Here is a 143,689-nt window from a genome sequence, read left to right as displayed (position 1 = left end):
AGCAGGTCACTGCTGGGTAGCCTTGCTCTATTAAGGTGGGGCTTGTCACTGTCTATTTAGCTTGTGTTTAACTTTCTGCCTGCAGGCAACGTAGTGAAGATGGAATAACAGACGTGTCCCCTTTCCCCCTGGCTTCTTATATGATTTCTGTTCTCTCTCTAGTCTTTCAAGGTCTTAGATGTGATGAGGGGCAGTTTATCTGATAGCTGTAGGCTTCGAAACAGAGAATGTACGAAAATGAGGCAAGGCTTCAGTCCAAAAACGTTTACACTGGATGCAGTGCTAGGTGTGCTATGCGTGAGGGAAATGTTTTCTTCTTGTGGTAGCCCAGTTCTCTAGTTCAAGCAAGGTGTGATTTAGGAAACTGGTTTTGACAGCTAATCTCCAGAGCTCACACCTCCGTGATGGGGTGATGAGAGGAGCTGTGTAACCTTCTCGTTGTGGAAGCAGATCTGTTCCCGCTGCGTGTCACTTCTTCCCCCAGAGTGGGGAAAAACACAGGCGCCTAAACAGGGAGGGTTATCCCTCTTGCCGTTTACTGTGCCTCTAAAAGATTCATCCTTCTTTCACTCTCAGCTGCTGCTTGAGTGAAAGCACTTTTTCTTTACTTTTTCCTTCTTTCAGAAAGATGATAGAAGAATACAAGACACTGTCGGGTCTTTTCATACAAAATAACTAGTCGGGTTGCCCAACGCTTAGTTCTGGAACACTTAGTATGAGGAAATGAACCTGTACAATGACAAATGTCTGGGCAGGCTTCTCACTCTTCTTTTTCCTGAATAGATAAGGTGTTTAATTCAGCTGACAAGCCTCCAAAGCAGAAAATACTGTGCAGCTGTCAGCCTCTAGGGCTTCTGGAAAGATTTTGTGATTGATCTGCATATTGATCTCTTTCTTAAAAACATAGATTAAACCCTGTCTCATTTGACAGGAGGTGGTTTCAGGGATAGCAGAGGGAGTTTGTCCTTCTGAATGGGTGGCCTGCTGTGTGGGCCACTGTGGCGTCTTCCTGGTTCTTCTGTACATTGTGGGTATGCTAATCATTTAACACAACCAAAATCAGTTGGTAATATCAAGTCCAGAGCTTGAACTATGGAGTGTAGAGGCTAAGGCTGTCTGCATTTCTATAATGGTATGACTTTCAACTTCTCGTCTCTCTGTAGGAGCTAACAGGAAGAAATCTGTCTGAGGAGAATGTTCTATCGTTTGATTTAGTGTCAGCTACTTGTGTCAGCTTGCATGAGCTAAAATCCCATGATCCAGTTCACTGGGCACCATTTCAATGCAATGAACACAGTCTGTCCCCCAAAGCATTTATGGTCACCTCAGTTGTATTGATGTGACTAGGAAGGAGTGGAAGAAAAAACATGTACTTCATCAACAATGGTTTTACTTTTAGCTGGAATTTTGTTGGGATAGGAGAACTCTGCTGAAGCTTTTATTGAAAGCCCAAGTTTTGTCTGAATCCATCTCTGTAAGAGACATAAATGGTAGGAGAATACATTTTTGCATTTCAGCGCAGCTTGTATTTCTTCTCATTCCCTTGGGGCTCAAATATAGTTTGCAAACATATCTGGAATTTTGTTTACTTATATTGTCTTGGGCGGGGGGAGGAATCTGATAAGTTACTCTTGCTCTTACAAGTTCTTCAGAAATCCTGAAGGGATGTATTGCTTTAAGAAATGCAGTTCTTTGGTTTTGTGGGTTGGTGTTTTTGTTTACTTTTTTTTTATGGCATCATTTTCTTAGAAAAGATGGTGATGGATGAGGATATGATGGATGAGGATGTATTGTACTGCTTAGGAGGAAAAAATGATCTTCATCTCTGGACGGACCATCACTGCAGTCAGAAATAAGGTGAATTTGTAGCCATGGTAGATGCATACTATCCTCTGTCCAGTCTAGGTGAGGTGGTGTAGTGATTTTAGGCTTGCACTCATTAAATGAAGACCTATAACTCAAAAGCCATTACCTTGATGCAAGTAAGTTATCATGCCTCTGCTATCTTACCATTGCAGTAGTGGTGAGTTAGTGTCTAGGAAGAAGTCCAATACTTCCATAGATACCGAGACCACCATACAATTTATAAAAATGTCTAGCTAGTATTTTTCATGGAAGTTACATTTAATCTTGAGTTTTCGAGTTAAATATTTAGTTCTTTTTTTTTTTTTTTTTTTTTCTCCTGATAGTGGTCAGAAGCTCAGGGGGGGTTTTGCGGGGGTTTTTGGTTTGATGGGGTTTTTTTTTCTGCCATGCCCCAGGCAGATTCCTTCTTGGCCAATGCAGTTTCCAAGAAGATGATATTGTCATGCTGTTTCTCTAGAAACTGTGGTAATTAAAAAACAGATTTCCAGTAATTCTTTTTGATGTTAGGACCACTAGCAAGAAGTGGGAATACATAATATATTACAAGATTGCTCATTCATACAAAAAAAAACCCCACCACTATCTTTCAGTTAAAGTTTAGCTCCTGTGTACAAGTTAGTAAAAAGAAATGCCTTACAGTGGCGTTAAAGATCTGTTCAGAAGCTTAATGACGATGTCTGCAAGAGTAGACCAAAGGGCATTAAGACTGAGTGAAGGAATTAACAAAGATAGCATGTCTTTCTGAACCTCTTCCCCTTCGTCATTGGTAAAGGAGAGGTGGTTAGATCTAAAAGTCGTTACTCTGAGACATGTTGGGTATGTGTGAATGAGACATTTGTGTTTCTAGAGTGTGTCAGTTCTGTGTTAGACTTGTGTTCAGAGGCTGGTTTTGCTTGGTAAAACGGGGGTGGATGAGTGCTGGGTTAGTGACTGATCTCAGAGCCTCGTGCCAGCAGGTTACTTGCCCTTGTAGCAGCTGGCCTTCCAGTGCCAGATTACAGGTCTGAACAGCCATCCTCACAGAGGGTTGCCACAGATTGATGTACTGTTTCCTGTGTTGCAAGAGCCCGTCTCCACTTTATGATGATGACTAAAGGTCACTGAGATGGTTGAATGTTGAAGTAAAAATCCAATTCTTACTTAAATACTACGTGGAAGGGTTACTTAAATGCTTTTTTTTTTTTTCAGAATGAGTCCATTTCAAAATTTGAAGTGAACTTATGGGAACCATTTTAAATTCTAAGTTTGCTATAAACTGAAGATCATTTATCAAAGAAAAAATAAGCTGCCTTACCAAATCTTTTCAAATATTAAGAGTTAAAAAAAACTGTCCTGCTCTTTAATGTCAGCAGAAATAGGAAAGAATCATCTTTGACTTTTGGAGAGCAGTTCAAGCTGTATGAAGGCACCAGGCATGCCAAATGTTACTGTTTCATAGGTCTACTATTAGATAGGTTTCATGAAGGCCAGTGCATATTACCTCACAGCTTCCAGCAGTGTTAGAGGTGGGCCAAGTTGGGTGAAAATTGCAAAGCTAATTACATTAAATATTTTCATAAGGTGAGATCTAAATTTCATCTTGTATTCTGCTGTGCAAACTGAAAATACGTCTATGAGTCAGGTCTGGCCTTCTTGCTTATACCAGATGACTGTGAAGAACACTTTCTTAGGAAAATAACCAATTTATATGCTTGTTAAAAAAGTTGAAGTAAATTATTAAAAATTATGCGGCTGCTTATTTAGTTCATGATTTAAAGTAGAATTATTTGAAACATTGAGATCCTTAGAAATGTCAGCTGTAGTCAATATTTAGGATCAGATTTTAATTTAGTTGCAGGATAAACATATGCCTTGTCTTTAATGTTCTGTGGCACGCATAACAAAATGAGGAATTCCTGTAAAAGGTGGGGAGTTTTTAGCCATATTCTGTTTACATATCGAGTCATGCCTAGACCTGCAAAAAATCCCACAGAGTTTTATGGTCATAAGTAGGTGTGCCAGTTGTCCTTTTTATATACGTATAAGTAACGACACAGAAGCACTGGCTGTAGTGCTGAAAAGGAAGGAAATGGAAAATTAGCAGGCGTGAGCAATGTGCTTTCAAGAGCAGCAGTTACAGGACTAGGTAGCGCGTGTTTGATAGCCAACTGCATGTGTGCCATTTGGGAAAGAAGGTAACACAGTCAAGGGCATAAGACAGAGGAAGAGCTCTGACGAAGACGGAGTTGAGAACCTGCCTGCTACCACTATTGCGTGACTTGCAAAGGAGCAGCAGGGATAAATATTGGAAGGAAGAAAAATCAGCCCTTGTGGTAAAGGCAGGTGTTTATCCTAGCCTAGGTAATGGATAACCAACACCTTCATAGGATCTTAGCAACGGAGGGAAGAAGAAGGGTAGAGCTGGTGACATCAAAGAATAACTCATCCTACCACAACAGCAAGGAATTCATGGATGCCAGGGAAAAGGGGAGACTGTCAGCGATACAGGCAGGAGTTAAGTGAGCAGAGCCTTGCAAAAATCACAAATTAAAAATTTACCTAGTTCTCTAGTAGGTGAATCTCGTGTATTAAAATTATGAATATTGAAAGCAGAGTAAGCATGTACTGAGCTCTGTAAATGTGACAAGAAGTGCCTCCTTCAGGTATGCAAAAAGTAGTAGTGCCATGTAGACAAAGGCCATATTTTGTAAAAATTGATGTGACAGTTATGGTTTTATCAGCCAACTTTGATACACATACTTGATTTGAACATTTCCTTAGGGAAATGATGAATGTGTACAAATGTGAAACAAGATTAAGAGTGGATATTAAAATCTGCTTTTTAAAATCATAATTTAAAATTGATTATTTGAAGCACTTTAAATCAATGTCTTCCGTAGTGCATGGGGGCATACTGCAGTCCATTGTAGTCCCAGTCTGTGAGATGCTAATTTAATTAAAGGCTCAGCTTTTGCCATAGCTGTAGTGTTCCTCAGTATATTTGTCATACTAAAAGTCCCCTTGAAAAGTAGGGGATTTTAACAAACGCTTTGAGTAGATAGCAACAAAAACACAACAAATAAACCAGAACTCCCATTAACTTGATCCCCTTTTGGCCTTCCAGCCATAATTAGGCATGTCACTCTAAGTCTGTGGATGTATTTGTTGGTATATACAGAACACAAGGCTTGCTTATACAAAAAAAAAAGAAGGGAATGGAAAACTGCAGTCAGGGGAAGGGATGAGGAAGTAGTCTTGGTGGAATATATGGGTTTCGGGAAGGCAGTTGATGGGAGCTGGCATGGCTACAGCAAGGTGAATGTTGTGATGAATGGGCCAGGGAGCAAGGGTGTGCTGTGAAACCGAAACAGGGCTGCTGCTGTGGCAGGAGAGGGTGTGGGCTGCCTGGCAGTGGGCGCGAGCAGCTTTGGCTCAGTGAGGAGAATGGTGATGGTGAGACAAACCTTCTTGTCCCGCAATGGAGAGCTCCAACATCTTACAAGATTTCAAAAGCTAAATTGTTTCAGCTTGGTGTATGCGTCAGCAGGTTTCTAGCCACAACTTATTATGCGAGATTATCCTAAATGGACAGTTTAGCCCACATGATAAGTGGGAAATCTTATGCTTGAACTTTCTCTCCCATGAAGAATGATGGTAGAGTCTAAACACGTATATGATTTGAAACTGGTTCAAAAAAAAGAACACTTAAGATTTTCATGCACTTGGATTTTATTGAAAAGTCAAAATATTTCTGCAAAAAGCAGAATCATGCCTTGGAAAAAAATAGCTTAAGTGGGGAAAAAAAAAAAAAACAGTTAAACAGTTGCACCAAAACATATTATTCACTTATTACCAGGTCACAATAAAGGGGAAAGGAGACTGGGGCAAAACTGGATGACAGAGAGAAAAAGCCATGGGAGTTGCAGAGGGGAAGAAAGCAGTATGAAAAGAGAACAGACTCAAGGGTAGAAACTGGAGATGACTACGGACACGAGGTGAGAAGGTATTTTAAAAAGCTGACCTAAATGAGCGTAACTACTGGCATAGACATGTTGTGTAGGGGACACAGGCAACCAGCAATGGCAAAGGTTATAGGCAGATCATGTGAAATAAAGATTAAGAATCAAAGAATATAAGACTAAGGATAGTTTCTCTTATAGAAGGTGTTCAGCAGAATGGATGAGTATTTAGGCTACAGATGCTGTACACATCAGAGAAGAGAAAATACAGAAATTGCCTGTTCTGCCACACTCTGGAGTAGCAATCACTGGTCTGAGGGCCAAAACCAGTTTGCAGGTAACATCTTCCTATTTGCTCAACCAAAGCTGTGGAGATAGTGGCGGCCTCCCTTGGTAGCAAGCAGACCTGGAGATTTGTGGGCAATACTTCAGACTCATCTGTCAAAGTCCTTTGTGGTCTTTTGGCACAACAGCTTTTAAGCAAGTTGTTGGTTTGGCTTCTCCAAACTCAGAATGAGAAATACAAGAGCAGGCTGAAAGGCAGAACTGTAAACTGTTCAAAACTGTTCCCCTGGGCAGACAGCAGATCTTCCCACCACCTGCTCCATTTCCCCTCTGTGGGGTATTTGGGCATGTGGTGATAAGTATAGAGGTTTGCCTCATTTCCCATCACAGTAGCTGGAAGGCTTGGATTGTTGTAACAGAGGAGACCAGTAGCAGCGTGTCTCTTCCAAGCAGAAAACAAATGAGGCATCCAAGTAGTACATGCTGCTTTCTTGCTTGGGGTTGATGGTAAAGTTACAATGCAGTTATCTAGATTTAGAAAAACAAGTCTTTGTAAACACTCCTGTTGCCAGTATTCTGTTATGAATATTTCAGAAGAAAAATGTTTCTTTTTTGAGGTAGGTGTTGGCAGCAGCAGTAGTACATTTAACATTCCAACACTTTTCCAGTTTAATTAAATGAACGTAGCTGGAAATGACAGTAGCCATCATGTTATGAGATTCTCTTATGCAACTCATTTCCTATCTTACCTGGTTACCTTCCTCTTCTGTATTCATTTTTTATTTCTTATCGTGCACGCGAGAAGAGAAGACAATGGTTTTATTCAATGCTAAAAAGACATGAAAAGATTCTTTGGTTGTAAAGTTTTAGTAGGTTTGAGTTAATATGTGCCTTTTATGAGATTTTGGTTTTTCATTTCTAGTTCACCTTTCTGTTTAAGGAAGAAAGCCAGTTGGGTGAGGCAGCTGCCATTTTAGGAGGCAGAGATGAGGTGTACTCAGTGATGTGATTTTCCTTCTTTATTTTTCTGTTATCAACAAAGATATCCTAATATCAACAGAGTCATGCTTGGGGGCAGGGGGAAGATATTAGGTCTTTGTTAGTAGAGAAGCATGAGAGGACCTTGAGTGTAAGTTTCAGAAATAACTACCTTAAAATGAGTGCAATTAAAATTGTTGTGGGCAGTAAAAAGCTTTAAAACAGTCAGACTAAGTAACAAGATTTTTTGGCATGAGAGCTTTAACCATTTATTGTTAGAGAGACACTGACTTTTGATTACAAACCAGGGTTTTTTTCTGGGTTACCATTAAAACATTCTGTTCACATGGTTGCTACCTACATATGGTTATGCTAAGTCACAAAATTGACTTGTCAGTAAAGCAAGAACTTTCCTTTCTTTTTCCTTCAAGAAAACCAAAGCAATACAGCTTTTGGAAAAAAATCTTTCAATCATGTGTTCAGTGTACAATTTTTGTCTAAAAAGGCCAAATTAATTTAACTAGAAGCATATGTAGTGATACATCTTATAACATATTATGGGGAAAATAACATGTTATTTCCTTTCTTGCTTTCAGACTCCACACATGCATCCCTTGTTGGGGGAGGGGGGGAACAACACAAAATCCCACACCACCACCAAAAAAAACCCCAAAACATAGTGGAGAATTTGGCTTGGAGTCAACTTGGTAGAAAAAGCCTCACTGACTTTAACAAGACCAAAATTTAGGATATTTTAATTTCCTAGGTTTTCACAGGCTTAAATAGGTAGAACAATTAAAGACTTCAAGATTTAAGTGATATTTCATTCAAGATTTAAATATGCAGTGAGTTGAGTTCTGTGGAATTAGGCATATATCGTTTTTTACTTTCTTAATTATTGGAGCCATACTGAGAATCTCTATTAACTGCTTATATCTAGATTCCCTTTGTGATGATAATTATTATCCTATATTGTGCAAGGTCATCATGCATACATGAACTTGCCTAGAATTTTCTCAGAAAGTGTAATGGAGATAAAATACTGTAGTCACTAAGTGAGATACATACTTGCTTCAGTGCTACCACTATTCAGACAGCCTGATTGAATGTTGCGGAAAAATGACTCACCTACCTATCCTTTCATGAGCCTTATTGACATTTCACATCTTCTGCAAACCTTAGCAAGTAGGCTGACTAGCCCATTAAATTTCCCAGCTCTGTTTTACATGCTCATTTTAGGTTGTTTTTTGTTTAGTTGTTTTTTTCCTTGAAAAATATCATGTTTACTTGTTCTGTGCTATCTGTGCAGATATTTGGCATAGACAGTGAGATTGTCACTGCTCAAAATCTCTCACTGGATATTTTGAAAGAAGAGATATAACAAAAACAGCAGAAAATTGTCTTGTTTCTGTCATTTTTAGTAACCTGCATGGGCTGCATGCTGTGCTAGACCTTCAGCACAACTTGCCTGCCTGTACCTTTTCTTATGTTTTGGAGTAGCTGTGCTGACAGTGAATTACCATGTAGCCTGCTTTTCCTCTATTTAGTTAATAAAATTTGACTAAATATGTGGAAGAATGGAAATAGTTTGTAAAGTCATATGTCCTGTCTAAAATCTCATTTTCTTCCCTATGCCCCCTCTCATCCTTAGTTTTGCTATCAGGTAGTACAGGAGTTAAGGGGAAACTACCACATCTTTAAAAAGAGTATCACTTAGCCTAGAAAACTGAGAATTTCCATCTTGAGATCTTGGTGTAGGCTAGCACCCTATACAGGAAAGTCACTTGCCATGTAGTTTAAAATCAAGTGAGTGCTTTCCTGAGCGAGACTGGACAGAAATACAGTCAAAGGTTTTGCTGAATTGGAGTGGGATGGGCTGTGCCATGTAAATGACACAAATGCAAGTTTGTAATTCTTTGGTAACAAATCAGCCTTGGTCTGCTAAAATGGAAAGTTGCTGATGGAATGGAAAAGATTATTTCAGGAAAGCCAGGCTGAAGAGATTCTGCTGTTACCAGCTTAGATTTCATTCTGTGTTCAAAGCTATATGGGCACACTTTCTTCTCCATTTAGAGTTCATCCAAAGCAATGTCATATTTCTGTTGGTACATGGCAGATGTAAATGTGATTCAGTTAATAAAATGGACTGCAGAGATGTTTCCATGTCAAAAAGTCCTTCCTATAATGCTTCTAGTTTACCTACATAGTTCTAGTTTATATATTTTATGTAACTAGTTCTTTTTATGAACACTTGACTGTTCCACTTTTAGAGGGGAGTACAGAACTTCTCTAGAAAGTAAAGGATTGATTCTGTGTTAACTGGAAAAAATGTTGATTTTAAAAGTAGAGGATGAGGGCTCACATCCATATGCTTGAACTACTCAAAAGAAGCCTGAGATCATAAAAACAACATCAGTGCTCTGTTGTCTCATTCATTTTTCTCTGCATTGACTGAACTGTAAAAGTACCTTCTGAGAAGCTTAGCACTGATGTGAACTAAAAACCTTACCAGAGTCTGAATGATTGAGGAGTGCCAGTGATGAGGCAGGGCTGTTCACAAAGCAGTTTGAAGATAATACTATCCATAGCAAGTGTTGCTTGAGCCTTGCTAATGTCAGCCTTGCCGAGAAAAGACTGTCAGGCATTAGCAATCTTCACAATATTTGGATATTGCTAAGTAGGAATGTAGAAATAAGCTCTTGGGCTAAAATTGGTAGATAAAGGGTTGAACCAATTTGGAAGGCTGCTGATCCAGTGCAAGAAACAAGCCAATTCCGAAACCTGAAGTATGAATCCTTTGAAATTTGGGGAGAGGGCAATATATGTGCACTGGAGTGAAGCTTTCTGTCCTCCTGCAATTCCAAGTCTGAGCAGGTTCCAGGTACCGCTCCCAGCTCTTAAGGCTACATAGCTCACAGCATATTCTGGCACTTGAGACCAAAATCTTATTCTAATAAGCGGTGAGAATTAGATGCTGCTAAATCTAAACTTTTGCTTTTAAGAGGCTCAACTTTGCAGTTGATACCTGCTTGAAAGGCTACTTTTTTTTTTTTAATGCGTGCTCTCTAAACCTTGATACTGTGTTGAGTTTGATGGACTTCTTAATCTTGATTGTTAGCTGGAATCTCTGTAATGGACCTAATTATCCAGATACAATAGATACTGAGAAGTTAATAATAAACTCAGAAATCTGCTGCTTAACCAGCTGTCTTGTTAATTATGTTAAGAACACATTGGCAATTGCTTTCATTTAAACACTCTGGGTTTGGTTTGCCTTTTCAGTTCCAGTTCACTGCGCACACAGCTTCATTTCAGCTGTGCTCTCTGCCTTTCCAAGCACCTAAAGGAGCACACAAGGTCACCTGAGGAAACTGCTGTGAACCACAGGACAAACACTCTGATCAGAGTGTCTCTGCATACTCTAATACTCAAATCCAGGTGCTTCTTTTTAGCTGGTAGGACACACTCTAATGCAGCCTGATTTTGAGTAAACTGTTTCTTGTAATAGGAAGGGCTGTTTCATCCTGTAAAGAGCAATACAAAGGCCAAATCTCCACCCATTCTGAACACAGCATTCCTTTCGATCTACATTATAAAAAAGGTAAGAGGCAGACCAGAATGCTACTTCAGCCTCCTTGAAGACATCTCGTGGCTAGTTGGAAGAATGAAACTCCTGGCACTATGTGGCTTTTTGTTTGTCTTTCTTTTGTGTCTCAATGCCTTTACTGCGGAAGGTACAGTATATTCTTCTAATACAATTGCCTTGTTTCTTTTTCCTATTCTTTGCTTATTCTCTGTGTTGATTTTAATTAAAGAAAAACAGAGCTTGATAACTGGAAGGAGAGAATGAATTTAGGAAAGGACTTAGAATGCAGAATGTGGTTTCATATAAATACTTCAGTTTGTACAGTAGTGTTTCCTCTCTGTTACTGTCTGTTGGATGTAGTACGGCATGATTAATTTTTACCTTAATCTGTGTTCTGAAAGCTGCTCCTCTGAAAAAAATTCCTGTTATATTTTTCCAGTAGATAACCATCTGCCAGTTTAAAAATAATATGTTTTCTGAATAGTGAGAAACGCATTAAGAGAAAAACTTTCTACCCGTATGGAACAAGGGAATGTGAAACAGGTCACCAGAACTGCAATAAATGAGAAGTTCTTTATAGAATAGTGAAACAGGTGAAAGTTGCTCTTCTGACCTTCAATCATTCTTGACTTTTTTTAACACTGATATTCCACACTGTAATTACTGCATTACCTTGTGGCACCCACTTACCATTTTGCATATTCCAAAATGCACAAATTCACAGGGCAGTTTAAATCTTAAAAACAGAGGTTTTTCTATCTGTCTATAGCCACATCTCTGGAGATGTCATTCTGGGTTTTCAGGGAGACGGGTTAGTAGGTTTTTAAAATTGAAAGCTGTAACTTTTGGAGTTACCTGTTCAGATGTGATGTTTGATATTGTAAATCTTGGAAATGCACCGTGATTGTTCCATGGTGTTTATTTTACACAAGATGTAGAGAATAATTGTGAGATAAGGAAAAACAAATAAGCTAAATGTCCAAAGGTCAGGAGCAGCAGATTTGCCATGCTTCATGTTTTCTAGAAACCTCGTAAGAATCACTTTATGTGTAAATATGAGTGTGGAGAGACATGTGGAAGCTGTCTTTCAAATTGGTCAAGTCAGCTGCCCAATTTTCTCATTTACCGGAGTCTGTTCTGAGTGGTAGAGCTGTTTGCCAGAGCTGTGGTGAGGGGGAGTGAAGGCTAGAGCAATGTCATCGCGTATGTACCTGAAGTCCTTCTGCTCCCTCTGCATTTTCTACTTCTATTTATTCAGGCTTCCCAGGCCCCTTGAGGGAAACTTAAGGAACTGTGCAAAGGGAGTTGGAAGATATCTAGATGTGTCTTCAGGAGCATAGCAGAAGTCTGTCCAGGAAGGACAGGAGATGGCAACACCAAATAAAACCCAAATGAATACACATGGGATCCTGTAATAATGTTCTCTTTTGTTAATGTGCATCCTAGGGGTTTGATTCTTCACTGTGTGAGGTGGTGGGGAGGAAGTGTGCTGTCCCTTATCCATACACACTGACGGGAAAGTAGAAGTGCCTGGGTGTGCAAGATGAATGTACTTTTTATGTATAACCTGTTACATCAGAATGAAATGGTGGTGACATGACACCTCAAGCCTCTTGGATGCTAGAGCAGCCACCGTCACTAGCCTTGGCTGTAGAACTGTGCTGCAGGGATTTCCAGAAGCATCGAGCCTATGTGAGATTTTGTTGATGAGAAATCACCTACCTCTGTCCTTTCTGCTCCACTTCTCCTCCAGAGTCAACCTTTCTTCTCCCTTTAATGTGTCCAGCACATAATGTGTCAAGTGCAATCAACAGTTCACTTATTTAGGTCTAGTAGGGAGGGAATAATTAAATGGCTTTGCCCATCCAAAGCAATTTATTCTACACTCCTGTGCATATGGGCACAAAGATACTCTTTTTTTTTTTTCCTCTTGGTAATCTTATATATTTTCATTAAGTGATATAACTATAAAAAGAGTGCAGAGCCGCTTTCTTAGGTTAAGACTGCTGGAATTAGCTGCTTGTATTGCCTGCCAACATGTGACATTTCAAAGGGTAAAAATCTTCACAATGTATCTGGCATATCTACTAGTAATGATGGAAAAGAACAAATTAATTCCTGTTGTATGCTAGGGAAAAAGCAACGCACAGATGTAAAAATCAGTCATGATGATCCTTTGTTTCACAGATCTCTCTGTTCAAGGATTTAAATGGTAAATGTAATCAAAATGTCGTGGACTCTTAACCCATTTGGTGTATATGTACAGCTATTTGCATTGTCTGTCTTTGCTGGTAATGTATTATTTTTCACCCTTAGGTCGGAAGGTTAAAAAACCCTGCTGCTTAAAACCGCACAAGCTCAACAAAAAAGAACATAAAGGTAATATGATTTACAGTTTCATTACATTAATTAGGTAATCATTATAGATAAATCACAGCACTTAGAGGTTTTTCCATCTGCAAACTTCACAGAATTTTCAAAGCAGGTGAGTATTACCTTCATTGTACCACTGAGAAATTGTTCTCTTTTACTCACTCACCTTATGAAGTGTTTGGATTGGGAAGAAATAAGAGTAGAAGAAAATCCATTTAATCCTCACAGTGTAAAACAATCAAAAGAAATATGAACTAGTCTAATCAAAGCATAAAATGTTCATATCGGTTCGTGCTCTTGTTTTGAGAGCAGGAAGAACAGTATCATAGCATAGTTCCTCACTGATAAGAACAGAGGCTGCAAAAGTGAAGTTTTATGGTGGCTTTGCCTTGCTGTATTCTGTTGCCATCTATCTGTGGCTGCATCCATCTCCATATTTTGAGACATCAACCAAAGTGTGATTCTGTAAATTCAAAAAAAATTCAAATTTTGAACCGCAGACCTACCAGGAACAAGGATTACCTCAGATGGTATTTGACCTAAATTTGGGTGTCTACAGACTACACAAGTAAAAGTGTACTTGCATTGAAGTACTTGGAAGCCTTTTCTAGCCAAATGCGTTCCCTGCCTAGAGCGAGTAGAAGGGGAGGGCTACCCTGTAGTCAAGACCATTTATTCTAAGGGGTAATACAGGAAAGCCATAGCCTTTGATGTGAGGGCAAAGCATTTTGTTGCTTTTTAAAGTAGCCACATTCTGGATGAGAGTTTCAAATGGTACAACTGTCCTTTCAGAAAACCAGTCTTCACTGTTTTTTTTTTTTCTTTTCTTGTTTTCTTACTGGGCAATGCCTAACTGAACTGGTAGTCAGATGCAAATACTTCCAGCTACAAGCTCAGTATTCCCTGCCTGTGTACATTTTTGTTTACTTAAAACAGCCTGTGTACCTTCACGAGGCTGCAACCAGCTTCATTTGCTTGGCTATGGAACAAGATTATGCAAGGAGGAAGTAAGTCAGCTGGGACTTACCTTCTTGTTCAGATGCACAATGGAAGAACTAAATCTAATTTTCCAGTTCTAGTTAGAGCTACTTTTGATAGCAAAAGAAAGATTTCCTGCAGAAAGAATCAGTGTTTTTTTAAAGCAGTTATTGGAATTTCTGCCATCACATCAGTGCTTTCACTGTATAAATATGTTAATTTTAGCAATCTTGTCCACTTTCATATATCCTTACTATGGTGATTCGGCACAATCACTAGTCCGAAAACACTCAATCTGCTTCTTTCTGTATGTCCATAGTATCCCTGGTTTCAGTGAGACACCAGTAAAAAAAGCTAAACCATGAACAAGTCTAGGATAAAAGGATTAGGTATGCTCTTTAGAATAACAACATTTTAAAGTTTCTAAATTCATTAAAACAGCTAGCTGATAACTTACATTAAACTTTAAAGGTATAGAATTTGATCTAAAATAGTCTGTTTCCTGTTTACCCTCCTCTAATCTCTTCATCATAAAATTACTAATTTGAAGTTCCCAGCAAATTTATTCCAGCTGATAAATACTTTATTCCTTTTTGTAATTAGGTAACCTAGGTGGAAATCCTTGTGTTTCTTTGCAGTTTTCCTTTAGCTGGTGCCTTTCCTTCCTTTCCAGTCTCCCACTGCTCAATCATGGGCTTCGTTTTATAGGCAGAGACCTATTGGTATCAGGAGCAGTGAACACATTGCAGAGATATGCCTGTGGGTCAGGAGTTTATAGCTGTTTGGGGCTCCTCTCATTTAATTAGCAGGTGTAGTAGCAACTGAGGACTTAAGCTATAAATGATCCACAGCAACAACAATAGCGGGTTCCCAGCCCATCCAGAAGGATTGGGGAATGCAATGCTGAACGCACAAAGGTGGCTCTTGTCACTCTTGGCCTGATACGGATCGTGTGTCTTATCCATCTGAACCTATAACCTTTCCAAAGTACTGAGATTTCATGCGATGAGCATAGCTATCACTTTTCAATCTGAGGTACCTTCTGCTAGCTGACAGAATAGCAGGCGTTTTTCATGCAACAGGCATGAAATACCTCTGATAACAAAATGCTTCCAAAGAGAATGTTCCTTTGAAAGCAGGCTGCTGTTTCCCATCAGTAAAATACAGTGAGACTGGTCTCGCAGAGCAACAGTAAGTACTATGCTGAGGGGGCAGAAAGCAGTACAAAGGAAGCACCCCATTAAAACCTGTAAATTCACCCCTAAGATCTACAAAGGGAATTTGAAATGCCTTCCTCTGTTGCAGACCCAATAATACTTGATGATCTTTGCTTCTCCCCTGTTAGACTCTGCCCTGGTTCTCTGAGCACTCCAGCCTGCTTATCGTAACCATCTCCTGTCCCCAGCTGCAGCCAAACCTTTTTTAGGTCAGAGATTGCTGTTTATTTGCTTTCGTACAGGGCGCACCTGTCTGCTGCACATGACTGCTTGTCTCTGTTACAAATCTGCTTACATGAAAATGCTTGATCTGAATCCGTTTCAACTCTTACTGAGAGGCAGATGTAAAAGCTTAGGCCTAATGCAGCAACTGCCCAAAGCTGAACACAGCGTTTTGTTTCATATGCGGTTCTGGACTGGAATTGTCCAATGTTGGCTTTGTTTTGTGGTGGTGGTGTTATGAGACTTCCAGGTGACTTGTGCTTCCATGTTGCTGTCTTTTCTAGGAGAATATTACTTGCTTTGTACAGTCTGCAGGCAAAGCACACTGCTTTTCTGTGTTACTCTGCACTGTTCTTTGTGCTAGGCGTGTGCCTAGGCGAAGCTGCAAAGCCACTTGGAGGCTAGCTCCGTGTGGCTTCAGGAGGGGGGCAATTTAACCATACTGGCTACTTCTTTTGAAGCAAAACCACTCATTTTCTAGAACATTGTTCTTCCATCAGAAACAATTACTGTCCCAGAAAGCAAATATTTTAAGCCAATGTCAGCCTGTGGCTTCTGTCCAGGAAAGATGGTGAATGTGATGATAGTAAGGGGAAGATATTGTGTAATGTGTCGATTGTGGGACTTGAGCTCTGGAGAGATAGTAGTACTGCCCCTGTGCCTGTGAAAACCTTCATCTGACTGTGGAAACTTCCAGCGGCAGCAATCACACTCAGTGATTGTGCACCCTTGGTACAGGGCAAAAAAGCTGCTGGGAATGGGTAATCTCCAGCCATCTAATGAAGAGGAAAAAAAATTGCCATCACATCCTTTTTTATTTTCAGATCACTGATAATCTAAGCCTGCCCATACAAACATGGCTTAGCTTCAGGTATTAAAGTTTTGTGCCATTCTGCACACTCCCAATTAAACCACTATCTCCATTTTCTCTCCTTTTCATCTTTGTTTTACAGGTATAAATTTCAAAATGACTCAAATGGAAATAAGGAAATACTGCAAGCCTTGTCCTCAGCCAGGCCCTCCGATGGTTCCCGGACCCCTTCCACAGTTAAAATGAGCAAACTGAGAGCAGGATGAAAAGCATCTGCCTGCCAGTGCATCTCACAGTGCTTTACTTGGTTGAGGGCCCTCCTTTCACAGATAGGACATGCATGTATATTACTTTTTTTTTTTTTGTTTGGGAAAGGCTTCAGCCAGTACTGTTTATTTATTCACTCAGGCTCCTTCATCTTGTTAACATTAGCCTGGCAGCTAAAGAGTCAGGCAAAGCTGTTGGGCTGCCACAAGACTTTTGTGTCAGTTGCATATTCCTCTGCATAAAACAGGGATTTAGCTCCTCAAATAAGAGAAGGGGGAGAGCTGGCTGAATCACTTTGGTTTGCATTTTTAGATTGCCTAAAAGGTGGGAAAGGGCTGATGTTACTGCTTCTAGTTACCAGTATCTATGCATATTTAACCTTTTCTATGAATGATTTATTTTATATTGACAAAAGGATTTTGTTAGCAGCTAGGCACATGATTTTTCCCGCAGACTTTGCTCTCAGTGCTTGAAATCCACTTGGAAGTAGATTTCTAGCAAGTGAGAAAGAGCTTATCGTTTAGAAAGGGCTGAGAAACTAGATAAGCAGGTTGTTACAATAGTGGTAAAGGACCAAATTCAAGTACAGTGGTAAGCTTTTCAGTATCTTGTCTGGGGGTTTAAATCTGGCTTTCAAAGCAAAGGGGCCTGTTCTTTAACTTCCTAGAAGAATGTCATCAGGTGCTTATTAAATAGCATACTGAAAAGGTGTTAAGGCTAATCTGATTAAATCTCTTCTTCCTGAAGCCAGAAGGCAGATGTTCTTTTAAGACACGTGAGTTGTGTGATCACCTCAATAAACAAAACTTACTGGAGCATGAAATAAATGCTAAGAATAGTACCAAAGGGCTGAATAACAGAGAAACTGAAGCACCCTCTGCTGACATCATTAGCAGTGATTGGGATCTTCACTCATATATCTCCTCTCCTTTCCTAACTATCCCCTGTATATGCTGCTATTTCTCTGCCTGGGGATAAGTCCTTAAAACAGAATTACTTGCTTGTTCATAAATGCAGTTTTCCTTCTCGTGAATAGGAGGAGGAGTAGAAAGTTTTTCTGCTGTTGGGCAAATTGCAGATTGCAAATAGTAATTTTTCCCTCAGTGCTCATAGTAGTGCTGTTTCTCTTAACATAATTTTCAGCACCGTAGAAATGGTCTCAGTGCCCTTCAGAATTTCGGGGAGTTGACAGTCAGAGGCCTGTTATAACCCACACAGGCAAATGCAGTTACCAAGGGTCAAGTTTATGGGCACTTACATGTGGCCATTCTCTCATTGCCAGTGTTTCTATTGTACTGAGCAATGGAACCTATTTCTGGGTCTTCTGTGTACTTGTTATTACTTTATTTTCTTTTTGGTTTTGAGATCAGATAGATCTGGCTCTCAGCTTCCGATTTTTGCAGAGCTGACCATGCATAGCATTTTTATATCAAGGATAAAGGAGCTGCCAGTCCTTCTCGCAAGATCTCCGAGTCAGGAGATTACCTGGTAAAGGTGCTGTGTTTGATTGTTTTGCTGATGATCAATGGGCCAACATATTTTATTTCTTTTTTTGTCTTTTGTAGCTTGCAGACGAAATCTGTAGAATACAAATGACAAGTAAATGTAAAAAGCATTTTTGGTATTAAATGTGTTTGCAGCAGGGTTTTACTATGTAAAATATGGCCATGTGTGTTTACAACTCGGTAAAAAGCATTGCTAACAGGTATGAAGATTCTGTTCTCTAATGTGAGCTTAAGCCCATTTCTTTTATATCTGAAAAATGCTGTATGATTTTTCTTTGCCCCATACCTTCCAACCAGTGTGCTTCACACTCTCCAGTCCTCCTTCAGGCAAAATGTTCTCTCTAATAGCAAAAACATAAGCCCCAAAGACCATTAGCACAATTACAGAAATACTCTGCCTCTCTGGAGGGATCCTGGGACATCACTTAAAGCACTTCAGTATTTTTACTCACTAAGTTTCCCAGACTGGCCTCAACCTAAAGCTGAGGGCTATTCAAGTTAAAGGTGTTACTTGCGTGAGGTCCTAGTCTTGTCTGAACAAACTAAAGCAAATCCTCAAATTATTTCAGCATGGATTGTGACTACTGCCCAAACATGCTTTTTTGCTTCATCTAGAGGTATCAGGATGTTGTGTGTCAGTCCTTGAAGGTGATTCCTCAAGAGAGCTTGACTCATATACCAGGCCGTTTTCCCCATGTGGCAGAACAGAGCTACCATCTGATCATGGCTTCACTTACAGGCATCTGTTCTTCCTTTTGTTTTCCTTTCACTTCTACATATATTTGTTTGGCATTACCTGAGGAGAAATATATTCGCTCGGTGGCTTTTCAAAGTACGCAAGCTGTATGCTTATATAAGGTAGTAAATTTAGCTTGTCCAAGCTGCAAATGCATTTTTTTGTCTTGTGTTTTTGTGTGCATTTGGCTGTCAAGCAAGAAAATGGCACAGCCTTCAAGTTCCAATAAAGATGTTTCTGAAGTATCTCTATGCCTGCCAGAACAGATGTTGGATCCTGGTCTGACCTAGTCAACTAAGTGAGCCAGGTGGTGCCTCACTTTGTTTAGAGCCTAATACCACCAGCAAACACCAAATCAGTCTGTGTTATTTGGCACTATAACTGTGAATTGTCAGGAGCACAGGAGAAGTGATTCCTGCTGCCAGGGAGTGTTGGCACAGAGGCAGGTTTTGGGATTGCTTCTTTCAAAGTGGGTAGTAGAAGAAATAAAATTATGTATTCTTTATATAAAAGATGATCCCAAAAGGTGTAATGAGGGCTCTTGCTGTTGGTGTTTTGGCCCTCTAGACTGTGTGGCCTGCAACTGATGCAAGGGCCCAGGTATAGTTCAAGAGTTCAGGATTTTAGCTCTGGAGAAGTTCTGTTTATCCAAAGTATGGACTACAGTGGCAACTTCTTGTGGTTGCATTTGCCAAGGAAAACTAAAATCCTGCATAGACAATATCACGTCAAATAATAAACTCAGGTGAAACATAAAAGCAGAGCAATAATACTTCCTGTTGTAGATATATAGGATGTATAAGATATATAAGATAACTCTTGCCAAAACTGAGTGGAAGACTTCTGGTGACTTCAGTATTGATTGGATCAAGTCTGACAATCTGTTGCCTGGTTCTATTTTGTCCAGAGTTGTCGCTAACTACCCCCTCATGAATAGCTTTAGGGAAGTATTGTCAGATGGTGAACACAGATCAGATGCATGTACACTTTTTATTGAAGTTTGTTCTGAGAAGAATTTGTCCAAAGCTTAGCACCGACCTTCTCCTCATGTAGGTTGACAGCGAGGGAAAAACCCCCTTACACATCAGACTTTTTTTGCCTCAGATCAACTAGTTCTTATTAAATGTGAGCAGCTGTCTCCATCACAGCTAATTTCTCTACAGGACTCATAAAGTATTTTTTTATTGCTGGTGGGGAGCAAAGAGAGCTCTCTAGTCCTACATTAAATGACATGAGCAAGGGTGTTGATTCCAGCCCACATATGTCTGTGGTGCCCAGTAGCCCTTCAGTATTATAAGACTTACGGCAGCCATTGGATAACCTACACTGTTTTTGAACACACGATTGTCTCATCATGCTTTGTCTTTTGATCTTAGAGCAGGGCTATTGGCACAGAAGGAATTCCCAAAAATTACTTCTCTTTTCAATGTCTCAATGGTGGAGGTCTCTGCTGGAAAAGTTCAGTGTCTAGATATGGATTTGTCTAAGTCATCATTCAACCTTTGTGCTAACATTTGTTTGTGTGTTTCAGATGCACTGACTGTGAATAGCTTCAGGTGTGGGGGATTTAATTCCACATTTTCAGGCTGATGCTCCACAAGGGAGCGGCTAAGGCCAGAGATTTGCTGTAGGATAAGCATCTTACGTTCACAATGCCATCTGCTCAGCCTCTGAAAGCATTATCAGAGAAATCAGGTCACTATGTGCCTATGAGAGATCCTAAACTGAACATGACTTGTCTGTCTTCTGCAGCCTGACACAACCACAGAAATTTCTGTAGCTGCAAGACACTGTCATACTAAACCCAGTTTCTGTCAGAAACTCTAACTGCATCCAGGATATTAGTTCAAGAGTTGATTAGTCCCAGCTGGCAGTACAGCATAGATGCTCATGGGTGATGATTTAAACCTTATATAGGAGGCATTCAAGCCCAAGCATTAGAAAGTTCAGTGCACACAAAAATGCCTGTTCAATGGATGGTTGTGATTAACTGCCCACTAGATACTTGTACAATCTCTTAACTATATTAATGTGCACATGCATTTGTGAGAAGTGTAGTGCAGTCGAAGCAACTAATATATCCTAGATAATAGGATCTGCAAGTCCAAAAGCTAAACAGCAGCAAGGTTTCCCTCACCTGACAGTCAAGATAGCACTTAGAACTTAGGTCAGTGAAGAAGAGTGGTTTTCTGCTGGGTTCTGTGATGTTGTCTGGTCATCAGCACTGATCACAACCTCAGGGCAAAATGAGACATACTCCTGGGGCACTATTCAGTTCGTCTGTAGCCAGTACAGCTCGTCTGGTCTCTGAAAGCAAATCTCTGTAGCGTACTCTTAAAATTGACTCCCAAAACTTGAAGTGCACTGGAAAATGCTGTCTTTGCCAGGTGGGTTCTCAAGACAAAACTACCTGCTTGCACTGTTGCAGAGCCTTGTGTCACAGTCAGTGCCAGCTGTGTAGCGTGTTCACTGAGCAATGCTAAAACCTATTTGCATCCTGGAACCTTCCCCAAGAGATCAATATGCCTGAGAAGAAAGATGTTTTCCTACCAAAAAAAAAGTGTGGAGAAGTCCATCTGTTTACAAATGCTAACACTGAAACAGTGAGATGGTTGAAAACAAGATTCTGAATTAGATAATGCAGCAGTGTCTGTAAGTCCCTCTTTAAAGTGTTCTTTTAGACTCACTGGCTTTCCAGTTGTTAACTTTTCATTACTTAATGTCCTGGGTTGGGAAACAATAAATGATGGCAATTGTCACTGGGCTCTTATCTTGAAGTTGTTTGAATGTACCAAGGTTAAACAATGCAGCATTGTCCTTTGACTTAGTTAAATATATACCAATACTGCTGCTTTCTTCTGCAAAAATCTTCAGGTGAGTGGTTGATGAAAAGAGATTTAAAAAAAATCTGAGCTGAAATTACATCTAGCAAAGCAGTATGTGCGTGGTTGACCTTAACCTCGTAACCTCCACCTTTAATGATCTTTGAAAGGAACTCCCCTAGATTTCCACCAGTTTAAGTCAAGACTCAACAGTTTTGAAAACAGATCCTTAAGTCTGAGAAGTGAAGTCAACCTGCTCTTCATAATTTTATTATAAAAGTGCTTTGCACCTTTTCCTGTCTATTGAACAAAACTTTCTCTCTACTTCCTTCCCTAACTTTCTTTCCATGCTTTCTTCTGTTCCTAGATGTTATTTTACAGTTTTTGATGCCACGTCTTCCTCATTGGCTCTTCTCACTGACTAGAAAAGCTATCTTTTGTCTCTTGACCTGATGATCCCCCACCCATTCTTTGTCTATGTGGGATCTTATCTTCTTCTGCTGTCTGAATTTCCTCAAGTTTTTCTCCTTGTACTGAACTATTTTAATTTGACTCCATTAATTTCTGTCCGTGAGACTGACTGGAGTGCACATTGTCAAAAAGACGTGGTATAAAATGGTGCTGCATTGCATTTGTTGTTTCCAGACATTATTTTTGTGCTAAGGACAGTTGCAGTTACAGGATTTGAGCATCTCTGTTTCAAGGCACCATATAATAATTTTAAAGTCACAGTATGAGCAGGGATTTTTCTGTCATTTGATTTGTTTTCAGCCTTTACTGCAATAACTTTGGATCATGTAGTCTCAGTTACCAGATGTGGAAGTCTGTTCCCTGATATTTTATTAATTTGTCAAATTAACATCTATTGTTGAGATTCTTGCTATATAGTTCTACCGATTTATTTTACTGACAGATTATTGTAAAACAATTCAAATAAGCACAGTACTTTGAGATAAAGTACTTGAAGGTGTTGGAGGAGACGGTAAAAGCACAGTGCTCACAGGTAGAGCTAGTAGGCAAGAAGAGCAAACCTCTGGGCTCTAGCCAGGTTAAACTACTTGTTTTGAGAACCAGCATATGTACAGGACTATTGACTGTAGAAATCTCTCCAGGCAAAGGCTAGATAGTTGCTGGAAAGTGTATGTGGGAATAGAGTGATAGTCCCATGCATTTTTGAGGTAAGGTAAATTACCTCAAAGCTGAGTATTTAGGCCTCTTGTTATGGATAGAAAGTTTATTGAAATATACCTTGCTTTCTAGGTTAAGGGCAAACACTGCGTTGGTCTAAGGCTGCCTGGATACTCAGATTTCCTCTTGTTACAGCAATCGAAGGCAAAGGCTGATGTATGCCCCAGTCAGTTGGATCTCCCAGATCCTAACAAGGTCAGTACCTCAGCACTTAGTCCAGTTTGAGAGTTGCTGAGTTGTGGGATTCCCTTCTGAGAACGGTTAAGGCACACGCCTGCATTCCCAACGAGAGAGGTCATAGGAAGACCTGTCTGCAACCACGGTGCTGCACATTTACCTGAGTAAAATCCAGGGAGTCTGCCAGCCCCTGTGGCTGAAGAGCTGGTGTGGTCTAGAGCTGATCTCTAGCGAGGGCTTTAGTTCACCTGTAGTCTTTGCATTCTTGCCATTCCTGTACTGAACAGTTGAGTTTGGTTGTACATGGTAGTGAGAGTGTTTAATTTTCGTATATCCCCTGGTTCAATAAGTCCTATTACTGCCTTGTAAGCAGGGCATCTATACAGTGATGTCCATGGCAAGCACACCAGCCAGAAGATTTATGGGAAGAACAGAAGCATTTCCTTGCTCTGCCTTGACAAGTCTTGTTATTTTTCTCAGCCACACTGAGTAAACTATAAAATCTTGATTCATTCGTTATTCACACCCCAGCTCTGAGTTATATGTACAATTTTTAGAGGCAAAACAATGAACAATACTAGTTCTTCCATAAATAACTTGGGCTGTCTGTCCACTGGTAAATGGCATCTCTTCACACAGATCTGTGTCATGCTCCATGGCACCACATCCATCAGAGATCACACTCCCAAAGTGAATGTAGGCTATCTAAATATACCTGGATATGCTAGGGACTATTTTGTTCTTTTTCTATCCCTGTCAAAACAAAATGAGGAGAGTGATATGCAGCTTCCAAAGAAGCAAGGTTAATGAATTGTAAATGGATTTTGCAGTGGTCTTTAAAAGCCTCTGAGCTAGTAAAATGGCTTAGCAGGAACTTTAATTATTTAGCAGCTGTGGAAAATGTTCTCCTTTCCCCAGTTACCTGCAACGCCTTTTTTTGCAAACACTATAAAACACTTTGGCAGACTACAACCAGGAGGAGCCGTATCTGAAATGAAGCACTGGGAGAGGGACTTCTTTTCCCCAGGAATTCCACAAACATTCTCTGCTGCCACCCACAGTGAATGACAATAATTCATGGTAAATCATGCAGGCAAGTGCTCTGAGATTTTTGTTTTGCAGACTAGCATTTTTTCTGAGGGGATGAAAGCACTGTATCTTTACCTATCTGGGAAAAAAAAAAACCACCACAGTTTGTTGTGAAGCACTGACATCTGTTTGAAAGTCACTGTGGAAATGCTAAAATTGCTAGATGTTTAGTGTCTGCTCTCTGTCTGTTTTCCTCCCATTGTCATTTCTTATTTCCTTTGGAGATAAGGACATCACAGCTGTGGCTCCCTCATGAAAGCGTTGTATAAAACTGTAGCGTTAAACGTATTGTGGTATGTGAAATAACAGGACTGTCTGACCACACAGAATGGTGTTAATTCAGTTTTTCAGACCACCTTGTCCTAAGGAGCCCTGAGTACTTCCTGTTTCTAGGACCATTACCTTGGCGTGTTTGCTCTGCTACCTGGGTAACTTCTATTGGTTCCTGATGCAGCACAGTGAGGCATTTCTCACAGTTTGTGCCTAGCAGAAATGCTATTGGAAGTCCAGTAAACTGGGGCCCACAGAGAATGAAAGTTGTTTTTATTTACATATATGTGTGGAGTTTGGCATTTAAAGTACTCCCCCAGCAAGAGAAGATTCTGGTCTGACTCAACTATATCAGACCATTTAAGGAGTTAGGGACAGGAAAATCTGACATTATTTTGTGCCTTATGAAATACTGACTATACATAATTTGGTCTCAGTCTGTGCATGCTTAAACAATAAAGTATTTCCTTCTTCAAGGTCTGTCTTGTAACCTCACAACAACACTTTGCTAGCAGTTACTGGAACAAGACTTCAGACTTCCTTATAGCTTTTCATGGCAGTGGGAGTGAACACAGGTAAATGTTTTTACTGCAGGCAGACTTGCAGTTTTGGTTCATTTTTTTTAAAAAGTTCTCACCCTCAAATTTGATCATGATTATAAAGTTCATTTTCACAGTTATGAGATTGCGTATGGATATGATTGTGTACCTGCTCTCTTAGAAAGCCTTGCCTGTCCATTTGGAAAATATTAAGCACAATATCTACATAAAAAATCAAAATACTTCAAATCAGAAAATTTTTCAAAGAAAGAAGGTGAAAATGTTTAAGGTCAAAAACTGATTTCTGTATTAGAAAAAGTGATGATTAATGGAAATTTTTTACTGATCATAATAATTAAGATACTTTGTTAAAGCCCAAGACAAAAGATGCTAATTTTAACATGTGAGTCTTAATTTATAAGCTCTCCAATTTGTTTGTAGACACGAGGGAGCAAAAGTAGATCACGTATAGTCTAAACGTGTATGCAATTCTTAAAAATGATGAATAAGCCAAACCAGAAAAATTGCCTTCCAACATGGAGAAGTAACCAAGTACCAGAAAACCTAGCTCTTGAAAGGAAATTGCCAAGATTTTCTGTGTCAAGGAGGAAGATAAATTTGCTACATCTTGCCTGAAGAAACTGTAGTTTGTGTGCAAGCTTTAATTAATTGTTTGCCCAGACTGTCCCAGAATTTCAAAAGCAGCCAGCCATGCTGGGTGCTTCCATTCTTGTTATCCAATTTAGGATACTCCAGGGAGGTTCAAGTTGACATAATGCTTGTGGTCAGATGATTATAGTCACCTCTCTAAATCTTGGTTTTCCTTTCCATGAAGGAGAAGTGGTTTTCTTTTCTTATTTTGTGGGGAGTGTTTTCCTGAATCAGTTGAGTTATCAGTTTTCTTCACAGTATATGTTTTATCAGATAGATATAAGGAAGACATTTTTTACTACGAGAGTGGTGAAACATTGGAACGGGTTGCCCAGAGAGGTTGAAGATGTCCCTGCTCATTGCAGGGGAGGTGGACTAGATGACCTTTAAAGGTCCCTTCCAATCCAAACCATTCCATGATTCTATCCAGGGTTTTACCATTCTCCTGTATACTGCTGAGGTTTAGCATAGCTGCTCAGTGGAGCTGCAATATAAAAAAGGGTGTGTAGGCAGCTGAGTTACAACTCATGTTCTTTGAACTCCTCAAACCAAACAGTACAGTATTGCTTTCAGCCTTCTATTACTGAGCTGAGAGAGGTTTATAAATTTGACCAAGATCATTAATGATCACATCACTATCTTTTGATGACTTCAATATGAATTTCATGATCTCGGGCTGATTATTTTTAGACTGTCTGTGGTAGAGATGAAAACTGAACTTAGACCCGTGTGAGTCAGAACTGTAACAATGAGATCATTTTCCTTTCAGATGTAAAACTGCTAAACTCATTCAATTAATAACAAGAGAATAACACAGTGAGAGGGAGAAAGAGGTGTTCGTTGCCTTGCATTTGAATCTTGCACGATTATAAAAAATTCCAAGTCATTTTAACAAATTTGCATATGGGAGTGGGCTATGGAGAGATGCATAAACTCTTACATAGGAGATGGCATATTTGTTCTGGCAACAGGGAGGATTAGAGTTTGGTGGTCATGGCCAAGGGCTCAAGCATGCGTCTCTGCTTAGATTTAACCGCTAAAAACACGGGACTGCTTCTCTTTTGCTGTTCCTACTGTGCAATGTTGTTGTGAGTCTGCTTCCCTCTCATAGCTGTTAATTCAAAACATAGAGATAGTGATGGAAGGTGAAGACATCTGAGGGACTTTAGGCTTTTGTCTCCTGCCATCAGACTGGCTCAGGTTCCTGCAGATCCCCCAGCACTTCCCATAGGTTCTCTCAGCAGCCAGACAAAAGCTATGGTGCTGTGCTAGGAAAATGCAAAGGATAGCTCATGTAAAATACTTCACCACCAAAAACAGTCATCTGAAATGGTCATCAACAGTTGTTCCTCGATTTTCACCATCATTTGTACTCTGTAGTAATGGCAGTTGGTGGAGACTGATGATGTGCCTCAGTATAAATCATCTCTCAGTCCTTTGGGGGAGATTTTGGGGGTGAGGAATGATGTGGTTTGGACAGGCAAGAGTATTTTGTTTTGTTTGTGGTAGGAACTGTGCATTTAACTTTGTCTCAACTCTCTGCTTATACTGACTCAGCTCTGCTGAAACAAAGAGCGCTATGACCCCCCAGGTCCCAGCCAGAGAGCAAACATCCAAACTACTAGTGTGTCTGTTGCATTTACTTTACTTTAGCACGTCCTGCTGCTGTTAAGATGTTTGGAGAACGGCTTGGACAATTCTTGCTTACGCTGTGCTGTGGGACTTGCTAGTGAACTGACCCTTCAGTGTGCAAGGAACAGACCAGCTGTGGTTACAGCTGTGTCAAACCCAGGGTTCTCAGGGTGTCTGTATTACAGACTATATTGTGGTGTATGTCACAGGCCCACCCTTCTCCCCTTTGTTTGCTTTCAAAGCTAAATAAGAACTTCCCTGTCACAGTCAAAGATGTGAGAATAGGGCGGGTTTTGAGAAGGGTCCTGAAAATGGCTGAGGCTCCAGTTCTCTCCTTCGTGGCTATTGCATCAAGCAGTTCTGAATGAATTGCTCTGTGCAGAATGCCTTCAGGTATCGGTGGTAACTCCCACAGCCCCTCTTAGCATGTGAGCTAGAGAGGGAAGGCCAGAGCATAATTTGGACTCTTTCTGCACATGTTGAGGTCTGTATAAAGTGTGCAGCACTTATGTTTATTTACACACAAAAAAAAGCTGAATATTACTCTCCAAGGTAATGCTTAATGTCATATGCACCCAGAACTGGAGGACTAGCATAGGAAAAAGTAGCTTGAGCTGTTGTTATATGAATGTGTACTTCATTACTTATCAACACTGTCCAGAGTCTAGAACAGAAGGGTTTTTAACTCAGATGGAAGCAGGCATAAAATTTGAAGACTGTACATAGTTAATATAAAGCAAAGCAGGGCAGTGGAAAACAATTTAATCTCTGTTATTTCTTTAATTTTATTTTTCTTTCTGTTTTTAAATTGTGAATGCATGTAAGCATCCAAAAACTGATTGAAATGCAACTCATGAAAACCTCACATTTATATGCCAAGCAGGCTTTCCCCAGGTAGGCAGCTCTAATGTGATTGCCCTGAGGAGGAAGGGCCACCCACAATGTGGAAAGAGTAATTTATCTCTGTGGCTGCTCAGTCTTTGCCCTCTCTGCTCAGACTGCCAACACGGGTGGCAGTGAGTGCCAGCTGGGATGCTAGTGCCCGAATAGGGGCACTCGCTCATTGTCAGCTGCAGACAGGCCTCCTCCCACCCTCCCAACAGAGGAAACCCTGAGCTCGTATTGAGATTGCTGCATAGTGTGAGGGGCTGTGGTCTTGTGGCACCTTATGTGCAGTTTTAGTGTTGGCATCTCTTGCCAGTTCTAGTCTGGCCTACATTTTAGACTGGGCTTTGGGATTGGGCTCAAGAACAGCTGTCTTGGTGGGACCCGTGTATTGGGTTTGCGTGGCAAGGTTTTGGTAGCAGGGGGGGCTACAGGGTGGCTTCTGTGAGAAGCTGCGAGAAGCTTCCCCTATGTCCAATAGAGTCAATGCCACTAGTTCCAAGGCGGACCTGCCACTGGCCAAGGCTGAGCCTGTCAGCGACGGTGGTAGCGCCGCTGTGATGACAGTTAAAAAGGGGAGAAAATTGCTGCACAACAGCAACTGCAGCCAGAGAAAGGAGTGAGAGTGTGTGAGAGAATGTGGGAGAAACAGCTCTGCAACCACCAAGGTCAGTGAAGAAGGAGGGGGAGGAGGTGCTCCAGGCGCCAGAGCAGAGATTCCCCTGCAGCCTGTGGTGAAGACCACGGTGAGGCAGGCTGTGCCCCTGCAGCCCATGGAGGTTAACAGTGGAGCAGATACCCACCTGCAGCCCATGGAAGACCCCACACCAGAGCAGATGGATGCCTGAAGGAGGCTGCGACCCCGTGGGAAGCCCATGCTGGAGAAGGCTCGTGAAGAACTGCAGCCTGTGGGAAGGACCCATGTTGGAGAAGTTGATGGAGAACTATCTCCTGTGGGAGGGACCCCATGCTGGAGCAGGGGAAGAGTGTGAGGAGTCCTCCCCCTGAGGAGGAAGGAGCAGCAGAGACAACATGTGATGAGCTGACCACAAACTCCATTCTCCGTCCTCCTGCACCGCTGGCGGGGAGGAGGTAGAGAATTTGGGAGTAAAGTTAAGCCCAGGAAGAAGGGAAGGGTGGGGGGAAGGTGTTTTAAGATTTAGTTTTTATTTCTCATTATCCTACTCTGATTTGATTGGTAATAAATTAAATTAATCTTTTCCCCAGGTCAAATCTGTTTTGCCTGTAATGGTAATTGCTGAGTGATCTCTCCCTGTCCTTATCTTGACCCACGAGCTGTTCATTATATTTTCTCTCTGCTGTCAGCTGAAAAGGGGAGTGATAGAACAGCTTTGGTGGGCATCTGGAGTCTAGCTAGGGTCAACCCTCTACAGCCCATGATTCACATATTCAGGGATGTGGAAACAGAAAAAGGGCAGCTCTCAGTACTGGTGAAAGCCCATTTCTTGTTGCCCATACTTGGTTAAGGAAGACTACTAATCTTAGGTTTAAATTGTGGTTTAGGGCTAAGAAAAGTAAGCATGTTGGGGCCCAGGTTTTCCCAAGATTCTTGAAGGCTCCAAGATAGGAGGGCAGGAGCTGGCAGGGGCTTGTGTGTGGTTAGTTTTGTGTCTGGCTCCTGTGTCCTGGAAGGTTCTGGTTTCGGTTTGGGGTATGGGTTTTTGCTGCGGGAAGAAAACCTCGGGGCATCCCAGGGGGCATCAAAATGCCCAGAACAGCAGTTTCCACCATGCTGCGCTGGCATGCCCAAGCTGCAGTCAGAAGGGGTGAAGTCTGCAAAAATACTCACTGCATTATTGTAGCATCCTTCAACATTTAAACTTTTATTTTATAAAAATTCAGGTTGTCTAACAAACTCTCATAGATATTGCTGATCAGTGACCCAAACCCAGAACTTTTGTTCTAAAAATACTGGATCTTTCTAGATTTGTTTTCATACTGAATAGTAAACAAACAGAACACCCTGGGAAATGAAATGGTTCAGATCAGATAGGTATATTTCATTCTTCTTTTATGTTTCTTGCTACTTGATAAGCTAAAAATATATGAAATAGAAAGTTTACTCTATATAGAGAGTGGCATCCTTCCATTCCTAAAACTGTTGGGACAGAGTATGTTGCTCTCCTGAAACCCCCTCCTGCCCCTTTTCTTCCCAAGGAGAAAATTCATCAAACTCAGCCTGGCTCCATGTATTAGCTTTGATCAAAGAATATTTTCTGACTGAAAAAAATACTCTGTCAGAGTGTTGCTGTGTTAGGTATGTATCTGAGTGCGCATAGACACATATTAGTTAGGTTTTCAAACTCTAAGGGGATTAAGAGCTCAAACTCATTGAAATTCAGGAGGAGTGAGGAGACATTTTGCTTCCTTGGAGATACGGGCCCTAGAGATTTAGATCCCCAGGGCATGCAACCAGGGGAACAGACAGCTATTAACTTTGACAAGAGCTCTCCATCACTTTTTCTGGGAAAACACTCTGCAGAAAAAACTGTATTGTTAGTTCTGGATTGAGGAGGCAGGTGAGAGGACATTTAGGTGTTATTTATGTTTCCTTTTGAGCACCATGCAGGTGCATTTCTGTGATGCTATCAGTGGTTTAATATTACTTTTGACAGTGGTGGCAAGGTTAAAACTTTAACAGGGATTACATTTATATCCATCTTCTATATGTGTGTCCCCTCCCACACAATTTTCAGCTTTGGAGCCCCATATCGTGAATTTAAATGCACTAAAAATACATTTGTTTTTCTTAGTTGCCTGCTGCATTCCCTTGAGCTTTACAGGCCACCGCCGAAGCACATGTTGGTTCGACATGGAGCCTTTGTGAACACTGCCCTACAAGAATAGTCACACGGAGTCACACCAAAGGTCTGATCTTGTAGGAGATGGTTAGGAAAAGATCAAGATGACAAAGAGCCTTCCCCTCGTTTAACTTTCGAGCTTCTTGGAGGTGGTAATTTAGTGCCTTACTGAGACGGGGTTTGCACCTGTGTCATCACATTTGCTAGTCACAGATGAACCTAATCTTCACTAATTTGTCTAATCTGGTTTGGAGCCCTTTTAGGCTTTTGCTCTCTGTGCCATTCTTTGGCAAGTTCCACTATGGATGGTAAGTTTTGTTGATATTATGCACAAGAGTGTTACTCCTGCCCTTCTGGGAGCCTTACAGCTGATCTGTTCCGCAGGCAGAGGTGTCCTCCCCGCAGCTCCGGGGAAGCGGGCGGTGCACGAACGCCCTGGCCGCAGCGCGGAGCATCGCAGCGACCGCCTGCAGCCGAGACCTCTCCCACGGCCTCCTCCAGCGGTCGTTCAGCAACCGGTGGGTAAGGTGCGCTGTAAATATGCGGCAGGATCTAAGTGCCAGCTCCTTCTGTAGGAAAAACACGTGGGAACTGCGCAGCGTGTCCCTCCCCTCCGAGGGGGAGGGCTGGGCGAGCCCCGCAGCAGCAGGCGCGGCTCGGGGGGGCCGGCGTGCTGGGCACGGCCCTGCTCCCCGCCTGCCGGCTTTGCTGCGGGCAAAGCGGAGCTTCTCTCACGCCTTAAAGCACTGCAACGGAGAGCTCTTGGACTGATTAATTTCTTAGACATTTCTTTCACGCAGGCTGTTAATTAAAAAAGAGAAAAGCCCATTAGAGCATCCTTAAAGGGCGAGCGCCTTGCCTCGGGTCACCTCTCAACAGCTAAGGCACCCTGTGAACATCTCCTTGATGGGAAGCTGAGTGTTACCACTGATAAAGTCCCTTTTAAGCAGCCATAAGCTTTTGTCTGTGAACAACTTCCCGGAGTGGCTGGTTTTTAACCCTGTAACTTATTGGATGATGCATATTTTAAATTAGTGCAAACACCTTTTATGTGCAGAAAATCAAAACAAGTAATGAAAAAAAGCTACTTTGTTACCTTTTTCCACGTCTTGGTGGTTAAACACACTTTTTGGTATGTTGGTTAAAAACTACCTGCTGAATGCAAAATGTACTTTAAGAAATTCATGCAGTATAAGAATTAAATGATCAGGCCAGCTCATAAAAAGAACATTTTGACTTCTGCATTTTTAGTATGCAATTTTGTGTATTTTTTCCTATCATAAATGTGATTGTTTCCTTTAAAACAGTAACAATCACATTTACTGTTTGTTGCTAATGTTAGATTTTCTTCCTTTGTAGTTTCTCAAGACTACTAAAGCTAAAATAAAGAGAAACCTCTTTTAGCTCTCAAAAAGAGAGGACTGGCTTAGAGAATTAAAGATAGAGTTCAGAAAGACAACAGCTTTCTACCTTACCTTCTCTCTGACTTGTGTATTTGGACAGCACAAATACAGTACTAACAGCACAACCTATGAGAGTTACACTGATTCCTCCAAATCTTGTCAGAAATGAGTCCCACAGCTCTCTGCAAAGTAATTGGTCTAATTAGGTGGTAGGAAGGAGCTTCTTTAAATTCCTCAGAAATTAAGACGTGTCATCCGCTTAACATCTTAGCATCTGTTACTGCCTCTTGCACATTTCTGCGCTGCATCAGTCTGAAGGACACTTTCCTGGACCTTTCAGAGAGGAAAAAAAAAAAAACAAGCCCTTGAAACAGAAGAAATTGGCCCTTTCTTCACTGGGATGAAGCATGTAAGGCATTTCATCCCCTCTTTATTTCTCAGTCTGGTGCACATTTGCCTGGGTGAGTAAATGATCACTTTGTTAAGTAAAAATATAGGAGGATACAAGCGTAACCTTAAATCCTGTAGTAATCCTTACTGATGTGGTAATGTTGTCCTGAAATATTTTCCTTGGCAACGTCCCTGTGCAAATGTTACCCTCTGTGTTTATATATTTGGTGTTTTGTTTCAAACGGGCTATGTTGAATCTCTAACAGTCGGTCAGTAGAATGACAACTAATTTGTTGTTTCTTGTTTTTGTTTTTTTAACTTTGTTTGCTGTTGTCTGGCAGCAAGTAAGTAACTATTTAATTATGGCTAATTGCTCATGCAGTAGGCATAATTTTAAGACAGAATGTGCTTAGAATATTGAGTAAGGTACCGAGGCACTGTGAAAGTTTTAGACTTGTGTGTGTAGAGTAGGGTGTACAGTCATTTCAAGCTGAAAAGGTTAATTTTGCAATGAAGCTGTCTGGAACTGATTGAGATTTTTTAGAGAGATCCTGCTACTTGGTTTGTTTCTGGTTTGTTGGGGTTTTTTTCCTCATATACTTTCTTTGTCTTTTTGCTGCTGTGTGAATACTGGCACAGTGGCATGCAGAAGTAATTTTATTAAAAATATCTGTACAGATATAGTTCTGAAAGTCCATTGCAGCAACTGTGTATGTTATGCACTCACAGTATTCCCAAAACAGCTCATGTTTACTGAGAGTCAGGTAACAAAGCCACATAACTGCCGCCTACAAAATGCTTTTCTTTGTCTTCTGTTTTAATTGCAGTTCAGGCAAATTATGCCCCCTATTTCTTTGATAATGGAGCCAGAAGCACAAACGGGAACATGGCACTTTTCAGCCTTTCGGAGGACACACCTGTTGGTCAGTATTAAAATGAGTAGTTTAAATTGTGAAACTGGAGCTGCTTGCTCTTTTGATTAGCAACATATATTGTGTTGTAGGTGGTCATACTGTGGTCTTACAAGTTTTTCTCACAAGCTTTTAATTGGCCTCACTTTAAAATGACATATTTGAATTGTAGCTGTAATTTAAAACATTAATTTTAGCTCCCCTTTTCTTGGTCCACCAATCTATTTACAGCATCAGAGCACAGACCTTTGGGGTCAGAAATAAATTTATGGTGGTGAGGGATTTCTTGCCAATTCTGTAAATGCTTAGGAGAAGAAAGCCTAGTTGCTAGTAATTTTATCAGCCTTGGTAAAAGCAAGCTGTACATTGAAAAGTAAGAGAGGCATGATTTTCTTTAAACAGTTATCACATTTTTCACATTTACGGTACAAATTGTAGAAAATGTTTCTACGTGGAGTGAAAATTGCTTTGTCTAAATAACTGACTTTTTTTAAAAGGTTTAGTTTTGGTTATTGAAAATTCAAAAATTGATATATTTTTCAGCTTTCAGCATTTTGAGGCAGGTCTATTTATGCTTCTTTTAACCATAGTTGCATTAAGAAAAATTAAATAAGAACACAAAGGTGATTTATAATCAATATTTTCCGTGGGGGAAGAATAATTTCCTAACATTTAAAAAAATTTATGGAAAGTATACTACAGTGATGAACACCACCTTTTTTTCAAACATTGCACTGAGGTTTTGTTTAGGATTTGCTCTTGGTTGTGTGTAGCTTTTACAGGCTAAATCAGAGAAGTACTTAGCTATTGCAAATTGAGTAGCAGAGCACTCATTTATTAGCTGTCTCGTGCATAGAGGAGAGAGATGGCTGCACAGAGGGGTGCACCCCAAACCCTCCCTTAACCCTCAACCAGAGAAGAGGAGGGGGAGAAGGTGGCACATAGCGTGGAAATGACGCATCCAGCTGATGAACTTAAAACCAGCTTGCTTACGATGCAGCAGGGATTTGCTATAAGCTCCATCAAGCTTAAGTTGGAAACCTCCGCTGAAGGCTGACAGTACTGTAGTGGCCCTTGCAAAAGCCAGAGGCAGACCAAGGAGCTGCATTTTTTGCTGTCCATCTGCTCGGATTCACATGGGAACCACACTCGCTCAGCCTTGGCGATCCAGACAGCTCTGCTGACTGCTGGACTAAGATTAGCCAGTGGAATTGCTTGTCTAATAGTGTAGATAAGGCTTGTAATGCCAGACGGCCACAAAATGGGACCCCGACTCAGTTTGTTTGGGGTGGTGGTTGCCAACTCCACCACTCAAACCACAGGCAGTACAACTCGCTCGCTTGCCATCAAGCTCCCATCCGCTGGTGTGGTGCCAGCTCGCAGACACTTACAGAGCATCAGCCTCTCCCTGCTACTGCTGGGAGCCTCCAGCCACCTGCGTGGTCATGAGGAGCTAAAGATGGCACAGAGCCGCAACACAGTCAAATATGTCCTTCCTATTAGGACCGCAGTGCTGCACATTCTCTCAGATGACAGCACTCCCTGCAGCAGCATAGTACAGCAGTAATTTTCCAGTGCTGGGACCCAGTGCATCTGATCTGGAGCTTCAGGCAAAAAAAAAAGGAGAGTGTGCATGCCTTGACAGCAAAACAGCAGTGTGAGGGATCGGAGCCCGTGTTAGCGTTCTTGTAACTAGCCTGAGCAAGAATAATGACAAATACGGGATGGGCTTTTGCATGTGCTTTTGTAACATTAGCAACCAGAGTAGGTATGTAGAGGTGCCTGGAGAGCTTATGCTTTGGCTGCAGCAGTGATAAAGCTCAAGCTGCTCCCTCTTCAGTGCTGCTGTGCCTCATGCCTGCTGGCTTCATCCAGAATGTGTTTACATGTGTTTACATTGGCTTGTACTTCTAATTTGCTGTATAAGCGTGTTTTAAAAGACAAGAGAGAAGCAGCTTCTGGCTTAAAGCTCTAAAGGTGCCACCAAAAGCATTTCTTTGAGGTGAAATGTTAGGAGGTGTTGAGGTTAGGCTGTTGCAAAGGGCCTAGAGAAACCCTTGGGAAAGGGAGAGAAGACCTTACATTTTAGAAGTCTAAAGGTTGTAGCTTTGCCACGCAGCTGCCAGTGCTTCTTTGGGCTAATTCCCAGAACACCTTGACTAAAAGCTGTGGGTACTGCAGGGTCCTCTCTTTTGAAAGCACTTTGGGAAGTTCCCTTGGGATGTGGCTGCTTGGGGTTTGCTCAGCGCAAACTGCTGCTGCTACCTGCCACCCATGTCAGCACAGCCGCTCCTCGGGGATGCTTTGGCAGGGAGGCTCCCAGAGGAGAATACAAACGACTTCAGTGCTACAGTGCTGGGTGTGTGTTCAGCTTTGCGCAGGGTGAGAGGACCAGTGTTCACATCAGAGCACTGACAGAGCTTCATGCCAGAGCTCAGTGAGGGCTCACACACTGCCCGTGCTAAATGGCTGCCAGGCTGGCCCTTTTCTGGGGCCCCAGTGGTGGGTCTTGCACCACAGAGGAGGCTCTTACTCTTCAGCCCTCTGCCCTGATCTCCTCCAGAAGAAGGAGAAGGAATCTGGTCTCCCGTGTCCATGTGCATGCACACTCCAGCAGTCATCTTTCAGTTTGAGCAGGATGATCAGTGACAAAACAGGGGAATTAAAATGTCCATATGTTTGATTCTGGATGGCTTCACTCAGGCTTCGGTGCTGCAAAAATGGGCAGGTTGCCATTAGGTCTTCCCTGTGCTTACATAAAATTTGGAGTCATAGGCAGGATGGTTTCTTGGCAGCAGCTAGTGTCTGATCTGAGCAATGCCATGGACACCAGTTTTAATAAACCTCCAGGAATTTTACAGTCTTTGGCCCCGCTGAGATTACAAGCACTTGGCAAAGTGGTGTGTGTAAGTTATATTCCCAGGCATCTGTAGGCAAGGGACATGCAACATTTGGAGCACTGAAAGGAGACGATGGATTCTCTGTGTGACTGTAGAAAGAGAAATTGCCGTGCTGCAGCTGCATGAACACATCAAATTCAAGAAAACCACATTATCATGGTCATATCATCCTTAACTTGACCTTCTTTTCCCTTGTGGAATTTTGCTTACTTACAGATAGTTGTGATCTACCAAGTTACGTACATTGTGACATAAGTTATCACAAAAACAGCAAATGCTATTTCTGTGTGAAAGCTTTAAAGTGTCTGCAGATTCCCAGATCCCATTTATTGCTGCAGAGCATGAGACCCCTCGAGGTAAGAAGGGCCAGAACAGCAGCCCTTTCCAGTGCCAGATTTAAGAATAGGAAAAGTTTTGAACTGAAAGAGCAGTTGCAGTTTTTGTGGCTGTTCAGCAGGGCAGGTGGGTGATTAGTTCTTTGCAAAGAGTTGCCTGTGTACATACAAAATGCACATGTGCTCCTAATCAAGGTCTTAAGGCATGTGTGGGATGCTATTTCAGGTTGGTTGTTTCATCTTACCTCATTAATCCCTGTAAGCTCTCATAGTGGGGACAGAGTGGGACTGAGAACAGCTGCAGAGCAAGGGATTGAAGCATACTCAGAAGGCCTAAGTTCATTACTCTCTCAAAGCCCAAGCATCGTCAGTGCTTTGGAGACCTTTGCATGCCTCTCATCCTTACAGTTTTCATTTCTGTTTTTCCCCATGCCCCCAGGTATGCACTCCCCCCATTAAAAGCCAGTTTGCGGTGGCAGTTCTTTGATCAAAGCTACCGGTGCCAGCTACCTCCCACTGGCTGACCCACCACTTCAGGTCCCTCCATCCTTCAAGCTTCCCCTGTTGTTCCTACATGCTCCTGGTCTCATTTCTTGCCGTCATTCACAGCTGGCTGTGGAGAACCCTCTTGTCCCCTCTGGTACCCATCGTTCCTTCCCTGTTTCTATCACCCTAATCTAACTGATGCTCCCCAAACTGGTGAGAGTCCCTGCTAATGTGTTTCCTCATCCTTCCTTCAGCGCTCCCACTCTGGTGCTCTGCCATCTCTCTGTATGTGTTTCTGTATTTCATCCCTCACAGACATAGTAGCTGAACCCGCAAGGAATTTTTTCTGCCCACAGTTTATATCCATCCCTCCTTGTCACAAAAAAATATGCGAGTGAAAGAATTAGCACACTTCTTTTGAAAATGATAATTCCTTTCTGATTAGAAAGGACACAGACATGGACAGTTTAGCCCAAGCTGTGTCTTGGAATCTAGAGACCCGCCAAGACCTCACATTCAGCCAACTCCAGAAAGGCTAAATTTCTTGAAGGTGCAAAAATATTCAACTTTTTGTAGAAGCTAAAATCTCTCACTAGGAAAGCTACAAGCTACCAGAACAGAACTGTTAAACACTGCCTGCCTTCTGCATCACTGCAGCAGAGCTAATGCTGCACAAGATGGAGCCCCCCTGCAAAGCAGAGCACTGCTCAGAGATGCACTGAGGACTCACAGGTGTTACAGCCTTCACTTTTGGTTTTATTCTTCTAACAGAAACTGCAGGTACGTCAGAAAATTGCCCTCAGATGGCTTCTCCTTGGGTTGGTTGCTGCGGGGGCTCTTCAGCCTGGAGAAGAGAAGGCTCCAGGGAGACCTCATAGCAGCCTTCCAGCACCTGAAGGGGGCCTACAGGAAAGCTGAAGAAGGGCTTTTTACAAGGGCATGTAGTGACAGGATGAGGGGTAATGGTTTTAAACTGAAAGAGGGTAGATTTAGATTAGATATTAGGAAGAAATTCTTTCCTGTGAGGGTGGTGAGACACTGGAACAGGTTACTCAGAGGAGCTGTGGATGCCCCCTCCCTGGAAGTGTTTTAAGGCCAGGCTGGATGAGGCTTTGAGCAACCTGCTCTAGTGGAAAGGTGTCCCTGCCTGTGGCAGAGGGGTTGGAACTAGATGATCTTTAAGGTCCTTTCCAACCCAAACCATTCTATGATTCTATGAGTCACCTGGCGGTGCTCAGGAAGGAGCACGTTTTTGAGGTAGTCTTGGTGTGTGGTCCACATCCTCCAGGAGCCTGAGCTCCCCTTTGCTTGGGGTGAGCTTGGAGTGTAAAACAGCCATCCGTAGGCTTTGCATTAACTGTCCATCACCTTTCTTGGTGGGGAGATGGGCCGTTGGCTGAGACGGGGCAGCGCAGGTGCGTAACCCGGAGCAAGATGGTGTTTGCTGTGACACTGGGAACAGAGGTGTCCTGTCCTGGGAGCATGGCCATGCATGTTCCTCTCAGCATCTTATTAACAGATGTCAGCTATGGTGGCAAAGGACAGCGGGGGGGACTGAGCGTGTCCAAAATGTGCTTGGCTTGTTTAACATGGCAGGGAGGGGATTTGATTGCTGAATGCCGCACAGCAGAGAGGGAGAGAGTGTGTATTCAATGAGAGTGCAAAACCAGCCTCACAGCACATGGACAGAGGCTGGCCATGAATAAGTTTAAGTCAGAAATGAAGTAAAATGGAGCAATGGCATCATGGGACAGCCATTCAGCCTGAGTGGCAGGAGCAAAGAGCAAATGACTTTTAAGATGGAATAGGAAAACAGAGTGAAAGCCTGGTGCGGCTCCCAGGGAGCAGCACGCAGCTCCCTGGGACTTCCCCGTCCCAGCATGCTGCACCATCCCCTAGGTACCTGGAGCTTCCTGCTCTTCCAACCATGGCCCTTACATGGCATTTGCCATATCCCCAGGGTAAAGACTCTTCTATTCCCATATCTTTCTGACAGGGAGAGGCTGTTTACTTGGTACTCAGTGATAAGATTTTAGCTGTTTTTTTTCCATTTATTTCCTTTTCAGCAAGTGGAGGCAGCACACTGAGAAGAGATTTTTAGTTGGCATTAACACTGTGCTGAGAAGTGTTCCCAGGGTGTTAATGATATGGAGAGTATTGTGCAGTGAAATTACAACTCAGACAAAATTAGGAATTATAATGAGCTAGAAAAGAAATTTTGATCCACAATCCAATTTGAAAGGCACACAAGTGTCCTGTATTATGAAAAATGAATAAGTATGAGCTTTAGCTAGGAAGCAGACAGTCCAGTGTAAAGATCAATGATGTCCTTCATTACTTGCTCACAAACCTCAGTAATCTCAGTTTGTACCAATATCAATGTTTCTTCTCACATTTCTCGGCAAGAAAATTCCTGTTTTCCTTACAAGAAAATTCCTAGAAAATGTAGGGGAGAAAATTGTAAGATTGGAAGGACAAGCCCCGGTTCAAATGTTTTCACCTGACCTTTCACAGTCCATTCTTCTCTAGCACATGCCCTCCAGTCCCTGAGGAATGGTTTGCAGTTCGTGTACTACCAGTGCTGGTAGTTCGGGGCAGCCCCCGTCACAGCACTAGACCGTGTGCCTGGTTGTAACCTGCAGGCAAATTTCTGTCCCTTATGTAGACAGCAGTATCAGGAGGCAGGTATCCCTTCAGGACGCTATATCAGCCCCAGTTTATTCCTCTCCTTTAATTTCTTTGTACTTTCACAGTTCAGTTGTTACAATCGGAGAAGTGTCTCATCATACCACTCATTGTCTTTCCCTAATAATTTTGGGGGATCTCACTTATAGGTGTGTTGTTTTCTACTCTGTTTTGTGGGAAAAGTCCAAGAAAAATGTGGAAAGTGTTTTGTAGTTTTGTGAACCTGTTTTGCAAATCTTGACTATTTGTTGGCTGGCTGAGCCAGCTCCCAACAGGGTCTGTTGGTTGTGCTCCTGTGGGCCTGTTGGTTTTAGCAGTGTGAACATTTTCTGTACAAAGTTGCCCAAATATTGCCCTGGTAATTACCCTAAGAGAGTTTACTCATAAGTGAGCACAGATCCCACATGGCTTGGCATAATCTCTTGCTGTGCAGAGGAGACAGCCATGTTTCTAAGTATCACTGCTGATGCTTGGACATTGCGTGTCCATTAAGCCCACAGATCTGTTTGCTTCACATTTTGCATGCCAAGGAATAAGCACATGAGAAGTGAAAGGTTGCGTTGTAAACTGATGAAACATGCGAGAAGCTGACCTGTCAGTGCTGTGGGCAGGACCTCAACCAAAGCTCTAAACAGAAGCTTATGGGTCTGGTCAGTGAAAAACTCCACTGCCACTGCAGAGTGGCAGATATGTGAAAAAGATTACGACTTTTGAGTACCGAATTAAAAATCTCTCAAACTCAGGGCCCCAGTAGTTTAAAACTGGAGTCTTCTGGGTTCCCTTTAACAGTGTTCTTCCTTTGTGCTAACTTTGTGCTAGCTCCCTTAGCAGGGATCCTTCCATCACGTGTTTGTGTCCTGTGCACAAGCAAAACTCACTACTAACCAGTGAGTCACTGGGCTACGGTATTTCCAGTGCAGAAAACTTTGTTAGATGTAAAGCAGAGTTTCTGTTCCAGACCTCTGCAACTTGGATATCTCGTGTAACTTACCCAAGGCACAGTGGATTGGAAGGAAACAACAACAGTGTTTTATATTTCAGGCTCAGTTAACTGATATTTGTAAAGTGCTTGAAGTTATTTGGATGAAGATATTAACATACTGTAGAATGACAGACATGTAAGTTTAAAAAATAATACTAATAAACTCTCACCATGTTTTGAAAACGTGGGTGTTACAACTCCCCCAGGAAGTATCTCTTCTGATAAACAAAGTCAGTTTACTGGAAAAACTGGCACCAACTTCTCAAATGTTTAAAAATAGAAATAACAATCTCTCTTTTCCCAGCTTGTGAAAGAAATACATTGATGAGTTTGGAGAATTTATTCGTTGGTATGAGCATGAGTGGGTGTGTTAAGCAGAGAATTTAATGAGAGGGAGCTAATGAGGGGGAGCAAAGTAGGAAACAAGACTTTTGCATCTATTAGTTCTGAAAGTGGAAAAGTCTGCAAATGTCTTTGCATCTCCTGAGCTTCAGAGCCTTGGTCCAGTCCTGTAGGAGCACGCCTTCAGCTGCCAGATCCTCTGCCTGTTAGTTTGCAATTCTGTTGTTCCCGTAGAGCAGAGGTGTGTGAGGGCCTTTTGGTACTGCTGCGATTGTCACCCAGTCGTACAACAGCATCGCTTCTGACTCCCCTGGGCTGAGATAGTCAAGAGCTTGTCATCTATGTAAACACTATGATGTGAACAGTATTGATCTAGGTGCGGTTCCCCGGGAAAGGGCCTGAAGTGAGAGAAACCAGCACTGATAAACTCTGTTTAACCAGTAGGCTAAAAGGTGACAATCAGGACTATTGAACTGTGTACGTATCCGTATTTCCCAGTAAGTGGGTTTGATTCACAAAAGTTTTGCCTGCCGCAGGGGAGCTAAGTTCCTAAGGAACAGACCAATGAAATATTCACAGATTGAAGTAACCACAGGGAAATGCTGTTGAATGCCAATTTTTCAGGTACTCATGTGTACACTCTGAATGGAACTGATCCAGAAGGAGATCCTGTGACGTATGGCCTGGCCTATGAAGCTGGATCAAGACGGTACTTTTCTGTTGACAAGAACCTTGGAAATGTTACACTGATTGAGGAGCTTGACAGAGAGGTACAGTGAAATGGCACCACTCTGTGAGTTCGTGGAATTTCCTTCAGTTTAATTTGATCTGTGGCTTTGAGGGACAATGCCAACTTATTTGCCCCTGAAACATCTAATATACTTTGCATTTCTGAGACATTATACTTCACCCATCACGTTGTTTTCCAGTTGACTTGCACCACTGACACTGCTATCAAATTTTTTGGTAGCTGTCTGTGCAGCTTTTGCCAAAAGAGAAGTTTACTCTTTATTCCTATCTACCCACACCCATCAAGGGCTTAGGGGCAGTTACAGTCCTCTAATCCTCAGACAGGGGACTCTCCTGTGATTAGGAGGAAGTAGAGGTTTGTGTAAGCAGCGTTCCAGGACACTTCTCTAGTCATGTCATAGCCCTTTAGCCCACCTGTAACTGTGTGGGTTAAAGATGTTCCCAGCAATAGTGGCCTAAAGGCAGCCTTATTCCAGGAACACAGACACTGAACCCTTCGAGTCTCCTTTGCATGGAAGGGTACACAGTACTTAGTAAACCCTTCAAAATTCTGTATACTGAGACAGAAGAATTTTCAACTAATCATGCCTTTTTAGAGAGTGTTTCTTGAAAAAGGTGACGATTTTCACTAGCACTTTACAGGACAACAGCGATTCCCAGACCAACCATCTCTTGACAGTAGCCACAGAAAGCCCAAGGAGCCCCACAGCTGGAGCTTCTGCAGGGTCTTCCTAGCCTCTGCTGTGATTGCTTTGTGGTGTTAGTTGTTACTTTCATCTACCTGCTGAGACACATTTAAATTTGCAGTCCCTTTTCCAATCAGGGCAAACACTATTTCTCTAACAAAGGAATTTCCTTGGTTTACAGAAGGAAGATGAGATTGAAGTTATTGTCAGTATTTCAGATGGCCTGAGTACAGTAAGTATTTAACTGTGCTGTAGCTTATCAAACTGTCCCCACATACATCCTCCCATTAAATTACCTTACAGGAACTATCTCATTTTATCAGAAGACATAATCTCATTAGAGTCCTACCTGCTGTTTCAAGAGCCACTGAACTCCCAGTAACTCAGGTCTCACTCCAGCTCCTCACTCAGCTATTTGAGGATAATTACAATGTAACGTGAGCTGAAAGACTGACTTAGTGGCTTGCAGAATTACAGCAGCTTCCTATGAAGTTTCACTGCCAGCTCAGTAGGATTCATACCTAAGAAAGATCTGGAGGCTTTTTGGGGAAATGCATGACTTAATAAGAACTAGTGTTGAACACCCAAGCGCTGACTGTCCCTCCATCCCCGCAACATTTCTCTAGCATGACATTAAGAAGATTTGCTTAGGCTAAGGTGGTGGGGGTTTTCTTGTCTGCTGTTGAATAAAGCTTTGATGACATCTAATCATTAAGGACTTATCTGAGGCATTGCACAAGCATCCAGTCCTCGTTCTACAAATTTCCTTGGCATTTTGAGTTTACAGACGGATGCTGTCACAGCCAGGATATGAGGCTGCCAATAAGAGGACCTGGGCTTCACGACTAGAGGTGCCACAAGACAGAGTAACTCTTCCTCATCTCAAATTAATTGAGATTACTACAACAAATGTTTGGGAGGTGCCAGCATCCTACAGGCACAACTGCCCTGGCAACTTCTGTAAATAGGAAACAATGGGATCACATCCACATGTCCACTTGCAAAAACAGTTGGGAAGGTTTTTTGGTCAAATATGTTTGTTTCTACATTTTTAGAAAGAGAACGCATATTTTATTCAAGATGGATTGTTACATATTAGTAGCGTGCATTTGTACATCTGAATTATGCATGCAACCTAGTATTATAATATCAAATGAGGCATTAATGAATGCTCTTGGCTGTCAGGTACCAACTTGTACAGTCTTTATGTATTCTTACAAAATACATCATGATATCTTGAATGCTATAAAGAAAAAGAAAGGCTTTTGAAAATCAGCCCCAGTCTGTAATTTATAAAGTACTCTGAGACTCCTTATTTAGTTTGGAGATATCTGGGTGTTCTCCACAAAGCAAGTTCTTTTGGATTATGGGATTTTCTGTATATTCTTTTATGTGCTCAGTTTTGGTAGTGCAAAGATATTCTATTACAACATAATTTTTCATTGCCTTTGACTACACCTTAGTAGGCAAATGAACAGGTACATGTTGAAAATCAGCTTGAGTCATAATATGTTCTTCATATTCTGCTCCAGGTTTCTGAAAAAGTCAGGATCCTTGTAATGGATGCCAATGATGAGAGCCCAGAGTTCATCAATACACCTTACATAGTCCAAGTCCCAGAGGTTGGTGAAGTTCCTTTGCATACTGGAAGTATATTTCAATAGGATATAAAGAGGAGCTAGTATGTTTTCAGTAAAATAAGATGATGTGCAGGACTAACTTGCATTCTTTTGTTTTGGGGTTTGGGGAGATATTTAATATTCACTGTAAACTTAGGGAATAAGTCTGTAGGTACTTAAGTTGTGCTATTTTGTGGGTAAGCTCCAAGGTCTCAGTCATTGGGAGTTTTTAGAATTTACTTCAGTGGATGCGCTCTGTTTTAGCTGAGATTTCCTGTCATTTTTATTCCAAAAAGTTTTTCTTCCTTCTTGTTCTACTCCGGTTTCCTCCATTTTTAATCTCTTCCCTCTTTTCTTTCTGCTCTTTGGTTCCCTCAATGCATTTATATTCTTTCTATCATCACTCTCTTTTTCTGCCTTCTTGCATGCTTATTTTTAATTTCTTCTAACTCACATGGTTTTCCACTTCTGTGTGACTCTGGTAACTTTTCCTGGTCACAGAACGCTCCCTCCGGCAGCAGTATCTTTAAGATCGAAGCAGTGGACAAAGACACGGGTTCTGGAGGAAGTATAACCTACTTCTTGCAGGTAAGGTATTACATGTACCTTCAAAAATCATCTCTCATTTACTGAGATCTCAGAAATCAGGTTAAAAGATTTTGAGGGTTGAGCCTGCTACTAGTGTCTATAGGACCAATTTTGTACCGTGCACAAGAAAACAAGGATTGACAAGACTGATATTGTCTAATTGCGAGCAGCCAAGTGCAGTCCAGCAGGCAGAAGGAGGACGTGGAGTTGCTACTGTCACTCCTACGCTTGCTGGCAGGACTTCTCATGGCAGGGCTCTTATTGGCCTTTTCTTCGGAGTGATGGAGAGAGCAAGTCTAACTTGTAATCTTGTACGCATATAGGATTTCTAAAGCATGAAACAGCTTTCTTTAGAAATCAAAATGCACTGGGAACCCAAATGTGCACTTTGGTGTAGCAGGCTGGAGCATAACTGAGACCTGGATCACAGTGTGAAATATGAGGTACTAAGTCTTCTCACTGACAAAGCCGTGCCCACTTGAAACTAGCCTTTCAGGTATTGCCCACTGATGAAGAACAGAAAGGGCTCTGTATGTGAACCTTCTGTATTACAGACCTTCTGCATGCCAAAAGGGCAACTTTTTCATTATATCCTCCAAATTCCTTCTTCCTACAAGCAGCTTCATCCAGATTAGCTGCAGTTCCCCTTATTCAAGAGGCAACAGAAAAAAAAAAAAAACAACACAAAACCAGTTTGTTGCAGTATTTACTTTGGATACAAATAAGGAAACAAGTGGGGAGATATTTACATAGCACTAAAACTAATCCTGTTAAGAGCTTGGGTATACTGTGAAAGAACATCTTAAGTGCCTTGTTGAAATTTAGTTTTGATTTCACCAATTATGATCCATTTAAAATATATGTGCAGGATTCAATTCTGCACATGGCTTTTTCGGGCAAGCTGATAGACTATGAAGCCAAGGAACAGCAATTTCAAACTTCTATGTCTTGTTGACATGTTTGTGTGGCAAAAAGGTTACTAAATATGTGTATTTGTTGAAAAGATGTTGCCATGTCTTTTGGCACAATCTCTGGGAATTCTCAAGTTGCACAGAAAATCCTCTCCAAAACTCTGATGTAGGCAGGTGGTGACATCTACTGAAAAGGCCAAGATTATCTGACAGTGGCCATTGTATACGGATACCCAAATGGAGGTGTGTTTATAGATAACTCCATTCCAAATGAATGGAGGGAGACTTTTTTTAGGCCTTTTTGGAAATCAGTTATCTTTTAGGTTTTATTTGTATATCGCAAAAATCACCAAAACACCACTCTATTGACAATAGCAATAATCTATGCATGCAAACGTCCTGCTTTTTTTTTTTGCTGGTAGAACTTTGAAACACTAAGGGATAACATCTTTTTTCTTCTTCCTTTTCCCCTCATCTTTTTTTGTGTTAAGCCTCCCTACCTCCTTCCTTTCCATGAACTGTGTTAACCAAAGTTTAAGATTTTCCAATGAAATACTAAAAGGTTAAAAAAATCTACATTGTAGGTAACTGATTTATTCTGAATAATGAGAGACTTGTGTTTGGTTCATGAATTGTTCATAAACACACAGAGGTGAAATTCGTCAAATATATTATTCACGCAAACCGTATCATTATTCTAGTCTTTTCCCTTAGCAGATGAAATAGAAGATGAATCCCTACAGCAATCTTATTTCCATACCTGTAATCTCTTGCTGTTTCTTCTTTTCTTTCCTTCTAGAACATCCATGCTAATAAGTTTACAATAGACCGTCACAGTGGTGTCCTGCGCATCAAAACGGGGGTCACCCTGGACTATGAGAAATCAAGAACACATTTTGTCATCGTCATAGCCAAGGTATAAAGCTTTTATTTGAAACTAGAGGAGATGAGGGGTTGTATTTGAGTAGGACTGAATAGTTCGAATACATGTGTGACTTAAAGGGTTGCTGAAACATGAAGCATAACATTGAGGCAGCAGAGTCACTCCCTCTGTAACACCTGGAGGTGTGGGGGGTGACATGGAAAAGTGAGGGAGGAAAGGTGACTGGTGTATGCCACTGAACAACATCTGGGGGTATTTGGGAGTGGGTTTCCCACATTTCGCTCAGGCCCCGGTGCCAGGATAGTGAGCCCCACTGCAGAAAGTCACCTATGCATTTTGAGAGTCACCTAGAAGTGAAGGGTTGATGTATGCAGCCCTGGCTTCAAGAAGCATCAGCCTTTGGGCTGGTGCCCAGGGCTCCCTCGTGCTGCCCAGAGCATGGCCCTACCGCAACAAGGGCAAACCTCTGGCAGGCAGACGGTGCGGGTCACAGTCACTAGCCACAGTAAGACACAGGGCACAGCTGGACCCAGTGCAGCACAGGTGACAGACTTCTTTTCTGGAAATATCTGTGGATGTTTTTCTTTCACTTCTCTGCTGCTTTGCGGCAGGAGCTTATTCAAATCCTGCAATTACTTCTGCACATCCCTTCTTGCCACTGTCATTCTCAGCAGTGCTGTGCCTGTGGCACAGCTGAGGATTTATAACAGGCATTACAAGTTTACAGATTCTGAAGCAAAGTCTCTCGGGATCCTGTGGGAATCTGTCACACAGATAGACTCACTTGGGTGGAAAGAGGACGATTTTGCTGCTACTTATGGGGACTTTGAGCTTCTCATGTTTTATGAAAAACGTACAGATCTTTTAATGTATTTATTTAGTCAGGGTTTGTTTGAGGAGAAGTAACAAAATTTGCTTTAAATGCTGCCTTTGGAGGCAAGCAGGAGGAAAAAAGGAGGAAAAAAATGAGCATACCTTTTCCAAAAAATGAAATTTTTAGAATTGGTACAGCAGACATGTTGAACAATTCACACTCTTACACACCAACATGACTACTGACCTCCAGCCGGTGCTCTGAGACTGAGGGTGCTAAAAGCTTCTGAAATTGCAAGTTGCCTTTCTAATTGGCTCTGCTATGTCAGTGGCACAGAGTTGATTGTAGTCAGGTCCCCAGAGACTGTTTGTACACTGTGGCTATCTAACAGTTCTTGGCTGCACAGCTCCTCTGTGCTTTCACTTTATCACATAAGAGTCCCTAAGAGACTTTGATTATGTGCACTGTTTAATTTCCATCTAGAAATGCACCACCTTGCTACTGCACATTGTCTTGTGTTTACGACAAGACTATACGTGGGATGAAAAGCTGTAGACCTTAGTCGCCAACTTTTTGCATCAGTTTCTAGCATTTTTTTTCCCCACAAAAAACTTGAATTCCCTGTCCCCTGTGTCATTGGTAAAAGATCGTGTATGACTGCATATATTGGCACAACCACTTTTAAGATAAGAAATTACTTCTGTAACACTGCAAGCTGTCTTCCTAATCAGAGAGGGAGCAGGACGAATTGAAAAGAGAAAGGAATAGGGCAGCAGAGATTAATCTGAGTGTTGAGAGAGATGGGATCCCTGGGACTGTGCTTCTGAAGGCTCATGACGTGCATGTAATGCCATAAGCTGATTTGCAAACGTGTTTCAGCAGAGGAATCTGATGATGACTTCTCTTCTAGGATGGTGGTGGTAAGCTCAGGGGAGACAACAAAGTGTTTTCAGCCACAACAACAGTTACTGTCAATGTGGAGGATGTTCAGGACACTCCTCCCATGTTCATCGGGACTCCCTACTATGGATATGTCTACGAGGATACACTCGCAGTAAGTGCTGGTTTTCACCTGTAGGAAAACAAGTGCAATCTCTCACACCTCAGTCAAGATGGCCTTGTGATGTCTAGCACAGGCTTTATTGGAAACTGAGACCTAAACTCTGGTTTGGCTCCTAGGCAAAATGAACTGACCAAATCTCAAACTTGTTCTTATTTACATCCACTGCAAATTTGCCATGCAAGGCTTCCTGTTGTTGTCATTAAAGTCAAAAAGGATTCTGCCCATTTATGTTGGTCTAAGCCCAGACAGTGGCTAAGAGCTCTTCTGTAGCTGAGACCTGCAGAGGCACTTGGTGGAAGGCTTAAGCAGGTTGCTGGTTACTTCACCTGAACACATCATGCTAGAAGCCTTTGTGTGTTTGTGTGCTGTGTGGTCTCACGATGCTTTTATTTTCTAACTGATCAGTCTGGTACCAATAGCTGGTTGTGCAAGGTATGGGGAGAATTTATGCCCAAATGCTCTAGACTGTGCTGTCCCATGGATGTCACCTGGGGAGAAGAAATTCTGACATCTCCAAAATGCAGGATACTTTCTGCTCAGTGGTGGCTAGATAGGCAGAATGGGCCAGGAAGTCCTCCCAGACCTAAAACCCAACAGATTATCAAGCAAGCAAGGACATACTTTTGAGAACCACTTACAAGTGGGGACACTGCATTTGTCAGCATGTGTCTGCTGCTGAAGATACCGCCTCATGTCTATCACGGACAGAGAATCCAAGGAGTACACTGAGCTCCTGGCTGTGCCATCACCTCAGAGATGCCTAATAGCAGATTTGCTTAAAAGGGAGTATACGGCTTAGCAAATTAGTTTATTGTATCCACCATGATGCTTTCATCCACATGTTATTCTTGAAACTACAAACTAGTGAATTTTCTCTTTATCTAAGCAGTGGCATGATATTGTGTATGGATCAGCTTTCACTCTGATACATAAGATTAAATTAAAATTTTCTTCATACATAGGATGAGAAATGGTATCTACTCATGAAATTACCCAACATTAGACTATTGATCCCTTTGGCAGTGTGATTGCACACTGTTCACCTGATCTTCCCTTGAGTTTATGGAAAGGTCATGTCTTTACTTTCTGTCCAGAACTCCAATGTACACTGCAGGCCTTGCATAACTCTGTATTGCAGTTCAGTGCATAGGCTGTTACATTTCAGCAGGGGAGAGAAGTAATGCTTGTGTGCTTTGCAGATGTTTGGAATGAATGATATGAGATCTCTTGATTTATTCTGCATAGTTATGTATAGATCTTGAAATAACTATCAAGTGCACACAGGAGTTAGTGTTTACCATGGAAATGGGAGTCAATAAATGTTAATTACATCCAGCCTGAGCTCATAACTTACACCATTATGATATTATAATGACGGAAGCACAAATCGCTCCTTCCCAGTGTGGATTTTGCTCCACAGAGAGACGCACTAGCTGATTTTAGTGTTGTTTACACATTTGGTGTTAATTTTGTAAACTTGCTGGTTTTATCCTTGGTGGAGCTGTCAGGATTTACAAGTACTCTGTCACCTTCAAAGGGACTGCACTGCATTTTGCCAGTGGGCAGATTTTATTGTGGCTTCCAGCATAAATGGTAATAAGTACACTTCTGTATTTCCATTTGCTCTAACAGAACCTTGCTTTTCTTTGAAAAACTCACTCAAGGGTTATCATGAAAATGTTCCTTGTTGCCATTTGTGATTAACTGACAGTTACTTCAATGTTCCCTCTTTTTGCAGCCCCAAACAGTAACACTTTAGTTCAGAGGCCTAAATTGCACGGCTCATTGCCACTTGGGTGAGCATTATAATGCTGACAGTCATCATCCCTCTGAGTTGATAGGAGTAGTCACACAAGCGAATGGTCTCCAGTGCACAAGTTCTGTACATGTGGCCCATGGCCACATTACTTGCACAGAAAGAAAAACAGTGAAGGTTTAAGGACAGTTAAATCGCCATAATTTTCATCATAATTTTATGCCCTAAATGTTCTATGGGCCAAATAGCTTTGTGATACCCTGCTTGCTTGTGCTGCCTGTCCAAACTTAATTAGGTAGGACCAAAATGACCTGATGACTCCTCAGCAGCGGCCTGTGTCTCAGCACACCGTGTGGCCATGGGACATGCAGCAACACCGGGAGCCTACACAGCAGCTACCAGAGGGTATCTTGGTAGTGACCCAGACTAAACCTCGGGTCTCAGATTGGTTACTCCAAATCCTCAGTCCAAGTCTGTGGCTCAAGGCAGGCGTCCCTGGCCACAGCTTCCAACTGCTCCAGCAGCTGGCCAGCCCCTGGGGCTGAGGCACCCATGGCCACGCGGGGTCTGCAGCCGTTTCACACCCATGCTGTCAGCGCTGCCACAGCAGTGGGCACGGAGCAGCCCATGGGGAGCAGTGCAGTGCTCCTGCTGGTCCTCTGGTGCTCACCAAAGCTGAGTTGGAAAAAAGGACAAGAGGGCTGGGCACTGGGCAAACTGGCACCAGTGTCTTGGCAGACATGTGGCATGCCCCAAGGCTGCAGCAAGCCTTGGCCCTCCTGGGGCATCTGAGGCCCATGCATCAAAGCTCTGCCATCGGTGCAGGCAGTGGCATGGCACTGCAGCCAGCTAGCGATGGCAGGTCACACAGCAGGCCCGTAGTGAGTCAGCAGCAGCGGGGGTGTCCCCACTTTTTATGGAGGTACAGTGTGTGGGCTGCAGCATCACTGGGAACAATAAAACTATCCATGTAGGAACAGCACAGAGGTGGTCCAAGGAGTACCAGTCAGCTCCTGCTCTGCAAAGCCAAGCACTGATTTTCTTCTGGCTGGGAGTCAATGGCCCTTGCTGTGTTTCCCATACAGCACAAGCAAAAGTACCCACTCCCCGCCACACACCTCACTGCAGAAAGACTTACACAAGTTCACTTTATTAATACGCAGTTGCAATTTCACTGCTCTTTGATCTCAGTACACAGACTGTGATTTTCCATTTTTCCGCAGGGCTCTCAAGTCCTTACTGTTGTCGCTCTTGATGGAGACAGAGGAAAGCCTAACAGTATTCATTACCACATCGTGAACGGTGAGTACATTTGTATGAAATCTGAAGGGCAGTCAAAACTAGATCTGACATTAAATTAGAATGGGATATGCTAGAGTTTAATAAAGCTGAGGCAAACTCTCATGAAATAATGTCAGGTACCTCAAACAACTCCAGGGCCCAGTCTACCAGAGAACAGCCAAGATACGATTCACTGGGTTTTAGTATCTGCTTCACAGAACTACACTTGGAGTTGTTAATGTTGGTGATTTGTTAGGCATCAGTAGCCTACTTGTCATTTCGGAAAGCGTAAAGGGGGATGCATTCGCTGCCACTGAGCATCTCTATCATTTAATCTGGGAGGTGAGAGAATGCATTGGGAGATCCAGACATGGTATTTAGAGGGATATTTTTATTAATATTTGATTAAAGTGGCTAAACAGTCAAACCTCTTGTTTTTTGGAAGAAATTATGTTTACCAGTGAAGAGACACTGGCTGTACACCGCAGTGGAAGAAAGCAGATGTTGTCAGAAGATTAATGCTTTTCATCAGCTATTCCAAGAGTGTCTGTTGCACGTCTTTTAATAGCATAAGTGTGAGACTTAGCTGAATTTATGATTCATTAGCTGGTGAAGTCAACAACTTAGCTCAACTAAACTCAAAGCTACAACTTCAGTTTTGTTCGGTTCTCTCTTCCTCCATGTCCTGGTTTGGCCTAAACCAGGCCAATTTTCCTTTCAGTGATTTTTACTTTCAGCTAAGTCTCTTCTAAGTAACTGCATTTTCTGAAACTAACTGCATGTTTTGCAGACAGCGTCTGCTTCCACGACTGATAAAGTTTGAAGTTTGTAGTTATCGCTGAGGCACCGGTAGGGATGTTATGCAGAAAGGCTCTTGCTGTACTTATTCTTAGAGAAACCAAGGTCACTGCTGAATTCCTCATTGATTATGAGTGAAGAGCCGCAGGAGGGTCGCACCTCCAGGGAGGAGCGGACAGGGCAGGTGACCCAAAATTAACCAGCGAGGTATTCCATCCCATCCCATACACGTCATTCTTAGTATAAGGCAGGGGGATCACGAGGGTCTTGCTCCTTCTGCTATGGTCGGCGTCCGAAGAGGACTCTGTCTGTTTTCCTGCTGCCCCCGTTCCCAATCCGTGCATCCCTGAATCCAGCTCTCGACTGTCGCTGGGCCCAGCCTGGGCCTTCCCGGAGCCTGCCCTGCAGTGCCAGTGGTGATGTGACCAACATCTGGGGGAGCTCGATCTTGGTTTTGTATATATTTGTATACATTTAATTATTTCCATTATTATTATTATTATTATACTCTTTTTCATTATTATAGTTCATTAAAACTGTTTTAGCTTTCCAACCCATAAGTCTCTCCCTTTTCCCTTTTCCTTCCCCTTCTGGGAGCAGGGAGGATGGTTGATAGAGAGCGTCTGCCACTGGTTTAATATCCTGCCCACTCTTAAACCGTGACACTCAAAAACAAGACTTCCATGGCAACTGGGCACCCCAGCTCCCAGGTGTCAGAGATCCCAAAATTTCAGAAGAGAAATCTGAGGTGTAGTTGCAGAGCTATGCAGTAAGTTCTTCATTGTGTTATGTGATCTAAACAGCAAGGTCTGGAGAGGACACAGAGGGTTGCATTTGAAGTTTTGCCTTGATGTGGAATGGGACCCATGCTGAGGTTCCTTCTCCTCAATGCAAGGGAATAGATAGAAGAGGGTAAAAGGAAGGAAGAAACATTGAGGGGAAAAAAGATTGCAGAAGAGAATAGATGGAAAATGAGAAAAGGTAAAAAGAAAGGTGGAGAATGAGGAGTAAAAACAAGGAAGTGGGATGAAAATATGCTAGACAAGGGAGAAATTGAGTAAGGAGAATAAGCAAAGGCAGATGAACCAGGGAAAATGTTAAAGGGAAATAGGATTAATGAGGAAAAATGTTACATTTCCAAAGAAAATAGAAGAGGACCAAAAAGGTGCTATGGGATAAAAAAACATAAGTGATGAGGAAAGAGTGGAAAATGAAGATGGAAGAGAATGACAGATAAGTAGCATGAAATATGACTTAATGGAGAGCAGGCTTTCCTCATACACATTAAAACAGGATTTTGTTAGCATGAAATAGAAGAGCGGAAGGGAATATGCTTTTAGTGCATAGAAAGTTGAAGAAATAGGGAAAAAAAGATTACAACAGGTTTCTGTCTCTGCACCTCAGACCCTGGCATTACTCGTGACAAGCCATTATTCCTGCAGGATGGGTTGTCAAAGGGCAAGAAAATACTAGCAGCAAATAGGAAATTATTTATTCTTTATAAGCATTTTTATCCAGGGAGCATGGGACGATCTTAGAAAATACTTCAATCTTCTGAACGTGCTGTATGAAGGAACACCATAATGCTACATATACGGAGTTTCCCTGTGATAACTAGACAATAACATGAAGTATGATGACTTGAAACCACTATTGACTTAAGCTTCTTCTCAGTCAGGATGTACTTTCCAGGCCAATGTATCTTAATAATTGACCATTGTATGAGTCAATATCTGTTCAATGTTGTGGCTAGTGTACTTTAATGAAGTTGCAGTTATTGCAGGTATTAGCAAAACAGGATACTATCAGGTGGTTTAAAAATCAGCACTGGAATTGAGTTAGAGAAAAAGAAAAATGACTGGGCTTTCAGGTCATCATCCTTTATTTCTGAAGGCTTGATCTCCTTCATTGTAAGAGTTTTCCTCTCTTTTCCTTTCAGTGGTAGGCTCTGCCACAAAGCATAGGTTATAACCAATACCGTACATGAGGTAGCATGCAGGGCTGCCCATAGCCCCTCGGCAGAGCAGGGCAGGGCAGGGCCCCTTCAGCTGCCGGCTGTTCCCCTCCCTGGGCACTAACCTGCTTTTGGCTGTGACAGCGAGATGGGTGCAGACATTGTGATGAGACAGTGCTGCTTCTCTGCAAGCTGGCATTTGCTCCAGCACAAATTCACCAGGTCTCAAGGGACTGCAGCCCTGTAACTGATCTTCTGTTCAGATCAATGGAAGTTAGGTCGGCAGCAGCAAAGTCAGCCTGCAGCCCTGTCCTGCCTGTGTCAGACTCTGCCTCAATGTAAAAAGCCTGGGTTTTACCCTAGATCCTCCAAAATCCCTTTTGTTCAGGACAGCCTTGCAAGAGGCTGAGAATTTTTTAACAACTGAATGTCTAAGGCCAGAAGATGCTTCTCCAGAGATACTGACTGTGGAAAGGGTTGACTATGTTTCTTTCAGACAGATTGTCAGAATTCTCACCTTAGCTGATATAAGTGAGACAAATGTTCTTGTTTCTCAGAGACTTAATTATGCATTTGCTAATTAAAATGAGGGATGTCTAGTTTTGTCTAAATCAGCATATAAAGAATCACACACAGAATCACAGAATCACAGAATGTTAGGGATTGGAAGGGACCTCGAAAGATCATCTAGTCCAATCCCCCTGCCGGAGCAGGATTACCTAGATCATATCACACAGGAACGCATCCAGGTGGGTTTTGAATGTCTCCAGAGAAGGAGACTCCACAGCCTCTCTGGGCAGCCTGTTCCAGTGTTCAGTCACCCTCACCGGAAAGAAGTTTTTCCTCATATTTATGTGGAACCTCCCGTGTTCCAGCTTGCACCCATTGCCCCTTGTCCTGTCAAGGGATGTCACTGAGAAGAGCCTGGCTCCATCCTCATGACACTTGCCCTTTACATATTTATAAACATTAATGAGGTCACCCCTCAGTCTCCTCTTCTCCAAGCTAAAGAGACCCAGCTCCCTCAGCCCCTCCTCATAAGGGAGATGTTCCACTCCCTTAATCATCTTTGTGGCTCTGCGCTGGACTCTCTCGAGCAGTTCCCTGTCCTTCTTGAACTGAGGGGCCCAGAACTGGACACAATATTCCAGATGCGGCCTCACCAGGGCAGAGTAGAGGGGGAGGAGAACCTCTCTCGACCTGCTGACCACACCCCTTCTAATACACCCCAGGATGCCATTGGCCTTCTTGGCCACAAGGGCACACTGCTGGCTCATGGTCATCCTGTTGTCCACTAGGACCCCCAGGTCCCTTTCCCCCACGCTGGTGGAAGAAGACAGCATAATAGAAATGAATACCAAATTTGCATGCCTGGTTGCTGAGGCTTGAAAGGAACCTGACCAGGGTGGGAAGAGGAAAGTGAGGGCAGCTGCCCATAGGGGCAGAGCTCCACTGAGCTGTGCCTAGGGGAGGAAACCCTTTTTGGCCTTCATCTGTGTCTTCATCTCACTGTGACCAAGCATAGAAATGCTTCATTTTTGAAAAGCAGCTTCAGATCTACTAATAAATATGGATACCCATATGGACAAAGATATGCTTAATGAAGTGTATGGTTGATTGCTCATGCTTGTTCAGGAAAAGGAAGTGTGGCGTATAACTAGAACATCTTGGTTTTATTGCAGGAAGTGAAGGTTCATTCGAAATCGGCAACACAACTGGAGCCATTTCTGTTATAAAAAGCCCAAATCAGCTCAAGAAAGAAGTGTATGAACTAAAAGTTCAGGTATGTTCTGTGGCCACTTGACCGTTGGTCTTAAATGCCATGAATAGGCATGATTGTCTACAATAGTTTAATTTATAGCTGACTTCACCTGTTTTAAAAACTACCTCGTATATTTGAGCGAGTGACAGATAGTATAAAACAGAACAAGCTGCTTTTGTTCCTTGGGATATTTAGTGTCTCAAATTACTTCTTTCAAATGAAGTCATCTTGTCCTAATTTCATCTCTGAGTCTAGAGAATCAACATTCTTTACAGTATGTAGGTAACTGTTCTCTGTGTTTTCAGATTTTATTGCTAAACTGGGAATTAATGTCTTGTAACCTCTATGTGATGGGATAGGTAACTGTCAAATCTATGATTAGTAATAGGACTGGGGTAGGTCATGTAAATATGTATCCACTCCTGAAGCATCGATCAGCTGCATACAAATACATGCTAACACCTTGATGAGCTGACACCTTGATGAGCTAGCACCAGTGTGACAGGCTGCATTATTGTCACGGTTTAAAGCTGGGCCAGCTATTAAACCTGTGGCAGATGCCCTCTGTTATCCCCCCCTCTCCCCAAAGGGAAAGGGAAAAGGGAGAGAGACTTCCGGGTTGGAAAGTTAAAACAGTTTTAATAAACTATAATAATGAAAAAGAGTATAATAATAATAATAGAAATAATCAAATATATACAAATATATATACAAAACCAAGATTGAGCTCCCCTGAAGTCAGCCACGTCACCACCGGCACTGCAGGGCAGGCTCCGGGAAGGCCCAGGCTGGGCCTAGCGACGGTTGAGAGCTGGATTCAGGGATGCACGGATCGGGATCGGGGGCAGCAGGAAAACAGACGGAGTCCTCCTTGGACACCGGCCATAGCAGAAAGAGAGCGAGACCCTCGTGATCCCCGCCCTTTATACCGAGAATGACGTGTGTGGGATGGAATACCTTCGTTGGTCAATTTTGGGTCACCTGCCCTGTCTGCTCCCCGCTGCAGCTGCAACCCCCCTTCGGCTCTTCACTTGTAAGCAGTGAGGAATTCAGCAGTGACCTTGGTTTCTCTAAGAATAAGTACAGCAAGAGCCTTACTGCACAACATCCCTACCGGTGCCTCAGCGATAACTACAAACTTCGGGCGTTATCAGTCCTGGAGGCAGACACTGTCTGCAAACATGCAGTTAGTTTCAGAAAATGCAGTTACTTAGAGGAGACTTAGCTGAAAGCAAAAAATCACTGAAAGGAAAATCGGCCTGGTTTAGGCCAAACCAGGACAATTATTTTAAGCAGTTTCTAAAGACCAAGAGTTTAAAAATGTAAACTGTGAAGACTATATCAGTTTTCTTCAGCAAATGCATATTACAACCATGAGAGTTTACCACGGTAAGGACAATATTGTCTAAAGGCAGCTTTGAGGCCTTGCACACTGCCAGAACCAGTGTAGCATCCCCAAGAGCACTTGCTTGCTAGTGGGCTCGAGCAGCATGCTGAATCTGGCAGATCACAGAGTTCCCATTGTCCGAGTTAAACTCAGGCACCGTTTCTTCCCCTAATCTCTCTGGTTTACTGCAGTCTGCTAGCACTTCCCAGATATGGGATTAGTTAAGCCCTTGCAAGCTTTTCTGATCTCCTAGTTAGATCTGTGGTGACCCAGAGCTTGTGCAGGCTACAAAATCTGCCTGAGGAACCAAGAGGATGTTGTATTACCCAGCATAGGTAGTGACAGGTGGCTCAGTTACCAGACTAGCATCTTCAGAGAAATTTAGCAGTCTCATGCCTTTGGTTTTGAGCCCTTGGAGCAAAAAAAGCATGTTAGAGATAGCTGCTTGTTGCAAAAACACCAGCTGGAGTTTCTGTCCTGACAGAAGCAGCACCTTAGGTTCAATCCAGTGAATCAGGCTGCGTGGTGGAATTGATGAAACCCAGACCGATTTGATTTTTCAGTTCAGAAAAATGCCAACTGGGTTTGCTTGTCTATCCAAACTATATCCAGTTTAAATTAAGCTCATCCAGACAGCAAAGCAGAATTGTAAATCAGAGACTAAATCTCAAAAAAAAAGAATAGCATATAATTTTTCTTTTTCAAATATTTGCCTAAATACCACAAGTACAGTTTTTCTTGCGCAGTTTTCAAGGCTGCAGTCCTTGCAGCAATGTGAAAATCAACTACCTGTGGTACCACAGCAAATTTAAAGATTGTCTTCCTTTTATATTCTGTCAATACTTTAGGCAAGAAATTATCTTGCCTCTATTAGATTATCTGTCTTTAGAGAACTGTTTTCACCTAGGGTGAGAGTCACTAAGCTCACAAAATGAGGAGGAGAATTTTTTTACTGGGGCTTTATTTGGGACTGGTTTATTACCATAATCTTCTAATCATCATAAACTTCAATGTGAAATGGACTGAGATTTCTAGAGAAATACAAGGCTCTGAATCTTCGTACAAGTTAGTGTGTTAGAGTGATTTGTACACGCAGAACAATACCTGAACATGGAACTGAGGAAAGAGAATATACCATCATCATTCTTTTCTCTCTCTGGCCTGCTGCAGGCATCAGAAGTCAGTCAGGAAGGTGACGTCTCAGTGTACGCTTTTGCCACGGTGACTATACGGGTGGTCGACCTCAACAACCATCCACCAACGTTCTACGGAGAAAATGGTCCCCAGAACAGATTTGAATTGACCATGTACGAGCATCCCCCAGAGGGTGAAATCTTGAGGGGATTGAAGATTACAGTCAATGATTCAGATCAGGTAAGTGTCAACTATGTGGACTTTCAGTTTTCCTGCCCTATTTTCCCAAAGACTAGAAAGAGCTGTCAGATGTGGAAATTTAGGAACTCAACTATTTCACTTGCATTCCCCAAAAGCCTAGGGCAGATAAAGTAGTTGTAGGGTCCACAGAGAGTTTGGACCCAGAAGTATACTTAGTCAGTCACACACTGTTATGTCAATAAGAAGGGTGGTTCTAAAGCTGCAGCCCAGTTCTTGTGACGACTAAAGTTGAACAGTCCTTATGAACTTCCCCAGCTACTGGTTACATTCAGTTGTTGTCAGTGTAATGTCCAAGAATTGGAGATTTACTGAGAGTTTCCAATCACTTTAGTAACTTCAAGTGCAATTGCTGTCTGTATCTTCTCAGCCTCTGCTGGAAACAATACAGTCCATACCCTTACGTTGGTTTTATTACAATATATTATCCTTCTGGCCCTTACATTACAGCCAGAGTCTGCAATGCATGCTCTGATAAATCATTCCAACTGGAGTGATATTTTTAGGTAATCTTAAAAATTGTACTAGAGCCAAACTAACCAGATAAAGGAAAAGGAAAGACGACTCCGTCCATCTCAGCCTGCTATCTAACTGACCTGTGATGCCCATAGATGCTATGGTGATGGTTGCTATAGGGATCCCTAAGCTAAATACTGCATGAATGGCATCCATCTGAGTTAGCCTGTGGTTAGGTAGTGTCAAGAGAAAAGCTTAATGCATCAGAGAACTGTGTTACTATTGGAAAGAGTGCTCTTGTATAACTGTGCTCAGTATTGTGCTGTTTTGACTCTATTGTACTCTGTCAAACCCACTAGCTTCTTCCCCCTCCCTCCTGCTGCTCTGCAGCAAGCAGATAAATGACTGCTTTCAAAGCAGTACTACATCTATCCTGCTATTGTCACAGGGGATGTTGCTGCAGAAGGAAAGAAACAAAACCCATCTCTTCTATTTTGAGACAAAATATGTATGTATTGTACCTAGGCTGACAAAATATTCAGGCTGCAAGTTAGGCTATAAAATAAGCAGAAAACATTGCTAAATACACTGTATAGATTTCTCAAGAAGCTTCCTAGTAGAGTGTAAGACATCACTCTAGGGGGGGTGGGTTGCTTTTCTTTTAAGGCATAGAATGCAATGTTTTCCCTTCTGCACAAGAGGACTATATATAGAAGAAAAATAAACATATGTCTGTTTCTCTCACAGCTATTAATGACTCTTTCTTTTGGGGGAATGGATGGTACAGGTGAGGAGGAGGAAGCTGTGGGCAAGGTCAGTTTTAGACCGAAGGTTTGATGGAAATGCCGTCTTTACTTGCAAGAACATTATGCAGAAATTTCTCCCCCAAACCTCTTCATCCGACAGACACAGCTTAGGGCTCAGTGCTGTTCTTCCTTCAGTCATTCCTATGTCCCATGGCTGTCTGCTTGGAGACATGCAGCAGCATGGCGTGCTCCAAGCAAACCTGGGTTCGGTGGACATGGCTGTCAGAAATCAATCAGCTGTTGGAGAGAGGCAGTTCTCTCCCCACCCCATGCCACTGTCCCTCCAGTCATGTACAGTCCCAAGTGCAGAGGACTTTGTATGGTCAGATGGTACACTTTCCCCATCAGCACTATTTTCCATAGTCCAGCAGCTCTGGCTTTGTGTGTTTGGCTTTACTACCCCGCAAAAGAGAACCTGTTGTCATCTGCATGGCTGTGGGGGTTTGTATGACCAAACAATGCAGACCACTGAGTTTGGATCCAAGATCATTCTGGTTCCCTTGGGGGTCTACTGCTGAATACTTTTCCTTTTGACATGAGCTAGGGTTGCAGCAAGAACTGCTCATAACAAGTCCTCCACGGATACAGATGAAAGTAGAGTTATCCTGTGTGAAAGTTATTATTAGAAATTCTTCATCTCAGGATTCAGGCTAGAAGGAGAACATGGCACCAGCCAGGCAGTGAATGTGGCTGGTTGTTTGAGAAACTGATGAACTCAGAGAGTTGGTTAAATGGACTCAGCTGATTTTCACGCCTCCCCAGTAAGGCAGAAATATGAGAATTCTGATTTTGTCTTTTCTCTTACATGCACCAGTTTGGTTTAAAAGAATTGGTCTGTCCACCTGGCTCTGGCTCACTCTTCCCAACTTGCACACAAGTGGTGGTAACCTTCTAGATATTGCTGCTTCCCATGTTCTCTCTGGCTAGAAGGTTTATCTATATTATGGGATTTGGCATCTCACTTCATCTGGAGCTGTCAAATGTGTCATATTTCATCCTGCACAAGTGGAGTTCCTCTCTCCTCCCAAGCGGCATCAACTTCCAAAAGGTTTAGTGGCTGTAACTCTGGGCTAGCTTAACCCAGCCAGTGCACTCCGTGGAGTACCACCTCTGTTTGGAAATTGCCTGTCTTTGTGGCTCTGCATCATCATCCCAGGCTGTGAGCTCTTAGGACACAGGCTGGGTTTTTGAGGGGTCTGTTGTCCTGACTCAGGCAGTTCAGTTGTCTGTCCTTGGCAGCAACCAGGAGGAGGCAGAACTTGCCTGCGAATATGCACTTGGTGTCACCTTTGTCACCTGCACTAGCTCACAGTGTGTGGCGCAAAGCCCAAGGCTGCTTGCCACAAGAGTCCCTCTCTTAGCCAGTGGTGGTGCAGGGTTTTTTCATTATGACTGAAAGAATAACCAAGCTTGTCAATCTATTTTAAGAAAAGCTGTGTCCATCTTGTGACCAGGGTTGGAGGGATTATATAACTAAGCTTCTTAGCAGTCTCTTGCCCAGGGGATGGAGAGCAGAGGGCTCTAAGCAGTAAGACTCATTTTAATTTTATATAGTGTGAAGAAACAGAGCCAATCTAGGCTGTAAAAATGCATCATTCACTGAAAACAATGACATATCTGCTTTTATTCACAGGGAGCCAATGCTAAATTCAACCTCCGTCTCATTGGACCTGGTGGCATCTTCCGAGTGGTTCCCCAAACTGTCCTGAATGAGGCTCAGGTTACAGTAATAGTGGAAAATTCTGCTGCTATTGACTATGAAAAATTCAAGGTGTTAACCTTCAAGGTACTTCTGCTTTCCGGGTCCTCTCCGCCTGTGTGTATGATAAGTGTATGATGGCTTATGTATCTGATGGGGTTTAGTTTCGTAATCCACCTGGAGCTGTCTGATGCATTGTCAGTAACATTATATTCCATGTAAGGGAAACTCATTTCTACCCCTAGTTCATCAACTTCCAAAGGTTTAATGGATGCATCTGTGGACTAATTTAGTCCAGTCAGTGCAAAATGTTGAGTATTATCTCTCTGTGGAAACTGCACATGTTGGTGGCTCTGAGTCATTCTAGAATGAACCCTAAGGGTGTTATTTCTGCTCTTACAACGATAAATTCACAGGATGAAATCCTAATTTCTCTGGAGTCAGAACTTTACCTGCTTAGTCCTAAGTAATTTGGTTCATGATCATGCTTTTGAATGTTGGCAGGCTGAAGACCCCAGCTGACTGGAAGATAATTTCCCCAAATTGCTCACTGCCTTTGTCAGAGTGTATCTATCTATATGGCCTTTTGCAGACTGATCTGAGGCTGTCTCACCCATGCTGCAAGCCAGCCATACAAGAACCAGGTTTCATCCAAAAGCTGGACACTTCCTTTATCACCTTCCCTGATGGATCCATTGGGTCATCAACAAGATAATTAAGTAGTCTGGTTTTGTGTCAGCTGGGTTCTGAACATGAGTATGGATGGTTCAGTTCTGACTGCAAAGAATAGCATAGACAATCCCTATAATCATTTTTAAAAAATTGCCAAAACTATATAGCTGAGTATTAACATATGGTAGTCTTGATTTCGTACAGAAAGTGGCATTTTTAGCACAGTCCAGAAGCCAGCTTCCTGGATTTTGTTCTCACCCTTGCTCCATGGTTTGCTTTGTGTCCTTAGCAAGTCATTTCGCTGCAGTATGCTTCATGTCTCCTCTTGTGATGTTCCTTAGCCATTTTGAACTTTATAGGTTATAGATGTTACAAAAATATGGGGCATCATTACTGTATTAAAATGGAAGATTCTGAAAGGGGTATAAAGCACTACCAAAACTAATTATAATAAGTGCACATTTATTCAGGTTAAACTACCAAAAGACCAGTAAAGAAGTCACACATGGCCTCCTCATGAATACTAATAGAAATCAAAGTAGTTAATGTGATTGCCATGAACACCGAAAGAATTAATCACCAGGTAAAAGGATACATACTTTTTTAGCTTAAGCAGTTATTCACTTTTTTTTTTTTTGGATGAAATTATTTCTATGGGAGAAAGACCATAAGGTTTTGCTAAAAATGCAGAGCCTTCGTTAGATTCCAAATGAAGAAGGTGCAGCTGGATGATATGGTAGTAATATATGGCAGCAAATACTTAATAAAGACCTCATTGCCATCTCCATTGCCCTGAAAAGTCCAAATCGCTTCCTACCCAGTTTTAGTTGCCCATGTTGTCATTCTGGTTAGAATTTTGGATGAAATATATTCTCATTTCTGTTTAACATGTATCCCACAGCAGCTTCAAGAAGCTGTTTTCAAGGGTTTTTTTTCTGAAAGCAGTGATCCCTCTCCTCTGGTTTGTTATTGAACAGTAAAATGCCAGAGAGGAATTAAGGCTAATATGACTGGGAGGTGCACTGAAAAACTACCTGAAGCAAAGGCTGCTAGAGGAAATCTGTCTTCCATTTAGGGCTGGCTCTTAGTTGGTACTCAGGACCTCCTTCATTTTCAGCTGTCCAAGAGCTAGAGTGGTTTCCCAGGGTACGGCAGCTGTGGTGATTCGTACCCCTCCAGCCTGGCCTCTTAGATCTCAAGTCCCTCTCCCACAGGGGCCAGATGTTGCTGTCCCGCCTTGTCATGGGCTGACATGCTTTGGGGGCCAAACCTCCTGCCTCCACCTTCTTCAGCTTAGAGCACATCCTGCCTTGACAGGAGCCTGTACCTACCCCTCGCATTCTGCAGACACTCACATCTCCTGCGGAACAGGACCGGATGAGGCTGCAATTATCTTCAGTTGCCAAAATCAAACTGTTTCAAAAATTTACCTGCCACTTTTAAGATTACATCTCAGTTTGCTCCTCTGGCACTTTTATTAATTGTTGATACCTAGTCCTATGCTAGTGAAATAATAGTTTTATGCTACTTTTTTCTCTCTCTGCATAAAACAAACAATACATCTCTGCATAAGACATTGCCGGCAAGTAAGCTGACAAAAATCCCTCCCTGAAGGGAAGATGTTGTCAGCGTGTTGACATAGCTGGACTATGGCTGCTAAAAGGAGAGGGAATAAAAAGTGAATGTACAAAACAAAGTAAAAACACTAAGCTCTCATAAGGTATTCTAAGATGGGCTGATTCCAGCAGCAAAGATTATTTCACTGCAGGTGTTATAATTTAGTTATAGCTCCATGTGTACAATAAGCAATAAGATTTTATCTCTGTGTTGCTTTAGGAGCTGAGATTGCTCACGAGCAGGTTTTTGCTGATGTCTGTTTGACTGTTCCTTCAAAAATTTATTTTGCTTTAACACCATCTGAGACTCTCAAACACAAAAGTTTGCACAGAGACACAGTAACCAAACTCCTCTTTTAGGACAGATATGTCCTATAGTAATTACAAGCAATCCTTCGAGATTAATTTCTTCAAGAACCCCTTCACAGTTTATTTTCAACTATTATAGATGTTCACACAGTAGGAACAGCTCCAGGAGATGACATTGAGATAGCCTTTTCCCTGTCTACTTAAGCTGCTCCCCACCCTCCCCAACCCCGTCCCTTCTAGGTGATACAACTTCTTCGAATCTAGCAGAGCAGGGACGTGAACGCAGCGCGTGCCCCAGAGCCTGTCAGCAGTGCCGCTGCTGGTGTGCATCACCCGCTGCCTGCTCACAGGAGCTGTGACATGGTGGGAGAGAGGCGAGCAGCATGGGAAGGGTGAGCTCCCACAGCCCTCATCTCGGCAAGGTGCTGCACCGACGGAGCAGGAGATGCTGTGGCAACCCTGCTCCATCTTCCAAAGCTCAAAGCTCACTTAGGCATTCATCCTGCTTGAGGAGCTCCTGGGACATATGTCTACTGGGAGTTAAAACCCATGCAGCTAGATTTTTCAGCTGAGCCTCTCATATCTCAGTTAAATGTCCTGCTCACTAGTCTGTTAGTGGTGTGTTGTGCTAACTAGGTTTCTGGAGCCTGCCTGCTTTGTGTTAACTAGGTCTCTGCCCAAACATGAAAACCAAATGGTTGACCGTATATGTTGGTCATTTGGGTTTAGCCCTTACAGAGCCCAAGACTGATGTCTAGTGCTGATTCTGTGTGATGTAGCCATCATCAGGGACCAGACCTCCAGGCCAGAGGCTGTGAAGGGCTCAGTGTCTCTCAGTACCTGTTGCTGAAACTGCTCTTTCTTGCTTGGTCACACACTGCCTGAGCGATAGACTTGCAGCTCTACCAGCTCAGCATTCCTACTGACATTCCTGTAATCTGCTGAGGAGCAAATGGAGACACAGCAGAAACACTGCTGCTATTTTGTGTTAGACTAAGAATAAGAGAGAAAACATTTGGTGCTAAGTAGCTTAAATCCTGTGGAAGAGTGCTTGTCTGAGGCTTTGGAGGTGACTTACCAAATACTTGCTCAGGTCTGTTCCCAAGCAGGGATGCAAGAGCTCCCTGCTGCCTATTGAGAACTGCCACGCACCGGACACCTGGGCTATCCTCTTCGTTCTCTGTGGTGGCTGCTCTCCCTGTATCAATTAGCTGTGCATGAAGGGGTAATATGAGAAGCCAACTTGCTAACCCACCAGAGCCATCCCTCAGCTGAGAGATGAGATAGGCATGTGCTAGTGTTAAACTGACAGCCAGCCAAAACATCCATGCTGCTGGCTTCTGCCCGTCCCTGGTCTTGCTGTACATGGTTGCCTGCACTTTTAGATGAGCAGAGTTGTGAGAATGCATAATGCCAGAACTCTCTGGCAGAGACAGTGACACAATTCAAAAGTCCCGGTGGGTATCTGATGAAGTCCTAATCAGCATGAGGCAGCAAGGGTAGAGTCCCAAGAAGCCTGGTGGTAGGAGTTCTCACAAACTTTGTGAAATGGGATTCTGCTGTACATGCCTGATCCCTGACTGTCCTGCATTTGGGGTGGGGGTACTGCTGCTTCCAGACATCCCAGGGCACTGGTTCTCTCATCTCTTCACCCTGTTTGGTGCAGTTTATTGCCCTGACTTCTTTCCTGATGAAGAATTTATGCTTCCTCTGCAAAGGATCATGATTCAATTTAGATGATTATTCAAAATTATTCAGTGCTCGTGTTTCCCTAAGTTCTAGGAGCTGCCATGGGATGGGTGTTTGCTTGCTTCTGTTATGGCTTTTCGAGCTGTGTTGGTTAGTTACGAGTAATCACATCTGTCACGTGAAGTCTAATATATATACACAGGTTTGAAGTCCTCTTTCCACAGCTTGATTGCCCATTGCAAGCATGCACAAACAAGCCTAGACTGCAAACTGACCTAGCTCATCATCTCCCTTTTTTTGAGCTGTCTGGTCCAAAGAGGCTAAAATGCACCAGCATGCCACGGGTAGTGGAAGGAAACTCCTTTAAGAAGTAATAACAGCTGCTTTGTAGTAATTTCCTGGTTTTCTCTTCTTAGCTTCTTGCAATAGAGGTGAACACACCAGAGAAATTCAGCTCAACAGCTGACGTAGCGATACGCTTGCTGGATACCAATGACAATCTCCCGAAGTTCTCGTCTGACTACTACATTGCCAGGATTCCCGAGAACTCCCCAGGGGGCTCAAACGTAGTTGCTGTTACAGTAAGTTTCATTCATCTCTTAAGAAATGCTCTCTTTTCTAGGTGTCTTTGGAGACAGTTCAGGTACCTTAAAAACAGTGGACAGAGGCAAGTAGCAAATCTTACTTGCCTTTCAGCTTCTGCACTGAACTCCAGTTCCTTTCCAGAATCAACAAAAAAAAAACCCCACTTCTGAAAAAAAAATATTTAGGGAAACATTTATCAGAACAACAAATTTACTTTGTTTTTTAATTAAAGGCCATCTGCTTTTAAGACAAATCACATGGTCTGTGAGTGCTAAGAAAGCCCCAGTCAAATCAGTGTCCAGCAGGAAGACTAAGTAGAATTGGATTTACTGGATTTGCTTGCTTAAGCACGAGTACAAAGAAAACAAGATGGCTGCTTAGTAGGTATTACTCTCTTCCTCCTGGGAGGAATCTGGCTGCTAAATGCATAATTAGACAGTTAATGAAGGCAGGAATATAACATTAAAATGCTTAGAGCTGGGCAAGGAAGATCCCTATGTAAGTATCTTCTCACAGTGGGAAAAATATGCCCATAGATTTTCCAGTATCTCACACTTTCATAGAAAGAAAGTCAGGGTATTACCTGGGCCCTGTGTGCTGGAGAAGCATTTCCAGCCGTTGGTGTGAGCTGTATGTCTTTAATGCAGCTGCTGGGACTGGGAAGAGATCTCGTGTCGCAAAGCTGAGAAAGCTTCTGGCCGCGTGGGGTTCAGTGGGTGATGCAAGTCACCTTGCAGAGGCCTCACGGGTAAGGATGACGGAGGCAGGTTGCCAGAGCTCTTCAGCACAGGCTGGCTGCAAGTCAGAAAGAAAATTAAATAATCAGAATAACAAAGTGCTGAAGGCAAATTTTAGGGATGGAAGAATGAAAGAAGAAGTGGAACATAAACAATACAGAAAAGGTTATTAGAGGAAAGTAACAGGAAAGCTGTAGAAAATGGAGACTGCCAAACATTGCTATCTTTGCAGCAAGAGGAATAAAAAATTCTAGGAGGTGGACAGCAAAAAAATAAATTTTTAAAAAGTTTGCAAAAGCAACAAAACTGGTCATTCTGAGCCAAGGTGCACAGGACAGCGTAGCTGAGGAGTCCATGTAAAATTTACTGCCATGTGCTGTCAACTCAGTACTTGACCCAGATTCACAAATATGCTTGACAAACTGAGATACTCTAAGTACTCAGGATGGCAATTCTGGCACAAGTCCCAGGCGTGCAAGTGTTTTAGGAAAAGTTAGGCAGTCCTAAAGTAAACTATGCTTAGATTATGGGGTGCGAGAAGCTGACAAGCTCATGTCAAAGAACTAAAAAACACCTATCAGCAGGGCTGCAGGTGTGTTATATTAACCATGCGGGAATCAAAGACATTGTTTCAGTTTTCAAATATTTAAACAGGAAGACGAATGAACCAACCACTGCCGCCATGAATTTTGATGGCCAGATAAAATGGTATAATATAACACCTCCTCAGAGCTATCAGAGAAGCAGGAGTTTATGGAAATAGCTGTTACCAAATCAATAGCTTTCCTAATCCTGAGCTAAGAAAGGAAGCCAACAAGTGTCGGAACAAAGATATCATCTGGTGTAGTATCTGCATTACTAAAAGTCACACAGGCACAAGACTGATTAAAATATAAACAAAGCTGAAATATTGTGTATAGATTGAAACATTTGTAATGCATTACTTTAAATTGAATCAATTAAACAAGCAGAGGCTTAAAATACTCTATATAAAGTAAATAATTTTGTCTAGGGAATATACATTAATATTTAATTGATAGTTAGGAAGGCTTGAGAGTGGGCAGTTTGTTCGAGTCACCGAGATTAGCTTCATCTCTGTTAAAGGAAGGATGTGTTAAATGTCAATAGATGGGGCCATCTAGTGGCTTTCTCCCTGCTAGAGCCTGGGCACCAGCCTGGCCAGGAGACGGGTGGCATCTTCGCAGTTTCCTTGGGACAGCCAGTGACATTTCCTTCTGTGCAGTTTTCTAGGTGCACATTTGTTTATGTGATTTCCCCCTAAAAATGTCATGGCAAAAAGAGGGGAAAGCATTTGGGTTTTTACATGGCCTGTTGTTAAAAGAAAGATGAAACATTTGTTTTTTCAATTTAGTAAAGGATTACTCTTATTTTCTTTTCTTAAGGCTACAGATCCAGATTCAGGGCTTTGGGGAGAAGTCAAGTACTCTATCTATGGAACAGGAGCAGATCTGTAAGTAAACAAAAAAAACTACATATCCTCTAAGCAGAGTTTTAAAAGAATAAAAAAAAAAAAAGAACAGGCTCATTCTTGACCTGCTCATTTCCAAGGATGTTTATGCCAATCTTCTTTGTGAGTTCTGTGAAAACAATAAGAGAAAAACTAGTGGGATCATTAAACTTCTGCTTCATGAACCCATGGAATCTTACCCACAAGCCCCCAAAGAGACATAAGGCAGCTGAAGTACCAATACACAGTATCTGTTCAATCATCATTTGAAAAATGCTTGTAAGAGAAAGAGGAAGTTTTGGACTAGTTGTTGTGAAAAGTCAGTTCTGGAGGAAAAAAATATAGCTGTACAAATAGTTCCATTTCAACCCTTGTCAAAATAAATCAAAGATGACAAGACTTTCAATAACACAAACTTTAGCTTTGGAGGCCAGCTGCACTGGGTGTTCAAATCACTTTATATATGTAAACCTAACAGTCCTGCATCAGGGAAGAAGGGAATCTGATGCTTACTTGATTTTGTAATGATGCCTAGCTCCCTCTCTCTGTCTTTGGGACAGTGCTGGGGTAAGAACATCCTGAAATACTGGTTTCTTCGACACTGCTTCGAAGCCAGCAGTTGCCCTGGCCCACTGATTGTGGCTCCCAGCCTTGACTAGCATCACTGGCCATCACAGATATTGCTACTGGAACCTGCAGCTCCTGGACATGGTGGGGCTGCAGGGCAGAATACTGGAAATGAATGAGCTTTTGAGGCACTCATCCCCAGAATCCGTTTTTCTCCATACATTATCCACCTGGAGTTAAAGCTGAACTCTTCTTGTTAAGGTGAAAGCTGTTTAGGAGGCACAATCAAAGTCCAAAATCCAAGATGTTAAGGGTGAAACTCTTCTGTAGCCAGAAGGATACACATGTGGGAGCATTTCCAGGATGGATTATTTTGAGCTCTTCACTAAGTCCTTAAGCTAGCTGCTAACTGCATAGAGGCAAGCAGGCAAAGGTCATGTCGTGCAGGCAGACCTCTTGGGTTTAAAATGTAGCAGCTGGTGCAAAGAAGCTTGTGCAGGCTGTTGACAAAGGATTTAGAAAAAAATGTGAGTGCAACTTTATTCTGATGGGAGTTATGGGGATGCTCAGCCTCACTGTTCTTATACTGTTGAATGAGGAAATTAAGATGTGAAGACTTTTTTTTTCGTTCTCAAGTATGATTTTTTTTTTTCTTTTCCTTGTGCCAGAATGGCGTGGCTCTGCAAGGCTGGATTGATTTCCTAGCCCTGGGACCTCCAGATCTGCTGAACACACAGTTTGATGCAGATTTGACAGTTTCAATTATAGGCATGATTTTTTCTGTCTCAGGGGTTACATCGGTGGATATGCAGGTTGTGTTGGCAGAAAGATGAGTTGTACTGGAGTAAGAGGAATAGTGTTAACTGTTGAAGATAAAACCATTATGCTGGTAATCCTACATCCAAGCTGCCAGTGGGAGTGGGGTACACTACTGTAGTCTCTTCACATCTCAGTGCTTCTATTCTTCCACTAAAATGGGCGTGATGAGAGTCCTCTCTGCAAGTTAGGCTGGGTTGGGTGAGGAAGCACCCAGCACAGGCACTTTTCCTACCAAGAGTTTGCGCGGTTCTTTCCACCTCCAGGTCTTGGCTTTCATCAAGACTTGTATTTGTATTTAGCAGGGTAATGAAAACAATTGAAGATTCTGGATTATTAAGTGCTCCTTTTATAATCACTCTCAATTGTGCTCACAGTTGGAATACAGAAAATATTTTGTTATCCTGTACGTTAATTAAAGGGTATATAAAACCTTTCATCTGTTAAAAACCCTACTGCTTGGAGCCTATGCTGGCAGTCCATTTTAAAAAGACACTGGGTTGGTATCTTCTCTATAAATCCAAGCTTTTGGCTGACACTTTTGACAGTGTCTCAGTAATTACGAATGTGTAGAATTGAACTTGCTACAGATAAATCTGAACACCCACTCCATTCCAGTGCCAGTCTATGGAAAAGTGATTATTTTGGGAGGAGATAATGTGCCCTGCACTTTGGGGGATTTAAGAGCAGCCATTTTTCTTACCCATTCTGGGAAGCGAAGAGCTTAAATATGATATGCAGCATGCTTCCCTTAGCTATTGAGGTGATATCAATGGACATGATCTAATACATTGTACTTATAAACTGAAAAAAAATACGCAGTTTCTTTATATTTTAACGCAAAGCAATCACTCCAGGAGAAGGCCATCACACTGAGCATTTATTGAGGACAAAGGCTTTAACAGAAAATGCAGCTAAAATTCACAATAGATAGAAGAACACCAGACACTGAAAGTTCTCTGGTTTTCAAGCCTAAAGGAACTATCAAAAAATAGGTAGAATAAATGATTTGGAAACATTAGCCAGACAGGAGTTAGGTGAAGAGTACCACTCTTTGGGCACAGCATTTCAGTGTTTAGAGCCCGCCTTTGCCCCAGGCTGTAAACACACATGAAGTGACCAAAAAACCCAAAAGTCTTTCCATGCTTCTTTTCCAGGTTCCTAATCCACCCATCAACAGGTATAATTTACACACAGCCCTGGGCTGTATTAGATGCTGAAGTGAACTCAAAGTATAATTTCTATGTGAAGGCAGAGGACACAGATGGGAAATACAGCTTGGCTGAAGTGTTTATCACTGTGCTGGATGTCAATGACCACTCTCCAGAGTTCAATGAAAACATCCAGGAAAAGACGATGATCATTGGGTCACCGGTGAAGATAGAGGTGAGAGATGACACAGTGTGTCAGAAAGCAGAATGCTTTGGAGAAGCCCAAGCTCTGCTGTTTATTGCTCAGGGATCATGATGAATGCCTGAGAATTGGCTTTTCCTGGGGCTTTATCTTGCCATTTGTATGTAACAAATTGATTGAAGTGTGGAATGATAGTATTTACAGACTGCTGAGAAGGAGAAATAAATTCTATGGGCAAAATATAAAGTTCTGTTACAGTGTTTGAACCATCAGCTGGTGGAGGATCCTGAATTATACAGTGATCATAAGAAGCCCAAATAAGATGAGTGAGTGAAAGTGGAACAGGAGGTAAAAAAATGCAATAACAATTCACAGGCAAAGGAGCAGAACATCCTATGTTACACGTATTTGAATGGATATAGTGAAGTGTGATTACACAACACCTAATGTTAGTAGAATAAATACCACAGCACAAAAATTAAGGCAGCTATAGTTTATAGTATGGACCTAATCCAATTGTTCTCTATTCACATTTGTCCCTCACACGGTGTGAGAAGCTCCCCAGCAGTGGACAATTTGCATTCTACAGACAGGCTAAGATTCAGTTTTTTCTCTGACTTTATTTAATCTCAAATAGAAATCACTTATACAAAAAGAACTCTAGTCCTGCTGTTCTTCACTAGAAAATGTAGCATAGCTGAAAGGGGAAATTGTTTCCAAGATGAAACAAAAACAGCCCAGTCATCTCACAGCATGGATATTATCAGAAGTGAATGCTCAGAAACTTATGTGAGTTTCGTCTTCAGGCAAAGATACAAACAATAACATCTTTGTTCTTTACACTTCCCCTACCAGGCTATAGATCAAGATGCAGAAGAACCCAACAACATTGTGGATTATTCCATCATGCAAGCAGATCCAGCCAATGTGTTTGATATAGACAAAAGCACTGGGGAAATCAAGCTGAAATCCTATATCCGTTCCCTGGACATTATCCACAACATCACAAAGAACAAAGACTGCATATGGTCATTGGTGGTGCAGGCCAAAGACCGAGGCTCCCCGTCCTTCAGTACCACAGCAGTTCTGAAGATTGATATCACAGAGGAGGTAAGCAAACATTTAAAAAAAATCCTTATGTGAGATGATCCTTGAGAGGCCTCAAAGTGCAGTCACTGCTTGCTCCATTTCTGAGACTACTTTAAAAATGCTTCAGGAGTTGAAATCAACAGCCAAAAAGCTGCCAGCCATTGCTTCTCCTTTCTTGCTAGCTCTGCTTTGTAACATTTCTAGAGCCTTGTGGCGAAGCTGGATTCTACAGCCACAAATGTAAAAGACATTTTGATCAGAGAAATTGCAAAAGTACAAAGGTAGGAGCATAATGTGGTTGGGAGATGAGTTTCTTGCATATGATTTTTAGAGATATATGCAAATTAAGGACTGTAGACTCCTGAGGATAAAGGTAAATCCTGACTGATAAATTTCTGATTTTTTGTTTCCAGTCAGGAGAAGAAAACAATCTTTTTTCCCCTACAAAAAGTGAGTGGAAAGTAGTGGGGGCCAGAGTGAAATATATCAGACCAGCTTTGCAAGTCAACATAAGTGATAGGAAAAGTAAGAAAGCTTTATAGAAATGCTTTAAAGTACATAGAATTTTGGTGTGAGTTTAGTAATTGCAGTATTATTAGCAGATGAAACAAGAAGACTCTAGAAGATAGCACACATGGGTTGAGAGCCCTGTTAGTCCAACTTTTACATCAACCAAAAAACAAGCAGCAATTTATGGTGTGCAGCGCATGCTTGCATGATTCTTATTTATTGTAACTGCCTTGCCATGCCTTTAAGTAGGTACCAGCAGGGAGGAAATGGGCTTTAAAGTAGATGAGAAACACATCATTAGCCTGACAGTCTCTGGACCACACGCATACTGGGCAAAGATGCAAATCTCTTCCTACAGACAGCAGCTGTCCTTGTCTTTGTTTGGTCAAAATGCACCCATGCTCCTTTATCTGTTACAATCTTTCTCTGTTTTCTTCGTCTCCTCTTATTCCACTGATACTCCTCACCAGGTGCATTTATATGATACTTCTTGTATACAGTTCAGAGTCTGCTGGAAGTTAAAAGGTGTCTGCAGAGAACACTTGTGCTCGTCGGCAAGGTGAATAGCACAGGAGCAACTCCCGGTCCCTGTTGTCAGCACTGGCCCCACCAGGACTGCCAGAGGACTCAGGTCTGCCCTAGCAGAGGGGTGCCTGGCACGGGGCTGCCTCTTGGGGCTGGCCAGCCCTGCTGCAGGCTTGGTGCAGGCAGGGCATGTTGCTTCAAGGCTCTGCCACGTGGAGCAAGGGGACTGCACATGCTGGGTCACTGTGATAAGTCTGGAGATTTAGCTGTTCTTACTGATACAAAGGAAATAAACTGCTTAACACTTTGATTTCCCATGGAAACCATAAGTTTTGGTGGGTTTTATATAACAAATAAGAATTGCTACCTGCAGCCAACAGTGGGAGCAGAGCGCCTGCCCTCCCTGCCTTGCTTCCAGGCTTCTCGCAGGGTGCACGTTTCAGGAGTGCGCGGCACCAGGTGCCCTCCCTGCCTTGTCCCCACTGTTGACACCCAGCATCTAGCCTGCAGCTTTCCCTCCCCTCCCGGATGAGCTGGTAACTCCTCTGTTAGCGTGGGGGGCTATGGTACAGGGCTGAGGGGTGTCAAGGGGAGGGAAGGTGCCCCACACCTCCTCTGCTAGGGGAAAAGATGTGTCCATGAACTGGCTGCTGAAGGACATATGGAAAGAAAATGAGAGCAGATGATGCTTTGGAATAAAGAGTTTCCTGGATTTCCTTCTAGTGCCTGAAGCAACATCAGCACCTGATGAAAGGAGGTGTCTCCTACGAAGTCCCCTCTCTGCTCCTTTTCCCCTGCTCCAGGGGTACAGCTTTGGCACAAAGTGATGGAGTGCCCCTCCTGCTGAAGTATAAAGCGAAACAGAGAGGGCTGTGAAGACATGGATTCCTCTCAGACACAGTTATTTCCTTCTTCCCGTGCTCTGCTGCATGCCAAGTCCCAACACAGAGCCCAAGATAGCAACAGCATCTTTCTTCACTTGAGTAGGTCTCTTCAGCAGGATCTACACTACTAATCTGACCTCACATCCTCCACGAGCTCCTGTACGTTTCTCCGTTACTTCTTCCATTGCTTGCAATTATTTGCGTTGCATTTTTTTTCAAGAGCATCACATCTCCTTGCAAAAACCACTCTCAAATTTCAGCTTCCATGTGAGTGAGGTGCAGTGTCAGTGTACAAAACTCTCGGTCACTCCCTGTGTCCCAGAGACAGCACAGTCACTGCTAACACTTTGTGAAGAAAACACTCTCTTGGTATAGGGACGTTGTGTACAAGCACGCTCTCAGAGGCTGTTGCAAATGTACATTTCATCCCTCTGTGCTCCAGCTGTACAGTCTCTGCTGGTTAGCTGTTTGGGCATTTATGTATTACCGATTTTGGAGAAGGAGGATATTTTTGAATGCATCCTCTAGCGGTTTCCTGCAGTGTTAATCACACCAAGTAATTAAACAGGCATATTTTCTGATTAACATTTACCATTGCAATTAGCGCAAGGCTGTGCCCTTTGAGATAGATGCCTTGTGGCTAAGTTCAGCAGTATCACACATCAAAAGGACCTTTTGCTCTTGGAATAATACAGTGATAAAAAAATTCCAGAGGCCTTTTAATTTAACTGAGTCTGGTTTTATGGAAATTGGTGTTGAGTGGTGTCTGTTAATCTCCTATCCTTTCCCAACAGAATCAGAAACGCTGAAAAAGACCACTCTCTTTTTGCCCTTACGTCTCACTCAAAAATCTGTTCCTGATGCCCAAGATTTCCATGGAAAACTGATTCCCACTCCTGATCCTGAAGGTTGGCCTGATGGGGGGAAGCCTCTCCCTCTTCATGACTCCACTGATGTTCTGCAAATATATGGGGGCATTTATTTACATGTCTTCATGGACTGAGGCTTAAATCTGTATTTAGACAGCATAATCTGTGGTTCTTAACAGCTTTGGCCACTCATTTAGACTTCTAAATATAGCTGGTGAATCACAGTTTTAGATTCCCCTAACTGAAAGGTTCAACAAATACCTTCTGTGAATTAATGTGGATATCTCCTCCTCTCTCGTACTAACTCTGCAACCATGGGAACTGTGGCTGCTGGTGGCACTAAACATCCTTGCCACATTTGCAGAGTAGTTAGCCTCTTCCAACAGTTGCACGGACCTTGAAAATAGTTGTTCAGAGAAGGCTGGTTTGGTTTGAGAAGTCTTGCCTCATGCTCATGTTTGTATTGCAAAGTGATGTAAATGCAGCCTTCATATATGGTGATAGCACTGCTCTTTGGGATAAGCAGTGGAGGGGGCTTCTTGTGTCCTACCTTGGATCAGGAGTTACTTCTGAAACCAAGGTCCTGATCATCCCCCACATACTGTGGGATGGCTCATGTCTCTGATAGCTCCAAGCACACAAAATGGACTTGTTTCAGACAAAAATGTGTTTGGGGAGCACACCTAGTGTGCTTTGGCGCTAGCAGGCAGTCCGTCCCTGCAGCCAGGCTAGAGCAATCTGAAGCAAAACCCCAGAAATGTTGAATATGTGGAAGTGGGCTCCTCAGAACCAGCTGGTTCGTTGTACAGATCCAATTGCTCAAGTCAACACAGCCTGAGTTGTCTATAATCTGCGATGCCTTGGGCTCTTAACAGTTTCACCTACTTACTTAGGCTTCTAAATACAGCTGGTGAGCCTTAGCTGGTCTTGTGGTTGAACAGCTCAACCACACACTCCTGTTCAGTCCAACTTCTGGATACGTTGCCGACTTGTTCTGCTCCCTGTAACCCATGCATTATTAAAGGCTCTTGAGAAGCTGCCAGGAGGTGTGGATGTCTGCACACTGCAAACCATTGTGGCAGGAGAGAGAAAACCCAAAGAAATAAGTCACCTTTTCAGTAGCAGAGACATGGGCATCCTCTTTGGTAAACTCAGGTTTTTGAGGGGGAAGCCACTGTGAAGGAAGGATGGCAAGAATAAGCGCCACATGCTGCAAAGGGGTGTTTCCTGGAGCCTGCCCTTCAGCTGTGCAGCCTGAAAGCATCTATCTGCGCTTAAACTGCACAGTGCTGGACCTTATGAAACTGGCTTCAAAGGCATGTGTCAATGTTAGAGCCTCTAAAAAGCTGGACAGCCCCAGTGACTGCTGGACACTTCAGCACCCTGCGGGACTGCGGCTGAGGAGCTTCAGGGACAGTCACAAGGGTTCTGCAAGGGACTACATCTCCTGTTAAATAAAAAACAGGTGATGACATCTTTTATTCTAAACAGTTGCTTTAATCTTTTAAATTGTATTCTTGTCCCAGGACTGGACTTCTTTCTTGAAGCTGATACAAACAGCTTAGCTACTTCCAAACTTCTGCCGTGGTTCTGTAACCCTCTGATTGTCTTATTGTAACTGTGAAGTCACAGCAAAAAAACAACAGAGCATTATCTTCTGTGAGCAGTGGTATTTAAACTTCTTTGCTGGCTATTAAGAAAGACAGTGTTTCTTCCAGGCGCTGGCCCACAGAGATATGACAGTGCTTCCCATACCAGCTTTCGTTTCATTGTGTATCTGCTTTTGCTTTGCGTGTACAAGAAAAATCAGTACTCTTCAAAATGCAGCATGCCTCTTAGGAAAAAAAAAAACAGCTAAATATATTGCAAAGTGGCACTATTTGTTGACCCGGTTCTGAGGCACTGTTGGTAATCGATACAACGACTTGAAGGTGCTTTGAATGTGCAGGGTAGTGCTCAGAGCCAAAGCGCTTAAACTTAGGTGTCCAAATGCTCCCAGACTTTCACTGTCAGAGGGTGCTCAGGCCTCTCAGACCTGGTGTGTGTGTCAACTGACTGGGCCATGGTGATGGCACAGACAAGATTGCAAAGCTTTTTGGTGACAAATACACGTATGTAAGCCTCTCCGCAGGCTGGCTAAGATGATGCTGTTCCAGGCTTGTTTTGCAAGTTATTCCTCCTATTTATCCTGTGAGTGTCATGGCCATGACAAACAGAAATTCTTCCACTGTAAGCTTACAAAATGCCTTATGTCTCTATGCAGACACTGCAGAAGAGTTGTTATCCAAGGCTGATTCTAGGCAAAGCTACCAGAATATACGCTGAACCAGCTAACTGTTAATGGTTTTAGTTTTGGTATTAATCACCTCTTCATAACTGGAAGCTCTAAACAGGTGCCAAACTTGGTGAGACAAGGGGGAGTTGAACAAAGCCGAGTTCTGAAACTCCCCATGCGATTCCCATCAGTTCTTACCCCTGCAACTGTTGTACTTTGGCAACACAGACACGTACTTCTGCCTAATCCCATTTATTCAAGGTTTTCAAGTAGCCAATCAAATAATTATTACTGAGATATAGTATCTTCTTGAGTATATGTCATCTTTCTCCTTGTGTTGGTCCTATACTATTTAGCCATCAGTACCTCACTACAAAATAGATCTTGATAACACTCATAATAAGTGCACTCATTTCAGGTCATGTGCTACTTAGCAGGGTTTATCTGACACTTAATTCATGAGACTTTCAGATGAAGTTAAGCCGGGTAGAATTTCTATCATCTGATGGGATTTAAGTACACAAAATCCAGGTACTGTAGAACAGCAAAGCTGATGTGAATCCAAGCTCCACCAAAGTTGTGGGCTGCTCTGCTTTTGGTTTGTAGCTTAGGTCCATTCCTAATTAAACAATGGAAAAACTCTTTGCACAGCAAAATGATGAAAATTGGTCACTAGCTGTAAGGTAATGTGGTCCATGAGTTTCAGTAGCATTTCTTTGCCCATTTCCCTTTGGAAATAGGAAACATTCAGGGTAGGGGAAGAGTGGTCTTGGATAACGTGTTTGAGGTAGGTTGTGAAAATACAGAAGTGAAGTGAAGACAATGGGGTGTGTATTAATGAATTTATATTCCCTAAGTTTAGGGATGTGATTTAAAAATAGTGTTCCTGTGTAATACATGACAAGAGGTACTCTGAAGCATCCTTTGGGGATACTCTTTAGTCATCTCCCTCCACCGACTGGGGAGGGTAAAGAGATGAGCATCCTAGTTTAGACTCATACAGGGAAATCCATCTGATCTCACTTTAAATGTCTAAAAGTCAGAGGTTCAAGTCCAAGCTAGTCACAAGGCTCTCCTTATACTCACTGTCTTTGATACCTATTTTAGCATGTGGTAACTACTACTCTGGAGGTGTCCTTTTCTCCCTATTGACTAAAAGCTGGGAGCTTGGACTGCTGACTAAAATGCAGATAACCTGTTGCTAGACGTGCAAAGTCTGAGTGATGATTCCCTCCTGGAGCCGAGGCCAGAGGAGCAGGGCACGGTGGGTAGCCCTGTCCCTCCGCAGCTGCACGTAATTTTATGACCAGCTCTTGGCAAACCAACCCACTCGTGAATGTGCCATTTCTGAAAGATCTTCTGGCCTTGCATAGCACTATTGTCTCTCCAGATACCCTGGCAGGAGCTTGTATTCATTATGAATATCTCTTGGAAATGTATTCCAAAGGTGGACTACCATGCCATGAATAAGGGTGATGTGTGCCGCGCTGCTACCCTTTATTCCCTGATCAACCAGGTGTTTATACAGCTTCCTAACTTCTTCTAGTGTTTCTGGATTCAGTTCAATGTCATTGCAGCCGTCTCCTCTCCTGTGCCTAGTTCAACACTTAGCTCCCTTTATTTTACGTGCTTTCTATCCTATACACATTTTACCCTAGTTCCCTAGTTTTATTTATAATAGATACCGGCCTCTTTCAAATATAACTATGTGAGGGTTGACCATTTCTCTTATTTTTGATATTTCCAGATCAAGTCCAGGGTAAAATCCTATATTTTAGGCCTCAAGAAGGATCCATGGACAATATTTGGGATTTGCATGAGTGGCGTCCTTTCCACCATTTCTGTAACAATGGTGATCTCCACCATCATGTACTGGAAAAGTGTGAAAAGATCCAGGCTCCACCCGCAGGGCAAAATCCGCAAAATTATACGGGGACCTCCAAGACGCGCAGTGCGCTAAGCTGCAAAGTGAACTGGCCATTCATTTGTCCTTAATATGCCATATGTAGCTTATGTTATTGCTTATTTCTTTTATTTCTAAAAACAAAGCTCTTTAGCTCTACTTATGTCCCCTACCTCAAAGAGTTTTGTTATGTCTGTAAAAGAGTACTTGAAAACAGAATGCAGCACATACCTGCTAACTACTCATTTGTACACTGTAATTTTATAAAATGAAGTTTTCTCATAATCTTTTTAATGCCACGCTCAGTAATAGCCCTATAAACTGCATCACCGTATCACCTGCAACTGTTTTTGAAAAATCATTTTTCCACTCATAAACTTCTATTTGAGTTCAATGCTATTATTCCTAGGAAATTAACTCTGAAATGTAGTACAACAATACAGCTGCACATCCTGGAGCCTATTATGTTCTTGCTCAGTTCTTGCAAGTTAAACAAACACTATGGTGACATGCAGGAATCTGTCCTAATTTGGCAGTAATACTCCTGTAAGCTTTTGTGTTCGGCAGTCATCCATCTCACAATACAGTAATGTTTGCCCAGTCTCCTGCTCTATCTAAATTCTCCAAACCTGGACTGGCTCTTTGACTCTAATTTTTTCTAGAGACAACTTCTGTTAGTCAGCCCTGCTTGTTACATATTTTGGACAAATGAAATTTCTGAGTCACTGTCTGTCCCATAGAGTAAGTCATGTGTTTTCTTTGTACTCTTTTACAGACTCTTCACAAAGGGCCTATGGCCGCCTTTTTGATGCAAACTAAAGATAACCCCATGAAAGCCTTAGGAGTGCTAGCTGGTGTCATGGGCATAATGGTGCTGATAACTATCATGATCTCTACTGCCATGTTCTGGCGCAATAAGCGGTCCAACAAAATCATGCCGGTAAGAAGGATCATAAAAAAGAGGCAGACCCCACCATCCCGGACAGTCAGGATGGAGTGGCTGAAGTTCAAGAGGTCCAACAACGCTGCGGAGAAGTTTGTTGTTGAGGATGATGACAAGAGCCTACACAACGAGAACAGCAACAACAACATCCAGGTTGCCCACGTGCCACCGACCGCTCCCTTGCCCCCTCCGCCCCCCATCCTGGCTCCCAGGGGGGACAGCCCGGGGTGGCAGGTGCCAACCGTGTCCGGCTCCCTCACTCCCAAGTTTATAAACAAGCAGCTGAAGAAGAGAGGTCATGGCAGCGCCCACAGTGCCCTTGTGTCAGAGCTCAAAATGAAGTTTGAGAAGAGGAACGCAGCTATCGGTGAGCCCCACATCTAGGCGCTCTTGGCAGCCCCCAGAGACCACGGATTGTGCCTGTGTGTGGATATATTTATGTGCTGTGATCTTCCCTGTGTCTGTCAGCACCCTGTGAACTGAGAGCAGCTTCTCGCTGTGGTAGCCACCCCTCACCTTCTGCAAGTATTACGTGCTACAGAGTCACCCCACCCATAGCAAACGCTGTGGTCCGTGTCCAGTTGCGACTGCAGTTCCTTCAGCTTGTGTCCCAGTGCTGGTCCCTCCCTTCAGCTGCCTGACAGGGTGCTGAGTGCCCTTCTGCCGGCCACAGTCCCCCCAAGTGAACGGGGATTCAGATTGCCCCCATTGTGGAGGTCCCTACCCAGAGTCCTCGTTTTCAAACAAGGCGCTCTGCAGCCAAGGCACTGATGGATGCCACTCCTGACCTGGTCTGCCAAGTGGGTTTGAGGTGTCCAAGAACCTGTCACTTCACATCCCAGACCCACTTTTGAAGATGTTGGCCTGGCTCTGGCACCAGCACTGAGTTGATGTGCAGGTCTCCTACAGCAGTGACACTGCACGCTGCAAGATGGTAGCACGTAGCTGGTACCTGCTGCCCTAGGTGGTACCTGCTGCCCTCAGGGTGTGACGTCCTTTGTGACAGCTGGCGGAGTGATGTGCTCATGGCCTGAGTACCTTCATTCCCAGAAGGTAAGCAGGCAGGCTTGGAGAAGTTCTTCATTTTCCTGCAGCTTATGCTGGGTTTTGCCAGAGTGCATTGACACGATGCTGCGCTTCGCTTCTGCCCTGGGCTTGCCTGCTAACCAGAGGATGGGAGGGCCACCTCAGCCTTCCCTAGACCAGCTGGGGCAGAAGTTCAATAGCAGCGCTCGCTCAATGCTGCCTCCCTCTGACACCGCATCCCCTGATGAGAGGGAGGCCAGCAGGAGGAGGCCGTGATTAAAACAGCAGGGAAGACAAGGTAAAACCGAGAGAAAAATGATAAGTGAAAAATATAGACAAGTGCTGGGAAGTCACATCTGTCGGTCAGGGAAGTGTCTGGAAAGATCATTTGGTTTTGTACACTGCTAGCAGGAGGTGTCGGGGAATGTATTTCATCACCTCTCCTGGCTTGCTCCAGGGACTGGTGAGTGCAAAAGGAGGTTTCTGTAAAATATCCTGGTTTGTCCTATCAGTATTTTTGAGTGAATTACACAACAGTTGATGGGGTGGGGGGAGGGTTGGGGGGGCAGATGACACGTTCTTTTCCTGTTGAGTGACAGTTAAAAGGCACTGAAGGCAGAGCACTTTTCTCACTGGATCTACCCCACAGTTTCTCCCTCGTGTTCATTTCTGAGGAGATGTTTTTCAGCTGGGCCTGGCTGCTCCCAGTCCCTTGGGGACAAGGCAGTGTGCACCGGGCTGGCTGGGGAGCAACACCCTGCACCCTCTGCCTGAGCCCTGGCCCTGCAGGGCAGCTGTGCTGTCATGGATCAGCACCATGAACATTCAGATGGGGTGCAAACCCTACAGGACAGGACGCTGTTAATTCAAGGGGGTCTTGAGACTCATCCCCAGCTGTCATTTCAGCTGGACCAGCAGACCTGGCCCTCGGGCTCTTCTTCCCTCACCCCATTAGCTGGTCTAATTCCCATTGCAGCAGGACTTCATCAGCTTGGGGGATAGCTGGTTAATGAGAAGTTACACACTTCTGGGAAAAATCTTGTGGTTTTTAACTTCAGTTCAATCCACCTGGAACCACGGCTCATGTCACCTGCGGGCTGAGCCAGGAGCCGTAGCGGTGCAGCAGGGTCCCAGCTGGGGGGCTGTGGCAGCTGCGCTGCTCCCAGAGCCTCTCCTGCCACGTCTCTTGTTTCCTTCATGGTTTTCTTGCCTATCCCTCCTCCTGGGGCTGCGTGGCGTGAGGCCCAGGCTCTCGCGTTGTGTGCGGCCACCTCGTCCTTGTCCTCCAGCTGTGAGCCGGGGGGAGGGAGGGGACGTGCAGCCCCAGGCCCCGCTACTGGTGCCCTGCGCAAGCACGCACCTTCTGCTGGCTGCGTCTCCGCCAGGGTCTGCGGTGTTTCCCGAGGTACCAAAAGTTGTGATTTATTCCCCGTACTACTGTTTTCCCGATGTGTTGAAGCCAGTATTCAATGTTCATTCTCCAATGAGGAAAGCCTATAAAGACCGTTCAATTAAGTGAGATTTAACAGGAATTATAAGCTTATAGTCTTAGAGATTCTATTTAAGAGGGAATAAAGATGTTTTATTACTATGTTGTGAGACTTTTTTCCAGTTACTCTGTATTTCAATTTCAGAGGGTTTTTTTAATAAATAAAAAAAAAATCTGCAAAAGGTGCTTCTGTCCATGGTGTGCTTCTGCTGGCAACGATGCGTTGCCATTGCTTGTATGTGACTGCACGGGCACAGGCAGCCCGACGGGTTTCCAGGATGATCAAATGGCCCCTTTGCAGGCCACGAGTCAGGAAAGGGGCTGTGAGGATTTTGGGCAGCATCATCCTGGAAGAAGCGGAGGCGAGAAGCGGGATGTCGTGGGGCACGAGGGACGGGCAGGGTCACAGACAAGCCCCTGGCCGAGCGTCCATTGTGCTCTGCAGCCCCCTGCAGCACGGCCCCAGGGGCAGGAAGGCTCATCGCAGGGTGGCAAGTTTAGTTTGATGCCAGCGCTCGCTGGGTACGTGATTTATTATGAACCTTCTACACGTGGTGATGGGATGTTTTGTCTTTCCCTGCCTGTTGCCTCGCTGTGATTCAGCAGCTCTCGCTACAGTCTCTACAGTTTGCCATTGTTCCTCCATGTTGACTGGGGTGGGAGAAGGCCAGTCGTTACAGGCGCTGGTTTGTTTTTCACTCCCTCTCGTATGGGGCCCCCTGCTGCTCCTCAACCACCATCAGCTCGTGCCTGACCCCGTATGCACCATCTCCCCAGGAGTTTCTCCAGGACACGGTTGTCTCCTCACTTGGCTGTCTGCTTCTGCCCCTTCCTCACCGCTCCAGCCCCCCCGTCACACATGCTGCAACTGCCCGGCCTCCCCTGTCCCTGCAGCCGAACCCCGGAGCTCCTTTGGCATTTAGATTTCTTTGCAATCTGTAACTGTAAAAGAACAGAATGAAGCAGAGGACAGCTGCATATCCTGAAAATCCGCCGTGTTTATTACTTTACTTTGACACTAGAAGACCAACTAGGAAGTCTCTTGAATTGTAACACCGAGAGCCAGCACTGACAAAACAGGTCTCTGTTCAAAAGCTGTGCAGTAAGTTACGCAGGAGGAGGCGCTGGGGGAGGAAACGTGGGGCCTGAGGAGAGACAGTTTGGAAAACACACAGCAAAAACCAAAATACAGCTGGAAAGCCGAACTGCCTTATAGTGAAGCTGACATTAGGCTTTATCTCTGCTTACAGCTGAGTTTTCTACCCTGTTTTTTTTCTTTTTGAGGCAATCTATAACAACAAGTATGACAAGGGCTGTGGGTCTATCGGCCACATGCTTTGGTTGTGCTGGAAAGCACGAGGCCAAAGAAGGAAAAAATAAGTCACATGTCCGCAGACCCCCGAGAAACACAGCATGAGCTGCTCCGCCAGCGGGGCCAGTTGCTTATACATGCATGTTTGGGGGGTTTCGCCCCTAGAAAGGAGGCAAGCTGTGGTTTCAAAGCAGCAGGATGGGCAGGCAGCCTGTCTGCATTTGGGGAAGGTGCCTGGCTCACACCTTCAGCCTCCAAACCCCGGCTCCACCACCCCTTCTGACCCTGGCCACTTGTCCCTCCGGCCTGGTTCAGGCCGAGCCTCCCTGTCACCCCCCGTGCCACCCTGCAGCCACAGCGCTGTCCTGGGAAAAGCAGACAAGTGGTGGGGAGGGTGGAAGGAGGGGACAGCAGTTGAGTGTTTGCCTGCAAAAGACAAACAAACACTTTCATTTTTCACCAGCTCTTGTTCTTAACTTTAAAAATAATAACACCTATTGTGTAGCAGTAGGTGTTACCTGTGTGTATGGGTGTTAAGTGTTAGAGAATGTGTGCACGTGCGTGTGTGTGTGTGAGTGTGAAACTAAAATGGTCCTGTAAGATGTGTTTGGACACAAGTAAAAGGCCCTCCCCTTCTCCCTTGTACAAAAAAAAAAAATTCAAAACCCAAAACAACTCAAAAACCCCAAAACCCTGTGCTGCGGCTACATTACGCTGGTGTTCAGTAAGCGCTCACACTCTTCCCATTTGTTGTACAGCCAAGGCTGTGGACCTCTTAGGGCTGTGTAAACCTTAAGGTGGAGTAAGGAAAAAAAAACCCAACAAAACAAAGCATGCAAACAAAAAGCCCCCCCCAAACCAACACCACTTATTAAAAAAAAAAAAAAAAAAAAAAAAAAAAGTTTTTCTCCAAGTGAAACAAAATGGCTCCATCACGTGGAGCCAATTTCCCCCCCACTTTCTGTTGCTGGTTGTGCCACAGCCCTGCCCTGGCTCCCCCCTTCTGTTCCATGAGGCAGCACAGGAGACGCCCGCCCTGGCACAGGGCAGAGCTGCAAACAAGCCTCCCCACCCACCCCCGGCTGGGAAAAATAAATACAGAGCTAAAGACGCGCCTGGGCGAGCGAGCAGGGACATTTGGCCTTTTGCCACGTGCATTGCTGTTGGTTTGGGGTGGTTTTGGTTAATGCTCGTTTTCTTGTGTGTCTGTGCATTGCTCCGTGACAGTGCTGCGGGAGCAGCCCGGGGGTGTGGGAGCGCAGCCTCACACCCGGGCACCCCCCGTTCCCAGGGCTCCCCAAGCCTGCTGCAAATCCCGGCCATGCTCCCCACTGTGCCCCAAGTCCTTGCAGCACGGAGCCTTCCTTGCATGGTCCTTCAAGAAAACCAGCACATGTTGTGGCTCGAGGTCATCTGTAAAAGGTGACGCTGCGGCCGCATTGGTGGGACAGGCAGGGGCCGCGCTAGTAGAGGTCGGCGCTGTTCCTGTGGGGCGGTGGGGTCTTGCCAGGCTCCTCGTGGGCCGGGGACTGCCAGGTGCCGTGGCCGCCCTCGGGGTGGCAGAGCCCATCCTCGCTGCCGGCGGGCAGGCTGTCCAGCGTGCTCTCCTTGCTGCCGGCGGCCTGTGCCTGGCCCCTGCGGCGGCGGCAGGGGCAGGCGCCGGGGCAGCGGGTCAGGCAGCCAGGGCGGGCCTCGGCAGTGCAGGCGTACATGCCGGCAGGCACAGCCAGCACCATGGCGCAGACGATGACGATGATGTGGATGAGCTTCTCACGTTGCTCCAGCTGGCTGATGTCGCTGCCCGTGACGAAGACGACACACTGGCCCTTGCGGGGCACGTGGTTGCGCACGGCCACGCAGACCTCGTACTTGGTGGCGGGCAGCAGGTCGGTCACCGAGTAGGTGTTGATGCCCGGGCCGATGTAGATGGTGTCCTTCTGGGCGGCGTCGTAGCGGCCCACCAGTAGGGTGTACCAGGTCTCGCTCGGCTCCGCTGCTGCTGCCGCCGCCGCGAACCACTCCAGGGTGATGCCATAGACTGTCTGCTTGGCGATGCGCACTTCTACATGGGCACCCGGCTCAGCAGGGGCGATAGGAGCCCAGCCCGGGGTGGTAGTGGACACCCACGGGGCCCCCACCTGGAGGGTAATGGCCACCGACGTATTGCCCAAGAAGTTGGCGGCCGTGCAGGTGTAGCTGCCGGCATCCACTGGCTGTGCCACCGGGATCAGCAGCTCTGAGCGGACGGTCTCCTCGCTGATGGCCTTGGTGGACACTGCGGGCAGAGGGGAGTTGAGCCAGCAGGCAGGGAACCCTCCTGCCCATGCAGTCAGGGAGACACTGTGCCCTGGGGGCAGCCCCACAACCTCTCCGGTGTGGGATGGGGACCAGGAGGCCAGGCAGGACCTGCCCTGACGAGGGAAAGAGGAAGATGGGCGCAGGAGTGCGCTGAACCTCACAGAGCTCATCAGTGGAGCATTGTCCAGGCCAAAAGGCTATAAATGCACCAGGACACCCGAGCACAGGAGACAGGGAGTGCGTCCGACCTCCATCCCAGCACAAGTGGCTGGGGAGGCTGCTGTGGGCAGAGGACAAGCCGCCCATGTGCCATCAGTGTGCTCAGGTCAGGCCAAGCCAGGGAGAGCCACTGAGGTGCGGGAGGCACAGCTGCATTTTGGACACGGTCTGTCCTCCATTAGGATTGAGTGCAGAAAAATGTTGGTCTCGAAGCTAGAGCCAAAAAGAGGTGTGTGGGCTGGAAGTGAGATGCAGCCTTAAGAACAGTATGAAACACCCTGTTGCCTGCCCAAACAGGGGCACGTGGCTGTGGTCAGTACGTCTGTAGGTAAGTAATTCAGCACGTGCTTGTGGAAAGATGCACTAGTGCTGCTACAACACTGCAATTAAAGCAACTATCAGTCCAGGATTAAGGGCTAATGCTATCTTATTTAGCTAGCTGGCCTATTAGGAACACACATAACTTGTGCAGTGCCCATATGTGTTATTAAGTTACATGGTGAATATAGCAACTTGTCCTATTGAAGGCTTTTAGTAAAAATAAACGTGAGGAAGGGCGGTAAGAGCTGAGCTGGGCAGGGAGGAAGAGGAAAAGGCCTCATATTACAAGGCCCTCAATAAAGAATATAAATAAGCAAGGCTTATGGAGAACAACAACCTCTGCTTTGGTCGTAGAACATGAATGGACACAGCCAGGCAACAGGGTGGCAGGGTTTTGTGGGTTGTGTGGGTATTTCTTGAGAAAAACATATGGGAATAGTATAGAAACATACAAGTGCATGCATACACATGCTCCTACAAACACATGTACATACAAATATAAGCATATATACATAGTATATAATATATAGTGTAAATATATATGCATGTCTAGATAACCACATATTTATTATATATGTATGACTGATGTATTATTAATTGTTCTTACCTTATGTGTCACAATGAAAGAACTACTACTAAAAAAAAAATCCACACATAAAATAATTGTGTAAAAATGAGGCCATGCTCCTTTCATCTTTGACTGATATCCTGCATGATGCAACTCTTCTCATGCTGGTCAGACATGCTTAGACACGTAGGATGATTAAGATTATTATTTGGATTATTGCCACCACAATAACTGTGATGCTCTAAAGGGGCTGAGAGCTGGTGTGGTGGCTGTAATGGCCTGAAGACCTAAATAAGTAGAATGGCAGAACATAAATTTTTAATGGAGGAAAAAAAAAAAAAGGAAGAAAAAGCTTTGCTTACCATTAAATGCCCTTAAAAGTTTGAGTGCATAGGTCCACCAGACAGCTGGGGAAGGGCTGGCTTGCACAAAGCAGGTCAGGGTGACATTCATCCCCACTGGGACTGTCAGGTTGGTGTCAAGGGCTGAGGTCAGGGGCTTCATGCAGCTGTTGAGCTCCACTTCATGAAAAAACTTCCCTGCCCTGAATTTCGGGCTTGAGCAAGTTAAATAGGAATTCATCAGAATAATAGGTGGGCCGACTGACTTGATAAACTGGATAAATCCCCGCAAGCGACAGTCACAAATCCAGGGGTTGTCATGAAGGGCCAGGACAGCACTGGAAATAGCTTCTATCTGCCCCTCCACCGTCTGGCTTCTCTGGTAGATGGGCCAGCTGTAGAAGACATCCCTGGATATGACAGTAAGCTGATTTGAGGATAGATCTAAATAGGTCAGGCTGGGCAAATAGCGGAGCGCATGTTCTGGAAGGACATCCAGCCGGTTGTGCTTCAGATCCAGGATTTTCAGAGCCGGGGTGTCTTGAAATGCTGTCCATGGCACCGAACTTAATTTGTTCCCTTGCAAGCGGAGCTCCTTCAGAGCCGGCAGATATTCCAGGCTCTTGATGTGCATCACCGTGATGTTGTTAAAATTGAGCCAGAGATACTCCAAGGCACTAATGTTCTCAAAAGACCCACGAGGCAATTCTGTTAGGTGAGAATTTTCTATTCTAACTTTCCGGATGTCCTGAGGGATGTTTGCAGGGATCTGCTTCAGCAGTGTAGACATGCAGAGCAAACTCCTAAGGAGGAAACCAGAAAATTCTCCAGGTCGCACACCACGTTTATGGGTGACAAACCACTTCCATACATCCATCCTTCCCTAGGTTTTACACCCATTTTTCCCACAAAGAATACAGTTAAGTCATAAAAATTGCTATGTATGCAACTACATATCTATCTCAGGGAAATAAGAGAAATCTCATCCTATGCTCGAACTAGTACTATTCAAGTATTAGAGGAGGCGTACCATGCGGCCATCTGTTTGGTATTGGTGCTCACATCATCGGCAAATATATGGGGACTCTCTGAGCTGCTTTGCTGATGCTACAACTAGGTAACTAGCATTCTTACCTTCCGAAGCTGTCTTGAGAACAAGAGCATCCTGTGACACAAGATGAAGCAGATGGGTTTATCTTGTGGAAGGCCAGAAGAAGAAGAAAGATATGACAAATGGGGTCCATATTCTCCTTTAAGAAAACACTGTGCCGGGTTTGCACCAACAGCCTCCAAGAAGCAAATCCTATTAGCTGTAATCTTCCTTGACGCAGAAATAAGTCCTGCTGGGGACCCAACCCTAAAGAAGATATGTAATATGGTTCATAGCCTGTGTCAAAGAAGTGCTAAAAATCACCCCTGGCCCACTCTTGGCATTTATTCTTTAGCTGTGGGGTTTTTGACGGGCACGTTTATTTGGTTGATAATAAGACGATGGAGCCAAAAGCACTTCTGTTCCCAAATTCTTACAAGTACTTAACCAGGCCTATTTTTATTTTTTTTTTTTATTTCAAGGGGTCTGTCTCAATCTCCTGTATTTTAATGGCATTCATAAAGGCAGAAAACCACAGGAAGGGCCAGACTTCACAGCTGTAATCTGGCAGTGCATAGTGCCGTCAGGCCACAAAACCTGTCCTTAGCTCTGTTCAGGGTGTGCTATTGCACATGGTAAGTTAGAACCCTACTCCCCAAACTTTGTTGCTCTGTCACAGAAACTAGGAAGTATGGCACTTTTTCCTCTGAAACTACTTCTTTCCCCCTCCACTATCTCCATTCTTACATGCGAGTAATGAAAACAGCAACATAGCTGTAGCCAGTCTGTTGGCTGCTCTGAGAAAAAGATCTTTGAAGTTACTCTCTATTGTATAAATGTAAAATTTCAGTGTTATTTCAATATTTTAAGTTCTCTGGCTTCCCTTGGAAGATGTGTGCTGATTCAGTGCCCTTCAGTCACCTTGAAAAGTTCAGTCTAAATAATTCTATGAGAAGGGATTTGGAGTAACCAGATTTTAAACTTTTTTTTAAATCCAAAATAGCAGGTTTGGGTTATGATTTTGAAGCAGCACTGTGTTCTCCTGGGGCCATCTAGTGCGTATGGGCTTCATTACAGCCCGCAGAAGGCAGCTGCCAGGAAAGGGGCCTAACCTCACTGCCAGAACATATGAAGCTGGGTCACAAATCAAGATTAGCCTGCACCTACTTAACCTCTAACCTATGGGACCAGGACAGAAAAATATTTATAGCGTGACGGCTTAGATCTCTACATGGCTGTGAGGGCATGTGCAATAGTGTAGCTGCTGTAAGCCTACAGAAGATGTAGGATTGATTCTGCAGCTTTTAAATTAACAGGCGCTTTGATTTCAGGGCAAGTCAGCAAAATGAACTGGTGGGGAAATGGCTGGGGACTGTTGCAAGGCTTCCTGATTGCCTCCCGAGTACAAGCAGTAGCCTGTTGGGCTGACATTGCTCGCTATGCCCAGTGTCTAACTACCAGCATATGGGGTTTGTTGGTTGTTTGGTTTTGGTTTTTTTTTAAATGAGAAGTTCCTTATTTGTCCACGGTGCAGTACTTGATATTTCAACAGCTGCCCTACATTTTTAACATGTCCGTAGCCGTGAGCGAAGGAGAAAGGCTGCTGCTCTGTAGCACAGCGGATGCAGCAGCTATAAATCCTGCACCTGACTGTGGTGGCTGCTGGGGCCATTTCTTGGTGAAGCTGTTGCTGTTGCAGTGACTGTGGCACCAGCACAGACCCTGTGAGCTGAGGCAGACACAACTTATGCACTGTCAGTGTAGCTTAAGCAGCAAAGGGAAGCGCCATCAGCAGGGCTGGCAGGCTAAACAGAGAGTGCTGCAGGAGCAACACCGGCATTTGCAATGGGAGGCTGTGTCCTGCCTGATCATCCCTCAGCTGCTGAAGCAGAGGGCCTCAGGGACACCCCCCCCCCCCCCCCCCCCTCACCCCCATGCCCACTCTGCATCAGCATGGGCCTCTGGGGAGACAAACACTACACTCACCAGTGCCTTTGATCCTCTTCTCTAGTCTGCCATGGAAAGATTCCCTAATAAAACAATAATATCATTATTTAATAATAATAATTTTATAATTTTACACTTTATTATAACACTGGATATTAGTATTTGGTCATAACAGTGGTAAACAACATACGACACAGCTGAAATATAGCTAGGACTCAGGAGCAAACCTGGGGTTTGCCCCTGTGTGTGCTGTAGAGTCTGGGAGAGAAAAGCTTTCAGCAGAGTCAGAAGAAAGCCAATGTTTTGGTGGTGTTGAGCATTAGAGGTGATCTCCATGGTGGGAGCAATGGCTGAAGTCCACCCAGGTCATTGGCTTGTCCAGTCATGCTTGCCAGCTATTCACAAGGTGATGGCGATGCCCATCAGTGCATGGGGTTCGCGAGGGAAATGCACTAGAAAACTTCCCACTTTGTGAGCTGCACACATGACACCATGGAGGCCACTGGTTCGACAGGGACAGTTCAGTTGTCTCCAGCTTTAGGCGGGTCAGGAGGAGGGATTCTCTGCTTCTAAGATCCAACCTTGCAAAAAAAAAAAAACAAAAACCTCCTTTGCTCGCAGGGGAAGGCACCTCCTTCACATCCCTCCTCCATGGCCTGCAGGGAGGGTCTTAAAGTACATGGCAGCTATGTCTTCAAAAAAAAAAAAAACAACCTTTCATGAAAAGCATTATTTATTAATAGATTTATATACAGAGTAAAAACTATTGGCTTTTCCCCCTCCATGTATATCTTTGGGCACAGTACAGGTGCATAATAATGCCGAATGTCCTGGGATGCAGTAAGTAAAAGTTCAGCCAGGCTTCGCTGTTAGAATGAAATACATTAATTTAAATAAATTAGTTGATTGTTTAACATAAAGAATTGCAGTTGTTTTGTTTCTCCCACGTGAGCTCTCCTCCCAGTCCCACCTATCTTCTACAAGGCCAGAAAATGGTCTTTCAAAGAGTGGTGTCATAGGCCAGTGCTCCAGCTGTTTTCAGGCTGATATTTATTTGCTGCTTGAGAGGCCATTTCTCTAAATAGTTCCAAACCCCAACTGTACTTAGAAAATCCAGTATTAACCTGAGAAAATAGTGGTGAATTACTTATCAAAATCAGATGAATTCATGGGTAGAGAGTCTACCCACTCTCTAGCGTAGAGAAGGTGGGGGGGGGAAAGAAAAGAAAAAAAAAATGTAAAGGAAAAAAAAAATCCCCCAAACAGTGTTAGCTGCAGCCATTATGTTTATGTTCCCTACTGGAGTAGGATTTTTGTTGCCTTTTTAATTCAGCCCAGTTTATGCCTGCCTGTAAGTTTAACGGTCACTTTTGTGACAGCAGATGTCCACTCAGTTCAGCTGCTCTTTAATGTCATGTGGCATCCTGGCTGAAGCCAAAAAAATGCAGAACAAGCTGTCTAAAACCCAAGCTGTCAAAATAAATCTCCATAGAGATATTGTCTGCTAATGTATGGGAAGTGGAGTTTAAGAGACTGTGCTTATTGCCACAGCAGACGCCGAAAGGATGCCCATTGCATGCTCCCAGCAATGGTGAGGGAGTCCAACTCCATCTTACAATGACAGGCACACACAGGTCTGTAAGAAATCAAGTCCAGTCTGATGCTTTACAATTACAGTCCCTCTGCCAGAGCTATCAGTGTTAGAAATCCCTGCTGGCGAGGACATACGAGGTGAAGGCTGCAGTTGGGTGTTTCAGCTACAGTGCATGCAACAGCAAATGGTACAGGCTTGAAAAAAAACAGCTTTGAAAAAAGAGGAGTGACATGAAAAGAGGTAAATAACACTTTTCCTTCACAAGCCTTCAACAACAGCAGCAGCTGTACAAACTTGCAGGTCTTTTCACAATTTTTTTTTAATAACCCAACGCCCCAGTAGGGTCCTCTGGAGCACCGCAGCTCCAGCTCCACCATAGCAAGCCCCACAGAGAGCTGGCAAAGGGGCACCACCCACCCCCTTTCACCCTCCAGAAGAAAGGAAAAGCTTCTTCTCTTGCTCAAGGCACTCAGGGCAGGAGCAGAGTCCCATCTCCCATGCCAAAACCAGGAGCCAAGGGCCTACACACTCCCGCAGGGTGTGACTGCAGCAGCCCCATGTCACCGCCAGCAGCCCCCAGCCCTCAGGAGACATGGGCACCACTCCAAGGCTTGCTGCTGTCTCTGAGAAGCTCCTGGTCCTGCTCTCTGGGCTGTAAACACTTATTTCTCATCAGTTTGAACCTTTGCTAGCAATTGCTAAATTCTTTCTTTTTAAATTTGATTAATAGGAAAGTAAAATGAGGGGTAATTTCTTTTGCTCTGTTTTGGGCAACAATTTGTGTCTTCTATTGATGGACTTCAAAGCCGGTGAAGCTCCCACTAAGCCACAGCAATGTAGCACTGACTATTGATTAAATAAATCCTGAAACATTTCAGACATTCCCAGAACACTCTGACATTGAGGGACTTTGATGTCAGCTTCTTCAGGAGCTTTTTAACCTTTAGATTTTATTTTACCATTGGAATACTTTCAAAGTCATTCTTCAATGCCCATTCATTTTTGAAAATATCTTGAAAAATGTTTTACTGTCCTTCTTGACATTTTTGGGTGCTTCTTAATTTTTTTCATGAATTTATATATATGCACATGCACATTTTTGTGTCCTACGTTCTTTAATCATTTAAAGACCTGTTAGTCTATTCTTTCTGGACACGCAGAAATAAATGTGAAAGTGACCACACTTAACGCAATAATAGCCTTCCAACATGTTTAAATCACACTGTGGAAATAGGGTGTTTGTCAGTCTGAACAGTGTTTTGCATTTGTGGCACTTTTATACATATGTGGCATTAAAAATATTGCAGAGCCAGTATTAGCCTTTGTCTGGATCTACTCACCAGATAATCTGGACACTTTTTAAAGATGTTTGGAAAAACTTGTTTCAAAGCTTCAACATATTTTTTACATTTCTTCTTGCACTTCAACTACTTGCAGTACTCCTTTTTAATTACTTTGGGCACATTATTTCATTCACATTCTGCTCAGTTCCCTCATTTTGATAGCTGCTTTTCTCCAGATCCTTTTAAGAAAAAGAAATAATAATTTTTCAGTGCAGTTCAGAGCTATTTGGATTAATTTTTAAAACACTATTACTTTCTTTTTGAAACCTTATCCTTAATCTTTCAATTTTACACTAATCTGATTTCCAAAATAAGTATAAAAAGCTACTGTGGAAGGAGGAGCTTGTCTTTGTTATGTATCACATGAAGTGCCCATCAAGGAGCGGCTCATACTGCTCTCCAAAGCACTCAGCCCAGGCAGCCAGCACAACCTCCTGCCTAACACAGGTGGACAGTTGCTTTATTCCTAAGTATTACTGAAGTGGTCCAACACTCGAGAATAAATTTTAAAATGGTTTAATAGTAGAAGTAGGGAGCACTGTACTCCAAAAGATTCCAAAATATATTGCTTGACAGTGCCAAAATATTTGAGAGAGACACCAAAAAGCTACAACTTGATCAAAACCTGACAGAAAGAGATTAAGAGAGGAAACATTTTCCAGGGAAAAAAGAAAACTGAACATAACAAAGTGTCAAAAAAATTATTTAAAATGCTACTAATGCAGTAATTCCAAAAGATATTCAGGTGTTCATCTTGGTTCTCACAGGACATGTTTGGCCAAGGACTGCCTTTAACCAAGTAAGAAATTGTTTCCAGGGATGAATATTCTCCTTGCCTGAACTCTGAGACAGCTCCATTCACACATTTTGTGACAAGAGAGGGAAGCTTGCCTGAGCTAACCCTGCTGAAACGAGGTGCCTAACACCCCTTTGGTTAAAACAGCAACAAAAAAATCCAGTGAGGTATTTACCTGCTTCTTTACATGTCTCAAGCTACTGAAAATCTGACCCAGAGCCTTGAAAGTCACATTCAGCCGAAAATCAGTTTACCTAATGGTTTGAAATGTCACCCGCAGTTCAGCAAGTACAGGGTTTCTCTTCTGACCGACACCAGATGACACAGAGCTTATACAAGTTTCTGTCTATTGCCTGTCTTGTGTGAATCACCAGTGCAGTAGAGAGAGAGGCTTGTTTTGGAGCAGGAGCAGTTGTGATGCTAAACTGTGAGACAGTGAGAATAGCCATAGGAAACAGAAAAGAAAAATCATGCGTGTTCTACTTGGGATCACTATTTATTCAAAGTGCAAAAAATATCCAACGGAGTCTGTAAAACTTCACACACGGACAGTGAATGTCACTGGATGACCTCTCCATCCTCCCCTCCCCGCAATCAAAGAGCGACAGCGCTGGCCCAGCCGCTGCCTTTTCCATTGCTGGTTCACAGACCATGTGTCGGAGCATGCACCGACGGAGCGGGCAAGAGCTGCTCCTCGCCAGGTCTGGATGCGGCAAATTACCCAGCTCATGCCTCCCCGCAGCCGAAAGGTAAATAGCTCTTGTTCCCAGTCAGCTTCTGCAACCCTGACCTACAGAAAAGTCCTTGGGCAGAAGGGCCACTTCGCTCACCACAGGAGAGCTTTAGGACAGCCTTGATTCTTCAGGGCTAGCTCATCCGTCCAGGGCCATGTCAGGCTGATTTCTGCACAGCGCAGTGATACTGCTGCACATGTGGGCAGGAATCAGGCTCAATAATGCAGCAATCCTTGCAGCTCACCCCAAAAACTGCCACTGGAGAGAAGACTCTAAAAATCATCCTGGGAAATGCAACTGTATAAATGAGTAATAGATCTATTACATACTACATATTTCATCAATTAATTTGTTGCATTAAAATACGTAGTTTCGCAAAATGTTATTTGTAAACCTAAAAATCTATGCAGTCCAGTGACAGAAGGAACATGCATTATTTTATACAGTGATTGACAAATTCTCCCAATACAAGAGAAGTTCTTTATCATTAATGTAAGGAATACAGGGAGTCCTATCAGAAACTATTGTCATGTATCCCCTATTGCTAGTATTTATGTTGAGATCAAATGACTTGTTTTTTCCATCAGGCCACATAATCTGATGTAACTGAAACCCTTCTGTACAAGGAGGACTTGCAAAATCTATCCAGGGCTCCATTCCAACCAGTGAATTTTGTTAACCCACACTGTATGTACACATCCAGAATGTGAGTGGAGATCCTTCCAATACATTTACAAATACATATTTCAAAACAATTCAGCAAGCTTTATCAGTTATCATTTCAGTTTGGCTGGATCCCTCCCATTCAACATTTGGCAGAACATATACAATTTTCTTCATAAAGAATATTTATTACAAAGAGAAAAACATTATATACAGTATTACTACATGAGGAACTGGGATGGAAAATTATACAGCTGGAAAGTGCTTTGTGATAAGCACTCAGATCCAAATTCCAGTGAAGCTGCAGGACTTAAATAACTGATTAGCTCACCCGGGCTATGAAAGTACATTTAGATGAGTATTGGACAGTTTCAGGGTTCTTGAACTTGTAAAATGTTTGAAACCCAAAAGTCTGCACCAAGCCTCTGCCACCACTGATGCCATGGTGGAAGTATGGCTGATGTGTGCCTGGCCAGCGGTCTACCACCGCATCACATACCCCTGCTCTGCACAGAGCAAGGTGTTTCCGTGACCAAACCACAAGTGCCTGGCTGAGCCCTCTGGTCTTCACCACCAGTTTTGTCAGGAAAGCCGGCAGCAGTGACAGGGCTGGTCTGGGAGATTTTTGCAGTACTGTCTGATGTAGGTTTTTCAGTATGATTACAAAGCATTACAACGCCACACAAAATTTGCAGATTAGGATTTTGTGTGATTTTTAACTAGCATAGCTGATACAAAACATACTCTACTAATTGCAATACAGCTAGAAAATACTAGCTAGGCCTGATGCTGAAAGACCTGTGCAGTACTGTCATTCAATAAAATCTTAAGAATAGTGTTTAGGGCCAAAATGCAATCACAAAATGCTATTATGTATTCTTAGGAGTGGATTGGGTTTTGTCTCTTGATTTCTTTCTCCTTTGCACATTTCTCTGAATTCAGAGCATAGAGCTGTTATTATGTCGGACATCGTAGAAAGGGTTCCTGTACATCTGTGTTTAGTGATCTATTCATCATTAAGCTGCGCGTTTCATGCAAACATGGGGGATGTAAAAGGTGAGACTCTCAATTTTCACCTTCATAGGTATTTATATTAAAATGACTAAACACTCCCCTGTCTGTCAACCAAAACAACATCAAAAAAGCTGAGAATAAAATATTTAGCATATTGCAGAGCAGGTACTAAACAACATCAAGCAGAGAGCGCTCAGAATGTTGCTTAATGTCCTCACACTCAGTGTGCATGCTTCATTTTACGAAAATAAAAGTGGTCCAGGAGAACGAGGCCATTATCATAGAAGCTTTTGACTGGGTACAAAACAGCAAACCCCAAGTGGGATGAGCAATGTGTGTCTGTAAAGTCTGGGCACCATCTACCCTCTTGCATCCTCCTCCAGAACATGTTGGAGACAGAAGCATTGACAGGGTGACCTGCAGTGCTGGAGCAGACAGTCGTGTATACAGCCACATTCTTTCCACTGAGCAAGCCGACAATCAGCCAAGTTACTATCAGCAAAAGTATTCGTTAGGTTGCCCCTCTGTCTTTGGTATTGCTTCTGAGTCCACGCTGGATCGGGCAGACAGCAGCCTGTTCGACTCATCAGGGGTATGTCTAGTCAAGTATTCTCCTTCCACGCCTTTCACCTTGGCCCCAGGAGACAGGCTTTCAAAGGTGACATAGGACTCCTGAATTTCCTTGGGTTTCCGCACAAAGCATTTTTTGCAGCGCCTTTTCAGTGCTCCACAGCAGACCACCAGTGTCAGAGGAACAGCAATGACACAGGCCACGCTGATGACAACCACGTTGATGAGCTTCTGGGTCCCTCCGGCACTGGCAGCTTCATCTGTGGAAAATATGATGCATTGTTCCTTCTTGGGGATCAGCCCTTTCACACAGACACACATGATGTATCTGGTCTTTGGCAGCAGCCCGTAAATGGTGACCTTGGTCTTCCCTGGCTCCGTGTTGATCCGCCGCATGTCTGTCTCTCCAAAGACGGCATAGAGGACACTAAACACTGTCGTGTTCTTTGCCAGAGGCGCCTTCCAGACCAGGGTGATACTCTGGTCAGTGTCTCCTATCACCCTGACGGACCTCACGATTCGCTCTGGCTCCTGCTGACCAGTAGGCGGGCTCACCAGCAAGTTTCTGGGGTTGGTATCTCGTGCCATATCTGGGAGGAGGAGGCCCTCTCTGGTGCCCACTCCAGCCCCCAGGGTAGGCACGGTGGAGGTGGTGATAACATACCTTGCCACTAGCTTGTCATTGTAGGCAGCTGCCTCCATCCCGCTCGCCTTCCCACTCCATGCGCCTTTGGCGTTAGTGTTGGGGTCATCCGTGCTTTCTGAGTCCGTGATGATAAGTGATATGAACGCCTCTGTTGCCCCCAGAAAATTCTTTGCTTTACAGATGTACTCTCCAGAGTCAAGATAAGAGACTACAGGCAGGCCCAGAATAGACCAGCTCATCCCATCGCTGGAAATCTCTTGGTGAACTGCAAGGAAGGAAAAACGTAAAATAAATAGGCAATAATCAATAGAATTAATGTCATGTTTTGGAAAATATTAAGATTCAATCAGCCAAATATCTGCTCGATACAGTAGAATCATAATTTCTTTTGCCACCAAGAACATTACAATATCAAAGTAAACCCAAGAAAAGGACATTAACACTAAAACTAGGTTATATTGGGATTTACACCACTTCAGGCCAAATATATGTGCAGCATTTGATGCTATTTCCTCCCAATTGACATACAGTTTGAAAACAAAACAGGAAACGTTTTTCCATTAAAAAAAAAAAGCTTAAAAGCTCTTACGCAGGTACAATACTCAACAGAGTGGAAGGAGTAGGTGGTAACACAACTTAGCTGAACATTAGATGCAGTCGTCTGAGTCACAGAAAATACAAACAGGGAGATTTTCTTTTAAAAACCATATAGGGACTAGTCTAGAGTATATGGAGAAAAATAGATGCAAAATAATATTCTTTTTACTGCTAAATTATATTGAGCCAAACACAGGGAAGTCTGATCACTTACCACCGAACGATATGTACACAGCTGAGTGTTGATTTTCTCACTTGGTTTACCAGAAGGCTAAAACTAGCTTTTTTTGCCTTTTTCTATTTGTGCAGAGAAAAAGAGCTGGGATCATGCAGAAGGGTAAAGCACCCTCTTCATTATTTAACCAGCCTCCTTAGGATGAGCATGTACTATCTCTGCCCTTTCCCATTGAAAGGTAAACCAGGGAGATGACTGAAAGGCAAAGGTAAGACAGGATGCAAACTTCTCCTAAGGCCTCGTGGGGTCAGGATCCAGCCTTGGCAACTAGGGCACGTTCTAATGGCAGTGAAATACAATGGCAGCAGAAGTTACTTTTTCAGTTTAATTATTTACTGTATGAGTATATTAAAAAACATAAAGCTACCGGTCTTCCTACGGCACTTCCCCATATATACAGACTGTGGGCTGCTTCTCGCTCCTTTCTATTCAGAACACCAACATTTCAAACAGTCATATTATAGCATTGGCACAGAAGCTGCCATTGCTGAGAAACAATGTATATTTTCAGCCAACTTTTTATTGAAAGGTGCTAAAGTCTGATTTAATGGGGCACAAAATACTTCATTCTCAGTTGTAGCTCAACAAACTCAACATACGCTTTCAGGAAAGCATTCGCTGTTTTATTTTTTGTTGTGGTTCTCTTTCAAGTGTAGGAGGGATGTTTGCAGCACGATGGGTAGGCATTATCATTATCAGGAGCAGTTCTGCTACGTCCTGCACATCATGCACAACAGAGCAATGACTTGTGCAGATCCCAAAAAAGGATGTTTATTACAAGTGGTTCTACTGCTGTGAAAGAAAAATGTGATCTCCCTCTTTCTGTGCACTGAGGAGCCCAGTAACCCTTTGTAGATCAGACCCCATACTTAGCGATTTATCTGCTGAGTTTAGAACCTCTATGAAATTCAGAGCCAGGCCAGTAGCATTCAGGGGAGGCTGGAGGGATGAAGGTTCAGGTCCTGATCTTAAACCTCCAGGGCAAAAAGCTAAGGACAACTTGACTGCAGCAAAGGTTTCTTCCCTAAATCCCCCAAACATTAAAGGACCAACATTGCAATTTGGGGTCCAGTCATTCTTGTGATTGAAAATGAAAACATAATCGGTCACAAAAACTGGTTGTTTGAAGGCTTCCCCCACAAGAAGAGTGAGCCACAGAAGAGGGACTTGGTCAGCATTTCTCCCACAGAGCATTTTCCCAAGAGACCTTGTCAATCCATCAGAAATTAACTATTTCTTGGAAGCATTATCACTGAAGTATTGTATCCTTTAGCAGTTTAGTGGCTCTTTTCTCATCTAATATATCAGTAATGTTGCATGTTTGCAATCTTTTCTTTCTTTGCCACAGCAGATTCGAACCTCAGTTGAATTCAGGTCTCATCTCTCTGCCACAGATGTTTACTAACTGATTAATAGTAGCTCATCATTACTCTCAAAGACCCATGAAATAATTCAGTGGGAAACCTTTTCAGTGACTGAATAACTAACCTAAAAAGCCTCTTGCTACATCTGGACATATTTAATTTCTTCAGTTCCAACAGATTTGCAGAAAACACCTCAACTCGTCTCACCACCACCACAATTGTTATGAAACAAAGCAAAATCAACTTTTTACACATGATAGTATACATTTATCTGGTATTTACATCAACACGTAATTTTATAGTCTATAGAAAATCACAACGCTCTAGTGAATTGCACACGATACTGCTGTGAATTATAGTGAATCTTAATTTTGCACCACTTTCTTTTTTTGGATCTTTTATCAGTAGGAAGGATCTATTGTCATAGAAGCTTCCATTTGCTGTACAGTCTGTGGAAAATAAAGGTGCAGGTCTCCCTCATTCACTCCATGTGTACGAGAAAAGCTCAAACCAAACCCACCTGTGCCGTTCAGCTGAGCACCGTCAGCTCTTCTCCAGCTGAGCTCAGGTATGGGCACTCCCATTGTCCCACATCGCAGTAGCACAGTGCTGCCCAGGATGGTCTTTACTTTGGCTACGGACGTGTGTACAACGGGGCTTTGACACTTCCTTAGCTCGACTTGGCTGAAGAAGACTCCTGCAAGGCTCCGGGGGGTGAAGCATTTCAGCCTGGGCTCAATGAATGCTATGTTAGGAGACTGGAAATTTAGGAAATGGACCATTTCATACAGACTGCAGTCACACACCCAAGGATTGTCTTGCAAGCCTGTCAAAATAAATCAGAGCACTAAGTCACTCCAACAGCACCTTTTGTTTCTATTTTTCAGCAGGACAAACTGTGATAGGCTTCTAATCTGCCTGGCAAGGACTGCCTGTGCATATGCAGGGGCATGTGGGGGGGTTGTTGTCCCAACAGCCCCTCGCTGCTGTTGGCTGCGCTTGATGGATCCTATCGTTGGCAGTTAGTAGAAGGGAATAAATATGGCTTGCTAAGGTATCTCAAAATCTGGAGCTGAAATCATATTCTTTAAATTCAAAGCAGGATTATTCATATCATGAAAACATTGCTATTTATGCATGTAAAGAAGCAGAGCAAGAAGTTGTTATAAACACGTTTGGTTCCAGGATGGAAAAACCAAGTAGCCATAGAAGAGGGTTGGTTTGGTTTGGGGTGTGGATTTTTTTGGTATGAAGAGAGTATGGAGTGTCTTTCTTAGACAAGATAGGAAATTCTTCTCACTGGAGAGTATTAAAAATATTAGCCAGATTATCAGGCCAACTGTCAGGCCTGCAGTAAGTGTAGGTGATCCTACGTGACTGTAAGAGTTCTCTTCCAGCCTTGTTATTCTAAGTTTTTTTCATTATTTTAGGAATCAGTTGTTTTTCCTGAAATGCTCATTTACACTTGATAAGATGAAAGAACTGTTTTAAGGAGTAAATTGGAGAATATACATTTTATGGTATATAAAATAACACAGACTATTAAGAATAGACACACAGAAAGGGGTATATTGAAGAATACACTCCTGTTTCAGAGTCACAGAATGTTTCTCTTTTTCTTTTTTTTTCTGCTATCTCAGCGTGCACTTATTGAACTCAAATTCTGAAAAACTGAGACATTATTAAAAATAGACCTGTGAAGATGGTACTGAAAAAGCAAAATCAGAACTAGGGCAATGCAGGAACAGAAGTTGCTGCATTCTGATTAAATCTGTGTCATCCTGCTTACAAATACATTCTCCTGTCCTATGAACAGTTTATGGTCTCTAACGACTTTAGCTAGCAGAATTGGCACTGGGGATATTTATACCACCTAACCCCAGGCATGCACTTGAAGCCTAAGCCAGGAGCAGGGCGTCCCAGGCCTCCTGCCTGCCACAGGAGTGAGCTCTGCTCCCTCCAAGGGGGTCTTCACCTCCTTTTTTCCCCAGGCAGCCCAAGGACATGGCTCAGGGCTGGCAACTGCCTGAAAGTAAAGAGTACTAATACCCCCTTGATTCCCAGCAGGAGGAAACAACAGCTGACCACCCCATGTGCCCTCTCTTGCTGGCCCCTGGCACACTGCAGCAGTAGTCATGCAAGCAGTGTCTTTCCAGCAAGAACGAAGTTTTGACACAAGCACAGAGGGTGCACCACAAGGCTCCATGAGCATCGAGGAGCTGCTTGAATTTGCTGGAGTCAACAGAAACACGGGGTCAATCAAAAGCCCCTGAGGCCTCAAATAATGTTTTAAAGACTGCTGAAAAAATGCAGCTTACTTCTGACTTCATGCACTCAATAACAATTTATTCCAGATTCCTTGGCAGTTGCCCCAGCCCCAGTTGATGTCACAGCACCCCCAAAGCCCAAATGGGCCCTTTGCTGCCCTGCAGGGCGCTGTCCTGTGGGCTAACATGGGCAATCCTCATGTGCAAAAGCTTGCAGCCTTGGCACAGACTATCAGACAGCAAGCTACCGCAGGAAATACTTCTTCTTGAAGTACTCTACAAGCAAGGGCTCTGAAGAGGAGCCACAATGATGCACTGTAGACAAAGGAAGGGACTGGGCTGACTCTTTATTACTCATGGGGTTTCTTTATGCCTCCATGAGAAATGGTCATGGGCAGAGTGAAACGAAAATGTGCAGCTGTGTTCTCCCATTCTGCTCCTGTGAGAGACATGCATTTCACATGCCTGGTCTCTATAGGTGTCAGCAGCATAGGACCTAGGAGCTGGAGTGCCTATATATTACCGTATTAATCTTAGCATTATACTCATTTGCCTACATGAATTTTTTAGGATCCTGGCACAAGCAACCTGTGCACAGCTGGCTACGTAAACACTCAGGTTGGCCACAAGCATCAAGGCATGATCTCTTCTTCTTGACAAAATACCCTTCCAATCTATATTGAATGGAATAACATTTTCACATGTAACTTGACTTTAAAAAATAAATAAAGAGTATGTTCTAGGCAGTGTCTTGTCATGCCACAAATGAAATGGGCAATCCCAAACAGCCAACTTTGGCTTAAAGAACTTGATACCACATCTGGCAAAACAAGATGATGAAACACCTGCTCCTCTCCTGATGCTAATGAAACCTTAAACAACATCTGCTAAGGACACTAAAATCTTTGTAAGTGGTAATTTGAATCTTTTTCACGTCTTGTGCCTCTTTCCACTGCAATCTGGTTTCAAAAACTTTACCCCCCTAAATTTATCCAGAGAACAAAGAGCAGCAGGTACTTCCCAGAGTTAGAGAAAACTTGCAATGTCTCTGATGAGATTATCAGCAAGTGCCTGGACTCACACCCGTGGCTGTAGAGGCAGTACACGCAGCTACACACACTCTGCAGATCAAATACAGTCAGTGAAGCTGGGTCAGCTCATAGCAAGTGAAGACAGCAGATGGCAACAACTCTGAACCATCATCAACCTGCCATGGATTTGAACCAGTGTACAATGGCTAAAAGGCTGAGTAGTAATCCCCTGAACTAGTAAATGTGCTTGAAACCTCATCTGGGCATACCGCAACTAAGATTCAAGACAGTCATCTGTAATATGCCCTCTGACATACAAATGGACAATTGCCCCAAAGCCATACTTCGGAGGAGCCCAGAATTGTCACCAAAAAGTGGATTCTTGTAACTTTATATCTGCCCTTGAAGGCAGCACTATCTTGGTGGCTTTGGGGACACTAGGGTTTAATGCTGTGTGAACAGATAAACAAGGCTCTGGAAAGAGATAAACTGGCAGTCCTGACCCAGATTTTATGCTCAGTGATGGCTTTATCCCTCTTTAATTTGGACATAATAAATATCCATCTTTTTATTTAATGCTGCTTAAAATGGATCGATTACATAGTAACTGTTATTAGAAAAGAGCACATGAATGATGTGGAGCTCTAATCATATTTGTATTTCTGTCAAGAATGGCAGTGTCAATAAATAAAAAGGGCTTGAGCAAGAGTCACCAGTTTTGTGTTACAAAGATTCAAGCACGTGATGAAGTTTGTGGTGTAATAAGCTTCATGTGGGGAGCCTGAGGTGAGTTTGTTAATATGTAAATGAATTTGCACACTTTATATGGGGTATTGAATTGTACGCAGCAGTGTACTTGCTGTGGTAACCACAGTGGGTGAAAATGCTGCAGCAAGATGCAGAGCTCTTGACATTTGTGCCACCTGCAAAATGACAGGCACTTCTCTTACCTAGGATGATCTTGGAATTATCGTTGGGGAAGTAAGGAACAGCCTGGAAGTTGGCCCACGTCGCAATAAGAGCCTGAGGAAGAGTCATCAGCTTATTGCTAGACAGGTCCAGGTATGTGATATTCTTGACATAACGAGCAGCATCTGGAGGGATGGAGGTAAGTTCATTGTTGTGTAAATCCAGAAGCCTTAGCTGTGGCATGTCAGCCAGGGTTTCCCAGGGGAATGATATTAAGTCATTCCCGTCCAGCCTCAGCTCCTGTAAGCGACGAAGGCCCTTGAAGGTGATCCCGCTGAGGCTGGCCAGGGAGTTATAGGGCATCCAGAGGTACTCCAGGTTGTGGAGCGCGTGGAAAGCCTCTCCTGGCACCCTGCGCACGGCTGTCTTTTCTATCCGAAGCTTGGATGTATCTACAGGGATATTCACGGGAGTGAGGGTCATCTCCGGGTCATTACACAGCACTGTCCGGCTGGGGAAACACAAACACAGATGTGACTTTCTTGTATTTTGAAAAGGTTTTGAAACTTTATTTTAATGCAAGATTTTTATCTGCCTTTCTTTTTTCACAAGCTTTTTTCTTGTTCTTTCTCACTTGCTGCTGATCTCTACATCATCACCATAAGTACATCAACTTGCAGTAATTCACATGTACCTTTTGACTACAAAGATTGCAGTGTTGTGCCTCTCCTGAAGTGGTGTGAGTCTGAGTCTGGCCCGTATAGTGTTCCTGCTTTTTTTTTCTTTCAGGTTTTTTTAGAGTACTTATGATAGACAGCAGTGACAACATTCATGCACAACAGAGGACTCTAGTGCATGTTAAAGCAAAAGGATCCATAAATCGAACAATAAAAGATATATGAAAAGAAGCCTTACTGATGTGTGAGATGGCAGGAAGTAATGTAGATTAAATACGGCACAGGATCTTTGGTCCGTGAAATGAGGGTAAGAAAGTCAGCTAGCAACTCACTGGAAATACACTACAGCAAGCTCTGCTTTACTATGAAATAGTCTGGAAGGTGAGTACAGATGGTAGCAGTCACTGAACCGCAGGCATGTACAGTTATGAGAGTGAAAGTGCAGAAAATTAGCTCTTTGGAAAATGCTATACTAAAAGCAAGGCAGAGTTATGTGTTTTAATCGTTCCTTCCCATTTCTAATCTCTAGAGGTCCAATCATGAAAACCCTATGCGGCATTTTCACAGCCTTTGTACAAAAAATTGTGACTTTGACTCTGCCAAGATGTGGGATTGTAGATAGCCATGAGGAATGAAGGGAGACAAAATAGGTCTCTCCGACTGCACTTGAATTTGCCTATTAGCAAGGAGAGAAACGCAAGTTCTTAGCAAAATGCAAAGCCACCTTGCAAAAGGTAACAGGTTAGATAGGCATGTCCCACTCCACATGCTAAACAAGATACCGCAAGAAATGTAATGTGATCAGTCAAGTAACATTGCCTTATCACACTGCCTGGCTGATAAACAGAATATTACAAAGCTTCCAAAACCAGACTAGTTGCTGAAAGCAATTATTCCTCTACTGTCAACAAAAACAAATAACATCACTGAACTGCTCATGCAAGTTTCCCAGATTTAAATGTTATTTGAGCCTACAGTTAAATTGTTAATTTATAATCAAAGCATAGTACATTACTCCCATCCAGCACTTTTATTGTGGCATTAAATCCTGCTCACCCTCAGCTGAAAGTTGAGATTTGGAGGAAGAGAAAGATCTATCAAATAAGAAAAATCCAGAAATCCTCTTTCAATAAATTTTTTTGTGTGCCAGCGTGACACAAAATGTTTGATAACAGAGATGCTATGGCAGTAAAACAGTGTGCTTCTCATAGTGTCCCTAAACTATGTCAGTGAGCACTAAACATTTAATCTATGTGATAATCTCCTACTAGTGAGAAATACAAATCATAATACACAAAAAAAAGGTGACATTATGCTCCTGAAGGGACTAATGGATATTCGCTTTATTATGTATCTTACCAAAACACACTACAGCTTTTTCCAGTCACTGAGAGGAAATTCCCCTGGGAACTATGACATTTATAGAGCGATAATTGGCTCTCCTACTATTGCACTGCCTTTTAACAACTGCAGACTACTTGTGTCTCTACCACGCTTCTTACTGGGAAAGCTTCTGGTATTAAATATATAGCATGATAAAAGAGATAAGAAAGTAGATCTATTTCATGGGGATCCAAAGCATAGGGGACAGCCTTTCATTTCAGTACTGTGGTCTTGTCTAGAAAAAATTTCTTTCAAAGGATTTTGCAAATACTCTATCTGTCACAAAACCTCCTCTACTATGAACCACATCTTATGAATATGTGTGGTGTATTTCATTAAGTCAGATCATTACTTTGTGATTACCCTTCAGAAAGACTTTTTTATTACAGTCCTCCAGAGAAATGTCTGTACAATGGCATTGCATTCAAAAATGGATGCCCTTCTGGTCTTGTCTTCTTTTTTTAACTGAAAGTTTTCAGTCTGAGAATTATCTTATTTTATTTTTATTATTACTATTATCTATTTTTTTGGTTCATTCTCATCTACAGTCTATCGCTTTGCCTAAAGACTCCAACTGAAGGATTTTTTAAGTAAATGGAATTGCAGGTTTTGGTACCACTACATAAACCAAATCTAGTTACACTTCAGAAACAAACCAGCAGAGCCTTTTAAAGCTAACATTTTCATCATAAATGTAAAAAAAAGAAAATCTTTAAATTTTATTCCCTTTTTGCCATTGCACCAGCGGTAATTATGTCACTTCTGTTCTCACAGAGGAGATGCCCAAATGCTTTCTCTGAAATCAGCTTACTGTGTTTTCAGAAGCTAATCCTCTGCAAATAAAGCTAGAGCACAAAGCGACTGGAAAAAATAATGGACACGAAGTCTGGATGCAATATTTTCTCCTCCAAACATCCTTACAGAGGAGAAGAAATAAAATCCCCAACACCCAGAGAAAGAGCAGCAACCCCCCTGGGGAGCGTATCGGCATACCTGGCTTTCGTCCCTTCGCTGAGGCTGTGGAAGGCGCAGCTGCACTGCGATGGGCACGAGCCGCCCGCCCGTGGCAGCCCTCCGAGCGTTAAGCAGCAGAGCAAACTCACCACGATCCACATGGCTACCTGTGCATGGGAAGGACACCTGGGCACTAGGCAACGTGGAGGGTTTCGCCTATTGTTTTATCCATTGACTGGTCACATCTTGTTAACTCCCTTTCGTTTTCAGCCGCACTGTGATCTTCCAGCCCTCACTGAGTCCATCAGATAAAAAAGGATAGGCAGGGATTAAGGATGGGGACTTGAGTTATTTTCACGAAGGTGCTTATTGCTTCCTGGAACCATACTGACAGCATTTCTTCCCTCAGGGAGCGCCATCAAAATACCCTCCTCGGGCAATCTGTGGCTCTTGCACATGAAAAAAGCAAACATACTTTTTGGGGACCTGCATCACAGGCATGATAACCGTTATCTGAACAGGAATTAGCAATAATTTACTTCCTCACAGGGCACTGGGAATACTTAAAACCAGTTTCTTGTGCTAATGGAACATAAGCCTCCTATATAAGAATACTAAAAATATATAGTGATTCTATTAAAAGGCTTTATTTTCTTTTAAAAACTCCTAGTTTGATCAAGCAATTATTGAACTATTGGCAACATGCCTGATATTAACAAACAATGAATAACCCAGTAAATATGCACATATTGCAGTTTATATCAGGGCTAGCACACACCTGCAGGACTAAGCACTGGGCTCTGACTTGCTGATACAGCAAAGCCCAGACGAGGGACCATTTTCGGGAGTGCCACCTGATGCAGGGCAGTGGGACAGCTTCAGGAATGCTAAGGAAAGCTCAGGTCTGTCTTAAGGACAGCCCAGGACCAAGTGTCAAATTATTTTTGTCCACTCCCCTTGAAGGCAGTTGTTTCCCATCTATTAGCAAAAGCAGTCACAACTGCAAAGCTGAAGACCACCCATGATTTCAGCAGTCTTCGTCTGACTCCAAAGAACACAAGACATGAGAAAAGTAGAGCCCAAATATGCACAGATATAAAGCTTAAGCAGCTGCTACTTGAGACAGGCACGGAATTCTATTCATACTAGCAAGGACATCTCATGTTTATAAAGACTATTTTTTTTTCTGTTGAGTGTGAAAGTATATAAATCACACTACAAATGTGCAGCACTCCCTTAAAAACAAAAAGCTTTAGAGAAACTAATAGATTATTACTGTCAACCTGATCAGATTGCTAATCCCCCGCTTCCCAGCCATGCTGCATTACAGTTTTGGCAAAAAAAATTACCCGTGTCAGACGCAAAACAGAAAATACAAGTTAAAAGTTAACAGAAATGAGGAGTAACAGAATGGAGCTGAACAGCTAGTGATAAAGTACTAACCAGACACTACTCCCTCAGAGATGCTTTAGGAAAATATTTCTCTTCCAGTTCTGGGGCTCAGGAAAGCCCCAGTGCCCAGCAGTGTTACAGGGCAGAGTCCCAGATGTCTCACTCCAGTGTAAAACATGAGCAATTCTACTAAAATCCTGGACCCTGTTAACTCAATAGGAACTCTGCCATCTGCTTCACCCAAAGAACTGGGAGTATGGGATCAACTGTGGCTGAGGCAGAAACCACCCAGCATTCTGTTGGCCTTTCAGCACTGGTCACTTCCCAGCTTCCCTTTTCTTTACCTAAGGTCAGAGAAGAAGGGGAAAGGAATTACAACCACAAAGATTTATCTAAAAAACAGGGTTTCTTTGATCTTAATAATAGTCATATTGATCAGAAAAAGTGCCCATCACAGTCTTTTCTGTCAGTGTTTGAAGATGCCATGCCTCTTCTGTCCACCTCTTGTAGATAACCATCTAAATTCAGATTTCCCTAGGAGACAGCTACAGCTCTGCACCTTTTTAAAAGCCTGGTTTTATCTACAGCTGCCTTTCAGCAGAGATGCATAGAAGAATCAAATCATATGAACTGCCATAAAGCTGAGGAAATGTGAACATTTTGGAGGTTAGAAGAAAAGATTTTTAAAAACAAATAAACAGTGCAGCCATCTCAGATCCCTAACAAAAGATTAATCCAAGGTAGCTGTCAAGGTGGACAGGATGTTCCAAAATAAGCATAACATGGGCAGCTTGAGTTGCCTGTTGCTGAAGCTGGTCTTTTTTCCTGTTGGCAACAGAGGGAATAAAGGGAGCACAGTTCCCCAGCTAAGCTGGATGCAGATGTCTACATGGTGTAACTACCCCCATGTCTCCACTGCTTCCCCACTGCCCCCTGCTCTCCTGCCCTGGCTGATGATCTGCCTGTGCAAGGAGGATCCCTATGGGATAAACTGACTGAAGTAGCTCCAGCTCCAGAGTACACCTCCCACCTCATCTTTCCAACACTACTCCCTGTTGCAGACCTGTTGATTTTGCTTTCCCTTTCAAATATTTAATCAGAAGTTACCAGTCAGAAATGAGCAATAACATACCTACTCCTATGTACCTGAAGGTTAATGAGTATGTTACAGCAACAGTATGAGGCATTGTTCCTACCAAAGATTGCTTACCAGGATTTCTGGCGCATAGCTGGTCTCATGCAGAATTCATCCTGTGTTCTTCAGCAGAATGAAATTACACTGGCAATTTTTCAGTAATTCTGGATAATGAACTCTCAGAGTTTCAAGGTAATCTAGATGTGGTTTGGGGCTAACTATTAAACAGACATTTTATGGTGCCTTAGTTTCGTATAAGCTTGTTTCACAATTAACTCTGATAATTAATTAAGGTTTGTAGAAATCACTTATTGAGAGGATGGCCCAAAGGATTATTTTCCCCCATGCTGTTTTCACATTCTACATTTATTGTTGTTCAAAGAGAAATTCAAGTATCTCATTATTTATTTCTGAAGAGACGAGAACATGATGCAGTGCTGCTTATTAAATATCTATAGTTGTTCTCTCATCGACTTCCATGAGGTCCATTTTCTAGATTTAATGATTTCTCAGTTCCCTTAATGATCTCCAAGCTAAGGACAAGCTCACTGGTTTTTTTAGTGCATTCATTGGTCAACATGCCTTGCTGCCCAGGCTGCCTCAGCTCAATACTCGCAACATTGACTGAAACATCTCTCTCCTCACTGAAGTTAAATTCTACTTGAAAAAGCAATTCAACATAATTAACCTCTTGCCTCTATTTTTTTCAATGCATCTGACAAAGTAGTTTCCCTCCATTGAAGCTCTGGAATAATAAACTTGTAGAAAGTAGCCAGCGACCGTATGGTAAGATTTGCTTTCATGAACCTCAATTTTGCCTCACAAATGAAACATCTAAGTTAAACTAAATGCCGGGAGCAGTAGAAGTAAACTTAATTTATAAAAAAACACAGCAATCAATAAAGCATGCCTTAGCAGCTGCTAATGCTATGCACTTTGTCAAGAAAGCTGCTATTTACTTAACATGACAGACTCACTTCTGAACAAGAAAGAGAAAGACCTGGTGGTAGGCTGAAAGATTAATAAAACAAGAGAAATAAAAGTGGTAACATTAACATGTTTCTCTCCTTGAAGCATGTCCACAAGTGTGTCAGAGACATGCAGAAAAGGAAGGGAAAAGGACCAGTCAACTAATAACCCAGTTCTGTTTTATCAGCACTTACATGTTTGAGGTTTTCCTCCCCATTGGCTATATTCTTTTACAATCCTTCAGTGGTACCTCACCACCAAATGATGGGTTAAGTGTCAAGCCACAGATACACCCATGTTAGGCTTGATCTGAATGGCCAAGAGAGTTCGACTGGCCTCACCATGAGGAAACTTGACAAGAGATTCATGAGGAGGTGAGGAAACCAGTTCAGGTAGGCTTTGGACATAAGGAGCTGGAGGGGGAGGAGGAAGGCCTTGGTGCACAGGGAGCAGGTATGTTCCCCTGGTGCACAGGCTTCATAGATGTAACAGAAAGAAGCAGACAAAAGAGAAGAGAGAGAACTGGTACAACAAAGGCAATGAAATGAGATGCCTAAAAACATAAGGGTAGACGCTAGTACTTCCACTTCTGGGACTGCACGACAGGAACTGCAAGCATGCACGAGGCAGCATCAGTGACTGGGCTGCAAGAAGATGCTGCTTGTGGCTACATCCATGCTTCCTCCCTAATTCAGTGAGATGCAAGAGATAAAACTGGAAGCAAAATCTGGCTACTGTGTTCAACAGACCGTGTATTCACTTTTACACGGTTTGTCCTGAAGCATCTGTTTGCAGTGCAACAGCTTTCTAGCTCTTCATGGTATTTTTAAGGCTTAAGTGTTTTATCTCCTCCCAACTACTGAACAGTTATTCACACATTATGCTACTTAATTTAAAATGAACACTCATTAGCTAATTTTCTTGTAGATGCAGGTGACATTCATACAAGACTTTTTAAAATCAATATCACCTTTTGCAAGTGCCAAAGGTACCAGTGCAGAGTAAAAACATTTTTTTCATGATAGTCAATTCCATTCCATAATGAAACTAGTAGGAGGTTAGGCCCTTCACTTCCATGGGCACAATTCTGCACTCTAAATCATAAAAATAGTTCTCCTTGCTGCTTGCTTAGGAAGTAAAGAGTTTCTTCTCTGCATCAATGTAAAAATATCAGCTGGAGAAAAAAACATACAAAGAGGCAGCCAGCAAGTGTCATTCAGCAAAAGTGTAAGAATTTGTTTTGCATTCTCTGAGAACAGCCAGATTCCCTGTTTATATTTTTGGTGTAACTGCAAGGCAGATGGGGTCAAAGTCTACTGTCAGCAAAGTTCAGCATTTAGCAATCTTTCCTATCTTTCCTAAGTGGGGTATAATTTAGAGAAATTATTTTGCTTTTAATAAGATTAAGTTAATTACTTGACAATATAGTTTCCGTTTTTTTACCCACATAGACTTTTTGAACCCAGAAATGTTTTATCAGCAGATTCTACTCATGACCTCAAAAGCAAAACTTGAGTGACAAACTCAGCATGCTCCACTAAGTCACTCATTTTTAATATGGCCATTGGACAGAATTTATTTTTACTTCTTTTCCCCATATACTTAGAGAAATATGGCATAAAGCAAATAAAACAACATATTTTGTCATAAATGAAAGCCGTAAAATACCTTATTATCATGATTTTGTCTGAAAGGTTTTATTAGCAGTCAACACAGGCCAGACACTACATCAATTTCATTAGGCAAATGCATCTCCAAGAAGCTTCTGGCAGGGCACATCTTGTAAAGTGGAAAATCCTTCCCACCGATGCAAGTCGAGAGCACGTTAATGCATTACGTCATTCTAAATTGGATCTTGCACTTAATGCTGATGAAGGCATCTCCTCCAGATCTATAGGACTGAAGTCATTAATAGACTTCTAGGCATGCTGAAGAAATAAAAGAAACACAAACAGTTTTTGGCATGGAGCATTAGAAGTCTATCAGTGGTATTTCTTTTTTGCATATATTTACCTTGGTTGTTACAGCCAGTACAGAACAGCAGAAGTGAGTACAGACTGCTAACCCAAGGGGGACATAAATGCATACACAGAACCAATTTTCCATTCAGCTAAGTTTCTTCTAAGTAACTGCGCTTTCTGAAGCTAACTGCATGTTTTTCAGACTGTGTCCGCTTCTAGGATTGATAATGCTTGAAGTTTATAGTTATTACTAAGGTAACAGCAGGAATGGTATGTAGAAAGGCTCTTGCTTATACTTATTCCTACAGAAACCAAGGTCACTGCTAAGTCTCTTATGGTCCACAAGCGAAAGGCTGTAGAAGAGTTGGAGAAGTTGCACTTGCGGGGAGGAGCAAACAGGACAGGTGACCCAAAATTGACCAACGAGGTATTCCATCCCATATACGTCATTCTCAGTTTAAAGCTGAGGGATCATGAGCGTCGCTCTCTCTTCTTCAATGGCTGACGTCCGAAGAGAACTCTGTCCGTTTTTCTCCTGCCTTCTATCCCAATCTGTGCGTTCCTGAATCCAGTTCCTGTCTGCTGCTGAGTCTAGTCTGGGACTTCCCGGAGCCTGCCCTGCAGTGCCAGTGGTGATGTGATCGTCATCAGGGGAGCTCAATCTTGGTTTTGTATATATTTAATTATTTTTATTATTATACTTTTTCATTGTTATCATTTATTAAAACTGTTTTTTCCAACCTGCAAGTCTCTCTCCCCAGCTTTAAACCTTGACACCTCCCTTATGAATGCAGCATTTGACCCATTTCTGTCTGTGCAGCAGAAGCCGCTTCACAAGGCCACGTTGCAACCAGCAATGCTCAGTGATGCAAAGTCTAGCAGAAGGTGGAGGTGTACACCAATCCACTTCATCTCTTCCTCCCTCCTCCCTCTGTGCTCATGCAGCTATGCAGGTCTCATAATGACTGACACAAATTTAAAGTGCTGGGTGTCCGTGACACTATTGTACCCAGGACCTGCAGGTCAAACAGGAGGATGATGCCCTCAGTAACCAGTAAGGCAAGTTTGGCCCTGTAGTGGAGAAGGTGACACTAACTCTTGCCTCACCTTGAGGGAGGAGTGGGCCGGCCACCACAGCCATGGCTCTTCTACTTTTCTTCTCCAAAGGCCTCAAAGGGACAGGCAAATGCCACTGGGGTTGAATGTACAGGACCCCAGAGCAAAATTCGCTGGGACAAACTCTCTGTAAACAAATCTGCAGAGGGAAAACAGCAGATGAACTCTCTCTCTTTCTTAAAAGCCCTCTGCAAACCTGTCTTTGAGGCTGTTAATCTTGAGCACTAATGAGAGAACAAACTTGTGTTGCCCACTAGATGGAAGCTGGAAGATGCTTCCACCCACAAACAATAAATGCACAGAAAATATGTATAATTCCATGTCAGTAAATGCTTTAACTACCATAGAACCATCCACCAAGGTAATGTCAAAAAAACAACACAAATGTGAAAAACTCAACTGAGTTGCACAGAGTGAATCTTTTTGAGGATACTGATGTTTCTGACTAGTTTTGTTACACACACAAAAAGACCTTTAAAGCTCAAATCAAGTATCACTCATACATGCTACAGTCATCTATCAGCTTTCTGCCATGCCAACTCTCTTGACATTACAGCTGGTAGTAGGTGGGGTAAGAAAAGGAAGAAGAGAGGCATTGCAGCAAATTCTCACTGCTGGCATGTATGGTTTAGAAACCATACATTAGAAAGTATGGTTTAGAAAGTGCTTACTGTTTACATTTATACTGAAACAATGCCCAGGAGCTCTAGTAAGGCATAGGCACTCTAAAAGTTTTTATCAAAGACTGACACCTGTATCTCTAATGGAGCACAGGGAAAGAAGACATGAAACAAAGATTAGGGAAAGAAACATATAAACAAATCAAGTGTATCATTGACTTGTACATATATATATAAAAAAAATCTATATTTGAAGCTTAAGTTATCAAGAATAGAAAAATTAATACATATGCTCTGCTAGCCATAAGCTCTTGACTGATTTCTGATTAGAATAGTAGCTAAAGGGGAATTTTTACAAGTCTTCTAAAGAAAGAAACCAAATACACAGTGAGTAAGATTGAAGAAGTATTTATGTGTCTGTACACACATGCACACACCAATAGAGGTACCCAAACATACACCTAGAAGAGTGCAAACATAATGTCCAGCAGCATCATTCTCACAGAAAAAAATACTATTCTTCTCCGAGATGCCACTGCCACATACCAGTCCACTGCAGTCCATTTTGATGACTGGATATACCATAATCATACCTGACGTATGTATCTTAAATGGGTAAAACTTTTTGAGGTTTATATTCCTGGCCCCTCTTCTCTATTGTACCTTCATCCCCTAAAATCCAGTAAGGTTCCTACAGTTTAACAAAATCAGCTAACTTTGGGCTTAGCACCCTTAGCTGCATGACAGAGGGGGTCATGCAGTAATATTGCTGACTGCAACAACCTTTTCTGATTTGGACCTTAATAGTATTAGTCTAAGCCCTGCAGAGTCACCTCTGCTTAGGAAACAGTGCCTGTTTTATTTTGCTCCCTCAGGCATGCAAGAAGAATTAAACTTCTGGCACTGTTTATCTGGCTCCTGAATGCAGATGGAGCATAATATTTTCCACAGCAACTTCTGTCCTCTTCCCAGTCTGATAATCACCAGCTTTCCTATTCTGATTTACCTGCCTACAGCCTCAAGATTTTGCAGGCCGAGTACATGCCCTTGTGGCAGTTCTAGTAAACCTCTTGGAAGCTGTTAGTCAAGTCTTACACACATGGACCAAGAAAAACAGAAAAATAGAAGAAGAAAACAGAAGAGGGGAGAAAAGGTAGGAAGAAAGAGAAAATGAAAGCTTTTGCCCTGGTGTGTTCTATTTTCTTAATGTTATTTTTCTCAGAGTAATAAGCTCCTCTCAATCTGTTATCTTCAGTGATATAGATACGCATGTGGTGGGGTCATAATAGAAGAATTACATTGCCTGTGTAATTATTCTTATTTTTATTCTGATTATTCTTGGACTAAATGCTTCATTATATACTTTTTTTTTCAAATATGATTATTTATGAAATAAAAGAGAGGGAGTTTGGGGAGGTAATAGCAAAAAATCAGGGCATGCCTCAGGTAGCCTCTCACCCCCACAACTGTCCTACTGACCCACAGAAGGGCAAAAGGAAAAGTGCCATGCTTTGGTCCTTCTGATTTGCTTTACAGCCCATCCTTCATTTGTTCAACTCTTGAAAGTATATAACTGGCCTAATTTTGATGACCTATCCTTACCAAGATAAGAGTGAGAAAGAAACCTGGGACGATGAGGGAAGCCTATGACGATCAGGAGCTTCCTCTTAAGTGCTGACTTCCCTGTCCTGTCTGCCTGCAGACACAGTAATATTAAAACCATGCAGACCTGTCTTCAGCGAAACTCAGTTTACTTCAGAGGATCTTTGCTAGGGCAAAAGCAGTCCTACAGTCCCACTCAGACCAGAATAAACATGGGGAAGGCTGATGCTCCAAGGGCAACAGCAGGAGGTAGCACTTGTGCTGCAGCCTGCAAGAAATCTATAACGAGATGAAGTTTTGGTGAGGGCTTTCTCTAAGGAATTCACACAGAAGCAAAGGGGTGTGCAAGGTCCTCGGAAGGTCTTGTCATCTGGGGAGAGTTTAATCATCTATCATAACGGACATTAAGCTTTTTTACAAATATATTGGAAAAAAATACCAAGCTTCTCTTGTTTTCTTGACAGTTAACTCCTCAATGCTTGTATTTTAACCTCAACAGTTCTATGCATTTCTACTTATTAAGTAAATGCATCCATTAAAATTTTAAAATTACCATTTATATTTGCTTCAATGTCTCATGTAAAGTGTTTGGCAGGTTAATTCATTTCACTGGAGGAACATGAGCTAGACAATTTGTTTTCTGGCCATTCTTTCTTATTCCACCTTGGTAGATTACCTGTAAGATACCTACGTAACATATGGTTCATATATTTTGTCTATCTGAAAAGTGATTTCCTAATCAAGACTTCCACTTTACTGTGAGATTCTGCCTACCAAAGATTCTATTCAGGAACTGATTGGGGTTTTTTTCTGTAAAAAGAAAAAAATTACCAGAACTAAAGTAACTGAAAACTGAATAAGAGAGCCTGGAATCATCATTTTGAAATGGCACATTATAAAAACTCCTCTCCTCCTTCATTAGCTAGCTACAAAACAAACAATATTTCAGCAACATTCTCACATTAGAGATGACAACAAAAGCGCAACTGAAGGCTTTGCCTTCATCATGATTAATTTTGTTTTCTGAGATAACATAATGTAGTTTTTACAAGTCTCATTCCACTCTATTATAAAAGGCAACTCAGCTTGAAGAAATTTCTTGTTACACTGAGCTCAAAGGATTGGATAACAGAAGCTAAATCAATTAGGCAATCTTTAACAAAACAGTAACATTTATTTTATGGAAATGTGGGGGAAAGCCCTGCTTGATTCACAGGTGTGGTTTATAAATAGTTCTGTTGATTGTCCCTAATGTGCACTAAAAAGTGCACTTGGATAACACTAGAGGCCTTGATCCATCTGTTGTAAACAATGTGTATTTGGTCAGGTTTCCATAGGAGCCTTCAAGAGAAGAAAGAAGCCTAAAGAAGAGAGGAGCAGGCAATGACTGTAGTTAACCTCAAGCTTCAAAAGAAATGGAAAGCCCCAAATCTTTTACATTCTGGTATAAATGATTGGACTGCTTCTTAATATAGCCACCTGAAAGGTAGGCATCAATCTGAAGTAGCTCTCTCAACAGTCATTGAAGAGGAAGAGGTGTCTCCAGAGCACAATTTGTCCTGCCCTAAGACAGGGGATGCTTGGGAGCTGTCCACTCCCTCTGGTAACAGCAGAGAAAGCCTTGCTTAGACTAGATAATTAGCACATTTGGGTTTTGTATGGAAAAATTTACATGTGATGAATCTCTCTCTATGTAAACACAGATCTTGTACTGAAGTCAAGGAAAGCTATGCAGAATTCAGGCTTAAGTAATGTTTGTGATGGCAGTATCAACAGAAAGTTTGGGGAAATCCCGACAGAGAGACACTGGTAGAAGACTACTAAGAGAAGCAAGATATACAATATCACAGTGAGAGAAGAAATGAGGTGCTTTTGTCATACATGGCCTAGAAGTTCATGTACATACATGGTCAGTAGCATAGACACATTGAGGAATGGTTCAGAGAGACTCCCGTTGCTTCTTTACAAGAGCAATAGTAAACAGGAGAGCTGGTGTGCAAATCCTCTTAATACAGCTAAAGCCTCTCTTGAAAGCAGAGTTTTCTTTGAGAACTGGGTACTGCTCTTTGAACTGTAATTCCTGAGTTATTATTCTGCATGCTGTGGGAAGGCCTGAGCATGTTAGACTGCCAGACTGCTGAGGAGAACAGTTACTACGTGGCTGCAGGCTTGTCCAGAGGGCTGACACCTGTCCACATGCTGCTCTGTAGGCTTGTCCCCTGCATCATCCCTCCCGCAGGCAACACCAGGTGCCTATTTATGGTCTGGGGCATATTCCCAATCACTGCTTCCAAATCAAAACAAATTTACACAACTGCAACTAGAAAGTCTCCAGACAATACCCTTCCTGGTTTCTTTTCCTTCATGAGAAGCATTTCCCATGGGGACCAAGATTATCTCTCATCTCTGTGATATCAAACTGAAGTCCTGGGTGGCTGTATTCCCAGCCCGATTCTGCTGATATGCCGCAGTTTGTCATTTAAAGGTGTTTTTGAATATAAAAAGTCGAAGACTATTTGGCTAAACCTGAATCAAAAGAAAGGATTAGGAAGGCAGAGGAATAATAATAGATCAATTTAGCGAAGTTCTTGCTGTGAATATAAAAAAGTATGTCAGTAATCTGCATTGATTGCTTGGAGAAAATTCAGAGTGTGTGAGTGCTCTGTTATCTTTGCACTGCACCTTTTTTTGTTGTGCTTGTACCAATGCATATTTTACAAAGATTAATATGCTCCTATCAAATCCATACAGTCTTATGAAATCCATGGGGATATCTGGCAACAACTTATCAGATTTTTTTTCTGTATGCTCCTTACAAACAGATTAGTAACTAGTGAAGTATTCTTAAGTGAGAGGGTAAAATGAAATGGATGTTTTATTGATGCAGAGAGGAGATCAGTGAGAATTCAAAAGGTGAAGTTGCAAGATAACATCAGGTTGAGTGAAAGACCTTTTCCCCTGAATTTGGAAACAGCAAGTAGCTGTTGAAAGAGTGCATAAAGTAGAAAGGGATCACTAAAAACTTCGTAATTTAAGGAGTTAATAAATGTCTTTGGCAAACTTGTTATCCTTTGCATGCTTTCACTGACTGCACAGGAATACACAGTGCGAGGTTATATCTTACATAAAAAGGAGGGAAAGGAAACGAATGCAGCTTTGTTTTACCAACTGGAAAAAGAACTACCAGTTCTTTTAGTAGATTCTACAATACTCAATAATTTATTCCCCATTTACGCCTCCTCTTGGCTTGAAGAAAACCTTTTATAACTAACTGAATTTAGCAGCCATATTGGACCATACATCATCCCATACTATCCCAATGAACTATTAGAAAGTCAACATAACACAGCATCAAATATAGATATTGAGAGCCTGACACATGAAGTTTCTATTGATACCAATTACACTTGAGTCAGATGCTGAACCACCACTGAAAAGCTTGCCTGTGACTGATTTGTGTTATTAGACTCAGCATTGATAAAGTAAATAAGGTTTAGACACGGAAGCTTTTTAAGACACTTGAAGAAAAGCAGCAAAGTAGTTCACAATATTCATTCTAATAAAGAGCTGCTAAATGCAAAGGGGTTGGGGAAGACTTTCTGGGGAAAAAAAAAAAAACAGTTTTGGAATGAGCAAAGTCTGCACCACTGACTTCAATACACACCACAAAAAATACCAGCAGTGTAACACATTTGGGAGGTTTGCTGAAGAGTGGGGGCAAAGTACAGTGGCAGGCAATGAAAAGTACCTGACAGCCCTCATGAGGGTAGTTCACACAATATCTGTGTGTGTCCTTTATCCGTAGTCTAGAAGAGCTGTGCATCTTTATGTTGACAAGCATTACAATGAGCCATCTATTTTCAAAATAATCACACTAAAAAGATTTACAGCACATTTACAAGATCTAGCACTAATTTTTTGCAAGAACACACAATGGATCACTATTAAACCACAGGCTTAGATCAGTCATTTGCCCTGCTAGGAGGCAGGGCCGTCACCTTCTTTGTTATCAAGACATGTAGGTGAGTGAAAGACAAACATAACGATGGATTTATGTGCAATGTAATTTTGCTCTGCTTAAACCAAACATCTGTATAGCCTAACAAATATCATGCCCTCCTGAATCCTACTTCAAAATCCAAAAGCATATCCATCAAGGCAATTACCTACATCAAAACCAGCTGTAAATTGAATGCCAGAAATCACAAAACACAGCAAGATGGTTTTACAACAGCCTTGAATCTCCAATCAGTTCTCCTGGGCATCACAGCCTGTAAGCACAGATTTCAGGAAAACTGCAAAAAATCTGCCACTGTCTTCAGCCAAGACCCCTGACTGTGAATATACCTCTGCTGTGTAGTCAGGAGAACCATGAACAAGCTCTGGCTGCATCTGGAGCAAACTCACTCTGCCTGATATCTCAATCAACCAAGAGCCAGGCCAGCACAGTGTGGGGCCTGAGCTGGGGGAAGTCAATATCCCTTGTGCTTCAGCTCGCTTTTTGCTCCCATTTCACAGTAGGATTATGAGGACGAAGAAAGTTATGTGCCAAAGTAGCAACTATCATGCTAGTGGTACCTTGTTGTTAAGGCAATGTGTAGGTCTGTGGAAAAGTAGTAAGGAATAAGAAGTGAAGAAAAAGGAAACAATGCACTAAAAAGAGTGGAATAAAGTACCACTAAAAGAAAACAACCCCATCTAGTAGTTATCATAGCCATTGTTACTCTAAATATAGGTTAAAAATAGAGAAGCATGGCCAAGTTGCTCACTTTTAATGGACAGGCATTGAAAATTACTTAAATAATAGTTGCATGGCTAACAAAGTACCATTTGTTTCACTTGGACTCTCAAAGCTGCTGTCTTCCATTCTGCAGGATCCAGGCATTCAAATTCCCAAAGAGTTAGTTAATCAATCAGCAGTACAAGAAATGAAAGGAAAATGGTTGACCCTGCTGGGAAATGACAAGGGCTCATGCACATCTCAGATCCAGCATGTTGTTTGCTCGTGGTGGGAAGTAAACCAGCAGTTAAGGATCTGGAGGCTGGACAAGCTGCATGTTGCACATACTCCAGAGCTACACTACACCAAGCCTCCAGCCGTCAAACATCTCCAAAAGGACACTAAGGTAATTCCTGTTAGAGCTCACCACTGGGCAATTCACATATGTCCTTTTATGTCTGGGGCCCAAAATAAGAAATTTGTAAATGTTTGCCTTTAATCAGGCTGTGTCAGTGTGCACCTTAATTTAAGCCTCAGTTATGAAGAGGACATATGTTAATACACAGAATAGTCATTGACAGAAAAATACACTGGCCACTTTCTAAAAAGGGGGTGATGGGAAGACCTATATGCTGCAGAAATTCTTCGTTCGTACTTTTCCCCTAATTACCAACTCAGAGTGCCCGTTTGTTTTTCAGGTCACTCCCCAATTATATATTACATGATTCCTTCGTTCCACAACCTTTAATTCTTTCCTAGTGTTGCAGAATTAACTGGACAGGGTTATTAATCCTGTCTCTACAAAGAACTTGTTGTAATTGCAATGAATGCTTTCATTTTGCTGGTGTCTGAAATATGATTTGCAGGGGAAGGGGGAGTGCAGGTTGATGCTAGTCCCATCATTAACAACATTCTTGCGGGGATTGTAGTGGTAGGAGTAAAAACCTCAAAGCTTTTATGTAATAATGAGCATGTGTCTGCACGTGAGCAGCTCCTTTAAGAAGCCTTGGGCTAGTGGAAGAAGGGGGATTGGAGAAAAGGCAGCCCTAGAGCTATAACAGAGGGCAGAGGTTAAATCTGTTGGCATTTTTATCGCAAGTATGGTCACTGCATACCCTCTCCCTGAAGGCTTCACTGAATTAGAGGTGTTTGCCATCGGCACTGCCCTGCTCGTAGAAGGTAAGCTCACTGCGGGACCTCAGCAGCAGTAAGATTTTTGCACCTATTGTTCCTGGTGGGAGAGAGAAGGAAAATTGAAGCAAGCAGCTTTTGTGGTACGCTGCCCCAGACCTATGGTGGTTACTGTGGCTACTTCACCAGTATTTCTGGTGAGTAAATCGGGGTGAGCTGCAAGCTGCTTGCAGTGAAAATCTGCTCTGTATACATTGCTGCTCCATGGTGGGGAAGTACTTGCTACTTAACTTTCTTATCAAGAATTTGGGATGTAAGTTCTTGTTGTTGACTTTTAAAGGCAATTTTATTTTTCTGGAGGGAAGGATGTTGAAATGACTGATGATCTCTCAATAAAATTGGGCTGCTTGTTTTGTGGGCTGTGATGGCCATCTTATAATCAAAGATGATAGGTCCAAAATAGCCTGTTAACTGCTAGCACCATCCAGGCTGCATTGGTAGTGCTGCAATTAATGGCTGCTGGGTAAAAGTAACAAACAGAAATATACTTGCATGAGATTCAAAAGCTTTCACAGTGTTAAGAAGCAAAATTTGAGGTAGGAGACCGTATTCATTTCATTTAGCCAATATGGGCTTTTCTTAAGGCATGTACCACTTTGAGAGACTGCAACAAAACTGTGAATTTGTATCTACCTGGCAGCTAGCGAAGGACAGGCTTGAAGCCAGGGTTATTTCAGTGTCAGTCACTGGCGTCTCTTCTGAGCTACATCCCAGTCAGGGCCTGGGACCCCATCCCTGCATAGTGCTGCTCAGCTGGGGATGCAGGGATCGTGGGGCCCAATAGCAGAGGAGAAGCTGTAAGCACCATCAGAATAGGATAAATGCTCCTCAGCTCACCCTACGAACATGGAGCATGGGAGAAAGAAGGATGCTCGCCCTCTCCTTGAAGCATCCTATCCGCCTGCAAAGGAAAGCTGGAAGAACTGTGTCAGAAACTCTTCCTTGGGGGAGAGAGAGAGAGAGAAGAAAAAGCTTCTACTGCTGGCCCAGGGGCAAGCTGCTGCCTAAACAGAGAGTTCAGGGCTAAACCTGGCCAACAGCCATTAAGACATGTGCAGGGCCTGGCAGGTCCTGGCACGACTTGGCACTTCGTTACTGAGGGGTGAGAAGCGGCAGGAAGACAGGGACACCGCTGGGTGCTGGCAGAGCCCGACAGCTGGGGTCCTGCTGGGGAACAGCTGGTTGTGGTACCACAGACCTGCCGGCCCTCACCTGCCCGCCCACCCCCTGTGCCCGGGGGTGCAGCCTCATGGGGACCTGCAGCTGTTGAAGTCCAAGCAAAGGACCTGCTGGTAACCTTCACTTAAAGCTAGATGTGAGCTAACACATTTATGTTTTACTAAACATAAGTATTTTCTATAGGGGTTTAGGAATAATGTGCCTAGCAGACTGGCAATAATACTTTATCATCTGACTTAGAAGATCAAACTAAATAATTAAAGATTAATTCACTTTCTCAGTGACTCTGATAGAAAGACAATGAAGACCTTTTTTGCTGCAGCTTCTAAGTGCAGTTTGCAAAAAAGTGCTGGGGAAGAGGAAAACCTTTCATTCACTTTATTAAATGGACCTATCTGCTGTTCTAAAATAAAAATTCAAAGCTTTTTTTTTAATTTAGTAAGTTTTCTATTTGCACATTCATGCTGGCCTTCCAGAAAGAAGAGTGAGGTGAAGCCTGGAGCTTCCAAAAACAGGGGAAAGATAGAAAAAAGTTGATACAGTAATAACTCTTCAGCTCTACTCTAAATATGGTCACAACATACCTCTGCTAAAGGCTTGATTGCATTTGAGAGAGTTGGCAGCAGTTTTACCCTGTGGGTGGGAGGTAAGCTGGCAGGGACGAAATAAGAACAGCAGATCTCAAATGGCTCCACATATTTCTCCTGGAAATATTTTGTTATATGTTGAGTAATGAAAGATGCACATCAGCTGTTACTATGGTTATGCCATCAGCCATTAATGCAATTAAGGTAGGAGCAGGATTTCTGACTAGACAAAATCATCCATCTTATGTAACTGCAGAATTAAGACAGTGAGCATAAGTGACTACACTACTTTACAGAATTAGGGGATATAGATTTTTTTCTGCGCTACATCGTTTCTCTTTCCAACAAGAACACAAAGAGAAAGACATACTGCCTCTCATCTAACTGAGACTTAGAGATGGGATGTTGAGTCAGAGCCTCATCAGAGCTAGAATAATTCAGGTCGTCTTGAAAAGGACGTTAAAGGACAAAGCTTGAGTTTAAATCAGTGAAGAATGGGTTTCACGGTGGCATAGCTCTGTGCTGGGTGAATAGCTGGAGTTTCTTGGATGCTCCTCTCTCAGGACCAACATTAACTTATTTTTTCAAATCTATCAGTGACTGCTTTTTATAATTAGATTATTCCTTTCCATGTATAGTCTATTGACGAAGGGCAGTAATAAGATTGAGCTGGTGTGATTCAAGCACTGTCTAGGTTAACCTTAGACAGAAGCCCAAAGGGAGGCAGCCTGACTGAAACACAGCTGAGGGATTTCTATGCTTAAACACAAAAGAATGTTACAAATTGTATTAAATATAACCCGTTTCTCTACCAAAGTCAGGCCTGGAGACATGTGCATCAGCCCCATGTGCTGGCTGTCAGCCCCTCTGAAGCTGTCCCCCCTGCATCTCCCTCACTCTGACCCATGTTTCTCTGGCTGGAGCCTGGCAATCAGGTTTCTCTATTAAAACAAAAGGCAGAATTACAAATAAGATTAAACCATTTCTGCTCCTCATGACTGGCCATATCCCTGATGCAGTTTGAAGCATTAGCTTCAGCTATCACCTATGACTTCTCTCCTGAAAGTCTTTGTAACTTGCGTGCAGACTGTGACCGCTACAGATACATTCCCTGTGCATAATTTTCCCCAGTAATTATTGTTCTCTCATTAAAGAAAGCAGCAGTATCATTGTAGATATTTTCCATTTCCAGTTGAATCATGCCAAACAATTCTGCATTTCAGCCCTGCTTGGTTTCTGTCTGAATGGCCTGACAATTATTTCTTTCCGAAAAATCAAAGAACTCCGAACACCCAGCAATCTGCTGGTTCTCAGCATTGCACTGGCCGACTGCGGGATCTGCATCAATGCATGCATCGCTGCCTTTTCCAGCTTCCTAAGGTATATCTTCTTTTTTCCAAAGGATCTCAGAAGAACCACATGAAAATTAACAGCTTAAGTTCCAAGAGGTCAAATTAATTAAATTACTCTCTTTCTAGCACACCACCTAACCAACCTTCTCATTCTCTCAATCTGAAACAGCAAATTGAAACTCTGTGTAGTGTTACCAGGCAAGTAAAAAAGCAGACTTTACTGTGTATAATCACTGACAGATTATAAAACTGATTATAGAAGACACTTAACTGGACAGCTTTACCAGTGGTTATAGTAGAAGCTACTTGAATATCGAAATAGTAGTACATTTTCATTTGACTAAACCTCTAGATTGACCCCAAATTTATCTGCAAGTCTTTCTGCTTTGTTATGAACCTTTCCATTAAAGCACTTATTTGAGAAGTTTGTGGGAAATGAAAATGCAGATCTGTTATCAGGGAGTTCACATCAGTTATGGCACATTTGATTTTCCACATTTTCACATATCAATCATTTAATCAGATGACAGAAAGAATCTCAAGCATTACAGCAAATAATTACAACAAACAAATCACAAGCAAACCATACTCAAAAAAAAAACCCCACCAGCCTATAAAATAGCTGATGAATGATTCCACCCAAGTAGCATATTTTTAAACCCTGGAAATACCTTTAATAGAGAACAGAAATACATTTCAAGCCAGAATGTGACTATTCTATTCTCTCTATAAAAACATTTTTGCAAATTAACAAGTCAATAATAAGCTCCAGTAAGGCCCTATTCAACACTATTTTACCTCCTGTATAGGTCACTCTTGTTTCAGACTCTTATGTCTCACTTAAGTCAATAAAGATGCCTTTACTGAACTGGAGCTGAAAAGCTAAGGTCAATACATCAAAATGAGCTTGGTTTTAACAACTGCAGCAGGACCTTTTCCTTTAAATGGGAGCAGAAGTTTCCCAGCCTCCCAAGAAGTCAGCCATCTCCTGTTCAAAGGGACTTCCAGGGGTAGTCTCCTAATGAATCATACTGGTGTTCTGTAAATACGTGAGAAAGAAGACTGCTGAAGATTGCCACCTCACAGCCAGCTTTATGAGCATAAGAGTCAGGTTAGATGAACACAGAAAGAAAAAAAGCCATGGCTCCTTGCCATGGGTGACCAGGATATTAAAGGCACATGTCATAAGACGTCTGCTACATGAGACCACCTCATTGTTCTTTTTGTTCTATATCTGCAAAGACATTTGGAGGCCTCAGTCTTGCTGTCAGTATTTTTGTTTATTGTGAGCTTTTGTACTCTGTTGTGCGGTGAACACTGACTTCCCAAAAGGTTATTACTCATTTACTACTTTCACATGTTGACAAATTGGCTGCTCCCAGTGGGTGCAAATTTTGAAGACATGGATAATTGGATGAAATGTAGATTTCATATTTAAAAAACAACTTTCCAACATATAAATGCAGGGGTATATTTTCTTCTCATATGAGAAGTAAAAATAGCTGTTGTACTGTATCAGACCCCACAGCAAGACAAATGCTAGCATATACCTAAAGGCAACCACAGTAACAGCTTTCACAATGTTTCTCAGACTTAGAAAGCACGTGCACAGGCTATCATTTTACCCTCTCCGTTAATGCAATTTCCAAACATGTCTTCATGTTTTTCTATCATTTTCTTAACACATTCCTTGTTTGTTGACAGATACTGGCCCTACGGCTCTGACGGCTGTCAAATTCATGGATTCCAGGGCTTCTTGACATCACTAGCCAGCATTAGCTCCAGTGCAGCGGTTGCCTGGGACCGGTACCATCACTACTGTACAAGTAAGGGCTACAATTTACCTAGCACCCTTACCCAGATCCTGCTATGAGCAGCTTGCTAAGATTTCAGAGAATCAAAGCAAGCACATATTTATTATCTGTGTATCTTATATGTAAGTTTATTTATCTTACACACTAGAGATAGAGCAACTATAAACAATCTCTCCAAAGGACCTCTTCCCATACAGGGGGCACTAACCAAGCACCTTCAGGAGATATTTCCTCTTCCAGATCACATCCAAGTCCTGATGACCCTCTTGCCATGCTTTCACCTTCTCCATAAGTAATCTTCAGTGTCCCAAACAAAATCCAACTCCTCATATTGAAGAAAAATCTATGCACCTTGGGCTTCCATCCAACACCCTGCTGTGTACCAAACAGATCTTCATGCCCACGCAGAGTTTACTAATTACAGATAAATTTCATGTAGCGAGAGAGCTGCGTCTGCAGATACAGCAGCTGGAACAGAGCCCACAGCAAAGCACTTCTGCAGAGGTACAATCGGGCAGACAGAGCTCAGCAGCCCCGTTGTGCAACACACAGGCACTTTGGGGCACAAGAGCCATTTGTGGGGTTTGTGCTACATTCCAGGCCCCCTTGTGACGACAGGAACTCGGTACACTTGTTCCCAAGCAAGGAACAAATTATCTGCAACTTTCAACAAAAGAGACAGAGCTATTTTTAAGTACTGATAAGAGGAAGAATATGTTATTTTTCTTCTCATAGTGAAGGCCATTTTTTGTTTTTTCTTGCAATTTACTTTTTAACTAGCTCTGACACCTTAGCTGGATTTAATAGAAATCTAGTATTATGCAGGGAGATTAACCCAGGAAAATAAATTTGCCTTTTTTTATGGACTTATGAAAGCATATTTTTGATTTTGGTGAGAAACAGACATTGACAGGATTGTCAAATATATGGATTTATAGAGATAGATACGCTCTGTTTTTTGTCACAGAACTACCTCCCAAATTTGGTGGTACTGGATTTGTGCATTCCTGTAACATGAGTGGAAATTTCTGCTGAATTAGGGTGCTGAGTTGGATTTGGTGTCTGCGGAGACTGCTAGGATTTGTGCTGAGACTCCAGCTGTGCTCCAGCCACCACTGCAGATGGGGATAACAGGGGAATAACTGTATTCTCTTAGCACAGAAATCAGGAAGCACAGCAAGGGGCATTATCATCCGCTATAAAAAAAACTAGCAGCCTTGTGAGCATTGGGCCTGGCAAAAACTTCTTTCTTGTGAATACAGAATCACAGAATCACAGAATCAACCAGGTTGGAAGAGACCTCAGGGATCATCGAGTCCAACCGCTGCCCCTACACCACCCTGTCAACTAGACCATGGCACTAAGTGCCATGTCCAGTCTTTTCTTAAACACATCCAGAGATGGTGACTCCACCACCTCCCTGGGCAGCCCATTCCAACGTCTAATAACCCTTTCTGTAAAGAAATTCTTCCTGATGTCCAACCTGAACCTCCCCTGGCAAAGCTTGAGGCTGTGCCCTCTTGTCCTATCGCTAGTTGCCCGGGAGAAGAGGCCGACTCCCACTTCACTACAACCTCCCTTCAGGTAGTTGTAGACTGCAATAAGGTCACAGGTGCACAGGGATGATGTTTGCTTTTGTCTAATAAGATAGGCTTGTGATAACTGCTGTATGGGTGCTTCATGGGGCCTGACCTCTCCCCAGACACCAACTTTCACAGTAAATGCAGCAATTTAGTACCTGTCAGTCCCCACTCCTCTCTCCAGTTTACTTCTAAGTAGCCAATGATTTCAAAAGTTATTAGGAAAGGACTGAGAGACAAACACAGGGTGTACAATCTCATGGCCCTCATTAGGAAAAGGGACAGAGACATGATGTGAAATACAAACTTACTCTGAAAGGACATGCCCTAATCTGCACTACTGGCCATTTTGGCAGTTGTGTGGCAGCTCTGCTACCTGGGAGAAATAGATGAGGTCCTCCCACGCAGATCTGCAGCTTTCATGTTTCCTGCTAAAGCCAGGCCCTTTCCAAAGGAGTGAGGAGCCCACAGCACCCTACATGACTGCACTGTTCCCCAAAAAATTGTGTCCCTTTGGCGATGTTGATAGACAAACGCAGCCCTCCTTTCGTTGTGCTAAAGCACAGGTTATTCTGACCACTTCACAAAATATTTTCTAAATTAAAGTGTAAAAGTTGGCTGGGGAAGAAACTGCTGAGCTGCAGCACTTCAGTCCCCTCCGCCATTAGCATCCACACAGCCTTTCAGGCATGGCCTCCATATGATTAAAGCAGCAAGTGGTAAAACACACCAGAGCACACAGCAAACATGTTCAATCTGGTGATCCTGTTGAGGGTGGTAAGGTTGCCAACTTTTTGTTCTGTGACTTTTGTCAAGAATTCAGCTCAGGCAAGGGAATGGGTTTTTTTTCATGTCCAAAGGCCCCAAATAATGCAGGCTGTAAGCTAAATCCATATCAACATTGAAATGTGTTTGGAGCTAGAAGAGTAGCATCTGTATTTTACAAGAGAGGCAGCCTTAAAATAAGCAGGTCTGTGGAAAGACATTTTACTCTCTGCAACATTGACTTTAATGCTTGTGTCATGCACTCCTCCAGTCAAGAGCATACTACATTAAGAGCACAGGCAGAGACACCCTAAGGGCACAAGCTTCTTTACTTTGCTCAAATTGTTACTTACTAATGGCCAAACATTGCTGCTATTACTGAACATTTTGAACAACAAAACAAAAACCCAGAAAGTTTTAAAAGCTCATGCTCTGTGGCTATTCCAGTAAAACCAGCCACTTCTAGTTTTATCCTTCACATGCTGCTTGTGGAAGATTAAGTCATATTTCATAGATCTGATATACCAAGCCTACAGGCTATACTGTGTTCTCAATCCATACATTAAACTCCTGTTGACACTGGTGCAAGTTGCATGCCTGTACAGAAGCTACAAAATACCTTTGCCAAAAAAAACAAAGCTATGAACCTTTCATCTTCATCCCCCGGGAACTGGTACGCCTTCCAGACTCAATTACATCATCCCAAATTTTTTGTGATGTCATAATAGTTCCCGAGAAAACCTTTGTTGTGGCATTCTTCAGCTTGACACTTGATTGTCCTTTACCCGTATTTCTGAGGAAGAAGGAGCTGATGCAAATGTGAGAGATTACTATGATGATGAGAAAAAAATGGGATCTTTCAGCCATTCTGGATGCTAATAACACAAATACGTTCACGAACTTCCTGAAAATTAACCAAGGTTTTAAATTTGGAAGTCAATACAACCCTCGGTGACAAAGTGCTAGCCTTTAAAGTGTATTGATAACTAGACATGTCACTCATAAGAAAACAGATTGATATTGATCGGCATGTGGAAGAAAATATTATGACTACCACACATGACAGAGAACCTAGAGTTTCAAGACATTTTATTCTTCCTCCTCTTGCTTTCTTCCTCCCAAGCAACTGTGCTGGGCAACTCTCTTTTCATCCCATAACATGGCTTCGGGGCCTATGAGATGCTACTTTCACAGCAAGGGGGAGAGAACTACAGAAATCTGTAGTCTAAAAGTATGCAGTAAGAGGAGAAAAGGCAGGGCAGGGGAGTCTGAAGGGTTTGAATGTTAATCACTAGCAAGATGGAAAAACATTATTGTATTTCAAAATTTGATCACTAGGGTGAAAAGGAGAAAACAGAAGCAGTTTTATGTTAGTGCCTGACAGTGAAGGAAGAAAGGGCAAACTCCGAGGAAGCCGTCTATCAACAGCCAAGCATTCAAGACAGAAGATGACATTTTATGTCAAGGTAGACATTGTTAGCTCTCCCTCCCTGGCCGTTCAAATGAGGAAAACGTCCTGTAATTATGTTCTTAACATAGCAAGAGAGGAAGGAAGCAGCAGCCTGGTAGGTCTCACTGGAGCTGCGATCATGCAGGCAGAAGGCAGCTGGTGGACAGCCCAGGGGGTCAGTGATCCAAAAGCAGGCAGCCACCTACCACAGAGACCTCTTTGCTGAAGGCATTTCGATCTAACGCACGGTTCATTTTAGTGAGAGGGTAGCACACTGCCATCAGCAGTTTATGGAGAGGGGAAGGATCCTAGTCATTTTTTTCCTTTCATAGGCATGGCATACAGTTACAGTTTTAAAAGGAAAGAAAAAAATCTAGACAATTTTACACTTGCATTTAAAAATTAGGAGCAAATGGAAAATCTGAAGTGGTTTATGACAGTACTTTTCTCAATATTACAAGAGAAAAGAAGAACAAAATCAGCAGGGATTTCGCAGCAGCATTCAATTTCAAGAAGTAGAATTGCAGTGAGTTTTATCTAATCCTTAACATTCAAGGAAATCTAGGTTGTTACATCAGTATTCAAAGATTAGCAAACTACCATTTGCTCCAATTGCAGCTGTCAGCTCTGTCAAATTAGGAGCATGTCCTTACCTCCTGTCACATTTACTGCAGCCACCCTGCCACACTGCCTTCCATCTAGGCTTGCACCTGCACCAGTTTTCCCTGACAAAATGCCAATGTTTATACAGATCTTGCATTTTCACTGAAGCAGAAGGTAATTGCCAAGACAGCTTTAAGATCATAGAGAACCACAGCAAAAAAATAATGGAGTAAAAAAATCCCTTTATTAGGTTATTTTAAAGAGCTTTTTCCTAATGATATGCACAAAAGAAGCTATTATCAGTGCAGCTTTCTTATTCCTACAAAAAATGAATACTTGTGAGCATCGGTGACCAGTGCTTTTCACACTGCAGATGAAGTAGGTACCAGCACCTATTTTACTTCTGACTGATAGATATTTTCCCTTGTAAGACTTTCTGATATTTTTGTCTTTGACAAAGTTTGCCAATTTTAAGTGATGCATGCCATGAAGTCTGGCATAAGCCATATTGTTCTGGAATATATCAGCTATTATAACTTAACTATTTGCAAGGATGAGCTAAAGGGACTTTTTTCCCCTCCATCTTAAAAAATCCTGTTGACCTTTTGTTTGAGAAATTCCTTTTGAACACCAGCCTGAAATCTAGTTAAAAGGTAGCCACTGTGTCAGAGATGTATTTTTTGCTCTTTCTGTGAAAATCAGCTAAATGTTTGACCAATTTATAAATCTTCCAAAAATCTAAATCCATAAATGTCCCCACAGACTAAAGATGGAGAAATAGTTTATGATTATGTCACTAAAAACTGGCCAGCATAATCAAAAGGATTGTTCCATTCTCTATCTAGCACCTCCTAAAATTTAAGCTTTTGACGTCACAATTTTAGTAAACTTTAAACGATGGGGATTTTTGTTTATAAGAGTGACCTTTTTCTGTTCCAAAGCAGTTACAGAATCCATTTAAAATCACTTGCATTCATATTTCACTGTACAGAAAAGAGAAGCTTCCCTCTTGCGTTTCAAGGAGAGAAACCCAGAGCACAAAAGTGATTAGACTTAACAGGACCAAATTGCCAGCACTGTGTCCTAATTAGGAACTGTATCCTTAAGCATATGTTGAACTCCATACCTACACGTTTAACTGAATTAGGACCTACGTGGCTATTACATTAAATTTTATCAGGCCAAAAAAGGCATTTAAGGTAAAGCAATGGCCTCCTCTACACAAAAACAACTGAACTGCTCTTGACTTGCTCCCTTGCTGTCGGCCCTCTCAGAGGAGGACGCTTTTGCCATGTGAATGGAGTACAATTCTTTCACTGTTCTTGTACTGGAAGTATTTTTTCTGGCTAAAACTAAAATAATACCAAGTTTGTTTAATTTTATATTCATGCATTTTTAGCCACTTCTGAGGTGTCATTAAATGTTTTCTGATGGGTCAACAGGCAGCTGATTTCACTAGGATTCTATCACCACTACTCTCATTTTGAAAGAGGCCAAATCCAGAAGAAAAAATTTAATTTTGTAAGTTCTGATTCTCTCCTTTTCTAGTGTCCAAAGTGGGACTCCTTAAATGTGAGGAGAGAGAAGATATGAACTCAGCCCCAGAGATGAGCTTTCCAAACACAGGCTGTCGAGACACGCCTGGTGCCAGACTACATTATGCATGGTGGTTTTATTCTACATCTAATAAGAAAATGGGGTTCCCTAACACCCATGGAAAAGTAACTAAAATAAACTTTTTCTTACAGTTTTTCACAGAAGAGGCACAAATGTTAAAGCAAAAAATTAGGAAAATAAATGAAAAAAAGAAAGCTAATGGAAATTGAGATGTGTTGTCTCACTGTGCTCCCCATGGCCCTGCCAGGCACGTGGCCCTTCCCAGCTGCAGCAGAGGGGGAACCAAGGCCAGCCAAAAGCACAGGGAGCTTTCCCCTAGAGTATCCTATAGGCTGCACTTATCCCATTAAAAAATTAAACATGGAAATCTTCATTAAAGCCACTCTTGATAGAAAATATTTGAAAGCCATTTCAGCAGAAGGTCTCACAACTTTCTTGTTGCCTGCACGCGCCCCAGTTGGTAGCACATGGGACCGGAGGAAAGACATGGCACCAACAGACTGAGCACCACGAAAGACCCCAGAGGTGGTAGAAGCCAGTGGAGCAAGAGCTTCCCTTCTTTTCTGTGCAAGGCAACAGCAGGGAAGGTGAGATTTCCACCAACCCCCCCGCCAAACGCATGCAGGCAGCTGGATCAGCCGCCCTCTGTCAGTGCAGGCACCCACAGGCTGCCTTCAGCGTGCCACCAACACTGTTCCAGCAGCTGAGGGCAAATTTTGTCAATGCAAGGATCTTTCCTTACATGCAAAGATCCATAAGGTGCCAGCTAGGATCCAGTGTGGCTAGGACCCATACTAGAGTGCCTCAGTCGTAGCCCATTGCATTTTGAGACCTTCAAGATATTGCAGTAATCCATGAAGTGAAAGGATGAGGTGGAAAGAGAGCAAAGTTTCTGCCACAAGATACCATGAAAAATAATTGGTATTAACTATTCTATAGAACTTGCTGAGAAATTAAAAAAAAACCAAGATTCAGTTTGTTTTTTCAGAATATCAGGAGGGCTTACCACATACAAAACCGTATTCCCAAAGCAATAAAGCTATTTTTGGCATGAGCTTGTTTTACAAGAAACACCAGGTTTCGTGCAGCTGCTTTTGATAATGCATTTAAAAAGTTGCTAGAATATGTAAAACACAAAACAAACCTGACAGCTTGTGTAACAAGCTTTGTCCTGGTTGAATTTCAAGTTACGGAAGTGTAAAGCTAAGCTACAAGAACCGCTATGTAGAACACAAATGGAAATGGAAACCTTGGATAAGTAACAACTCTAACATGCTTTTTTGAGCATATACCTAAATAGGAGACAGTTCTGAGAGATACAGCTCAGGCTACATTGCTTCTTTGGACTGGGAGGTTAAGAATAATTACAAGTCACTAACAAGTTTGACTTGTATTTCTAGTCCCCTAAATCAGAAACTCTTCCTTTATTTTAATCTATGTCATTCTAGAGTCATATTACGTCAGTACTACAAAGTAATATTTGAGCCTTTGCAGCCAAAGTATATCTTCTATGTAGGAATCATACAAAAGACAGCTATTAGTCATTATTAATCATTCTTCATTAGTAATTATAAAAATAATGTTTTAAATTACTAAAAAATCAATAGATTTTTTGTAACTACCATATTAAAACATAGAGTATTTCATAAAAAGGATTTTCTTTACTTTTTCCTTGGTATTTAAATTGCAGTGTGCACATCTGTCTTTTTCTATAACTAATTTTTGAACACCCGCACCAAACAAATTTTCCAAGCTGATTTTTAATGCAATTCAAACTCTAACTCTTTTCCCTGAAGAACCTCTGGAAGATAAGAAAAAGGGCAGAGGTAGAATCAGCATTCCTGTAAAAGGGCAATTTTACTAACACACCTACTTTATCATCCTTCTTTAAAATAGACAGGGACAGTACAACATAAAACAGCTACTGTATAGTTCAGAGTCCTTCCCGGGGCTGCTGCCTCATGGGGATCTCCAGCCTGTGCAGCCCCCACATGCTCTCCACCCACGAGTCAGCCATGTCTGATCCCATTGCAGGGCCTCACCTCATGCATCTCACCTCCAATCCTTCACCTTTCTGAGGAAGGCCAGAATTGGCCTGAATCTTCCTGGCCTGCTGTCATGATGCTGCTGTAAGGGCAGACAAAAAGATTGCTTCTCAACCTCAGTGAAAATTACATCATTACTTCTCCCTAATGGAAGATTTGATTAGAAAGGAGTAGTGGGCAAAGCCACCATGCTCCTTGCTGGTGCAGCTGGCGTCATGGGCTATTCAGCATGGACATGATTATGGACGTTAGCCGCTATAACAAAATTATCCAGGCCTTTTTACATGCAAGCAGCGAGGCTAACACAATGTCCTGCAGCAGCGGGGAAGTATGCCTGCCCTCTCCATGAAAAAATATTTCCTGTGTCTTCTGAAGTTTCCAATCTTTCATTTCAGTCATTGACCTATTCCAATGGTATTTTTCCGAACTGGATGAAATAGGCACAACTGATCATTTTTGTTATAAAATTAGAAAAAAAATTATTAATGCTGAGCTTCACATTTCCTGTTCCAGGCTAAGCAATGATCTTGAGGGCAGAATAATTTGACCAGCAGTATTTTTAGAACAAGATCTGTTGTCAGGTTGTGTATATATATTCACATATATATTGATGAGCAGCGATTTTAGAAGAGGGTATATTTAACATCCACACATGCCCTGAACTCCTGGCAGGGCAGGAAGGCAGTATGCAGGGGCTGGGGAGTGTCCGCAGAGTCACATTTCTGATCTGACCCACACCCTGCAGAGGGGCTCTAGTTCTTCAAACACTATTCATTGCATCACCCTGTGCCTTCTACTCTCTGCCTCATCTGAGTCTTTAAACACATTCCCAAAACACAAGAATAAAATGTTTGTAACAGCAGCTGTGTCTCCAGTGTGGTACAAAGCTGAGCAGCAGTACAGCATTTGTCCAAGTAAAGCACATGAAAGGGAAGTACAGTTTACCGTTTTTTAAAGTCTAAAAGGTTCCTTCAAATTTTACACAAGATTCATTCCTCCAGATTCAGGTCAGCTTCAGGCTACAAAAACACAGACAAGTGCTTGTTTCTGCCCAAGCCCCAGAGGCCAGGGCACTTGGCTGTGACCCCACAGAGCCACACAGCTTTGCCTGGTGGTTTTGTTCCGGCATGGAGACCTGCTTTTCTCTTCCCGCAGGGAGCAAGCTGCAGTGGAGCACGGCCATCTCCATGATGGTGTTCGCATGGCTGTTTGCTGCCTTTTGGTCTGTGATGCCCTTGCTGGGGTGGGGGGAATACGACTACGAACCCCTCCGAACCTGCTGCACCCTGGACTACAGCAAAGGGGACAGGTGAGGGCCGGGGCAAGCTCCCACGGAAGGGAGGATGGAGGCTGCCGTCCCCTGGGGTGGCCCCGGCAGCACACCAAAAGCCCAGCTGTCCCACATCATTGGTGCTGGGGCAGATGTCCCTCCCCAGCGGCTGAGGCAAGGCAGGCATGATCCGAGGCTGCCCTGACTCTCATGGGGCACGTAGGAACAGCCACAGTCAGCTTCCTTCGTGGGAGAGGCTGACACTCAGGTTTCTGCTACTCCCTTGCTCCTTGGTCATCTATAAGCTGCATCTTTTCTGGGTTTAGGACTTGACACTCCTCCAGAATAGTTTTGTTTTTACGCAGTCCAGCACTGACGTTTGAGTAGGGATGCTTGCACTTAGAAACCAAACACCTGTTGTGATTTTCTGCAATACTATCCATCCTGCACACAACAGCACGGCACAACTTAACCAGCCTTCAGCAAACGCTGCACCTAAAGCATGTTGACAGAACTGGTTTTGGCAATTTTAAAAATACAAGTTAATGAATATTTACAGCAAGTTTACAGAGATGCCCTAGACAGGAATTAACAGCCTTTTTTTTTCCCCTCCTCACCCTTTCCAGAAACTATATCACATTCCTTTTTGCTCTGTCCATTTTCAATTTCATGATCCCGGGCTTCATCATACTGACGGCCTATCAGTCCATACACCACAAGTTCAAGAAAAGTGGGCACTATAAGGTAAGAAAGCTTCCTCAGCCCCTGCAACTGCCTTGCCAAAATAGGCCTGCATCCAATGGAGACAAAGTCCTCAAAAAGCCAATTTCTTTCATAGAGGCTTTGGCTCAGGTCCTTCTGTGCTAACTTGAGTCGGAGGATAGCGCAACACAGGATGGGGCCACCCAAAAAGTTTGTGGAAACTCCATCCTTAGAGATTTCAAGATTTGACCAGCCAGTCACATCTGCCCCGAACTAGTGCTGTAAACAGCTCCCTGTCAAAGCAGGGGTCGGACTAGTGACCCTGAGGACTCCCCTTCACCAATGTTGGTCCAACTCTAGTCACAAAACAAACATGCAGCATGCAGAATGTTTGCTAATAGCATATCCCTATTTATCCAGAGAAACTTTGCTTAGGAAGGATAGTTATTTCCTCCTTTGCTACAGGCTCTTAGCTCATTGCTGAGGAAGTCAGCCAGAACCGCAGCACTCAAGGAAACACGCAGGCACCCCGTGGGGGAGAAGGGCCTTCCTAAACATGCCATGTTTACACTTGGCTGAGGAAATTCAGAAATCTTTATGAGCTGGAAACAAAGGAATTGCTCTGGCATGTCAGGTTTATGGGAACGTAATGTGGTGATTATATGAGTTGTTTCCTTACGTGCAGGCCATACAGTCTGGGGCACTATGCGTGGCTGGCGGGCACAGCCCGACCCCTGCACTCAGTGGAGACAGTCAGTTCTCAAGGGGGATGTTGTACTGGCAAAGAGACAACCAGGCAGACTGGTTTGTAGCTGCCTGGAATATATGCATCTGCCCTCTACATATTTCTTGAACAAATCTCAGTATTCATTATTATAAGTCTATTACCTTACAGATGAAATTATCACTTCCTTATTCATTAATATTTATAAGATACTTGGGAACAGCTGGCCATGAACACCATGGACAAGGCCCTAGCATGAAGGACACAGGAATCCTACCTACCACAACACAGATACCACTGCATCCATTTGTTGCACTGCCATGGTAGTGGCTTCACACAGTTTATTTGTCTGCAAGACTCTCTAAGAAGCCAGCAAAATATCATTCCTTTTTATCTGTTTTTAAATTTACACGTTGCCCTCCCCCCTCAGCAGCAATTACTGGCCATGGTTTCCATGTCTAGCATGCACACTGATTTAACTGATCTGCCACAAGGTGCTTTGTCACCTCTGCCCAGGAACAACTGCCACTCCCCACCTGGCCCCCCGGGAACAGGGCTTTGGGCCTTGCTGCACAGGCAGCCCTCGACACAGAGGGAGCTGTGCTCGCACACGTCCAACATCGACGGCAAAGCAGCAATGATATGCCATATCCTGCTGGCTGATCCTCTCCTGCTACTGAACACAAACCATGGTCTCACAGGATCTGTCCCATCCACTTGCTGCAGTGTGTCGTCATGAAACACAAAGGAATTTATTGCTCTTGTTTTTCAGTTTAATACTGGTTTACCATTGAAGACGCTGGTCATTTGCTGGGGTCCCTATTGCCTTTTATGCTTCTACGCAGCAGTTGAAAATGTGATGTTCATTTCACCAAAATACCGCATGGTATGTCTATGCCACCCAAGGGAACAAACAATGACATTCTCCTTGCTCTCCTCTCTCAGTTCCTATGGAACAATGCCAATTTAGTCACAACTGGCTTTACTTGTTATAACATATATAACAGAATGCTTTGAGGAAATGATCTAGTTGTTATAACATATATAACAAGTAGATCATTTCCTCAAAGCATTCTGTTCATTGACTACTTTTAAGGCAAAACAGCTAAGCACAGTGATATAACAGGCATTGTATTACTGCTTTGATCAAGCAACAGTCAGGGGTTTTTTTCTTCAGCAGTCAGTTAGGGGTCTGCAGCCTCTACTGCTTCATAGGTGCTTTTTGTGTCCTTCACAGAGTCAAGTACCAGCTCAAAATTTTCATTTTTGAAGAGGCTGTTTGTCTCATTCATTTTTCTAATACTTCTCTCTCCTCAGTGAAGCTGCAATTGATCACACTTAAGGTTATGCTGCCTCTTATGCTGCCTCTTTTTTTCCTTTTTTTTCTATGAGCCTTGGCTCTGAGACTGCCTCTGGGACTCAGTAATATCACATCAAACCTTTCAGCTTTCATTCAGTCCCCAAAAAATCAGCCCAGTTTCAGGTCACCAAATGCATTACTGTACTTAAGTATTCAGTATCCCATATAAAATGTGTTAGCAATATTAGCCCATGTATCCATCAAAAGGTGTACACAGCACACCCTTCACTCCTCCTAAGTGTTTGTATTCACTCTCAACTGAAATATCTGTTTCAGGCAATGCTGATCTAAATTATTTCTCCTGGAGACTATAATTTCCTGAGCAAAGGCCTCCAACTGACCCAATTGCATTTACCTCTCATCTCTCCGGGGGTAGCAAGCTACTGCCATCGGAAACAGGCATTTGTTTGGTAAAGGGAAACTGAGCCTCGGCTGAAATCAGCCCATTGGTGCCTCGGTGCATTTTTCTATTAATAAATATTATGTCTCACAACAGATTCCTGCTGTTATTGCCAAGACTGTGCCAACAGTGGATGCCTTTGTATATGCCCTGGGGAATGAGAACTACAGAGGAGGGATATGGCAGTTCCTCACAGGACAGAAGATTGAGAAAGCAGCGGTTGATAACAAAACTAAATAACCCATTACAGCATGAAGCCAAATTAATGCAAGTACATCACTGAAAGCAAAACGGTAGAGGAAACTGTGTGCATTCTCTGATATGTACGTGCAAAGGTGGTTCCACATTGGAAAGGCCGTGCATTGGCTACAAGCAATGAAGTATGGAAAGAAAGCCCTCCAGATAACTGTCCAAACCATCACAAGCTGCTTGTCAAACAAGCTGCCTTAAACCTGTGTCGATTGTCATCAGTCTCATTTTATATGTCACTGCAAATAAACTATGTGCTAGAAAGCATTTTTTTTCCTGACACACACTAACATAAAAGCTCAGCCAATTAACTGAAGTAGGGTATTCGTTTATCCAGTGAGGCCTCCTCAAATCAATCTGTGCAGTTTGTCCATATGGTAATGTCCAGATTAGTAAAATATTAAAGGAGTATCCAGTTTTACACCACGTCTGTATAAATAGCTTGTTCATCTGAACGACGCATTTTCAATGCACCCAAAATGGGAGTTCCCAGATTTCCATGATGAATCTGCCATCCTAATTCCATAAAAACATTTCAGTGGGCATTTTACCCCAATAAGGAATATTAGCTTGGCGCCTATTCAAATGAATTAGTGTGTGACATTCAGCTTTGTCACACACTAAACTGCATCAGATTTTGCAGCTGCTGCTTACCAGGACAATCAACAAGCTCATAGTCCATCACAAAAGCATTCATCTTTTTCTTGAACACTGACCAAAAACTAAAGGAAGGTATGGGTCAGACTCTGTTCTAAAAAATGTCATAAGAATAAAAATCAACTTCACATCTGCTATTAAATTCCCCTATGCTCTATATGAGTAAGAACAATCACTCAATTGGTTGTGACTAAAGAGTTTGAGCAATTAAAAAGCCACTTATTTTACAATTATCAGAATTCATACATATTTTCAACAATTAGAAATGTCCACTTTAAACATTTATATTTGCTCACATTGCCTACAGGATGAAGAACTGTCAGTTGATGTTGCCTATTACTACAAGATGTGTCTCAGAACGACCCATTTGCAAAGAAAAAAATGTGCACGACACAGAATACGAAAGATTCTGCGTACAAAAAGCCAAACCTAATTGATTCTTACAGGGATCATATGGTTCATTTCCAAGTATTGACAGTGAAAGAGCTTTTGAATCTAACCAAAGAAAAAGCTAATCTGTCCCTATGACGCTTTCCAACATATTAGAAGGGAAAATGGTTGTGTATGGGTTACAAAAGGGTAAGGAAAAACAGTTGCATATGGGTTACAAAAGTGTAGATAGGCAATCCTGGAAGTTAAACATTCAGTGGGTAGAAGGGACTTTCCCCTAGCAGCCAGAGATAGGAAATAGATGTCATTTGGTCACAAGTTAACCAGTAGGATCCCATTCGGAGATGTGCTTTGGGACTTGTGAGGCTCAATCTAGTCACAAACTATCTGACAGAGCAGTGAATAACACCATGACAAAATTATTCAGAATAATCACATCTAAAGCTGACAGCTAAGACTTACATCCTAGGTACACCTAATATTAAGTGAGCAGATGACAAAATGTTTGCACTGGGAAGTGCAAAATAATGTGTATGGGCACAAAATTACCTTTAAGTATGTATCTACAGTGACAGGCTCTGAATCTGTAATTATCCCTTTCTCAGGAAAGAGACCTAGACAGGGCTTGAAATCATCAGTTCACTTGTCAGCAGGGTCATCAAGGGCGACATCGGGCTTAACCGGGCGGTTTTTCGTACCCTGGGCCCCCCCTGAGCCCCCCACAAGCATCAGCCCCGAGCTGCTTCCCTCTGACCCCGGACCCGGACCTGGAGGTTCCCGGCAACGAATGAGGAGAGGAGGGGGCGTAGCCGGAGGCACCGCGGGTGATTTAAACGCTCCACCCCCTGTTATCGGGTGATAAAGAGCCTCCTGGAGGACAGGGACTAGTCCCTGCCCAAAGGGGAGAGGGAGACTCAGCAGTGCCTGTGTGAATCAGCAGTGACTGGGTGTGTCCCAGGGCAGGAGAGGCTGCAGTTGTTTGCAGCTCGTTGGGGAGGGCACTGACTCCCTCCCAGTGCACAAGGCGAGGAAGGTGCCAAGGAGCTGTGAACCAGGGGTGTCACCAACAGGTATTTCCCAGTTCAGTGAAAGAACAATGGTATCTACCCGGTGGAAGAAGACCAAAATGGATGTGGGAACCCAGACAGAGCTCCCACGGAAGGAGGCGATGGTGCAGGTTGCGGGCTGCAGGGAATGCTACACTGTCTCTGTGGTGTCAGGGGGCTGTGTGCGCTGTGAGCAAGTAGATGATCTGCTTGGCCGAGCGGCACAGCTGCAAAGCCAGGCTGAAAGGCTTCAAGCTGAAGTAGAAAGGCTTAGGAGCATTCGGGAGGCTGAAATGGAGATAGACTGGTGGAGCCAGGCTCTGCCCTCCCTGCAACAAAAATGGGAGCACCTGCCGGAGAGCTCCCAGGATCGAGGGACCCCTGTACTCTGCCCCCCTCAGGTGGAAAACAATAACCTAGAGGAGAGGAGTGAGTGGAGGCAAGTATATGGCCGTGGCAAAAGGCGAGTGCCCTCCTTGCCTACCTTGCCTCCACAGGTGCCTCTGAGCAATAGATATGAAGCCCTAGTGGAATACAGCCGGTCTAACGGGGATGTGGTGGAGAGGCAACCTATATCAGAGGTCCCACCACAGTCAGAAAAACCTGACGGGCGTATAGCTACCTCCTCCACAAGGAAGAAGAGAAGAGTTTTAGTGGTTGGAGACTCCTTCCTAAAGGGATCTGAGGGCCCAATATGCAGAGCTGACCCCCGTCACAGGGAGGTCTGCAGCCTGCCTGGAGCCCGAATCAGGGATATCACCAGGCAACTCCCCAACCTGGTGAAGGCCACAGACTACTACCCCCTGCTGATCTTCCAGACAGGTGGGGAAGAAGCTGCATCCCGTAGTCTGAGGGGGATGAAGAAAGACTACAAGGCCCTAGGGCGGTTGGTGAAAGAGTCTGGGGCACAAGTTGTTTTCTCCTCCCTCCTTCCATTTTCAGGTGATGACGTGGGATGGAACAGTAGGATTCTCTCTATTAACGCCTGGCTACGAAACTGGTGCTGCAGGCAGGGCTTTGGGTTCTTTGATAATGGCTGGTTTTATAAGACAACAGGCGTGACAGTGATACATGGGAAAGGTTTATGTCGTAGGGGCAAAAGGGTTCTGGGACAGGAAT

The 143,689-nt window shown here is 43.0% G+C and overlaps 4 protein-coding genes across 4 annotated transcripts; 2 read left to right on the top strand and 2 right to left on the bottom strand.

The window, feature by feature from the left end:
• The first annotated feature begins 32,632 nt into the window (after positions 1-32,632).
• CDHR1 (cadherin related family member 1) lies at positions 32,633-81,070 on the top strand. Its single transcript, XM_068399693.1, has 17 exons — positions 32,633-32,701; positions 33,458-33,553; positions 41,896-42,041; positions 42,889-42,939; positions 44,240-44,329; positions 44,828-44,914; positions 46,625-46,741; positions 48,433-48,576; positions 51,565-51,643; positions 56,057-56,157; positions 58,694-58,897; positions 61,811-61,963; positions 66,579-66,743; positions 68,888-68,955; positions 71,493-71,721; positions 72,544-72,798; positions 80,519-81,070. Exons 1-17 carry the CDS (start codon positions 32,641-32,643, stop codon positions 81,068-81,070), a joined length of 2,598 nt encoding a protein of 865 aa, XP_068255794.1. The 5' UTR covers positions 32,633-32,640.
• Positions 81,071-85,976: 4,906 nt separating this feature from the next.
• LRIT2 (leucine rich repeat, Ig-like and transmembrane domains 2) lies at positions 85,977-89,504 on the bottom strand. Its single transcript, XM_068399808.1, has 3 exons — positions 89,395-89,504; positions 88,282-89,063; positions 85,977-86,788 (listed from the first exon to the last, which is right to left on the bottom strand). The coding sequence occupies exons 1-3, from the start codon at positions 89,502-89,504 to the stop codon at positions 85,977-85,979; spliced, it is 1,704 nt and encodes a 567-aa protein (XP_068255909.1).
• Positions 89,505-97,936: 8,432 nt separating this feature from the next.
• Positions 97,937-108,235, bottom strand: LRIT1 (leucine rich repeat, Ig-like and transmembrane domains 1). The gene is made up of 4 exons (XM_068399614.1): positions 108,114-108,235; positions 105,102-105,571; positions 101,374-101,679; positions 97,937-98,922 (listed from the first exon to the last, which is right to left on the bottom strand). Exons 1-4 carry the CDS (start codon positions 108,233-108,235, stop codon positions 97,937-97,939), a joined length of 1,884 nt encoding a protein of 627 aa, XP_068255715.1.
• Positions 108,236-122,689: 14,454 nt separating this feature from the next.
• RGR (retinal G protein coupled receptor) lies at positions 122,690-140,468 on the top strand. Its single transcript, XM_068399694.1, has 7 exons — positions 122,690-122,768; positions 125,770-125,926; positions 127,603-127,724; positions 136,928-137,081; positions 137,669-137,786; positions 139,241-139,354; positions 140,325-140,468. The coding sequence occupies exons 1-7, from the start codon at positions 122,690-122,692 to the stop codon at positions 140,466-140,468; spliced, it is 888 nt and encodes a 295-aa protein (XP_068255795.1).
• Positions 140,469-143,689: the final 3,221 nt, after the last annotated feature.

Source organism: Nyctibius grandis, chromosome 4 (assembly GCF_013368605.1).
Source record: "Nyctibius grandis isolate bNycGra1 chromosome 4, bNycGra1.pri, whole genome shotgun sequence".
Taxonomy (NCBI): Eukaryota; Metazoa; Chordata; class Aves; order Nyctibiiformes; family Nyctibiidae; genus Nyctibius; species Nyctibius grandis.
The sequence above is the reverse complement of the archived record's forward strand: the minus strand, read 5'-3'. Positions and strand labels throughout refer to the sequence as shown.

Excerpts from the sequence above, each read along its gene's own strand:
- LRIT1 (XM_068399614.1), bottom strand. The coding sequence starts at position 108,235 with ATGTGGATCGTGGTGAGTTTGCTCTGCTGCTTAACGCTCGGAGGGCTG. Across the intron at positions 101,680-105,101 it reads TAATTCCAAGATCATCCTAG|GCTTGCAAGACAATCCTTGG; the intron begins GTAAGAGAAGTG and ends TTATTTTGACAG. Across the intron at positions 98,923-101,373 it reads TGCTCAGCTGAACGGCACAG|TTCACCAAGAGATTTCCAGC; the intron begins GTGGGTTTGGTT and ends CCTTCCTTGCAG.
- LRIT2 (XM_068399808.1), bottom strand. The coding sequence starts at position 89,504 with ATGGACCCCATTTGTCATATCTTTCTTCTTCTTCTGGCCTTCCACAAG. Across the intron at positions 89,064-89,394 it reads TCTCAAGACAGCTTCGGAAG|GAGTTTGCTCTGCATGTCTA; the intron begins GTAAGAATGCTA and ends TTTCCTCCTTAG. Across the intron at positions 86,789-88,281 it reads ACTTTTAAGGGCATTTAATG|TGTCCACCAAGGCCATCAGC; the intron begins GTAAGCAAAGCT and ends CTCTGCCCGCAG.
- RGR (XM_068399694.1), top strand. The coding sequence starts at position 122,690 with ATGGTCACTGCATACCCTCTCCCTGAAGGCTTCACTGAATTAGAGGTG. Across the intron at positions 122,769-125,769 it reads CACTGCCCTGCTCGTAGAAG|CCCTGCTTGGTTTCTGTCTG; the intron begins GTAAGCTCACTG and ends TCTGCATTTCAG. Across the intron at positions 139,355-140,324 it reads TTTCACCAAAATACCGCATG|ATTCCTGCTGTTATTGCCAA; the intron begins GTATGTCTATGC and ends GTCTCACAACAG.
- CDHR1 (XM_068399693.1), top strand. The coding sequence starts at position 32,641 with ATGAAGCATGTAAGGCATTTCATCCCCTCTTTATTTCTCAGTCTGGTG. Across the intron at positions 44,330-44,827 it reads ACATAGTCCAAGTCCCAGAG|AACGCTCCCTCCGGCAGCAG; the intron begins GTTGGTGAAGTT and ends TCCTGGTCACAG. Across the intron at positions 58,898-61,810 it reads CAGTCAATGATTCAGATCAG|GGAGCCAATGCTAAATTCAA; the intron begins GTAAGTGTCAAC and ends TTTTATTCACAG.